This window comes from Gossypium arboreum, chromosome 6 (genome assembly GCF_025698485.1).
Source record: "Gossypium arboreum isolate Shixiya-1 chromosome 6, ASM2569848v2, whole genome shotgun sequence".
Taxonomy (NCBI): domain Eukaryota; kingdom Viridiplantae; phylum Streptophyta; class Magnoliopsida; order Malvales; family Malvaceae; genus Gossypium; species Gossypium arboreum.
This window is the reverse complement of record NC_069075.1, coordinates 2,613,052-2,754,236: the sequence shown is the minus strand read 5'-3', so window position 1 is coordinate 2,754,236 and position 141,185 is coordinate 2,613,052. Positions and strand designations below refer to the sequence as shown.

Here is a 141,185-nt window from a genome sequence, read left to right as displayed (position 1 = left end):
AACATAAAAAAATTTTAAAAAAACGAGCTTAAATTTGAAATGATCACTAAACCCTAGTTTTATCTTTCTTTTATCTACCTAACCTGATTATTTTTACTGTGATTTATGTATATATAATTGACTATTGTATTTAAAGTAGTTGATCCATACCAACAAGCGTTTAAGTACAAAAAATAAATAATGGTAAAGCACATCCAGCTTTTAAAAAGAAAAGAACTTAAAAGCAATATTATTAGCATCAACCTCACAAGAATTAATCAAAGATTTATATCTAAAATATTAAAAGAAACAAAATTAAAATGAATAATGTGTATGTTCCGTTGCATATTGCTTAACTTTATATTTCTCATTCCATGCATACTATCAAAACCCAAGTGCCAACTCATAAGGAAAACAGATGCATGTTACCACGTTCTTCCATGCATATTCAAACAACCTATAGCTTCAGCTTTAAGCCTTTAAACAAAACTCACTAACTTGAGATCTTCCTCTCACTCGGGGATTTTTTATATATATATATATATATATAGATATTGGAATTTATTAATGAAAAATAATAAAACAATTTCTCCCACATTTTTCTCTATTCAATATTTTTTTGGAACAAAAACAACACATTCAAACTTGAACCAGCAACCTCTTTCAATTTCAAAAAAACAGGTTGCAGGGTGATGTACTACTACATTAGCTTACCAGTTCTAATAGTTCTTCGAATCTGCAGTATCCCTGAGACCAAGCTTCAACAGAACAAAACAGTATGAATCCCAGTCGGTTCTTCGGAGATACTTCAACAACTTCTTCCTCTTCTGCACCATTGCTTGAAGACCTTTTCGAGAGTGCTTATCCTAAACAAGAATGACTCAACGTTAAATATTATATACCTAATGTATCACCCATCGGGTATAGGTCGGTGAAGACCGGAACAATTGCCATGCCTAGGATACCAATATCACAACCATATCGTAATCCATTCTGATTTTAATCACAAAAAGTGCAAGTAAAAAATATCAAATGACATGCTATTGCAATAAAAGCATCCAAGTATATAATGAAAATCTCATTTGTAGTGTCACCTTTTTATGCAGAACTGATGATAGATGTTTGATCTTGGTAGTGAGTTGTGCCACTGCAGGAAAACCAGCAAAAGGCATTATGGCCCGAAAACAAAAGGATAATTAATGACTGTTAATGAAATAATAACAGACAAACTAAAAACACACAAAAAATGATCATGTATCTTGCACGCTTTACCCATACAGAAACGAATTATCTAAAAACAGTGCTAATCAAACATGAAAACTCATAATAACACCAAGTTTTTCTTCTAGAAAGAATACTGAATGGTACTTGCCAAATGTACATTGGCATTTCAAAAATTCTCCATCTTCTTAGCAACCATGGTCTACACTACCATTCCAAAAAGATCCTTTCGGAACATTCAATTTTGCATTCCAAATGATATCTTTTGTCTTAGCATATGTATGTTAAGTTATTTTCAGTTTACCTTATTATCCATCATTTAATATTACAATGGGACATTTTGAGATACAATAAACAAGAGCTTTTTTAACTTAGAAAATAGCTATGTTGCTATGGCACTCCATTTTTCTTGAAATACCAGTGTCCATGGATATGGGGATACGACCTCTAAGACCCTCCAAATATATGGAAAACCTTAGGAGTCTAACTATAGACATGTCAAATACATACCGGTATCTGACACTCACACCCGAGTCCAAGTAACATAGTAAAATAGTACATACTAGCTACAAGCATGCAAGTGAAAAAGGGAGGTTATATAGTCTATGGAAAAGGAACAATTGGGGAATGCTTCGTACGTGGATGGATAAACACACCATTAAAAAAATTTAAATACTCTACCTTGAACACGTGCAGATCCACAATCAGATTCTGACATCTTAAATTCATCTCTAACTTTTGCAAGCTCGATTTTCATTTTTTCAGCAGAAGACATGTTATCGGGATGGAAATACTGCAAAAGCATTATATGAGTATTAGAGCTTAAATACTGGGTTTTAATGAATGAAACGAATAAAACTATTAAATCATAGTAACATGGTAATAGGTTGACTGAGAAAACAGTCTTACTTAGAGGTCAATCACTACAATCATCTAAATGATAACAGAAAATAAAAGACAGAACGAACAAGAAGCAGGCAACCACCTTAAAACTTTACAAAAGTGTATCGAATAAAAAATGTTCGCATAAAAAATAAAGCAAGCATCAAATAGTACTTAAGTTTCATATTTCCAATTCTATCGACAAGAAATACGCATAGGAGGAAAGAGAAGGGAATAAACTTGCCTTTTCAACTAAATGTTCCTTTGGAGGGTGCAACATAAACTCTGGAGTTCTACCAAAGAGGTCCAATATATCAACTTTCTGGGCTGAAACAATAGATCATTGTATTATATGATATTAGACATGTCGTCTTTCAGAGCACAGAGGATGTCAGACATGATCCACTCAGTGCTAGCAATATTCAATCACTGAATCTCAGACTCCAGTCCAGAGAAAAGAAAATCTTCAAAAAACTATAGCATATTTAGGGTTAAATCACTTTTCCCACATTAGGGCTTGAACTTTTTTTTGTCCAAGTTAGGCCCCAAACTTGGCAATTGTTTCCACATATGGGCTTCAACTTTTTTTCGTCCAAGTTAACCCTTGAAAACCCTAAAGTTCAGGCCCCAATGTGGAAACAATTGCCAAGTTCAGGGACTAATTTGGGCAAAAAATGGTTCAAATCCCAATGTGGGAAAAGTTGCCAAGTTCAGGCCCCAAATAGTGGTTTAAACCACATATTTAAAGTGATTTTTCCTTCATAAAGAAACCAGTAAATTTAAGACAATAATACACTTGAACTGAATTTCCTAAATTGTACAAAATTATCTCCTTCGCTCAGATTTCACACCCGAAAATTTACTTGGAGTAGAATAAATCCCATTGATTTAACCATATCAATGATTTGATTTGCCATTATATCTTTTAGTTTTGAACCCCCAAAGAAATAAACACACATGAAAGAAACTCGAAACACTGTGCTCAAGGTTTCTCGTTGCAATAAAACTGTTGCCACAGCTACTGGTTTAAAACCATAGAATAACATTGGTTAATGAAACCAGAGAGGTTTTTATTCTTTAAAAAAAAAAAAAAAGAAAAACCGTCTACAGAGTTAATGTCTGCTTCATAACTAAAAATCACCAAGAATCATATTTGAGTCCTCTGCACTAGGAACTTTTAATTCAAGAAAAGGGCTTTACCACTTACGCTCTTTTTTACTCTCATTTCATAACAAATATCAGACTTCCAGTCTGACATTCATTCATTGACAATCGAACTTATAAGATTCTTTTAACCCCATTATAAGATTCTTTTAACAGAGCCTAATTGCCAACGACTATCGAATTATAAGATTCTTTTAACCCCATTTCATAACAAATCTCAGACTTCAAGCTTATGACAATCATTCACATTATTCACAATCAAACTTGGTGCTTTATCACTTTGACCTAATAGCCATTGAAACAAACACAAAATACCTTTATGTCTACTGTTAAGTCGAAAAGTTACCTAATTTATTTTTCTGTTTTTCTTCGTCAGACGTCTTCAAAGCGGTCAAGCCATCCCTTATAGCCGCGAAGTTAACCCCACTGATCTGCACATCGGTTTCCTTCTCTTCGATTGCCCTTAACTTTTTCAACCTTTCATTCAACTCCTGCAATGAAAACCCACCCTCCTTCTCCGGCGGCCGTAATTCCTTCAACCTCTGCCCTAACTCTTCATAACCATACATCCTAACAAACTCTGTCCTCATTGCAGTCTCTCCTCCTTTAGCCTTACCTTTCATCTCCCTCTCGAAAATCGAGGCCGGTAGTTCAGTCGAAGTCCCACCAATCACCGGGGAGACCACTCTGTCAGCTGAAGGCTTCAACTTTAAATCATTCTTAAATGCCGATAAAGATATTAATGGACCTGATCTTCCCTCCACGTTGTTGTTCGCCTCAGAATTCTGTTTCATGTGCCGCAGACTGTTCTTTAAATTTTCCATCGCCCGTTTCCCACTAGTACCAAAACCATTTGGACTTTCGGTGGACTCCCCTTGTTTTGCTGAGGCGTTTCGTTTGAATAACTCTTGGAACGAAATATGTGGCTGTGATTGTGATGGTGTAGAAATGGGCTCAGCAGGAGATGGCCCCGCTGAACGTCGGCGGAACTCGGAGAGATTCTTACGTATTTCCCGTAAGGAAGCGCTTACTGACATGGGTTTGGAATTGGGAGTCGAAGGATTTGTGGGGCTTCTGGGTCTTTGTTGGTGTTGGTCAGTTTTGACATCGCCGAAGTAAGAAGAGACTGAAGGGGGATTATTGGCGGAGTGGTTGCCGTTCGCGGTGGCGTTATCGTTGTTTGGGTCATTTGAAGAAGTGGAGAAAAGGTGGAGGAGTGAAGGGTTGGCGAGGGATCTGCATCTGGATCTGGCGAGAAGGAGTGCCATGGCTATGGGGGCGTTGAAAGAGAACTGTTTTTAGGGTTTTGGGGGAGATGGAGATAATTGAAAGGGGTTTAGGGTTTGGACTGAACCGCCTCTCTTTTTGGGTAGAAGCCCAGCTTGACATCCAGGCTGGGTATCATGGCTGGATTTTCCCTCATTTTTTCACTCTTTTTGTTATTTTTTTTTATATTGTAATTTGTTGGGTTTTTTTGTCCATTTCATAGTGTTTTTTATTGGGAATTTCTCTTCTTCTATTAATGGTGAGCAAAATTTATTTCGACTCAAAAAATTTGATAATAAATTTAAATTTTGAATTAAATGATTTGAGTTATTCAAGTTAATCGAGTTATTCAGATTAACCCGAATAAAAAATCAAAAATTTTAATTTAACTCGAATATGGATTACACAATTTGAGTTATCCAAAAATCTAAATAAAAAATGGCAAAACTACATCGTTTTGATAAATGTTTACCCATTAAGTTGAAAAGTAAAAGCATTATATTGTTTATGTAGTTAAATAATATTGTACGTCGTCTACTAGTTAAATAATTGATTCACGTAAACGCAACATTGAGTATAAATAATAGGATTCATTAACTCGACTCTACTTCACTCGAATTTTTTTTACCCGACCTGATCAAATACTCACCCCTAATTGATATTATCATAACAAAATCTTTCTTTTAATACTTTGATGTGGTTAAAAGTTGGGATAAACAATTGTTAGGGAGAGATTTCAAATAATATCTATACTTTCTCTAACTCGTGTTTTCGTTGAATTAGTGTCATTAACTCTTTGTTTCCTACTTTTGAAGATCCATATTTGCTTGTCTCTTGCATCGAGTTGTAAAGGTTCTTTTATCAATTCAAATGTTTTATGTAAATTAGAACTTGTATGTTTCAAAAATTTTGTTTATTGTTTTTCCAAATTCTTCACAAGTAAAGAGAAAGTAAAAGTTTCTTGTTTGTACGCTCTTTAAATCCTCTCTTTATAATCATTAAAAGTTCCAACCGAAGATTCATTCTGGATTAAATTCTTATAAATAGAAGTCTCCAAACAACGAGACTCTTGCAAAATTACATTTTACAAAAAATTGTTCCATGGACTCGAATTCCTTCTTAACGTTAAGTTGATTGATCTTCTTTTGAGTTACAACTTCCACAAGAATATAATTAGTCTGAATAGAAATTTAAGCCTGCAAAGGTTCATCCAAACTTTTCTCGATGGGTCCTTCGAATTATTCTCATTTTGGTTGAGATTCTAAAAAATATGGTAAATATACTTGATGGTTAGTGTCAATTTTTTAAATAATTTTATCCTTTCCTCCTTAAGGAGGAGAGCAATTCGATTTAGTCAAATTCGGTTTGAATAGTTTTTTCAATTATACATTCAATTTTATTAATTATTTCGATCAATTATTGATTTTTGAATTTTCAAATTGTTTCGATCGAAAAAAATTGAATTAATTAATATTTTTTAAAATTATTTAAAATACATTTAAAATATATAAAATGAATATATATTATTCAAGCTCAATGCCATCCTTTCTTGTCAAGGTGGCTAGCTAAGGTTGTGCTTTTATTGTTTCCATTAGTTGGGCTTAGGCTCATCTTTAGCCCTCTATTTTTCTTCTTGTTTTCTTTGTTGGGCACCATTAGGTCACTCATTTCCGCATTGCATGTGAATATAAATTGATATAAATCAAATAATAAAATAATTTAAAATAATAAGATGTTATTTATTAATTAAATTAAATCATTAAAATTATAATAAAACTTAATTAAAATAGATATTACCTCACTTAATATAGCATTTTACATTTTATTTTTCTAATTTAAAAGAAAATAATAATATTATTAATTGAAAAAGTAAATTTAAATGGTATCAAATATAATCAAATTAAATTTTATGACTTATAATATAATTTTTATTTTTAATAGTTTACTTTCAGAAGTAACGAATTTTATTGAGATTAAATAATCTAATTTTATTATTAAAAATGGAATAAATTAAAATACAACTTCCTAAAAGTTGAAATAAAATCTAATTTAAAATAAATACTAATATTAAATGTATATTTAAATTTTCTACTTCAATCTATCATTCTCATTATCGTCTTTCATCTTAATATACCATAATAGTGCATCAAATATAAATCGAGAAAAAAAACAAAATAATGAAACTAAAACAAATTGAAATAAAAAAAAATTGGGGTTTCAATTGAAAATAAATAAATTGAACTTAGGTATTAATTAAGATGAATAAAACTCTATTATTTTAAAAATATTTATTTAATGTCAATTTAGTAATTAAATGAATGTTAAAGAATATTCTCGTCAATTCAAAAGTTTTTCTAAACCCGTACCTTTATTTATATTATAGATGAAATTTTCATGATCCTAAAGAATATCATATCTAATACTTATATTTTAAGCAGATTAAATAGTTAGTGTCATTCTTAATTGAGTCCATTATTAAATTATAAAAATATTCATTATTTTAAACTATAATTAATATTATTATGACAAATAAAATAATTACAAATTACAAATTTAAGAATCAAATACGTGTTCATTAGTATCAAAATACAAATTTATTACCACTCCATCTATATTTATTATCGAATAAATTTTAAAAGAAAATATTTTAAATAATTTACATTGTGGGTGTGACAAAATCTAGTATATTGATTGAGTTAGAGTTACAAGTTAGCTCGAAATCAACTCAATATTAATTAAAATATCATGATAAACAATTATAGTATATTTAACATTCTTAATCTAATGTATTTAGGCATTTAATATTCTTTGATCGGGTGTATGTTATTATTAATTAGTTTCAAGTTGTACATTTCATCATTTATTTATATTGTTTTTAAATACACCTCTATAAGATAGTTTCCAAATGCATACAGTGTGCTAAAATTTATGATATATATAATATGTATAATTTTTAATAATACTATAGTAGTAATTATGAAAACTCGTAAATTTTAAACTTTTTGTTGAGTTGTAACTAATAATGAAGCATTGACACAGTTGATAACAGCATAAATCCAAGATTTTAAGTATTCAAATTCGAAATTCACGTTGCATAATTATATGCGTGGATGTCCATGTCCCACCATGTTTATGTGGGTTCCAGTCTGACATTCACTCATATTATTGACAATCGAACTTAGCTAGTTCCCTTTTTTGTCAAATTGCCACCGACTACCGAATTATAAGATTCTTTTAACCCCATTTCATAACAAAACTCAGATTTCAAGCTTATGACATTCATTCACATTATTCACAATCAAACTCGGTGCTTTATCACTTTGACCTAATAGTCATTGAAGGAAACACAAAATACCTTATGTCTACTGTTAAGTCGAAAACGTACCTTATTTATTTTTTCTTTTTCTTTTTTCTTCAAACCTCTTCAAAGTGTACAAGCTATCCCTTAAATCCGAAAAGTTAAACCCACGGATCAGCACGTCGGCTTCCTTCTCTTCGATTGCCCGCATACTGTTCCTTAAAGATTCCGTCGCCCGATTCCCACTAGTACCGAAATCATCAGGACTTTCGTTGGACTCCCCTTTTTCTGCTAAGGCGTTTGTTCCTTTGTATAATTCTTGGAACGAAATACGTGGCTGTGATTGTGAAAGTGTAGGAATAGGTTCAGCGGGAGATGGCATCGGGGAATGTCGGAGGAACTCGGAGAGATCCTTATGGATTTCCAGTAATGAAGCGCTTTCTGACATGGGTTTGGAATTGGGAGTCGAAGGATTTGTGGGGTTTCTGGGTCTTTGTTGGGGTTGGTCAGTTTTGACATCGCCGAAGTAAGAAGAGTCTGAAGGGGGATTATTGCCGGAGTGGTTGCCGTTCGTGGACGCGTTATCGTTGTTCGGGTCATTTGAAGAAGTGGAGAAAAGGTGGAGGAGTGAAGGGTTGGCGAGGGATCTGCGTCTGGAACTGGCGAGAAGGAGTGCCATAACTACGGGGGAATTGAAAGAGAACTGTTTTTAAGGTTTGGGGGGAGATGGAGATTATTTAAGGGGGTTTAGGGTTTGGACTGAGCGACTGAGCCGCCTCTATTTTTGGGTAGAAGCCCAGCTAGACATCCAGGCCGGGTATAATGGCTGGATTTTCTCCCATTTTTTTACTCTTTTTGTTTAGTTTTATATTGTATTTTTTTGGGTTTTTTTTGACCATTTCATAGTTTTTTTATTTGGGATTTCTCTTCACCTATTGATTTTAGGAGGGAGGAAAATCTGATTTGGATCCAAAAATTTTGATAAAAATTTTAATTTGAATTAATTAATTTGAGTTATTCGAGTTAACCTAGTTATTCAGATTAACTCAAATAAAAAATCAACATTTCGGTTTAACTCAAATATGAATTAGACGATTCAAGTTATTCGAAAATTCGAATAAGAAATAACAAAACTATGTCGCTTTGATAAATATTTACCTTTTCTAAAGTTAAAAGTCAAAACCATTAAATTAAAAGGCAAAACTACGTTGTTTTGATAAATGTTGACCCATTAAGTTAACCATTATATTGTTTATATTGTTAAATAATATTGTACTTTGTCTACTTGTTAAATAATCAGTCCATATAACCGTAACATTTAATATAAATTTAGTAAATAAACTTGATGAAAAATATACCATTAATGTCAATTTTTGAATTAGTTTTATCCTCTCCTCTCTATGAAGAGAGCAATTTTGGTTACAACTCAAAAAATCAGGCTAATCAATTTAATCAAATTCGGTTTGAACAGTTTATTCAATTATACACTCGATTTTATTAATTATTTCAATTAATTATTAATTTTGAATTTTCAAATCATTTCAGTCTAAAAATTTGAATTAATTTAATATTTTTTTAAAATTATTTAAAATACATTTATAATATATAAAATAAATATATATTATTCAAGCTGAATGCGATCCCCTTCTTGTCAAGGTGTCTAGCTAAGGTTGTGCTTTTATTGTTTCCCTTAGGTTTAACCTCATCTTTAGCCCTCTATTTTTCTTCTTGCTTTCTTTGTTGGGCACCACTAGGTCACTCATTTATTTTTAACTAGTATTTAATATCAGGTGCATTGCATGTGAATATAATTTGATATAAGTCAAATAATAAAATAATTTAAAATAAAAATATATTACTTATTAATTAAATTTAATAATATAATGAAAACGTAATTAAAATAAATATTATTTCATTTATTATGAATTTGAATAAATGTGAAAGATTTTATCTTGAAATTTTATATAAATTTTCTACTTCAATCTATTATTTTTATTGTCGTCTTTCATCTTAATATATCACAATAGTGCATCAAATATAAATTGAGAAACAAAAAACAAATAAATGAAACTAAAACAAATTGAAATAAAAGAAAAGAAATTGGAGTTTCAATTGAAAATAAATAAATTGAACTTAGTCATTAATTAAGATGAATAAAAACTCTATTATTTAAAAATAAACATATATTTATTTAATTTTAATTTAATAATTAAATGATCGTTAAAGAGTATTCTTGTCGATTCAAAAGTTTTTCAAACTCATGCTTTTATTTATATTATAGATGAAATTTTCATGATCCTAGAGAATATCATATCTAATAGAGTTAGTGTCGTTCTTAATTGAGTCCATTATTGAATTACCAAAATATTCATTATTTTAAACTATAATTAATATTATTATGACAAATAAAATAATTACAAATCTAATAATCAAATACATGTTCATTATTATTAAAATACAAGTTTATTACCACTCCATCTCGTATTAATTATCGAAAAAATTTTAAAAGAAAATATTTTAAACAATTTACATCGTGGGTGTGACAAAATTTAGTATATTGATTGAGTTAGAGTTACAAGTTAGCTTGACATCAACTCGATATTGATAACAACACCATGATAAACAATTATAGTACATTTAACATTCTTAATCTAATGTATTTACGTGTTTAATATTCTATGATCGTGGGCATGTATTATTATTAATTAGTTTCAAGTTGTACATTTTATCATTTATTTATATTATTTTTAAACACACCCCTAAAACGTAGTTTCCAAATACATACACGGGTGCTAAATTTTATATTATATAATATGTATAATTTTAATAATACTATAGTAGTAATAATGAAAACCAAACTAAAACTCGTAAATTTCAACTTTTTGTCAAGTTCTAACTAATAATGAAGCATTGGCACAGTTGATAAAGGCGAAAACTCATGATCTTGAGTATTCAAATTCGAGATTCACTTTGCATAATTATATGTGTGGATCTCCAAGTCTCACCATGTGCTATTGTCATATGTAGGTTTTAGTTCGATTAATCCATTTATATATTGTAATAATTTAATTGTATATTTTATGATTGATCAGTTACAATATTTTTAAAATCAGACTAGTAGTTAAATTAATTAGATCATTATTTAACCGATTTGATAGTTTTAATCTTTTCGTATTATTTGATTAAAATGAATTATTAAAAGATTATATTAATTTACAAATTAATCAATTTAATACTTCTCCAAATCGATACCTAATTAGTTTCCGAGGTAATGAATTGAAGGCATGTAAGATATATAGTGATATTTGTACTTATAAAGTCCAACTAATCCAAAGACATCAGATAATCTGGACGTCGGACTTTTGACGGTTTTAGCCACGTGTAATACTGGACCATCCAAATACATATATAGATAATTTAAAACCGTATGATAAAATAAATATACCAATCCGCATAACTTTAACACCAAGCATCTAATCTCTTCCCTTCTCTTTCTTTCGATATAAATATATATTTTTTTTTCTCACCATTTTCCTCTTCTTCCCTGCCATTTTTCTTTCCTTTTAATCTTTCCTTTTCTCTTTTCGGAAAACTCAACGACGTTGGAGTATGAGCGAAGAAGAGTGGGTCAAAGAAGCTTTGACCGATTCCATGTTGGCGGCAAAGGTGTTACTCAGCCTCTACCAAGCGTCGTCTCCGCCGCCACGGTCAGACAGTGCTTCCTCCCAGGCTTTGCAAGTCGAGTGGAGTGTCCGTCAACGTCGGTCTAAGCAATCTCTTAAGAAGAAAAGCGAACCGGCACGAGCCAGTCCCACCACGCCGCTTTCTTGGAGTGGTGGCATTTCTGTTAGTGGAGGCGGTAGTGCTGACGGATCCGAGGAGTCTAGCCGTCCTCCTTTGAAGCCGGTTGATAACGCTAGATCTAAGGTTAGTTAACAACTTCACGAGTTATATGTATATATCTCTCTCTTTTTGGACTCACTGAGTTGTGTGGTTGACTCTGGTTCTTTTTTGACGGACTTGCCCTTACGAAAAGTACGATATACGTGAGTCTTTTATTAGGAACTTGTCAGCTAAATTTCCGGATTTTCGTTTCAAGGTCTTTAACGTCATTTTACCTTGCTTTCCCGGCCACCGGACGGGGATTCACTTTCAAACGGCGTTGACCGAAATGCCCTTTTAAATTTCCTTTGTTCTTAAAAAAAGAAATTTCGGTGACTTCCATTCAACGCATGGATTCGCTTTTGTCTTTCACCATTCATACAATGCTCCGCGTGTCGTATCTACTCCCTAAAAAGTCCAAAACACCCTTCTCTCTTTGGACATTTTCGTCATTTCAGTATCTTCTCCCCCTTATATGTCCTCAGTGTCCCTTATCCGGGGGGGGGGGGTGGTCAAGTAAAATGACGAAATTCTCCTGAACAACAGTCAACACATTTGAAGTTCTCAGAGGGCAACATGGTAAAAAAGTTAGTGGCCTGAATTATCGGTGGCGTACTCCCGTGGCGAAATAGGTTTGCGTGTAGTTTAGTGTTAGTTAAATGTTAGTGGCTTTCAGCTTTTTTATCCAAAGGGCGGGGGAAGAGGGGGGGGGGGAATGATTCGGTGTGGTCGTAACCAGAAATTGTCTCTTCGATCCTACGTGTCATAGTAACATCATTGGATCTATGTGACAGCTTCTTTGAAAACGAAAACGTTTCTTGATTGGACAGTGATTTCATAAAGGTGACAGCCTGCCGTATGAGAAAGTAAAAAAAAAAAACACACACACACTCTATAGTGGTGGCATACAAAAATGAAGACAAATGCTATATTTAGGTGGAAAATGTGTTCACTAAGTGGGGACCACTTTGCCACCTAATTTATGGCACATATTGTTTGTTGGCTGGTTATTAGTTTTACCAAACCCTGAAATTCGCTCGTGTTTGTAGACATTCTGCTATTCGATGTCGTTTCGTGTCGTTTCATTTTTATTAGGAATTTAATCCCTAAAATTCCCTGTACTTTTTGAAAATTAGGAATTTAATCCCTGTACTTCTCTTTGTTTTTCATATTTTAAAATTCAGATCTAACTGTTAATGCTGTTAATTTTCTTTTTGTTAAATTCAAGTAAATATTAACAGTTGGACTTGAATTTTGATATCTAAAAAATAGAAGAAATTATAGAGACTAAATTTTTAATTTTTGAAAAATATAAGGTCGATAAGCACATTTGAACCTTTTTATCTGATTAATAAATTATGAAAGACTAATTATTATTCTTCCACACGTATTTTTATTCAGGTTGCGGCCACAAGCGAGATAACTCCTCCCAAGCGGTCTAGAAGAAAAAAGGTAAAACCTTTGAACGTTTTGACCTGGTTAATGTTTAATTTTTTTAGTCACATTAGCTCTTGATTATGAAATAATGGAACTTAAGTCGTCAGGGTGAATTCTGAAAATTTTTACCGCTCGGTCCAACTAAGTGCTGGTGATGTGGTTCTATGTTTTACATACATGGTATAGGCTTGGGAGCCTTGCCTTAGAATGTATTATGTAGTTATATTATATAATCTTCTAACCTGCTGTTGTAATGAATGTTTTTTAAATTAGATTAGTAGTAAAATCGATAAAATCATCAATTCTCGATCTATTCAATTTAAATTAAATAAATTATTTAAAAATTATAAAATTTAGTTCAACATGTTTTTAATCCGATACACATGTTTGTATCAGTTGATAGATCAACCAATTTTTTATCTTACTCTAGACTGATGTATCAATCAGTCCAATTCAGTTTCAATAAGATTGTTATTGTTAACTGCATGGTAGACTTTTCCAGAAGAAAAACTGACCCAAAGAATTTGACAAAAATGGATTGTTTACGGTCTTAGCATAGCATTTTCTAGCAGTAGGTGCTTTTCAATTTGAAGTCGACATATTTAGCATTTTGGTTCCGTTGATGCATATATATTTATATTATGAACTTGAATGAGAAGTATATTTTAAAACAATATTTTTTCAAATTTTATAGAAGTTTACATAAAAGTTTAAAATATGTTAAAACATATTACAATTTATTAATTAAACATGTATACAAATGAAATATATTTTTATTGTACTTTATTGAAATAAAAATTTCATTTAACTAAAAATATTTAAAAATTGTTTTAGGTTTTAAAACTTCATTTAAAAAGTTTCAAAATTATTAAATATATTTTAATTTATATACACAAACAATAGGATAAAAAAAAACTAGTATGGCATATATGAAACATATGCTCTTGGATTTGGGATTCTGTTTTGTGTTTTCAAGGATTCTATTGCTATATTTTATTTGTGATAGTGGCTTAATTTCTGGTTGTCTACAGACATTAGCTGAGCTTAAAGAGGAGATAAGTTCACACTTGAAGGAAAATAGAAGTTTGAAGAATGTACGTTCTTTCAACTTCTTATGCCATTTATATCTCTATATGCCTATATTTTAGACTCTCCTTTTTTTTTCTTTTTTTAAATGTTTTCCATTATACTCGTTGAGCAGGAATTGGAAATTGTGAAGCTTAAATTCGAGAATATTAAAACCAAAAATGAAACTTTAAGCAGAAAGCTCCAATTCGAGAAAGAAAGAACCAAGAATGAAAGCTCTAAGAGAATGAAGGTGTAGAGTTCTCTCCTTTCAACAAGCTTTCATGGATGCCTTTTGCTTTTAGACATATATTAGGATGCCATTTGATTTGAACTCAAATTACATGATGATATATTCATTTTATGGTGTGTGACAATCGTCACGGTCCACATTAACTTGGAAGAGAGTAACTTTAGGTAAAAGTATTATGGAAGCTCTTATATTATGAGTCAGATTAAATTTTGCCTTGTTTACTTAAAAATATGGGTAAATTAGTCTTTGTACATTAGATCAAAGAACAAACTGATCGTTTCTTTTAAAAAATAAATCCATTTTTACTATTAAAATCTAGCGTATCAAACAGAATAACCAAACGTATAGGGAATAGAGTTTTTAATAGTTGGAATGGATTGAATTTTAACAGGATTAGTTTACTCTTTGATTTAATGTACAATGATTAATTTGTCCATTTTTTTAAGTATAAAGGGAAAATCTTAATTTGACTCCTAGTATAGAGACCTTCATGGTACATTTATGACCAACTCTAGTAGTATACCGTTGAAGCGAGATTCATGGCTCCTCTGTAGGACCGTGACAACGAGCATGCTCTTATATTAGCATCTTTTCTGCATATGCTTCCATCCAATTATATCATTTTACTCTCATTTCTGTTTACAGCTTGCTTCACATCGGGCAACAGAAACATCAACTGCTTGTATTGAACCAAAGATTAATGCAACCTCAGAGCCACCACAGCAAAGAGAAGTAGCCAGTCATAGAAGTGCAGCGTGCAACGAAAACAAACGGCATCCACCTAACAAATGTTCCGAAGGACAGGACATGACAAAGGCAAGTTGCGATGACGCGTCATTTGCACTGCCGGATCTCAATCTTCCGATCGAGGACGATTCAGGTTTATGAAGGATGTTAATGGAATTAGGTGAGAGAAGATCATTGTCTGTCAACTATTCTTTTTCCCCAAAAAATTGAAGTGGCAGCTAAAAAAGCATTAACATGGTAATAGTTCCCTAACGGCATCGCCATATGTTGGAAGTAGTAAAAGTTGAATTAATTCGTTGGTGTAGAAAAATAGAGTAAAAATTCTTTCTTTTTCTTTTTTTCGTTTTGTGTTTCCAGGTTTCAACCTTTTGTCTTAAATTCTTGGGGCTAACCCCTGAGGAAATGTTTTAACTGATAATTGATTACGATCATATGATTAAGTATTTGGCAAAGTAGTGATTATTATATAAGCAAATGAACTCCTCATGAACTCAGTTTAATTGTTAAGTACGTTTCGAATTTACATTTTGTTATATCTTATTAAAATAACGTTGTTGATACAAACCGAATTAATTAACTTAAAATTTTACCATCAATCAACTTAACGTATCAAATTGATTTAAATTAATTCAATTTTTAAATACAATTTTCACTTTTGCCTACAAGTTTTAAACCTTAAATAAAAATATATATATTTAAAAATAATTGAACCCATCTATGTCAATCAAATACGGATATATAAAAAATTTAATAGAAAAAAATGGTAGTTTAAAGTAAAAAGCTCAAAAAATTATACTAATAACTCAAAGCAAAAATATAATTCATCTCAATTAAACTGTTGTTTAAACCAATAAATTTAAGCAATTGTTAACTGCAATGTCAATCAAATATGCATATATAAAATGATGAGGATAAAGTGAAGTAAATTGAGTTAGTTTACCAATCAACCCACACCACATGTGACCATGTCAGTCCATTCATTATACAAGGAGCCATCCCATCTCCTACTGCTCTCTCCTCTTCATGGGTTATAACTTATTATAATCAAATTAATTTAGCACAAACTATATAACTTTTAGAAAATCATTTTAATTTTATTTTAAATAATCATTATTAATATTGTGAAAAATAAAATAGAATAAAATAAATAAAAATAAAGAACACATAAATTTTACGTGGAAACCCTTTCGGGAAAAAAACCACAGGCGAGAGGAGAAGAAAATTCACTATGTCGAAAAATTTTTTACTCAAATACAAGAGGAATAGACTATGTCTATTTATAGGCTTGCAAAGCCATATTCTAGTAGGATTGAAACACCTTATCCTAATCAATATAAAATAGATGGAGTTTAATAAAGTTTAAAACCTTATTCTAAAATAAAATAAAAGAAGTCTAGTTCTATATGGATTTTACTTTTATTTTATTTTCCATCGTATTTTATTTAAATAAGAATTTGGGTCACTTAATTCTAACAATCTCCACCTTGACACAAATTCTCAATGAACAAGTTCTTCATCGCGAACTTTCAATAAACAAGTTCTTCACCTCTTCCAAAAAACCCTTAAGGGTTTAACTTCAACAATGAACACCAACCAAGTCTAAGCAATGCTCAAACTTGGTTATAGGAAGTGACTTAGTCATCATATCTGCAGGATTTTCATGAGTGCTAATTTTGCTCACAACAATATCACCACGAGCAATAATATCACGAACAAAATGATACCGAATATCAATGTGTTTTGTTCTCTCATGAAACATTTGATCTTTTGTAAGAAAGATGGCACTCTGATCATTACAAAATCTGTGCTGATTTGAAGGTCTTCATTGAGTTCACTAAATAGTCCCTTCAACCAAATAGCTTCTTTACAAGCCTCATGAATCGCCATGTACTCAACGTTGGTAGACAAAGCGATCGTAGTTTGCAAAGTGGCTTTCCAACTAATTGCACAACCTCCGATTGTAAAGACGTAACTGTGAGAGATCTTTTTCTATCAAGGTCTCCAGCAAAATCAGCATCAACATACCCTATAACTCCATCTTTAGTTCTTCCAAACGTAAGCAAACATTAGTAGTGCCTCGTAAGTATCTTAAAATCCATTGAATCGCTTTCCGGTGTTCTTTACCAGATTCGCCATGTATCTCGCTAATCTGACCGATCGCATATGATAAATCGGACGTGAACAAACCATAGCATACATGAGAGGTCCCTCTGCACTAGAGTATGGAACATGTGACATGTACTCAATCTCATTATCGATTGAGGAGATAAGGCCGATGAAAGTCCGAAATGGGTCGCTAAAGGAGTACTAACGAAGCTTAGCACTCTGCATATTGAACACCGCAAAGAACTTTCTCAATGTACCCTTCCGACTTAGGTACAATTTACTTGCTTTTCTATCTCGAGAATCTCCATACCAAGTATCTTCTTTGCTGGTCCTAAATCTTTCATCTCAAATTCTTCACTTAGTTGGGCTTTAACTTTTCTTATCTCTCTTTTATCTTTTCTTTGCTATCAACATGTCATCAACATAAAGAAGTAGATACACAAAAGAACCATCACTATTTTTCTTAAAGTAGACACAACTGTCAAAACTACTTCTTTTGAAATCATGAGAAGTCATAAAGGAATCAAACCTCTTGTACCCTTGTCTTGGTGATCTGTTTCAAACCGTAAAGGGACTTTTTCAACAAGCAAACATAGTCCTCTTTTTCGAGACTATAAAACCCTCGGTTGTTGCATGTAAATATCTTCCTCAAGTTCTCCATGCAAAATGCGGTTTTACATCTAACCGCTCAAGCTCCAAATCATGCATGGCCACAATACCAAGCAAAGCTCGAATCAAACTATGCTTAACAACCGGAGAGAACACATCATGAAGTCCACTCGAATTTGATTGTAACCCTTTGCAACAAGCCTTGCTTTATATCCGGGTTCTTCAACTCCTGAGTCCCTTCTTTCTTTTAAACACCCATTTACAACGACCACCTTTTTACCTTTAGGAAGTTTTACAAGATCCCATGTTCTGTTTTTGTGGAGTGATTTCATCTCCTCTTGCATAGCAAACATCCACTTTTACGAGTCTTCACACTAATCGCCTCGAATAATTAAATGGCTCTTGATTCGCATCTATATCTTCACCACATTTAAAGCATAAGCAACTAGATCAACCTCGGCATACTTCTTTGGAGGTTTAATTTCTCTTCTTGTCCTGTTTTTGGCGATAGAGTATTGCGGTGAAGAAGCAACTCTATTCTCAATTTTTGTCTTGGCTTGAGGAGTTGATTACGTATTAATCGATGCTCCACCTACTTTTGGTTTTCTTTATTGGAAGAGTCTTTAAGAGATAAGTTAGGTAGCATAGCGGTTTCATCAAAACAACATCTCTGCTAATCACAACTTTTCTATTTTCAGGACACCATAACTTATAGCCTTTTACACCAGCTTTATAACCAAGAAAAATGCATTTAATGGATCTCGGTTCCAATTTTCCATTATCAACATGAGCATACGCAGGACACCCAAAAATTTTTAAATCGAATAATTAGCGGGATTACGGACCATACCTCTTGTGGAGTCTTTTCTCAATGGCAACGGATGGAGATCGGTTGATCAAAAACATGCATGAGAGGTCGCTTCGCCCAAAATGACTTCGGTAAGTTGGCATTTGACAACATACATCGAACCTTCTCCATGATCGTTCGTTCATTCGCTTCAACGCCGTTTTCTTTGTGGAGTATGACGAACTGTCAAGTGTCTCATGATCCTTCCGACTTGCACAATCTATTAAACTCATCGAACGAACTCTAAGCCATTGTGCATGCGGAGGTATTTTATCTGCTTTTCCGTCTATTTTTCAATCATAATTTTCCAAGACTTAAATGTGGAAAACACATCGCTTTTCGCTTCGGGAAGAACGCCCAAACTTTTCGGAAAATCATCAATAAAGGTTAGCATATAATTAGCTCCACCTCTCGAAGGCACTCTCGACGCCCCACACAGATCGTAATGGATATACTCCAACGTTTCCTTCGTGTTATGGATTCCTCTAGTGAATCGAACTCTCTTTGCTTCCCAAAAACACAGTGCTCACAGAAATTCGGTTTGCAAATTCCTTGCCCATTAAGAAGTCCTCTTTGCTTAATTTCGCCATGCCATTCTCACTCATATGCCCTAGGCGATATGCCAAAGTTTAGTAATATCATCATCGACAAGGAAGAGGAAGCGACAATTGCATCACCGAGAATGATAGAACCTCAGTAAAACATATAACTTGGCAATCTTTCTTTGCCCTTTCATCACAACAAGGACCCTTTGAAATCTTTAAAACCCCACTTTCACGTGTGTATCTGTGCCCTTTTGAATCAAGAGTACTCAACGAAATTAAATTTCTTTTCAATTACGGAACATGCCGCACGTCACTAAGTGTTCTGACAACTCTATCAAATATCTTAACTTTAATTGTTCCAACACCTGCGATTTTACATGAAGCATTATTTCCCATCTAAACAACACCTTGAGATCATTGTTTCATAAGTTGTAAACCAATCCCGATTGGGACTCATGTGGAAGGTGCAACTGAATCAAGTATCCACTCTCGCTTACTTTAGAATCATTGATGAAGCAACTAGAAGTTCACCATCGCTGTAGTCTTCTACAACATCGACTTCACCGAATTTTCGGTTGTTTTCCTTTTGATTCGACCTCCCTTTTAATCTTATTTTGTAGCTTATAGCACTCAGATTTAATGTGCCCTTTCTTCTTGTAGAAGTTGCAAGTTTTACCTCTGTTTGAAGATTTCGATCTACCCTTAGATTTACCACGAGGATTCCGTTCCTGTGTTCTACCACGATCATCATCAACATTCCGTCTTGTCTCCCACGAACAATGAGACCCTCTCCCTGAGAGTTGGGTTTAACCACAAGATGCTTCATCTTATCATACGAGGTTAAAGAATCATAAACCTCATCAACTGTGAGAGACTCGCGGCTATATAAAATCGTGTCTCTAAAGGTTGAATAAGACAGGGCAACGAACAAAGTAGAATCAACCCTAGATCTTCCTTATCATCTCGAACCTCCATGGCCTCCAAGTTTGAGAGAATTTCTTTAAACACCGTTAAGTGTTCGTGTCTGACGCACCTTCCTCCAAACGATGAGCATAAAGACGCTGCTTCATATGCAACTTGCTTGTTAGAGTTTTCGACATACATATTTGTTCTAGCCTCTTCCATAATGCAGCGGCAGTTTTCTCTTTCATCACATCCTGCAAAATTTCGTTGGACAAATGCGGATGTAATTGTGTTAATGCCTTTCGATCCTTACGCTTCTTCTCTTCATCTGTTAATGTCGAAGGCATCTTATCTATCCTAGCAGGGCATCCTCTAGATCTATCTGCAAGAAGCGCTTGCATCTTAATTTGCCACAACGCAAATCGGTGTTGCGATCCAACAATGAATTTCATACTTCAAAGACGCCATTACCGTGATCGAGATGAATAACCCTAAGCTCGATACCAATTTGTGAAAAATAAAATAGAATAAAATAAATAAAAATAAAGAACACATAAATTTTACATGGAAACCCTTTCGGAAAAAACCACAGCGAGAGGAGAAGAAAATTCACTATGTCGAAAAATTTTACTCAAATACAAGAGGAATAGACTATGTCTATTTATAGGCTTGCAAAGCCATATTCTAGTAGGATTGAAACACCTTATCCTAATCAATATAAAATAGATGGAGTTTAATAAGGTTTAAAACCTTATTCTAAAATAAAATAAAAGAAGTCTAGTTCTATATGGATTTTACTTTTATTTTATTTTCCATCGTATTTTATTTAAATAAGAATTTGGGTCACTTAATTCTAACAAATATATATGTAAAATATATAAAATACTTTTAAAAATTATATTTGTAAATCATTCAAGATAAACATGTTGCAAATCCATATTAATAATATTTTGATATTTATATGAAAAAAGTTAATTTTTAATGTATTTTTCATGTTCGTTTTATAATTCATAAAAATTAATTTTTTTAATGTTAAGTAGTTATTTTTTTGAATAATGTTATTTTTAAAGTTCGAATCAAATTCTCTGTTTGGGAGTGTAATGTGACATACCATTGTATCCATTACTTAATAAATTAATTTAATTATTATATAATAATTTATAATATAGGTAATATCTATGTAGCATTTATATAAGGAGGTTTTATCATTTTTATGTAGATGATATTCAATGAATTAATAATTAATTAAGAGAAAGTATTTAGTACATTGTTGATTGAATTTTAGACTCCACAAGTAATATTAAAGGTTCACAAGTATCTTATAGTGGTATAGTAAAATATTAAAAAATAAATAATTAAAAAAACACATAACAAATTTTTAAAACTGCTTGTGAAATAAAAAAATTTACATTGACAATAGACCGAATATTAACCTATTAATTAATACTACTTTTGTTACTATTACATAATAATTATTAATAATTTACTAGCCTCATATCAATTTAATAATATAATGAGTAATAAAATTATTTTTATCAGTTCAATTTTTTAAAACTCATTCTTGTATTCTAGATTTATGGCACACCGTATCAAGGCTGAAAAATATTATATATATATATAATATATTTATTAAAATTTATATAAAAATTAACTGATGTTTTGGTTTACAATGATAAAGTTATATGTTTATTATGCATGGTGCTTGAGTTCAAACTTGATCAAGTTTTTATTTTATATATATATATATATATAGATATAGATATAGGCAAAAGCACTATTATAAAATATAATTTAAATTGTATATGAGAGGGTAATTTAATAATTTTATAACTGAGTTGATACTCGATTGATATGCGATTTCAACTCAGTCAAATACTTAAATATATATATATATATATTTATTTTAAGTGCTTTATTGAGTTAGTGTCACTCATAAACTGAGCATCAATTCAGTTATGAAATTATTAAAATACTCTATCATATACAAATTAAACTTTTTATAAAGGTGTTTTGTCCTTTTGTATAATAAATCAATAAAAATTGATCATAATGAAATTTAAATCTAAAACACTATACATGATAAACAATTAAGTTTATTACTATAGTCAAATTATTAATTTATTTTTCTGTAATTTTTATATAAATTTTAATAAATATATTTATTACATAATTTTTAGGATCCACTATATATCTAATATATATTATATTACATAATAATGCCCTAAATTTAAGCAAATATATATTTTTGAACAATCTCATTATAGGTTCTAATCATATTGCTTTTTTTGACACAATGTCTAGAACTAGTTATAGCCTCTTCTCAACCTATAAATAGGAGGATAATGCGTTTCAACGCACTCAAACTCAGATCTTCCTGCATTAACAATAATACCCATATAAATCAAATTAAGACTCAATCAACAAATTTAAGCAAATATTAAACATATTAATCAGTTAATACATTAAAAAGTTTGGCATAAAATTAATTACTCTCTAATTAAAACAAAAAAGGAAGTGAGTAAGAGCCAGAAAGGAGGAGAATGTGGATAATGTCGGTAGGCATTAAAGGCAATAACACACAGAATTAAATCATCTCATACTTCAACACCAAAAATTAAAGAGTTTGTACTTTGCTCTATAAATTTTATTTCTTCAAGTTTGGTGTTACTCATCAATATGTTTTGATTTAATTAGAATATTTATTTTAATGCCTTTTCATATTTAAAATAATTTATGTTATATGAGAATCCCATATGATGGCCTGATAATTAAGGGTGTTCATTGCTCAATTAGTATGGTTTGAGTTCGAGTCGTGCTAGTCATGTTTATTATTCGAGCTTTGCCCTGCTATTGCAATTCATAAAATATATATATGCTATATGAGGGTATTTTAGTTTTTTTATTTTAAAAATCAATAAAAATATATATATGATGAGATCTGATCCCATGCCAATTGAGTTAACAAAACCTTAAATTTACCGCTCAATCAAAGTTTATTTTTATGTTTTAATATTTTTTTATTTTATGGTAAACACTCAACTTTTAGGGTGCTTTCATTTTAGCCACCCAAGTGTTAAATATTCAATGGCGTTTAACTATACTTGCCCCATCATGTTTAGATTTTCATTTTGGCCACCTTACTTTTAGGTCATATTCATTTTGGTCACCCAAAAAATATCTTTAAGTATTGATCGGGGTAAAAAAATCAATGATTAAAGTGAAAAAATAGTAGAAACTAAAATAATACGAAAATTGTTAATTTGTATTTGTTTATCCCATTGCCAAAATTTTTAATTTTTTTAATATTGAAATTTTAAATTTCAAAATATTAAAACAATTGAATAAATTATTGAAACATTTTTATCTATTGTTTGATAATGTCAACCGATTTGTTACTATAATATTAAAATTAATTAATTTAATCTCCTTTTAAAATTTAAAATTAATGAAATTAATTCAAATAACTCATATCTAATAATTATCTAAGAAACTTAAATTTTTATTATATAATCTCAAATCTTCTATGCTAAGCTAAAGTAATTTTGCAATTAATTAAATTAATTGCTTGTTCTTTCTTGGGTAAATAAGTGATGAAAAAATTATGAGATCTATTTGGCATGAAAGATAGAATTAATTAATTAAATTAATTGGAACGATTTTTTTATTTTCAGCTTAGTATGAAAGATTCAAGAACATATACTAGATTTGTAATAATTTCTTTTAACTTAAAAATGTTTTGCATAACTAAAGCTAATCAAAAAGACCCAAAAAGCTTTGATAGTTAATTAGCACTTTTATTTGTAAACCTGATAATCAGGCATGTCCGAAAATAAGTTTTGGACAAAAAAATAAACTCCGTTTAAAAAACTCAAGCCTCGAGCAAGTCTTTTTTTGGCCCGACCCAACACGATTTTGATTAAAAAAAGTTTGTTGTTGTTTACTATTATTATTTTACTATTTCGTTACTGTTATATTGTTATTTTGCTACAGTTTCGTCATTATATTATTATTAATTCTAGTTAGCATTGTTTAAGCAAGTCTTGTGTTCATTTTTTTTAAAAGTTTTCAGAGCATTCGAATAATTATATCATAGTAAAATGATATAAAATGATTAAATATTTTTTATATATATATATATATATATATATATATATATAGTTTTAAAAGTTGGATAATTAAACCAAGACACTTGGGTCAAACTAGGAAGTGGGTGAAATCTCGTTTTCAACATCCTATCATACTTACTTTACATTAAATTAAATATTCAATTAATTTCATTTTTATTCAAAACAATATTTTAATAATTTATATTTAATACATTTACAATAACGTTAGAAAAAATTTACGTAAGGAATATATTTATAAAAAAAGTGAATATTTGATATATTAGTATTTTTTTATAAACAGCTTTGAAAAATTGATATATATTTTTTTATTTTAAATATTTTTTTATATTTTTATTTTAAATATTTTATTTTAAAATTGAAAAATTTACACGTTTAAAATATAAAATGACAAAATAACATCATTGTAATAATTTTTGTCTTATAAAAATAATAAGTTTTTCAATAATTTCTCAATTATGTTATTTTGCGATAAACTGTGTTTATAAAGAAAATCATATTTTAAAATCAGAACCAACTTTTATCACTGATTTAATCCACAAATTGATACTTAGGCTATACCATTATTCTCATATTGGTACGTAAACTAGTTTTTTGTCCCAAGTTGATACATTTGTTAGCCAAATCATTGAGTCTGTTTTTTTTTTTTAAGGCTTAACTCACAAATTGGTACTTAAATTATGACTTTTTTTTTCTTTATTTTGTTACAAGTGATACCTAAACTATTTTCCCCCCAAGATGATACATTTGTTGGTTCAATGCTACTTAAACCGTTTAGTTTATTTACGAAAAAAAGATAACCAATTAAAAATTGACCTGTGATAAAAATGACAAAAAATATTATTTCCTCTTATATGTATATTCTTTTTTCTTTTTCTTTTTTTTTTCTTTCCTCAAAACTAGATTGATGGTTGAATTAGTCAAGCTATCAATTCCCGGATTGATCATTCCTTCAGTTTGATCAAATAAATTATTTAAAAAATTCATAATTTTTTTTAACCAGTACTTTGTCTGATTCCCAATCCAATCAAATTGCTTATGAAAATATTGGTCTCGATCAATGAAATAACTTTTTCTATTCCATCAAGTCGAGCCATGAAATTTGAAAATAAAATTAATCGTTATATCTTACGTTGGGAGGATAAATTTCAAGCATTAAATTTTCCATTCATTGTAAAGGACAAATTTAGATACCATTTTGTGGATTAAACTTTAATTATTGGAGAAAAAAAAGAAAAGAAAAGAGAGGCATTGCATGGAACCCTAATCAAGGGGTTTGTGAAAAGGAAATTCCTTTTTAGTATTAATAATTTAGATAGAAAAGGTGTTTACTTTATTCATTTTTGTGTATATAGAAATATTATAAAGAACCCTAAAAAAGGTAAATAACCCCAAAAAAGGTAAGTAAAAATAAATACAATTAAAGTTCATCCAACCAAAATTGAAGGGGAATTTTTAGCTTTTACAGAATGACGTCATAGTGGTTTCTTTATGAGTTTTTTATGACATCATTTAGTTGTGTAAAAAAACCCATTAAATTAAAAAAATTATGTGGATTGTACATTGCCCCACTTTACTCTCTTATTTATTTCCTCCAACTAACATTTTTTTTTTTTTTTTTTGTTGTTGGAGTAGTTCTAAATTAAACTTTGGGTAAGACTTTTACCCTTTGGTAATAAAATATATTATATTTGTTACAATATATTGAAATATGATAAATTTTGTATAAAATTAATTATAAAATATTTTATCCAATTAATTTTTTTATCATCAAACATAATATATTTTGAAACAAAAAAATAGTTGTTTTTGTTAAAAATACATTATCCTAAATTATAAATTATCTTATCAAGTATTCATTTAAAAATATGCGATAAAAATAAATATTATTAACAAATTTCAATTAAAAACAATAGTTCTTTTCGACACAAGAGCAGATCAAAATATTATTAAAGAAGGATAATTCCAATAAAATACAATGACAAAATTTCAAAATCAGTTGATGCTGTCAATGATAAAAGAACTCAAAATTACCTACAAAATTTCTATTACTGAAATTTGTAATAAATGTATTAAATATCAAATATGTTTTTAATAGTGAAAGGTATTACCCAAGATGTCATATTAGGAACACATTCATATTTTTACTCCAATCTTATAAAGTAACAAATCATTGAATATCCATCAAAATTTTAAATACTAAGGTATTATTCCTTTTGTGGAAAAATTCAAAATAAAAAATCTCAACTTGTTAAAATTTTTGCCCATCAATAATGGATAAATTAAAATTGACTCGAACCAAGGTATTTGGATGGCTTATGGAATGCAAGTTCTAAAACCATGGTTACCAAACGGAACCAAATTATATTTTTATTTAATTTATAATTAATTTTAATTTTTATGATAAATATTTTATATTTAAAATAGTGAAAAATTTAAAAGTTTTTTAAAAAATAATTTTTTAAAGAAATATTTATGAAAAGGACCTTAAAATTTTATAAAATAATATTTAAAACCATAAAATAAAACTGATTTTGTTAAAATAAGTCTAAAATCTAAAACAAAAAATAATATGGAAAACTTAAGAACTGAATTGAGCCAAATTGAATTATGATGAATGGTTCAAAAAATTTAAAAAACCTTAACTTAATCGAACCAATGTCACTCTTAAATCATAATATTTTGGAGAAAAATAGAGGGAGATATAAAATGAGATCTTGTTTTCAATCCTAATATGTCTCCTTCCCCTAATGAAAATAGATGGTAGGTCATGGAATGATAGTAATCGGGTAAGTTTGATTGCAACCAAAAATTCTGTGTCAATTAGCTTATAATATTCTGTGGAACCAGAGGTTTAACATTGGGAATTTGCAGAATATAGATGACCTAAAATGAAAGAACCTGTACAGCCTGAAACTGCCTTTTAAACTTTCTTAGGGAAGATTTGATAAATTTGCTTCTTCATAAGTGTGGAGATGACTTGTCCAATGTGCAAGAAAAGAACAAAAATGAAGGACCATCTTTTTGTTCAATGTGATTTTGACAGGGCGATTTGGTTCAAGAGTCCATTATCCCCAACATTTGAATGTTGTCTCTATTGCTTGGATATCCTAATGGTTCCACCTACAAAGGCAAGAGAGTCCCAACCCATTTAATACATTACACCATATCAAGAATTTATGTGCATTTTATCCAATGTTAGTAACATGCCTATGAAATTTCCCAAGAGTTTACTTAATGAAAACTCGATAACACCAAAAGAAGGGTAAACTTGTCTTTAAAATTTTCAAATAAAAAGCTAGAAGATTACTATAAATTGACACGAACATTTATAATAGTTCAGTCTTAATTGCGTACCTCCACTAACATAATTTTTCTATACTACGTATTTTCTCAATTCACTCTATTTCAATTGGTACATTTCAAGGATAAAATATAACATTTATAAATTTCTTATTTTGTTAAGGTAAATAAATAACCTCTAAAATCTCATAAAAAAATTTCTATCCAAATTTCGAGTGCTCTTATAGGAAACAATAAATGACCTCTCAAAGTTATTGGTCCGCAAGATCAACGCTATTGAACCAAACTAAACACTTAAACAAAAAATAAGTTGTCAACCCAACAAGTGTTTTACATGTGAAATTTGAATATTTGTTCTTTGATCTTTTGAACTTGTTTCATGTTTTCTTTGAGACCTAATTTATACCCATTCATGGAATTTATAGTTGCTTGAAGTAGTTGGGAAGAAATTATAGTTATTTCAAAAACATTAAATGCACGAGTAATGACAGCCATACAATATAAAAGATTGATATATTTGAAGAGGGGATTGATCCCTTATGCAAAAACTAGCCATCAGAAATGAAAGAGGATGGATGAGTTACCCCTTTAAAATTGTTCGTGGATACTAAGTTATAAAAAGATTGATCTCTTCCCTTCAATCCTTTCCGAAAAGGATCCATCATTTTCCACTTGAATGATTAAAAGGTCTTTGAAACGTATAGGAAAGCTCACAAATATTTTGTACAAGTCAAAATATTTTAGAACATCTTTGTGAGTATGTTACACTTGGAAAATATTTTTTAAAAAGTTTGAAGCCAACATTAAATCAATTGATTAAGAGAATATATAACACTTGAGTAATAATTATTGTTATATCAAAAGTATAGTAAATCAAATTCAACATTTAGAATGTGTTTGGTTAAGTGGAAACGTGAAAAGAAAATAAGAGGGATGATTATTTTTCGTCTTAATCTATAAATATCAGTCCTTTCAAATTGAAACGATGAGAGAAAATAAAATGAAAGACATGTGCATATTAGTTCAAATTATGCATATTTCAATATTTTTTTCCTTTTATTTTTCAACTTTATTAGGCGGTGGAAGGGAACAAAAATACTATATTCTTTCTATTTTTTCATCCTCCCTATGAAGCACACCTACGGAAAAATAAATTTGGGAGATTACATTGGCCATTAACATGGCCCACTAAATTGGCGGAGTTTATAAAATAATTGTTTTAGAATATTTTTTAACTTTACAGAAAATTTAGTCTATTTTTGGAAGAAAAAAAACTTAAGAGTTTTATCACCCTTCTTACGAAATAATATAATTAATTCAAATCGGTTGATCTATTGGTTTAAAAAACTCATTTTTAATCAATGCAGTGGAAAAAGTGATATTAGCGTAGATTTAATGAAAATCATATTTCATGTATTATAAAATAAAATATAACTCAGATGTTAATAGCCTAAATATACCATGCATTCCTTAAATAAAATCGAAACTAAGTGTCGTACCACAATTTAAATAAGCCATTATAGTTCTTAAATAATAGGAACTATAAATAATAATGGGTAAAAATAAAAAATATATATATTAATAAAACTTCAATCTGAGCAGAGCCCAATGATTTACCGATTTCGCTTTCTAATTTGATAGGTTATCTGTAAGGATATAAAATAAAAAAAGGGAGTGAGCTATGAAACTTAGTGTAAGTTAGCCCACAAGAAAATCGAAACAAATTCGTAGGCAAAGCACGTGGGTTAGCAATCCTGATAATAATCACAATCATAAAACACTTTTGATCAACAAGTTATCATATCATCACTTCACTATACTATTTCAGAAAACACAATTTCAAATGCACATGCTAATATATGGCAATGCAAATTCAATTTATCAGAAATGTCCTATCCAACTTCACTACACACTTCACTTATGAGTTCCCATAACTCATCTACCATATCACTTCGAATTGTAGATAAATCATTGCTAATTTGCAAATATTTGCCACTAGTTTTATAAAAATTGTGGGTAAACTAATGATATTTTTAAATAAAATTATGATTTTATAAAATAAACGTGATGAGATTTAAAAATAGAGCATCATAAAAATCTCATTTATTTTTTTCAAATATATTTGTTAAATAATTTTTTTATTCTCATTGTGAATATTCTATAATCTAATACTAAATAAGTGAGAATTAATGTAAACTTATGCATATTTTATCATTGAATAATTTAAATAATTTGAATTAAAGTAAAAGTATAAATATAGATTGATATGAAAATATATAGTTTTATAAAATATTAAAATATAATATTTTAATAATATATTTATCTTAATTTAATAAATTTTTTTATCTGTTCAAAATATTTTTACTTTCATTTATAACTTTTTATTATATTATATTTTTAAACGATATTTTTATTTTTATTTTATTTTTACATAAATAGATAGAGAGAGAGAGAGAGAGATAAGGTTCCTTAGGTCTGAGTCTTACAAACAGAGCCATACAACAACAAAATGCCAAAACACCATCTTCATCATGCTTTACATGACTCTTCAGTATTCATTATTTTAAATTTTACATATAATTTATCTTCATATTTTTCCCATTTTTATTTATTATAATCATTAAATTAAGTTATTAAATCTAATTAATGATATTAAAATTTTATTTATATATAAATAAATATATTTATCTATACATATTATAAAACTTTTGATTGTTTTAGTGTCACAAGTTATCCGAGTGTTAATTTAGTTTGAAAAAGGCAAAAATACCCTAACTTTTAAAAGTAAATTGAGTAAATTAAGCTTCTAGCTGAGTTAATACCAGTTAGAAAAAATATGAAAAAACCCTCACTTTTCAAAAGTAAATTATATTATTTTGAGGTGTTTTTATATTTTATATAAATAAAAATAGAAAAATAGAAAAATATACACACTTAATAAAATTTGAATTCATGCCTTTTAATTTTCTACATTTATCCTTTACGGTTACATCAAAGCACTATTTATTATTTATATCAACCCTTTACTAATATATTTATTACATAATTTTGATTTTCACCTATATTATAAATGTGCCATAATCTAGTAGATATAAATTTAAAATTTTATAGTAAATTCAAAATAGTATATTAGAATTAATACGATTGAGTTTTAGCTCGATTTGTATGGGCATTGCTGCCAATGCAGGAAGATGTGAGTTCGAGCGTACTAGAGCGTATTATCTTCCTATTTATGGATTAGTGAGGGGTTATGGGTAGTTTTAGATATTATGTAAAAAAAAAACAAATATGATCGAAATATATATATATATATATATATATATATATATATATATATGCACATATGCATATAGATATTAAAAAAAATTGGTGTCAGTTGAAGGTGTATATGGATCAAAATAATATATTAGAATTAATACGATTGAGTTTTAGTTGGATTGACATAAATATTATTGTCAATGCAGAAAAATATAGGTTCGAGCGCGCTGGAGCGCGTTATACTTCTATTTATGAGTTAAAAAAAGATTGTAAATAATTTTAAATATTATATTAAAAAGAATAAATATTACATCCGCACATATGCATGTGGATATTAAAACAAAAACAATTTTAGCATGGGTTGAAGGTGTATGTGGATCGAATTAAATTATATGTATATGATCTCAATTATATACAAACAAATTTATATTGCAAAAATATTGGTTTCGATAGTGACTGAACTTGGGTTCTTTAGGCATTCACGTTAGGTTTGGATAATTATTGGGCACTAGAATTAATAAAAAAAAACTATATAAATAATATTAAAAAAAGCTGACAAACGTCTTTTGATTATATAAAATAATATTCCTAAAAAAAGTAATTTAAAATACATAACTTTTCAAAGCTTTTTTTGAACACCCTATATTAATACATTTAATAATATTTTTTAGTATTAAGGGTAAGTTTAGATGGACGATATGTTTACTCATAATTAATGTAGAAATAATAGTGACGGTGAGATTAAATAATGTAGTGTAATACAAAAAATAAATTAAAAGCACCGTGCTACATCTAATCGCCCATTCAAACTCACGTGACATTATTGCTGTTGCAATAATAATAAATGAAAGTTTTTTATCTAATAAACTATAAGCAAAAATTAGCATTATATAAAAAGAATCTGATTGATTAGTTAAACTGGGAATTAACTGGTATACCAATATGAAGAAAATAATTGAATCGATTGACTTGTGAATCGATACGAATAAATTAATAACTTAATCAATTTAACTATCGAATCAATTCTAAAAACCTTACTTTTAACAATATTTTATCTGAAATTTTTCGATATTTGATAGTTACAAGCATTGAACTTTTTGTCACTTAATCTAACAAGTGTCGATATCTTTAACACTTTTTCGCATCATTTTAATGAAAATATTAATACAATGATTTTGAGAATTTGTTTATTAAAATTAGAAGAAAATAAATAACATTAAAATATATTTTATATGTAATATTTTCATCTATACTATTATTTAAGCATTTTTCGAGTTTATGTCATCTTTAATCGGGTCACTACTTTAGTTATAAAGTTACGAAATATCACTCTCCTAAACTATAATTAATAATATTTCCATGACACTTTTGTCTTTTCATATTTTTATGTCTTTAAATAAAATAATTATAAATTACAAATCTAATGATCTAAAACACACTAAGTAGTAACAAAATACAAGTTTATCACCGCTTAATCTATATTCATTATTAAATAAAAATTAAAAATATATTTTTATTTGAAAATATTTTATATTATCCATATTGTAGATATAACAAAATCTAGTATTAAAAATTAATATTCATAAATTGTAAAACAGATATTAATAATAAATTGATTATAAAAATAAAATTCAAAAATTTTAAAATGTAAATCTAAGAATGAATTAGGATAGTTTTTAACATTGATTAATATGGAACCGGGTCGGATTGATTAGTTGAATCTGTTGAATCAAGAATCGGTCGAGCTATTGATCCGAAGAGAGGCAGCAGCTAAGTTAATCCAAGAATTGGTATGAACTAATTGAACCAAACTAAAAAATCGATTGAATTAACACTAAAACAAAATTTTTTATTTTTATGATTTATTTAATCGAACCGACTAAATCATCACCACCGATATGATTTTAAAAATCTTCTATCTATAATAATATTTTATTTCAATATAATCTAAAAATATTAAATAATGTTAAGCATTTTAAAATTTTGATTTGCAATTCTTAAAAAAATATAATAAAGAGAAAAAAAAGTGATGGATACCATAACTCCACTTTCTCAACTAAAGCTGAAAGACCCACTGCTTGACGACTGACATCTGACAAATTAATTCTAAGAAAAAAATGCAACGATATTTTTCCTATCATATCACGATATTTCCCAATTCGATAAATTAGACCGCTCAATATCTCGGAATTGGTGACCCAGAACTAGAAAACTAAATTTGTCGGATTGTTTAAATATAAATATATTTAAAACATTTAAATAATTATCAAATCTTATTTCTATTGATATAAATGTTATTTTAATACATAAAGATATAAATTGAAGACGTTCAAATAAAAAATAATATCGAAAGGTATTATTTATATTAATATTAATAAAATATTTAATTATATAAAATTCACAAATTATAGCGCGTGTACAACACGTTCTCAACAAAATTTTGATGTTTGAACAATATTTTGGGTAAAAGCATAGTGCATAGACACCGACGTATTTAAAAACTTATCCTTTAAAAACAATATATATTTTAATAATTTATGAGTATTTTTATATTTGATTTTATATAATTTTAATAAATATATTTATTATATAAATATAATTGAAGAATGTATTTGCACATTTAAAAAATTCAAAAAAATAAATGTGTGTATTTAATTTTGAATTTTAAAATTCTATCTTAATTTTAATCGAATTGATGTGACTGAGAAATAAAATAATAATAAAATCATTAAAATTTCAAGTGAAAAAATATAAATGGTAAGGAACAAGTTGCAATGGTGTTGAATAATGACTAAAATGGTAAGAATAAAATAAAAAGATAAGTCTCATCAAACAATTAGTGTGAAATGGGGCAATGAAATAAATAAATAAATAAATAAAAATAAGATAATGTTATGCTTTTTATCTTTTTAATGTCTGTAATGATGTTATTTTGTTATTTAATTTTGGAAACTTTAGGGTTACGACTTTAATTAAACTAATAATAAATGAGGTCAGAAGAGGAAAAAAATCCAAGATTACTAATTTAATGATCTTAATTTTATAATAATCGGTAAGGTGTACTTATAGTCTTGACTTGGTAAATTTTTTAGTCACAAAATATGAAAAATTATAAAATGATTATTTAATTATTGAGTTTTTTGTCACTAGATATTAAATAACATAATAATAAATTTAATCCTCAATATTTTTATATCGTGTGAATTTAATATTGTTGATGCACCAAATGGGGATGAGTCGTTTAAAGCTAGAAGCAAAGAGAAAGAAGACCCCCTCAAAAAGGTCTTCGGAATTGCATTTTAAGGGGTTTTCAGGTTAATTTTTCAGGAGTCTTGAGTTGGGTTATTATATAATAAAATATAAAATATATAAATATATAAATTATTATCATCGTATAACAAATCTTAATTTTAAAAAATTGAACCATTAAAAATTACATATTGTGTAAGGTGTTTTTTTTAGCTTTTATTAACATCTATAACCATGTGTTCATCAAATCAAAATAGCTTGTCATCTCTTAATCATGAAGTTGGGAATTTAATCTTTGTCCATCAGAATGAAACACATTTCATAATCAACTGTTTGCGTTTTTAAAAAGTATTTGCGACAAGAGAATTAGTTACTACTATCGATAATAAATATTCTATTTTGATATTATTATGATTATTTTCATTTAAGGATATCAAATTTTCTTTAGATCACAATCCAACCTTTTATTTCTCCGTTGTTTGTTCAGTCGTCCAAATCATGGAAAAGAGCAGAGATTATTTCGCGAGTGTTTAATCATATTTTAAATTGAATTTGAGTTTATATTCATAAACAAAAGTATATAATAATATCAAAATCTAATCTTGACAAGACGAATATGAACATAATTTTTTTCAAAATAAACTCTTAACCCGATCCAATCCATCTATAAACACTTTTATCAATAAACTTTACCTTCTTAATTATAAAATAATTAAATGTTTTATATAATTATTGATATTAATTTTGTTTTTTCCTAAAACAAACCCCTTACCTCAATTAGTGATAAGAACAATTTTCAATCAAAGCTTTCGGTACTGGAAAGAAGAAAAATGGGAAAAATGCATGAAATTAATTAAATAATTACTGTCATTTCATCCCGATGTTGACAGCTGAGTTTTATGAAAGTGCCCTACTCTCACAAGTTAATCATTAAATCTTTAATTTCACATAATTAATTTATAAATATTATATATAAAAAAAGTAATTAAAAAGGTGTACGTAATTGTCACACTGTCTTTTATGATGTAATTAATGCAAGGTCAGAATAATGTTAGAATAGTACAGCCATGATCGTACAGCAATTTGTTCCCTAGCGCGTGATACAATACTAAACACTCCATAAAATGTCATGCTGTTGCCCTATCGACGTGTCGCAGCCTCACATTTTGGCATGCAAAAATAATTATAATTTTTATTTTTTAATATTTTTCACATGTCACCATGTTATTAATTATTGTTATATTAATATATTTTAATAATATTAGTCAGATATTTAAAAATATCAAATTGACTTATAATTTTAAATTTATATACCAATTGAGTCCAAAAATGTTTAGATTTAAAGTAAGTACTAATTACCAGATTTAGGTATATTTGTATATACTAATTGTTAAAAAATATTTTTTAAATTTAATACTTTTAATTAAAACGATTGAATTAATAATTTGATCTATTCAACTATTCGATTCTAAGAATATTAATTTTAGCACACAAATCACTTTTTAAAATTAAACTTGATATCAAATTCGATAATATCTAAATTTAATAAATATTTAAAAGTTAACATTCATTGTAAATTTTAGCTTTTAACCTCAATAATGTAAAAAAAGAAATTAAATACCAAAATGGTATGTCATACCATATTTCAACCATTTTTCGATATTTCGGGAGGGTCATATTTCAACCGTATTTTAAGTTTTTAAATTATGATGTTATTTATGAGAGACATCACTAATAAAATAATATTTTTAAAAATTAAAAAATTAAAAAATAATGGTGGTACCTATCTCGTCGCCACCCATTTTGATATTTATTTTATTTTTACATTATTCAGGTAAAAAGCTATAAATTTTGCTGTAAATAATAATTAAAAATCTTATTTTTTGAAAAAAAAAAAATCTAAATGTGAATCCGTATTATCAGACAAGTTTTGTGACAGACTGATGACCGACTGGTCGGACCCCACTTAGCTGATTCAAAATCCACACACCACCAGTTTGTCGGAGCCTCCGTGTCTCGTGCTCTTCACTCTCCTTAAAAGCGCGTCCGCTTTAGAATCTTCTCCTTTTCTTTGTTTCTTTCCTTTTATTATTATTACCTGGGTTTCTACCCACTTATGCATAACTTTTATATTAAATATATTAATTAACGTTAATTCTAAAAACATCAATTTTATTATAAAACATAATAAATTAATTAAAATTAATTTTCATTATTTAAAAATATGATTTTTTTCTCAGTCTATCGCGTCAGATAATAAATTAATTATGTATGTAACACATCTCATACTTTAAATTTTAATAATTTAAAAATTATTTATGATTTATGATTCAATGAACCGTCATTATTTTCCACTTTTGTAGGGTTTTATTTTTATTTTACCTTTTTCACCCACATCACACGTGTCCATTTTTTGGAAGCTAAAAACATCCTTGACCTTGACTTGTTGACAATTTGAAAAAAAAAGAAAAGAAAAATTGAATTTATGCCTTTAGTCCTAAAATAGAGATTTATTTGGACCCTTTAGCAATTATTCTTTGTAGTGGATGACTTGATCTCAATAATCCTTGTGCTTTCAACATGTGGCCATCAATTATTTTATTATTATTATTTGGTACATTACAAAAAAACTTTTTTAATTTTTTATATTTAATATATTAGATTGTGGTTAGTAGGTACAAACAGTTTTAAAATTATCACATGTCTCTCTCTTTTTTTTAATATTTTAATATTTTTATAGTATATTTTTAATCTCTTAATATTAATTGTGGAGTTTAAAAATTTTATTTATAGTGTATTAAATATTATTCCTAAAATTAATTGTGTTTTAAGTTCAAAACCTATAAGAAATTTTATGGATTTTATATAAAATATAAAGTGATAAATTTGTAAAAGTCTTTTATATTATTATTTTTCTATAAAACAAAATTTTAAAATATAATACATTAAATCTACACCAAAATAATAACAAAACAATAACAAAAAAAGAAATTTTGTTTTCTCAAATTTAAGTCGAGCTCGACTAGATTCAAAAAACTTACTAGAAACTTAATCCATTTAAAAACATATTTATTTTTTTCGGACCAGCTTCCCAGTACAACTAAGACCCTTGGACAATTCTTAACTCTTAAGTGTAAGTCATACTATACATTTTGAATGGATAAAATTACTGAATAAAACAAAGGGACATGACATAAAAAATATTAAAATTTATATAACACAAAAATATCACTTTACCCTATGTCTTGTATGAATTTTTAGTGCTTTTAGTTTTATCTGTTATGAATAATATTATTTAAAATTTATATTATAATTAATCGAATATATATTTATTTTTATATTTATTATATAATTATAATTATATTATATTCGTAATAGTAAAATTTAAGAAAAAACATAAAATAAATTCAGAGTATTTTGACTTTTTCAACTCATGCATGTCTTTTCTTTTTTAATCTTTTGGTTGCACACAACTTTTACGCATTCAAAGGAAAAGTTTTTTTTCTTTTTTTTTCCTTTTATGAGAATAACTTTTTAAATGTTGGTGCTTCTTTGCTTTTACGACATCTATTAAAATGAATTTTTAAATAAAAAATAAATTTAAATTTATTAATGTAATTACGATTTTAGCATGTTAGAACTTTACATTAGAATCAATCACGCGATTGACTTTTCACACCAACCTAAAACGTCTTCGTCAACATACCAAAACATATTATTTAATATTAAAATATACATATTTATAATTAATCGAGTCTTAACTCGACGGAATGAATATTATTATCAATATAAAAGATGTAATTTCGAGTGTGTTGAAATACTGAAATTAAAAATTATTTTTATTAAATTTAATATATATTTTGCAATTAATGCTGTAGAACATAAATAATATAAAATTATTTTTATATTTTTAAAGGATAATATAAAATTATTAAAATGTAGATACATGTATTAATCATGTTGGGTTTTTTTTTAATTTTTAATTTTTAATTATCGGTTTTAGATCCATTCAATGAATTAATTATTTGCTTTGCATTCAAAACCCCAAAAAAGTAATTTCTCGTTCCTTCAAAAATATATCACGATAAATTCATCCTTTCACATGATAAAAACAATGGCATGTTCCGTAATATTCAACAAAATCCAGGGTCAAACCTTTTCGAGAAAAGCCTGTCGTTTCTTTCGTAGATCTGAGAATAGTAAAAGATCGCTTTCCAAGCAATTTTTCCCTACTCCTCACATTTATCTCAACCTCTGTTTCCAACCGTCAGATCACAATATAAAAAAATCAAACCTCAAATCGACGATCGAAAATGAAAATGGAATACACTTTGTTACACGTGATTATTCCTTGAAGTAGGATAGCTGTCAGCTAGAGATTCCACACCGATAAACTCGACAGGGTTTAGCCGGCTAAATAGGGGCTATCATTTTACTGTACGTATGAATAACTACGTGCACGTATCATAAGAGGTTATCTTTTTGTAATAAGCTGTGTTTGATAAGAACACGTACTTATCATCTTCTTTATCCGTCTCCTCTTTCCTATAAAATTCACCATTTCTGTAAGGTTTTAGGTTGGGTTTTATATAAAAAGGAATTTAAATAATTTTTTTCCTAGAGAGAGAAAGAGAATCTCTGGCTACCTTGGGGTTATTTTTTTATAAATATTTTTCTTATTTTTAGAGAGAAAAAAAAGTTTTTTTTTTATATAAAAATCTCTGGGAAGAGGAAGCTTCTTCTTTCTTGTATGAAAATCGATCTCAGACGGTAAGCTTCTAACGAATATTTCCTGTTTTTGTGTTTAAGAATCTCTTTCTTTACGATATGTAGGTTTTTTTTTTTTGTATTTTGCTTTATTTTTATGGTATAAAGTTGTTTTTCCCCTTCTTTGATCGAAAAAAAACCCCCCTAATTTACCTTTGTTTTTCTTCCTCATTTGAAGATGGTTGAACGATCTTTTTGGGGTTCTTTATTTGGATTTTAAGGTATTTTGAGCTGATTTTTTAAAAAAAAATTCTGGGAATATTCTTGCAGATCTAGTGTTTTTATTTGGTGATTTTTATTTCATCGTTGGGAACTGAAGTTGGAGGTGGATACGATGTCGTCTCTCAGTAGAGAGCTTGTGTTCTTGATCTTACAGTTTCTAGATGAGGAAAAGTTTAAAGAGACTGTTCACAAGTAAGTTTTTTTTTTTTTTGAAAATTAAATGGCATTTGATTTTAATTAGTATTTTGCTGTTAACTGATAAAATTTAAAATGTGATTATTACTTTGAATTTAAATAGGCTTGAGCAGGAATCTGGGTTTTTCTTTAATATGAAATATTTTGAGGATGAGGTACATAATGGAAATTGGGATGAAGTTGAGAAATACTTGTCTGGTTTCACCAAGGTTGATGATAATCGGTATTCGATGAAAATCTTTTTCGAGATTAGAAAGCAGAAGTACCTTGAAGCATTGGATAAGTAAGCTTTTTTGCATACTTTCGATTTTTCCATTCGTATTTGTTAATCATCGGAAGTTTGTGAAAATTTCTGAATGTTTGAATATTATTTAGGCATGACCGGTCGAAAGCTGTGGAGATATTAGTAAAGGATTTGAAAGTTTTTGCTACATTCAATGAGGAACTTTTCAAGGAAATCACTCAGCTTTTGACATTGGAGAATTTCAGGTATGCGGGTTGTGTTTAATTTGTTTGAGTCTTGATCGAGAATGGGTAATTGTGAAAGTATTGAAGAATGTATAACTTTTGTAACAGAGAGAATGAACAGTTATCAAAGTATGGGGATACAAAATCAGCTAGAGCAATCATGTTAGTTGAACTCAAGAAGCTTATTGAAGCGAATCCTTTATTCCGTGACAAGTTGCAGTTCCCTAACCTTAAAAATTCGAGGTTACGCACCCTCATTAATCAAAGGTAATTTTTTTCTTCTATTGTTGGTTCTTTATCATCGATGTATTAGCTGCTTTGAGGAGATAGGAGTGAGATGGGTGGCATGTTTTAGTTTCCGATGAACATTTTGTTTATGCAATGAACTCGCAAGCAGGCATGGTATTGTTCCCGTGTTCTTACTGGCACCGATGTGTTTCTAGTTGTGGCTTTAAGGGAAAACTGATTTCTTGTGTAATCACAGTTTGAATTGGCAACATCAACTTTGTAAAAACCCAAGGCCAAATCCGGATATTAAAACTCTCTTTGTGGACCACTCATGTGGACAGCCAAATGGTGCACGAGCACCATCTCCCGCAAACAATCCACTTCTTGGATCCTTGCCAAAAGCCGGAGGTTTTCCTCCTCTAGGGGCTCATGGGGTGGGTATCGAGCTTTACCATTACTATCCTATAATCTGTTTCATTATCCTTAACATTCTCTGTTGATGTCTTCAGCCTTTTCAACCTACACCTGCACAAGTTCCGGCACCCCTTGCTGGTTGGATGTCAAATCCTTCTACTGTAACTCATCCTGCTGTTTCTGGTGGAGCTATTGGTCTTGGCGCTTCAATACCCGGTAGTTTTTTCTTTTTCGATTTTTTCTTCTGTAATCACTTCTTCATGTTTCATTTTTAGCGTAATGCTGGCATCCGCGTATTTTCCTTTTAACTTTATGCATGTTTCGTTATTTCTTATAGCTGCATTGAAGCACCCGAGGACCCCTCCAACTAATCCATCAGTAGACTACCCATCTGGAGACTCTGATCATGTTTCCAAAAGGACAAGGCCCATGGGGATATCTGATGAGGTACTCCGGTTTTACTTTAATTGACTTATTTGATATGGACTCTGGGTGTGATCGTGTTTCTTTCTTCTCATGTTACTCAAGTGATCTTTGCTCACTTTGTGCAGGTAAATCTTCCCGTCAATGTGATGCCAGTACCGTTTCAGGGCCATGGTCACAGTCAGGCTTTCAGTGCACCTGATGATCTGCCAAGAGCTGTTGCAAGAATGCTGAACCAGGGTTCATCTCCTATGAGCATGGATTTCCATCCTGTTCAACAGACTCTACTTCTAGGTATGCTATGTACCGGCCTTATTTTATTATAGTTGCTCTTGGTTCTCTGTTGTTGGCCAGCTGTTGATTATACCTTTGTGTATTCTGAATATAACAAACCAGTTGGTACCAATGTTGGGGACATAGCATTGTGGGAAGCTGGCTCTCGAGAGCGGCTGGTTTTGAAAAACTTTAAAGTTTGGGATCTTACTGCTTGTTCCATGCCCCTTCAGGTTTGTGCTACCGCCACCTGTTGTTTAGCGCACTCGTTAGCTCCATTTTTATTTAGACATATTATAAACAGCACTTATCTACCTAAATTCAGGCTGCTCTAGTCAAAGATCCTGCCGTCTCTGTAAACCGTGTAATTTGGAGCCCTGATGGTTCTTTATTTGGTGAGTAGAAACCATTAGAGATACGCGTATGTATATAGAAGTTAAGTGGGAACATTGATTGACATGTTTTACCTGTTCGGAAAACAGGAGTTGCTTACTCGAGGCACATTGTGCAAATATATTCTTATCATGGTGGTGATGAGGTTCGGCAGCATCTCGAGGTATATATTATGCCTGGTTCCGTTGGATTTTTTTTTTCTAGTCCTCTTGCTGAGTTTTTGCCTGACTGAAATCATAATGAAATTTCCGGTCTAGATTGATGCTCATGTTGGGGGCGTAAATGATATTGCATTCTCTCATCCAAATAAGCTACTTTGTGTAATAACGTGCGGTGATGACAAGACAATTAAGGTTGGTTTTATCATTGCACATGGTTGGTTATTATTATTGAAGAAAAAAAGTGCTTGCCGTTGCTAATTTCTTTGTGTAATTTTAGGTGTGGGATGCTTCTAATGGTACAAAGCAGTATACCTTTGAAGGTCACGAGGCTCCTGTTTATTCTGTCTGCCCTCACTATAAAGAAAACATTCAGGTAAGGATACTGCTTTATCACTTTAGGTGTCTTACATTCTTTACTGTACTATGGCCCTATGTTGCTTGGAGTTGGGCGTGAGTGTAGTCAGGTAAGGTATGTATACAACATGAGTACGGTTAGAGCAACGTAGCTATGGCCTAGGAGGATGTGCTTGTGTTCATTCTTCTTCCTGATGTGCTTCCTTTTGACTTTTTCTGCCTCAGTTTATCTTTTCAACAGCTGTCGATGGAAAGATAAAGGCATGGTTATATGATAATATGGGATCAAGGGTTGACTATGAAGCTCCTGGTCGTTGGTGCACAACCATGGCCTACAGTGCTGATGGTACAAGGTTAGTTTGCTTGCACTATAACTCATGTATCTTGCAGTAATTGTCAAAAAATATCAGGATAAAGGAGGTTTTGCCTCATATGGGCTTTTTTTGATTTGATGGCTGGTATTGTAGGCTCTTTTCCTGTGGCACCAGTAAAGACGGGGAGTCATTTATCGTTGAATGGAATGAAAGTGAAGGAGCTGTGAAGCGAACTTATCAAGGGTTCCGCAAACGTTCTTTAGGTGTTGTACAATTTGACACAACTAAGAACAAGTATTTGGCTGCTGGTGACGATTTCTCTATCAAATTCTGGGATATGGACAATATTCAACCTTTGACCAGTTTCGATGCTGATGGAGGACTTCCAGTAAGTTCATTATGTTAAAGTTAAGTTTTGTGCTATTTTAATGATGGTAGCTGCTTACGTTGTTTATGCTAATTCCTAGGCGAGTCCACGTATCCGCTTCAACAAGGATGGCTCCCTCTTGGCTGTTTCCACCAATGATAACGGGATTAAGATTTTGGCAAATTCAGATGGTATGCGATTGTTGCGCACTTTGGAGAATCTTTCTTACGATGCCTTGAGAACAGCTGAAGCCCCGAAGGTAGTATTATTATTTCGTTTAAATTTTTTAGTTGCATTAGAATTTGCAATTACTGGTTTCATATGTTTGTCAAATTTTCTCTTACATTCTTTTTTTTTTTTTTTTTTTTTTTAAGCCTACAATAAATCCAATCTCAGCTGCAGCAGCAGCAGCAGCAGCTGCCGCAGCCGCTACTAGTGCTGGACTTGCAGATAGAAGTGTTGCTATTGCTGGAATGGTCCGTCTGATAGAACGTTCACTTTTACCCCCGCAGTTCAATACTGTTTTGTTGTTATAGTTGTGTCATTGTTTCTCCGTTTAGTAGTGGAGCTTGAATGCATGACTTATATGGTTCGTGTGCTATGTCTTTTTCAGAATGGAGATGCTCGGAGTTTAGGGGATGTGAAACCTCGAATAACAGAAGAATCCAGCGATAAATCAAAGATTTGGAAGCTCACTGAAATCAATGAACCATCTCAGTGTCGATCCTTGAGGCTTCCTGAAAACTTGAGGGTGACCAAGGTACAGAAAATTTCTCATACTTCTACAATTCTAGGATTGTAGGCTTACTATTTGATGATGTTTTGCCAATAATCTCTTTTATTCGTTCCCTATCTTATCAGCTTTCTCTGTGATTATTGCAGATATCAAGGTTAATCTTCACAAATTCAGGTAATGCTATATTGGCATTAGCATCAAATGCTATTCACTTGCTTTGGAAGTGGCAGCGTAGCGATCGTAACTCAAATGGCAAGGTAACCTTTTCCATAATAAAAGTATACTTCGAAATGACTTGTTCCAAAATCTTATATCGTTGCTTGCATTATGTAGGCAACTGCCAGTGTAGCACCTCAGTTGTGGCAACCATCAAGTGGCATTCTTATGACCAATGATGTTGCTGATACAAATCCCGAAGAGGCTGTACCGTGTTTTGCTTTGTCGAAGAATGACTCTTATGTAATGTCAGCATCTGGAGGAAAGATTTCCTTGTTTAATATGATGACGTTTAAGGTAACTCATTAATGCTGAAATAACTTTTCTTTTTTCGATTTTTACATCCCATTTTTACTGTCTCTGCACCATTTGTCGATAATTTGGATATTTAGACATTGATGTTTCTGCGGACACTTACAGACGATGGCAACTTTCATGCCACCACCACCAGCAGCGACCTTCCTTGCATTCCACCCACAAGATAATAATATTATTGCTATAGGCATGGACGACTCAACAATTCAGATATATAATGTCCGTGTGGATGAGGTATGATTACATCTTGTGGAGAATCATTTATGCAACTCGTGTTTTAAGTATCACTCATTTATTTACCGTTTTCATCATCCAGGTGAAGAGTAAACTTAAAGGTCACTCCAAAAGAATAACTGGCCTTGCCTTCTCGCATGTACTGAGTGTGCTCGTCTCATCAGGAGCCGATTCTCAGGTATTCTAAGCCTTGTCTAATACTGCAAATAGTTTGCAAAGCGAAAAACTTAATTGCTCTCAGTTCATTGATCATTTTACCATTTTTTCTCCAGCTTTGTGTGTGGAACACCGATGGATGGGAAAAGCAGAAGGCTAGATTCCTGCAGGTTCCAGCGGGGAGGACACCAACAGCACTGTCAGACACACGTGTACAATTCCATCAAGACCAGATACATTTTCTTGTTGTACATGAGACTCAGCTTGCCATATATGAAACAACGAAGCTAGACTGCATGAAACAGGTAAGTTTATCTTGTTTGATTTGTTACGAAACAACATTATCTTTACCATGTTCTAATGTTAGTTTTCTCTTGTTTAGTGGGTCCCACGTGATTCTTCTGCTCCTATAACGCATGCAACGTTCTCATGTGATAGCCAACTGGTATATGCCAGCTTTCTCGATGCATCTGTTTGTGTGTTTACTGCTGCAAACCTCAGATTACGTTGTCGTATAAACCCTTCTGCTTATCTTCCAACTAACATCAGGTATTTTGCCAGATCTTTTTGACTCGAGGTATCAATTCCTAGTTGGAAGAGGATTATGCATTCTAATTGCTATCTCTATTCTTTTTCCCTCTTACGTCACAGTTCCAATGTTCACCCACTTGTAATCGCTGCACATCCATCCGAGCCAAACGAATTTGCATTGGGACTCTCAGATGGTGGGGTTCATGTCTTTGAGCCCCTTGAATCCGAAAACAAATGGGGTGTGCCTCCACCCGTTGAAAACGGTTCAACGAGCAGTATGACAGCAACACCTTCAGTTGGAGCTCCAGGATCAGAACAAGCCCAGAGATGATAAAATGGTTGACAAAAGCACAAATTCTTTTATATGATTGGCTTGCATGCCCCTCCCTAATTTAGGTATGCTTTTCCAGAGTCATTCCATTTTGAATTATAACTCAATTCGGGTTAGAACAGCAAGCAGGTGTCCGGTTGATATAAAATTTGAATTCAAGTTATATTTTCTGGTTTGTTATTTTTAACCAATCTTTGTTCCAACTAAAATTTTTGCAGCTTGACAATGAAAGATGATGCCAAGATGTAGATTTTTAACATATTTTGTGAGATACAATGTCTTTAAGGTAAATGGCATAGTAGTGTTTTCTTATGCCCTTTTTTTGAAGGGAAAAATTATGTTTAAAAAGAGGAATGATTTTCTGTTCTATTGTAGTTGTTTTATCTTCATATATTACCCCCCCTTTTTTTTCTCATAAATCAGAATGTTCTTTTTATGTATCAAATTTACATTTTCTTCTTTCAGAAACCTTTTCTTCTTTCTCTGTCATCAACTTTAACTGATGGACGTATATACTTGTATCTTTAAATAATCCTATGATGCTGTTTACATGGCATATGGAGCAAGAGCCAAAAACCAAAGCAATGTTCATCAAGTCTAATTAGAACCTACAAGGAGTGAATTGCAAATTGTGCAAGTAATTCAAGCACATCAATGTCAATGAAAGGATAAATTTTATATTAGTTTTTCATTGTTAAATTAAATTTTATTATTTTAAAATTTGATGCAACAAATATAATAGGAATAGGAATGATATCATGTCAATTTATAGATTATTTATTAAAAATTAATTAATAAATTATCGATTATTAATTTAGTCAAGATACAAATAACACAAAACATAAAAACACAAGAACTAATAGGAATTTAAACATGCTAAAATCAAAATCCAACTCTCTCTGATATGAACAAAAAAAGTAAAATGGGTACAAAAGAGCAGAAATTCTCAAAATTTATGATTAAAAACAACATATTTTATTAACAAGAATGCATAATTTATTTTGAGGGCAACTTCCCAGACATAAAAACACCAAACTTATTAATATCAGAGTAAACAAAATCAATCCCATTTTCCATCAAAAGCCCTTCAATCAATTCCTTATCACGTTCAGGCTCTTTACTTTCACATTCAATCTCATAACACACACCAAAATCATACACAGTTTCATCAATTTCCAATTTCAATCCTTTCCAATCATAAACCCCTCTCACATTCTTAAACCCTCCCAAACAAATCAATTCATCAACCCCAAATTCACCTTTTACCTTTTCCATTATCCGGGATTTGTTTGATAAGCCCAACAACCCATTCGGGTCAGTCAAAAAAGACCGAGCCAATGATGGGTCGATGGGTTCTTCATGTTCTTCGACTCGACTAATGCCTTGAGTGAGTTCAGGCTTGGATTTGAGTGAAAGGACGGCGTAAGAGTCGAGGTTGTAGAAACGGAGACGGAGGGCGGCGTTCGAGACGGCGAGGGTGGTGGTTGGGGTGTCGAAGAAGATGTTTTCTTGAATTAAAGTGGTGGTGTGGAATGGGGAAAGGAAATTTGAGAGCTTTTGGTGGGATTGGGAATTGGGGAGACGAAGCTTTACTTCAACTTCCATTTGGGTGGGGATTTTAGTGAAATGGGGTGGCTTTGATTTGATTAATTTTGTTGTTGGGAACAACCTTTTCAACATTTGTTTGCAGGTGGCTGAATCTGAATCAAATCATCATGATAGGGTTTAATTTTCACCTCAACCTCCAACATTAGCGGATAAGATGCTAAAAATGAACCAATCCCACCCTTGTGCTAATTACAACAGCCGTTCCGGTCCAATTCTTTTCATTAACTTTGGTCGGTTCGGTTAAATAAATAGTCCAGGCTGATCGTTTTATATCGGTTCACAAGTAAATCGATTTAACCTCTTTCTTCGGATGTTGATTTCACATCTTTGGTGCTAGTGTTTGGTTCAATAATGTTTGGTTGATCGGACTAGTTAGATTGAGAGCTAATAGAGGTACCAATTTGAATAATGGCATTAAACCGATTGAATTGAGAGAAGTGGTTAAAAAATTAGTTGAATTGGGTATGGAACCGAATTTTTAATTTTTTAATTAAATCAGTTAAACCAGTTGATAAACTGATGATTTGATTGTTTCGATCATCAATCTAATTATAAAAATCTTAGTTTGATTGAGTTATATTAAAAAAATTGACAAATCGAAAAGAAAAGTTCCATTAAAAATGAAATAACTCGTTAGTGACCCATCTTGTATCAAAATTATTTTTTATTAATAAAAAACAAAAAAACAAAATACAATTCGATTTTAAATAAAGAGGCTTCGTGTTATCAAATGTCACTTTTTATTAATAAAACAAAATCTGTAAACAAAGAGAAGCAATTTACATATATTATTTAGCTACAGAACAACCTCATCTGCAAATTAAACGTAGAAATTAAAACCCAGCTTTTCACTAAAACATATGTGCAAATTGCTTTTCCCTCGTATCCTGCTTACTGAAATATGGGCATTATATAACCTAAGCACATATTGATTGATGATGATGATTGTATGGTCCATTACTTACTCCATTCATAAACTGCTGCCTCTTCCTTCTTCGCTTCGTCACAACCGTAAATCCTTCACCGTCCCGGGTTTTCTTTATATTTACATCTGATGTTTTTGGTTGTTCACAGGTGCTGGATTGAGATGCCACGTCATGTCCTTCATTCCCATGGAGAGCTTTTGCTTCTGTTGCTGGCTCAGTTGTAGGTACAAACTCGAGTGCATGAGGGTTCATAACTCGCGGAGGTCGGAACTCAGTTTGTTCGAGAGTTTGGTATCTCGGAAAGCCTTGTTTCATGTTGTAAGAATGGTTGTTTCCGTGATATAATGGGAACATCGGTCCGCAACGAACTCGAGCTGCAACTGCAGGTTCAATAACAGGCTCAGCAAGCATAGCTTGACAGGCTGTTACATCATAAACACTTGTAACAGCAATGTAGAGTGCTCCGGGATTGAACGGTTCCGCTAATGCTGATAGCTTACTACCCTTTGTTTCTACAGACTTTTCAGTATTTACATACGAAACCTTATCATGTTCAGGAACCGTTTCTTCACGATTGTCATCATGTGCAACATTATGAACAACAGAGATACTGTTTCTGTCCTCCATGTTTGCAGGCTCAGAAGAAACCTTATCGAGTTCAGGAGCAGCTTCTTCTGATCGATTTTCACTGTCATCTGCAATGTTATTAGCAACAGAGATATTGCTTCCATCCTCCTTGGTTGCAGGCTCGGAAGAAACGTTATCAAGTTCAGGAGCAGATTCTTCTGATTGATTTTCGCTATCATGAGTTCCTTCAGTTTCATCATCATCATTATCTACAACGTTATCAATAACAGACATATGGTCTCCATCCTCCGATTTTGTAGTCTCAGTTCGGATGGTGCACGCCTGATGTTCAGTTTCCCCCTCATGTAATGGCTTCAGAACTGTACCTGGAGGTGCTACAGCTACTTCTTTGTAAGAAAGACATTTCGAAGCAATGGCACTGAGATTTGCTGAAGACAAGGAACCTTTGGAAACAGAACCTTGTAAACTAACAGAATTCCCTCCGGGGTTTGAGTTATGGGACATCAATTGCTTCACCGGAACTACCTCCTTTACGATGTTCTTAGAGGAATTTTTTCTCACTGGCAAAATAGTTTCTCGCCTAGAGCCACTCACTCTAACATTTGCAAGGGCAGTTCTCTTCCTTCGAGACTTCCTTCCGACGGCATTTCCCGACCGTCCTTTCGAATTGGCTTCTTGCCACCCTTCATCCGAAGTTGTCTCTTCGAAAACTTCACTTGTAACCATTGGCTCAACTCTAGTGACATCATTAGTTTTCTTTGGCTCTTCAAGACAAATAGAACTCACCATTCCTCTTTCATTAATATCTGCAGTACTGATACTTTTCTCCGAGACAGCATTGAACACAGAACTATCTGTTACAAAGTTGTGACATGCGTCATGGGTTTTGTCACTAGTCTGTAACACCTGCCAAGTTTTTAAGAAATGTCACTGTTAAATGTTGATTCAGGCAAAGAAGGATGAGATACAAAATTTCTGTACTAATCTGTAGTACCTTGGCACGCAGCGGCTTCTTCTGTACATCAGTTCCTTTAGAAACTTGATCGGGACTAATGTAATCGAGCAGGTCGGACACACTGCAACAAACGGTCACAGGTTTTAGTGCTGCAAGAAATAATGATATAATTGAATTACTAATTCAGGGACACTGTGTTAGTACCTAAGATGACCCTTGCTTGCAATTGAAGCATCTGGCTTCGGAGTTCCATTTCGTGCAGCTTCTTGCTGTTCTAAAGCTTTTGATTCAAAGTATTCGATCCAAGCAGCGGAGTCCTGCAAGGCAGAACACAGTTCTTAAACCCCATATCGAACAGAATGGACAAAGGTGCATGAAGGTATGGACGGTTGTGGCTGAGGTATTTACCTGTGTACGAAGGTCATCTTGTCCGAGTTTTGCTTGAAGTATTTTGAATGTAGTTTGTTCATGTTGCACGCTTAAAGAATATGCCTCCATCAATGAAAGAGCAATGGCAATGGCATGATAGCTTGCAGCCGTCTGTTATGAGAGGCGATTAGAAAACTAGACATAGATGAACATATGCATACAGTTGGAGAGAGACTGACCTGTATGTGATCCGCTCCTAGTAGTCTCTGGTTGCACTTCAGAGCTTCATGCAAATACCTGAGAGCCACATGAACATTTCCCATGCCTTCTTCCATCATAGCCACATTTATATATGTTGCGGCGGTATTTGGGTGAGATAATCCGCAAGTAAAATGGAGAAGGAATAAAGAACGGTTTACATATCTGCCAAGACGCATTAATTTCATCAAGAGAGCAAATAGAAAGGCAAAGAAAAAAGACAAGATGCATTCGAGTGAACTGTCATCAAGCAAAGAAGGTACTCGAGAGGAAAATTGCAAGAGTTATAAAATGAAAGCAGAAAATGAGCATTTTGGCACTCAAGACTCACTTCAAAGCCATTTCAAAGTGTTGAAGCTGATAATAATATACAGCAAGATCCCCATAGCTTTTCGCCGTGTCTGGATGATCAAGACCGAGCTCCCTCTCATTAATATCCAAAGCTTTCTGTTGATATATAGTTGCCTAAACAAGACGAAACGGTTTAGATTACTTTTCAATGGTACTAGTAGAGGAACGTATAAATGATACTCGGAGAACATTAGCTGTCCTTTTTCTTTTATATCTCTGTAAGAGGAGACTAAACTAAAAGTGAATCAGTTTCGCACATCTTAAGCTGATAAATAGCAGAATGTTCAGATACCTGATTGAAATCACCAGTATGGTAGAGAACCACAGCAAGAAGACTGTAAGCACTCGCAGTAGTTCGATGGTAAGGACCACATACAGCTATCATCTTTGCTAATGCCTTCAAAAGCAAGTAAAACATAAAATGAGACCAATGGAAGTCCTATTTAGTAACATTGCATCCCTTCTCATTCACCGAATATAGGACATAAATAGATGTGAATTTGAACTATAAATCAAAATGGGAAATACCTTTGTCCCATAATTAACCGCATCCTCTAGTTTTCCTTTGTCAAGAGCCGCCTTGGATGACTCTAACAATGTTCTGCCATCGGCAGAAGCGCATACTATATGCTGTAAATCATTAAAGGCAAAGTCTAGTTATGTTTAAATTGATAGCAAGCTGGTTCAATGAGATAGTAACATAGATATCCACCTTACAAACAGGATAAATGCTAATAATATTGCAACCTTTGAAAGGTTCTTTGCATTCCATGTCATAGTCTTTAGGAACCAACTCTAGACCAACCTGCAGAAAAGAAATATCGGTAAATCTCAGCTGTCTGATGCACTTAGCAGCTTAAGCAGTTGACAACAGATAGTACCTTATGGCAAAGTTCTCGAAGAATGGATAGTTTTCTCAAATGCCGGAATTCATCTCGTAGTTTCCAACCAAATTTTGCAGAAAGAAACCTTTTTAACCACCTCAATTTTAGCAAATAGTCATCATTTGCATTTTCAGCATTATCTTCTGATCCATTATTTCCGAGTAAGAAATTTAGGGATGAAGCTATAGCTGCAGGTAAGTCCTCGAATTTGTCAACAGATGCAACGACTGCTTTGAGTACGTGTTTGAAAGCTCGAGTAACCATCTCATGTATGCAAAGTGATTGTATGTGAGGCAGCTTCTCAGCAAGTTCAACCTGACTTGTACAATAATAACATCAGAGTCAACAAACACGAAATGGTCTGACTTATACCATTTCATAGAGAGATATTCCTCACCACACGACCCAAAGACTGCATTTTTAGTCCCCTTAGATGCATAAAGTCAGTCAGGGAACGACCATCGGTGGGTGAAAGTTCGAGTGATCCAAAGTCTGTTACCTAATAAAGTATTGAGAGTCGGTTCATGAACTGCGCATAAAGCTTAAAAAAAGAACATTTTGAAAGATAATGGCTTTGGCTATTGAATAGTACCAGCTTTGGTAAGGCAACGTCATCATAGTACTTGTACGCCATCTTAATAAGCTCATTGACTGACTGTAGCACAAAAGCAAGCTTAAAAGAGTGAGATCAGTACAATAGTAGTAAATCTATGCCAAAATTTTTGAGAAAAAACATGAAACAGTGACAAGGAAACCTTTAAGTGAAGACCGGTTCGACTTTCTTCAAGCCGTGAGAAAGCTTCTTCGGAAATAAGGTTCTTCAGTTCCATCTGATTTCTGGACACACCAATGCTTTGATTCATACTGCATGGCTCACCATCATTTTCTTCCTTGTCAACTTTGCTACCGCTGCTACTTGGTTTTTTATCCCTTTTCTTTAAGCATTTAAAATGCTTTCCAAGACCTTTCACAGCCGGTTCAGCCTCATGATCACAACCAAGTCCGTTTGAAGTAGTATCAGTCGAAGTTTCCTGTTTTTGTAGATATTGCAACCAACAAGAACCGAGTTCTAATCTAATAGACCTTTCAGGAACAATCGAGTTCTCCTCTAGTTTGGTCAAGCTCTCTTTAACTACTTGCCGAACAAGGCATCTAGAAGGTTCGGAATCATTTGAGTTGAGTTGATGTGATTGGCCTCCACTCGATTCTTTAGCGCCTGACTTGTGAAGTAAAACCCTTAAGCTGAAATAAATTAAACACCCCATATCGGTTACAGGACCCAACTTGCATGTGTGTGCTATATAAATGTGAAATAGAAATGAGAGCATCAGCTGACAAGTCCAGACCTGTTGATGTTAAGAGCATTAGCTCCTCCGTCTGGTTGATCATCAATGTCAATATCCCGAGCACTGTGCAGTTCGTTCTTCACTTCACCAACAACCTTTACGATTGCAATGTAGCCACAATGTCTAACAATGACAGTGCCCATCGAGGAAATATCCTGTGAGATGGTTACTACTTTGCTTAGTGAAAAAGATTGGCAAACTACAGGAAATCAGGAAAGATGAATTGAACTCGGATTTGGACTTACATGAAAAACCGCACTCTCGTCTGCAGATATCCCTTTAAGTAAATTCCTTTGAGCAACTTCATTAGCAGTCATGCCAAATGAATGATGACCAGCAACCTTTACATCCGCTGATTCTTGTTTTACCGTAATGGACAAGTCACCTATACGGTCCTCATGAAGAACTGCGTCAGGATGGCTATTTACAGTGCCTTTCACAATTGACCTGTTATTCGTAACATGTTGTATTGTTGCAACAGCTTTAAAGATCGAGACATCAACAAATCGACTATGAAGCAAAAAGGCCTTGCGATCACGAACTACCCTCTCCTCTTCGGTTTTGCAAGGAAGGTTAGCCAATATTGCAAAATCCGTAGCCCACGGTTGAAGATCATATTCACCATTTCTTCCCTGGCCTCCACCATTACCACCCCATTGCTCATCTTCCAACGGAAAAGAAAGGAAGGTTGATGGAGAGTTGGCAACAAGGGGAGGAACAAGCCATGTATTTGCACGAAATCCATATGGAAGATTGCCGAACTGGAAGCAAAAAAAAAGAGTTAACAAAGTTTTTGTAAAAATAACCTATAACGGAAATAGAGAAAAAGGTCACCTTATTGTGTTCTATGAAAGCTTTCATAAGGGATTCATATGCCTGCATCAAGCACAAGAGCGAACTAATAAAAAATCAACCCGAATCAACATAGAAGCCATGGAAGGTTATTAATCAAAGATAAAAACAGTACTCACATCAGCAAAGGCTTGGCTTAGATTTTGCAAAAGATCTAACAAAGAGTGGCTCATGAAAAAATGCTTTCCCACAGTATAAAACCCTTTTACTGATGCAACTACCTGTATTTGCTTCCCATTGCAGATTTTTATCTGCACAAACACATTGCATGTTAAACATGAAAATTAGCAAAAACCAAACAGCATACTGGAACGAAAAGCCGGTCGATACAACAAGAACAACATCATCATTCAAATGTCCACCCTAAACCCATTTTAGGGTACATAGGGACTAATAATTTCGGGGTTCATGGTTGCTTCACCAAGCAATATTATCTCCAAGGTTCAAGCTCAAATCCTCCCGGTGGAATACATTGGTACCATTAAGAAGAGTTACTAACATGTAAAGTGAGATAGTACCTGCATTATGAAATAGTCACCTTCATGCCTCCCTTCAACATCCTTGGGCTCACATTTCCTCAAATCTGCAAAACCAACGTACCATATTATAAAGTTTATCATGTTTTAAGATGCATACCTTTTATTTCATCATATTACATCAATGGAAAAGACGGTTATCGCATTAAAATTATTTAACAAATTTTGTTAATGTTTACTAAAAGAATTGTACCATATTATAAAGTTCATTTTTGTCTCTTCACTATTAAAATGAACATTTTAGTCCTGTACATTTGAAAAGCTATCATTCTAGCCTCTGCATCATAATTTTGCTATTAATGGAATCACATGACTTAGTGGCGGGCATTAGATTAAATCGACTTTTTTTTCAGAAATAACTCAAATAAATTAATTATTTATAAAAATGACTCATTTACAAAATCATGTACGAAAGTGATCTATTTTGAACAGTAAACCTTAGTGCCGCCGTTGCCATTGGCGACACCACCCCTCGTAATGAGTCAATCGTTGGTTGGTTTTTAAAAAAAAAATTGGGTGCCGCCATTGCCATTAGCGGTAATAAACTGAAGTTTAATTATATAAAACATTCAAAAACTTGACGAAACAATTATATTTTTAGATTGGATGAAAAAAAGGAGTGATGCAGTGACCTCTGGTGGCACCCAATTAAATGCACATGTTAGGAATATACCATTTTGAAATTAAATTTAAATAGCCTTTAGAAAAAATAAGAATAATAAAAATAAGCTCTTTTATTTTTTATTTTTAAAAGTAATAAACTTAAAAATATAAAAAAATTTATTTAAATTACCTAAATATATCTTCTAAGAATTTTCCTTGATTAATTTAAATAAAATTTTATATAATTTTTAAGGGTTATTTAAATTTAATTTCAAAAGACACTAAGCATGCAAATAAATCAAAATTTAAAAGCATTTAATTGGTTGCTGCTAGCTATCATATTGTCACCCCTTTTTTTCATTCAATCTAAAAGGAAAATTATTTGATTAGATTTTTTAATGTTTTTATTTAATCACACTTTAATTTGGCAGCATCGGCGATATCAAAGTTCATTGTTGTACATGATTTTGAAAGTAAGTCAATTTTATAATTAATAAAAATTTAAATAAATTTTTAATAAAAACAGCACATTTTTTTAAAAAAGGTAAGATTTATTTGAAGATTATATTTAAAATAAAAGAAATCTTTCTCAAAAACTGTGCATTTTAAAAATAATTTTTTTATGATTTCCCTAGGCTAGAAGTATATTTTTTTTCATTTGAAAATAATCACGGAAAACTAATAGTGAATACGTCCATTTTTTCTATCTCGAAAGAAAGAAGCACTTACTGAGAATGGGCGGAGAGAGGTGAGAGAAGGAAAAGAAATCATAAAATTCCGATAATTTTGGGGTAGGCTGAATGGCAGCCATCTCCATGCTCTCCATAATCCACGCCGTTCCAGGACCTCCATCGGACGGCTCTCGAGGACGATGGTGGAGCCCGCCGTTAACCATTTTAGATTTTGAATCGGACGATACTGATGACAACGATGATGATTGTGATCGTACTCGTTTAGGCTTGGAGAACCTGGTGGTGCACGCTACAATATCTAGGAGTCTCCGCACGTGAGCTACCGCCTGATCTTCATTGGTATAATCCTCTGTATCAACGTTGCAGCAGTTTAATTTTTCCAACAAAATAAAAAATTAAAATTAAAATGTTTTCTCGTGTAAAACGTGTCGTTTTCGTCATTTCCAAAAAATAATTTTTACTATCCACGTAGCAACAAACACAATTAATTGAAAATTTTAACGGTCAGATTTGTTTTTAGATTTTTCTTAATAGATTAAATTAAAGATAAATTATAAAAATAATTATTTTTATTTGTCGTAAATTATATTTTTCGTTAACAGCATTTAATAGTAAAATAATTATTTTATAATAAAATGATAACAATAAATAATTAAAATATAATATTTTAAACATAAATAATTAAAATATAATCTAAAACAAATAAAAGTAAATAATTTTATAATTTATCCTTAAATTAATTAAAAATAACGAAAAAGTAATTACAAAGGTAAAAAGGCTGGGCAATGGCATCCGTGGTTGTTAACGCAAGGAAAACGACAAGTTTATCAGTCATTGGCTATTTGGCTGCAGACTACAAAATTAATGACTGATATTTTGTCAGCGTCTTCTGCACGTGATCCATGTTCGATTTGCATGTCCCCTTTTACGGTAATAAAATTTTCTCATATTTTTATATTATTTTTTATTTACATCTCTCACTCTTTAAATAAAAAGATAAATATATTTAAATTTTAAGTTAAAATTTAATCGATTGTTAATTTTAATTATTTATATCATATATAATTTTAAATTATTTATATAATCGAAACTGCCAATGATTATTAATTAGTGTGTAGACAAAGAATAAAACAAAAGAGTATCAAAATTGATATTTGACCAAATAAAACTTAATTAACCTTAAAAATTAAATATATAAAAAAAACATAATAACAAAATGAACCCTACCTTCAACCATTTTGAGCAAACATGGCTTCAAAGTTGCCACTTCTACTTTCTCATTCAATCTCTTCCCTTTGACCTAGCAATGAAGCAAATCATTAGAAATTACATTATTGAGAAAATAGAAATTAAGGAGGATTAAAATAATAATAATACCTCATGAGTTAAAGAATAGTTTGTAAAATGGCATGTTTCAACATGAGAAGCCAATAGCCTTTTTACATCAACTATCTTATCAGTTGAAATACCCTACAAGAAAATGGTTTCCTATTAATGAAGATGATGAACTGAATGTTGATTTAAAAAAAAAATTAAATGCAATAAAAACTGGGTAAAAGCAAAAGCACCTTGAGTATAACTTGGGATTCATATGGAGTAATGACAGTGATATCAAGAACAGTAGGAACAACTGAAACAACAACAACAAAAATCAAATTAAAAGAAACAAATAAAAGGGTATTTGAATTCAGAAACATTATTTTTAATTAAGATTTTTCTTAAATGGTTGTTTTTTTTTTTACCTTTCTCCTCTTTTTTCTTGTTCTTCTTCTCTGGTTTAGCTTTGTTTGATTTGCTTTTGCTGCTTGATTTTGGGGCCATTTTGAAGAACAGTTTAAAAAAAAAAAAAAGATTCACTGATATTTGCAGGTGAAAAAATCCAAAGCAAAGTTTGGGTTTTATTTACTGATTGATTACTGGGATAAAACAGTGATTGTAAGCATGCAAAAGGGAAGAGCGATAGAAAATTCTGGAAATGGTTTTCTCTGACATTTTTTTTTTTTGGGGGAGGGGGAGGGGGATTGGTGTTTGAGCAGAGGAATGATGAAATGTTTTGAAACAGAGAATATATAAGGTTTTTTTTAGTGTTGTGAACAATTAGGGCTTAGACCATTTTATGCTTAAAACCCCTATTTTACTCTTCAAAAATAATAAAATTTAAAATTTAAAAAATTAAAATTTTATATCTATACCTATTTATATTATATATAGATGAATGACTGAATTATTTCACCCATAAATTAAATTTTAAATTTAATTAAAATTAATAAAAGCAAGAAATATTATTTTAAGAATATTTATGGTTTTTTTAATTTGATAAATTTAAAATAATAGATATTCATAACAAAAATAATAATATTTGAACCCAAGTCATTTTTTTTTTCATTTCAATTAAACTTGCATTTAATTTTAAGAGTGTATTATAATCTAGTTGAATGAGTTGGTGTCACCAATTCAGTTGTAAATTTACCAAAAATCCATTCTTTTAAAGAATAATAAGGTATTATTTTGAGGGTAATTATATCTTTTACATTTTAATAAATCTAGAAAACTACGTGAATATGATGAAGATTATGAGATTTGAATAGTAAACACCATATTTTAAATATCTCAATTTTATCATTTCAACTAAAGCCACGTTTAATTTAAGGGTGAGCAAAACTTGATTTGATTCAAAAAAATAAAAAAAAAATGAATTTCGAGTTAAATGATTTGAGTTGTTCGAATTATTCAAGTCAACTCAAATAACTAGATTCAAGTTCGAGTCGAGTTGAATTTTACAATTCGAATAACAAATTGGTGTAAATAGTCTTTGGGTCCCTATCAACTTTGAAAATGAGTAAATTGATCTCACTCTCAACAAAAATTACAAAATAATTCAAAATATTTATAAAAATTTCAAAATTTATATTTTTAAAAGGTTATAAAATTCTGAAAAATATATAAAGACAGATAAAATTTTAAAAATATTCTAAAATAATAATTTTGGACACCTAAATAAGTTAATTAATTATTCAAGTTGATCATATTAAAGTATCTTATTTTTTATTATTTTGCAAAATTTTAAATATATATGGTTTCAAATTTAGGTGCTTTAAAATAGAATTAATTATAATATAACAATATTTTAATTTGACATGTTTAGTTTTTTAATTTAACTCGAACAATTTCTCTCGATTCGACTCAATTTCATTTCATTCTACTCGCTTTGAAAAAACTTTCACTTGATTCGGTCAAACACTCACCACTATTTAATCTTATATTAATAATTTATAAATTTATTACATAAAATTTTCACCCATATAGCAATAATGTTATAAACTAATTAATGTTTATACTTCTTATTGTTAAAATTAAATAAAGAAATAACTAACAAGTGATTAGTTGTAATGGCAAGACACATTACACTTTTAAAAGAATAACTTAAGTTTAAACATTAGAAATAATATTGTTAAAAGAGGCAACCTTGAAACTCAAACATTAACAATAAAATGAACCTACATAATATTAAAAAATATATTTTTATTATTTAATTTGAAATTTAAATTTAAATTATATCCTCTCCTTTTTATTAATAAATTGACTAATTTGCCCTCCTTTCCATACACGTGTTTATTTTTTCTTTGAAGTTCTTCTCAGTTCATTTGATTGTACCCAATTGGCCATTGGCTATAAAAGTTGGTAGGTAAAGATCTAATAATTTTGGATACTATAAATATTATTAAAATATAAAATAGTGAAAATAATAACACTAATTGGTAAAAAAGAGAGAAAAGAACGGTCTGGAGAACGCCACTTGGAAGACTTTCGTTGGTTTTTTTTTTTTGGTTTTTGTTTTATTAGATGTTTGGGTCCCTTTGGTTTTTGCATCCCACTACGAGTTTTCGACGGTTGAATGCCTCATTGGATACGCATATATCGAAAATTAGATATTTTAATTATTTTTATTTTAATAATTCCCTCATTAAAGATATTGATATAATTTTTTATCTATAATTTATTAAACTGATGAGAATATCTTTTATTTTCTATTATATTACTAAATTAACTTTAAAATAGACAGATATAATCAATTAAGTAGCTTTTAACAAAATTAATCGATAAACAAATTGACTCATAGATCGATTGGCATAGATATTATTGCCAATACAAAATTAACATTATAGTTTACTTCTTATATAGTTCTTAATTTGTATATTATTTAAAAATTAAGAGAAATTATCATTAATAATGTTAGGTAACAATAATTAAAAAATACTTAAAATTAATTAGAAATTAAACACGTAAATTCATTGTATTGATTCAAAATATTGCTTTTATCAACATATATTTAAGTGTTAACTAAATTTACTAAATATATATGCGATGGTCAAATTGTTAAAATATTAAATAAATAAAAATATTTTTATAAAATTATATGTATATAATTAGTTTAATTTTAGACATAATGTCGAATTTAATTTTTTTTTAAAAGGTTGCATTTGAGCATTAACCTTTTAAAAAAGTTTAATTGTTATTTTTTAACGAAAATATTAATTTAAATATTAAAATTTAAAAAGCAAAGACTATGATAATTCATGTATACTTTATGTTTTTTTAAAATATTGTCATATAAGACAAATAATGATATGTCAACATGAAATACACGTGAATTGTCATGCAGGTTGTTACGCCAACATCTAAAAAAATTAATGTTTTAATCAAGATTTTCTTTAAAAGAACATTTTGACTTATTTTAAAAGGTTAATAACAAAATTTAACTAAAAAATCAAATTAATAAAAGATGTAAACGTTGAAGGCTAAATTTAATATTATCCGTGATAAAATGTTTATTTGTTGTTGTTGCTAAATTTGACAGTTTGTAAGAGAGGATATTAAGGGGTAAGTATGATACTAATGATGATGGTTGTCTTGACCTTATATAATTAATTGATTAGATTCTCTTTTGTCATCATTTTAATGGGTAATTAGTGCTTCATTTAGTCACTTTAAATCATGTTTAAAATTTGATCTTTATATTAGTATATTATAATCATAAGCATAAATTAATTTCAGTTTCATTGAGTTTTTAGTACTATATATATATTTTTCAATTTCATTAATTTTGAACGATGGAGAAAATTTCCCAAATATATTGATAATCCAAATAACAAAATTAACCTAAACTCTCTTTTTTTTTCACTTTATTTTTTGACAAATCAAGAAATTATAATTTTGAAAAAAATATTTTTTTTTTGTCTTCACAAGTTGTGGTGTACAGATGACCGTGTTTGTCGTTCGCTAAACCGGTCACCGATTGTTTTTTTTTTGGAAAGTGGGTGGCTCTTCGTCAACTTCTTAATATATTCTTATTTGAGAGTTATTCAAAATAATAAATTATTTCACAAGTCGATTTGGACTCGTGTTGTTTTAAGTTTTATATGTTTTTTTTATTGTTTAATAAGTTTTCAGTTTTAGAAGTTTTTATCTGCTCTTATAGCGCATTTTTTTAGTATTGCTTATATATGTAATCTTAGTTCTACAAGTTATTTTAGGGATGATTTGTTGTCGTCCTCTCTAGTTTGGTGAATGCTCGATTCTTTTATCGATTTTTGCTTGTCTCTTTGGACCATCCGTAACTGATTTCTTTATCGTATTAAGTGTTTACAATCACTCTAGATATATCATGTTTGAGTTGTGACAAAGTCAATTATTAACGTGATTTGTCATTTACCATCTATGACGAGTGTTTGTTATTTTTTCTCCCGAATTGTATGATTCTATACTTCTATTAATGGAATAAATTAATAAATTTAATTTTAAAATATATATTATTTTAAAAATATTTTTTAGATAAATCAGACACCGAGCATAGTCCCATATGATATCTAATAATTGTAGGTTAGGTGCAACTGTCTTGTATAAAAACGTGTTATATGGAAGAAAAACTTTTTAACTTTTAAATATTTTTTATTTTTAGAATATATTTTGATTTATAATTTTTGTTTTCCATTAATAAAAAATATGAAAAGGCTTTTAGGTTTTTGCAAAACATATATAGTGTAAATAATGAAAACAACATTTTCTTTTATTTTCTAATTTTTACATATTTTATTTTTATTTAATTAAAAACCATTTTTAATTTTTTAATTTTAATTTGCACCCAAACTTTTTCAAAAGTTGGATTTTAAAAATATTTATGTTTAAATTCTAATACAATATGAATCCAATAATAATGCATGATGCACTCATAATGAGAGAACATATATTCGAATATTGTAAATAACATTGTTGAAATGATCAACCATAAACCTTGAACATGTTCTATAAAACAAACATGAAAGGTATCGAAAAATAACAAATAATAAATGAATCGTACAACTTTCTCTTTAAGTTACCATTACAAGATTACAACAGACAGATACATCCAATTATGTTAAGAATCGATCAATATAATGTACAAACAAAATTACAATTACAAACAACACATTTATATCTGGAATCAATTAAGTTATCAGCATGTAAAAATATATTTATAATATTCTGAATCTAAACTCGCAAAAGTAACACGAATATAAATATGATATTAAAAATAACATGAATACATCAACATTAGAAAATGAACACTATTGTATTTTCGTGTTAATTTTTTATATAACCATATTCTATATATTTTATAAAATTTGAACCTCATGTGATGACTTGATGGTCAAAGGTGTTCACCGTCCCAAGTGTGATCTGGGTTCGAGTTGCGTTAGTCGTATTTGTAGTTCGGGTTTTACCCAATTATTATAATTCATAAAAAAAACCTAATACAATAATTTTTGTGTAAATTTTAATAAATGTGTTTATGTATATTATATTTCATATCATTTCATATTTCTCGTATTGTGTGAGTATATTCCATTAAGTTCATAAAAATAATTTAAATTAACATGTTTTAAATATTTTTAAAATTTCAATTATAAAAATTTTTCATAAACACCTTTTGTTTGTGTTGCATCTTTGTCAATTTTAACATTGCGAAACACTTATCGATTAAATTTTATAATCATCTTCCTATTTTTACGAAGAGTTTTGTTTAAATTACTATCTTTAATCTTACATTCTTAAATAAGACTACGTTGTTTGGATTTTTAATGTGTTGATTATTTTACGTTATCAAATAGTATCATTACCACTAATTTACCCTTTATTTTTTATTATTTTAATAAGTTTCCCATTTTTTAAAATAAAATTCAAGTCTAATTAAAATTAAAAAATCTCTATTTCTTAATAATGAAATAGTAGATGTAATAATTTAAATTACAATTATGATATTTACTCTAAAAATTATTTATTTATCCGTATATTAATTATTATATTTATAAATTATAAATTATTGTTGATGATGTAATCATTTTCATGAATTATTATAATTATGATTTATAAATTTATTTAAACATCACATATTTACTTATTAATATATATAAATTATGATAAAAACAAGAATTATCATAATTTTATGAGAATTGAGACTAAAAAATATTAAATGAATTAAGCTTGTTAAAAAAAACTATAATAGGGAGAAGTTAGCATATAAAATATGCTTTTAAACAATTTTACATTCCATCAACCAAACATCGAAAAATTCACCCTATAATCTTACATGTTTTCACTCTGTAATCTTACATTTTTATAATCTTATTACCATGTATGTTATAGATACTTAGTGTTATATACATATATAAAAATTGAAAGGAGTTTATTTGATTAAATATATTACATTTTAAATCGGAAGGTGTCTTTTGATAAATGCACCGATGTTGCACTTAATAAGTAGAGGTGTTAAAAGGGTTAAGCCCGAGTCGAGTCTATACATGATATTTTTTACTTAAATTATAGGCTCAAATTTTATCTAAATTCTTTCATATTTATAAATGGTTAGTACATTCTTATTTAGACCAACCCATGTTATTTTTTATTTATTTTTAAGATATAATTATTTTTATTTATTAATTATATATATTTTACTACCATTATATATATTTTAATTAGATTTCTAATCATAAACAATTTAATATATTTTAAGGAGTAAATTACAAATTTAGTCACTTATTGATAGGTGTTAAATACGACAAAAATAATATTCCTACATTTAAACATAATACAAATAGTAATGTAATCAATCCCACAAGGATTGAGATATCTAAAATTTTTTTTTTTTTTTATAACCAATATGCATTGTAAGCAACTCTCATGCCAACTTGTACAAAACAGTAGGGGATTAAATCGAAATATAAAATAAATAACATGAATTTAATAAAAAATGAAGTAAAAACAAATGAAACTAAATAAACCAAATGAAGGACACTCTAGCTTCAAACATGATTTAGGCTCCAATTTCGAACTGATTTTTGACAATATATCTTCTCATCTGACAAATAAGCCGTTTATAGTGGTTAAGAAAATACCTCAGACCACCAGCCCTTTAGTGTATAAATTAATTGTGGGAATGCTCACCGCTAACCTTTATTGAATGAAAAACCTTGAATCCACGTCCATAATTTAGCTCCTCAATAGCCTTGTGAACTATAAGGACCCGACTAAAATCAATGACCCTCATAAGTCATTTAAATCCAATTGTTATTTCCCTTGTCGGATCTAACCAATTACTCAATTGGTCACGTCAGTTTGTTCTTCAATAGTTCAACTACAATAATTACAGATCGTATTGATTCTTCCAACTATATATTGCACAACACGGAATCAATGAGCCTTGTTTAACTTGATACGATCATGACTTTATAAAACGATTGAACCTAATACTAAAGTGAAAGATTTTAAGTATAGTTTCAAATCTCACGATTCAAACACCAACTACTCATAATTAGAAGAATAATAAAAGAAAAAGAAAAGAAATAACTAAAAGAAAATTAAAAGTAAAGGGAAAAACAATGTTGGTGGTTGTTTATGCGCATATGCGCCCCCCTTTCTCCACTATCTCTAGATATATATTTATAATATGGTCATAATAAAAAGGTGAAAGTACTAGGGAAGCCCCTACACTTAGGGCCAAATTGCATTTCAACTCTTATACTGTATAAAAAGATAAATCAGCCCTTATATATTTCATGCATATTAGGTCTTCCATTAAATTGCATCTGTTGAATGATGATGTCACACTTTAATTTAAATGCTTAATTATTAATTTGGTCTCTGAATTATAGCTAAAATATTATTTTGATTTTTTAAAATTTTTCTTAATAATATTTTAAAAATATTTTAGAATTATTATTAAAAAATTTTTAAAAAATCAAAATGATATTTTAATTATAGTTTAAAGACCAAAATAGTAATTAATCATTTAAATTAATGTGTCATGTCACCATTTAATAGAAAAATTTAATGAAAGGATTAATTTACATGTTTTGAAATGTATAAGAGCTAATTTACTCTTTTTTGCAGTAGAGAAATCAAAATGCAATTCGCTCGTAAGTATAACAATAAAACCTAAAAAGGCAAGCTTGCTGCTTCCTCTTACTTTACGTCAATAATAATAATAATATATTAAAATTTTTATCTTATGCACCAACTCGAGCTCTCATAACAAATCTTTTGTACAGTCCGTATATCCATTTGTTTTCTACTATATTGGCAATAATTGTACCTACATAGAAAATAATTAATTAAATGCCACATTAAGTAAAATTCATGCCCAAAATTAATTAAAATAAATAATAAAAATATTGATTAAATTTATTATCACTTATGCACGGTTTAAATTACGTTTTGCTCATCAAATTTTAAAAAGTAATAACATTATAACTAATGTTATCAATTTATTATCGGTTTATTACATTTTGATCAATAAACTGTTAACGTATGACAACAAGTTAATATGACAAGTTTTAGCATCACTTGAAGACAAAAATTTTAAATTTAATTGCATAACTAATCCCTATATTTTTCTTTTATTCTTTTAACTTATTATAATTTATTTTTTATATTCATATCGATATAATTTCTATATAAATGTAAATGATGATGGGTTAATATAAATATAATTTATACGATTTTTCATATAATGGATTTGACATGATTATCATGTAAAAGTTTTAAAATGTCAAAATTCTAGAACATTCGAGTAAGATTTTTTTAAGGTTTTAATTTTTAAATAATTTTATTATAAATTTTGATCATATCTGTTCTTTTTGATACAATATTTAGAACTACTCATAGCCCTTTCCCAACTCATAAATAGGAGGATAATGTGTTTCAGCGCACTCGAACCCATATCATCTTGTTTTGACAGTAATATTTATACCAATTAAGCTAAAACACAATCAACTTAATTTAAGTCCATCGATTTAGATAATAAAAGAAAGGTCTTATTCAATTAATTACACTAATTCCTTGTTTTAGGTAATTTTTGAAATTCAAGTATTCTAAAATTTTATATTACTATGTGAACCAATCACTTTTAGTTTAAATCCAAATAAGTTCTTAACTTTTAATTTATGCTTATTGCGTCATTTGATATTCAAAATTGATACTTTTTTAATGTGGTATCCGCGTTGTCTACCTCAATACACGTATTTTAACAAGAAATATACACTGTTATGCACAAAGATAACGATGTTACATTTTTAATGTTAAATTCAAATTTTAAAATTAATTCAATAAAATTAATTACTAATAATGAATTTTTATAAATTTAATATTAAATATAATTGATTTAATTTTATGCTTAATTTGGTAAATAGTCCATCAAAATAGTTAATGGGTTTAAGAATACTTTATTGTAACCACATATGTGATAAAATATAGGATGATAATGGATAGTCACTTTCAAAAGATAATGGTTTTGCGATGGAAAAGAGTTGGAGGACCACAATGTGTTTTGCATTCAACATATCATACCATTATTAGCTTATTTAATTATTTCGGATTTTAATTTCGATATACGTGTGTTTTATTCGAATTTATTCTGGTTTAGATTCGTATATATTTCAATTTTCAATCTATTATATTTTGTATTGAGTTGATTATAGCTATAATTTATCCAACATGTATTATTTTCTATTTGTACTTGTGAACTCTTTAAAAAAAAAAAGGAGTACGGTTAGGCCCTAAGGTCTGTTCAAAAAGTGGGAGGATTTGAATAAAAATATAGACCAGAAAAATGGGTTTGGGCTAAAAATTTTGGGCAAGATTTTTTCGACCTGTCTCAACTCGAATTATTTGTACCTTTCACAGAAAATATCGATACCCTACATGATATCGATAATGTTTTAAGGTTCGATGTTTTGAAAATTAAAAAAAAAATTACTTGAGTATTGATACCCTCCCCAAGGTATCGTTACCTCGTAACAAGTATTAATACTGTAGGCTTTAATATGGTCAGTCAATCTGGGTTCGGATTTAATATTTATAATTTAAGTCGGGCTTAAGTAAAATTTTAGGCCCAAGCCTATCAATTAAGAATTTATTAATACTATTAAATTTATATTTGAAAAGAAAAAAAACTGAGAAATAAGATGAAGATGATGATATTTTTATTTTTATTTATTTTTGAAATTTGACTGGTCGTAAGAATTAATGTGGAAAATAATGAATCACACGTTAATAAGGCATTGATAAATTTTAATCTCACTTGACGTGAATAATGTGTTAACAAGTCAATCCAAAATTATTTCCACCACATGATTAAATGAAAAATAATGATTCAGGCATTTATTGGTAAATCATTCTAACTCACGCATTACATGATTCACGAAAATCTCAAAAAAAAAAAAATTAAAATTCTCAATTATTAAATAAGTTTTTTTATTTTTTCTTTCTTTTTTGGTATAAGGCAAGAAAAATAATTAAAATTAGGGTAAGGTAAAATTAATAAAACTTTTAAAAATAGGAGGTGAAGTCAGAATATTATTTCAGGAGTCAAAATTAAATTGTATATTTGTACGATAGTAAAAATGCGACGTTTTTTGTGACCAAACTCTAGGGTATATTGGATGGCATGCTTACTTCACTTAGAGATGGTTTTAATAGAGTTATGGTTCATACTGATAATTTAGAGGTTGTTCAAGCATTATAGGATAATTTGTTGGGAGAATATTCTCAGGCGAGTCTAAAGGGTCATGAATACGGAAGGGCATTGGCCCCGAAAAAGAAAACCAGGTTGCTTACTTTTTGGCCAAATTAAGCTTAGAAGAAAGAATAAGCCTCCAGATCTATGATGATTGTCCTTATGATGTCTTAGTAACTCTGGATCAAGATAACGCGAGGGGAGCTTTAGACCAAACTAATTTGATGTAATTTCTGCATTATTATTATTTTCACCAAAAAAGAAGATAAAATCAAAATTTTATAATTTTTAAGAGGTTTAAAGTGTAATTTTATTATTATTAATTTAAAATTTTGCTGGCTCTTGTCAACCCGTTAGATTCGCCACTAGAAACAACTTAGCCAAACTGTAAGAGGGTTTAATAATTCTTAATACAGCCCAAAGTACAAATCATTGTTGTTTAACTCAGACCAGACTAAATGAATGAATGTTAGTTCCTGTCTAATTCAACTCTCACCAATGATCTTTACATGAACATGATTCGAGCCTGAAATGATGGAATCGAGTTCGGTCTCTAACGATAACATTCTAAGGTTCTTCATAGTCCTTAACCCCAGGATCCGAACTAATCAACCCGGCTGCCAACACCAACCTCTTGCTATGCTGGTATCTTCCTCCCCCATGTCGAGGAACACCTCGGAAGTGTCCGGGGAATACCCTGCAAGTTTTAAGTCCCTTGTCATATTATCTAACTTCGAGTATATTTCTTTTGATCGAGGATGTGACTGGTCGCCGGCCACAAATTCGTGAACAACTCCATTCATCTCAATCAAACTGCAGCCTGGGGTCTTCCTGATTCCTCTATGCATCGACTCCCTTAGCTCATGTAGACTATCCCATTTTTTGCAATATGCATATATATTACACAGCAGAACATAAACAGCCCCGTTTTTGGGGTCTAATTCGAGAATATTTTTAGCTGCCATTTTGGCAATTCCGACATCTTTATGTACTCTACAAGCACCGAGAAGAGCTCCCCAAATGATCGTATTCGGTTTCATTGGCATATTCTTTATAACTTCACAAGCTTCTTGTAAATGTCCGGCTCGGCCTAGAAGATCAACCATACACCCATAGTGGGCTACATTCGGTTCGACCCCATGTTCTGCAGTCATGGTAGCAAAGAACTTTCGTCCTTCGTTTACCAAACCGGCATGACTGCAGGCACAAAGAACACCAACATAAGTTATCTCATCTGGTTTTATTGAAGCTCTTAGCATTTCAAAGAACATGCTAAGAGCTTCTTCACCATGGCCATTAATAGCAAGACCAACAATCATGGCTGTCCATGTAAATTTGTCCCTCCGAGGCATTTCAAAGAATACTCGTTTAGCTTTCGCAACGCTTCCGCATTTGAAATACATGTCGATCAAAGCATTTCCAACAAAGACATCATTCTTGACTTTGTTTCTATCAATATAAGCCTTTATCCATTCTCCTAATTGTAATGCCCCAAGATGAGCACAAGCTGTAAGAATACTCACCATGGTGTACTCGTCCGGTTGTATATTCGAAGCTTGCATCTCACGGAACAATATCAATGCCTCTTTAAAGCAGTTCACTCTAATATACCCATCAATCATTGCAGTCCATGAAACATAATCTTTTTCAGGCATTTGATCAAAATAAGTTCTTGCCAAATCAATCTCTCCCTTGTTTATAAACCCCGAAACTATAGTAGTCCATGAAATCACATCCCTTGTTTTCATCCTATCAAATATCCCAATTGCTACATCCATTTCTCCACAAGCTGAATACATATCCATCAAAGCATTTTCCAGAATCAAATTCGGCTTTATCTCACATTTTCCGATATACTCGTGAACCAGCTTGCCGACCTTCAAATCTCTCAATTTAGAACAAGCTGACAGCAAAGAAACCAATGTAACCGAAGAAGGAACCACTCCATTCTTCACCATCTCATCGAAAAGCTTACTCGTTTCATTAAATTGCTTCGTTTTATTATATCCTGTTATAATCACATTCCAAGTAATCACGTCAGTTTTACAACTAATATCGAAAACCCGACGTGCCATTTCCATTTGTCCACACAAGGAGTACATATGGATCAGTGCATTTTGCACAAAAACATTGGAACCAAACCCAAATTTCACCACATGACAATGCAACTCTTTCCCACATGAAAACCCAACATTTCTGTCAAAACCCTTGAAGAGGAAAGGGAAGGTGTAATTGTCAGGCTTAACATTCTGTCTTAACATGTTTAAATACAATAAAATCCCATGTTTTGGAGAATGAATCCTAGAGTAACCTTTGATCATTGTGTTCCAAAGGAAGACGGTTTTCGGTTCAGGAATTTGATCGAACAGTTTGAGTGCATGGTCCATGTCACCGAATTTATTCATACAACAAAAGGAAATAACCTTGTTTAGGAAAATGGGTGTTTCTATTAGGCCTGAAGCTATGGCTTGGCCGTGGATTTGTTTGAGTTGGTCCATGGATTTGCTGGATTCTATAAGAGAGAATGGTGGGTCAAGGTGATGGGTGAAGTGGGCAAGCGATTTAGAAGCCATTAAAGATTGAATTTTTGGAAAATTGGCATAAGAGTTGCATTGATTTACTTTGCATGAGACTACTAAACATAAAAAAAAAAAAAAAAAAAAGAGAAGCTCAGAAGCGCTGCTACTGTCGTCTGAAGATCAGCCGATTGCGAAGAACCCTAGCCTTCACTAGAGCGCAGATGTCGTCATGGCTTCGAAGGTTGTGCACCAGCCGGGAATCGAACCCGGGTCTGTACCGTGGCAGGGTACTATTCTACCACTAGACCACTGGTGCTTGTTGCTAATGCAATGAATAAATCTTAAAAACTATAGTTCCATTTACAAAAACTCTCGAATAATTAAACTAATAATTTAAAAATATGTTGAGAAATGAAGAAATTTGATGGCATATAATTTACGATGAGAAATATAAAAAAATTAAAATTAAAATTAATAATATTTAATAAAAATATATTTTTTTCAGTGCCAAGCAAAGCCTGATAATTTGTGGGCATGGAGAAGTATTCTCAGCAGAAATGATCTATTAAGCACGACATTATATAGCAAAAGGAGAATTAAACTATTGAATGTAAGCCCATTTGAAGGAATAATTCGTTAGGGAAGAATTAACCTATGGAGAAGTATTCGCAGGTGGTGGGAAGCTAGCAACATCATATTTCAAAGGTGAAGAGAAACTTTCTTAATGGCAATTTCTCCAAGTACTAGAATGGTGTACTCGAATTGGAATTTACCTCGAATACGATGAAATAGGAAAGAACGAGACCCAGCAAGGTGTGTTCCTATCAACACTTATAATGTCTTCCTTAGATGTAGAAACAAAAGCATACTTGTAAGCATTGTCTTTCTGATAAGAACATCTGAATATAAGATGTGATGTATTGTTCCCAAGAACTTTAATTAAAGTGGTGGAGTTGTTCTTGTGATGGCTATTCAATTTGAAATCTCATCATGCATCGTCTAAACAAAAGGTAAATTTATAGGAAGAATTATCAAAAGCGTAATGCTTCTTTTAGTAAAGCAAGAAGACGTTATAATCTAGCAAAATAGATATCGTAGAGAGATGACAGAGAGGAAGATCGAAGTAGACTTTGAAAAATAAGTCTAATTTACTCCAATAGATACCTTGAACTAAAAAAATCTTATGTATTCAAATAATTAATTAATCAAATTTCTAAATAAAAATTCCAAACATATAATCATACATACAAATATGATAATTTAATTTATGTTTATCATATATTAGATTCTTCAATAATTTATTAACCAATTTAAATAATTAATTATTTTAAAAATTATTAAATTAATTAAATTTTGTCACATCAAAATATTTTAAGTTAAAAATATTTTCTTTTAAAATATGTTCAATAATAAAAGATTTTTCCTCAGGCCAAGATAATAAGAGATAGTTAAGCAAGGTCATATTTCAAAGGTATAGAGTAGATCTGTTCATGAATCAAGTGACTTGTATGGTTCGATTTGAATCAAGTTTAGATAAGGATTATCTTTCCTCGAGCCAAGAATTTAAATTAAATTATTTTTAAAAATATTTTAATTTAAATTTAATTATAAAATATTAATACAAATAGAGAGAGTAAAAATAGTAGAATTATCCATATTAATTTTATATTATATTTGTTTAAGTTGGAGAGATGCTTGGAATAGCTTATTAGCGTACTCAAAAGACCATTTTATAACTTTTCATAATTAAGTGATAAAAAAGAAAAAAATAATAGTAAGGTTATTACTAATTTCGTTTACCCTATAACATATTACAAATTAAAAGAAAAAAATCAGACTGGACCCTACTCAATCCATATTTTAAATGAAATTAAACTATTTTTCAGTTCAAATATTTTTACTCGAGAAAGGTTTAAGTTGGAATGGCTTATAACATGATATGTTCCGTTTTGGTATAAATATCCCATGTTTTGGACAATGAAGCCTAGGCGCTAGAGTAACCTTTAATCATTGTGCAAGTGTTGCAAAGTAAGACAGATTTCGGTTCAAGAATTTTATCGAACAGCTTGAGTGCATTGTCCATATCACCGGTTGATTGAAACAACAAAAGGAAAATAACCTTGTTAGTAGTTACGGAAAATGACGTTAAAAAAAAAAAAAAAAAAACCCCAAACTTCGACGAAAGAATGCACCAGCCGGGAATCGAACCCGGGTCTGTACCGTGGCAGGGTACTATTCTACCACTAGACCACTGGTGCTTCTTGACAGTGTGAACATATTTCTCCTTTTCTGTATCAGAACAGCATTGGACAAATAGATTTCGGATATATACTACAAATGAATTTTCATATCATTATGTTATATTTAAAATACACATTTTGTCGTGAGTACTAGGCTTTATTAGTAATCAATGTCTAAAACATACCTAATTATACAAAAAAGTATACACGACATATTCTTATTAGCTGGCTGGTATTGTTCTTTTAGGGTGATTGGATCAATATATAGTTTAGGTATCGTTCTAATAAAAAAAGAACTTTAAGAATCAATGTGAAAATCGAGCTATAATTTAAGGGCTAATTTGCTAATAATACAAATTTATTTCAACAAAATTAAAGATTCATTAAATTTACTCATGTTATATAACATAAGATTGAATAGAAATAAAATATTTTTATTTTATTTTATTTTTTCATCTTTACTATAAATTACACAAAAATATATTATCTTTATATTTTTCTTCCCTTTCAATTATTCATTTTTCCAACTTTATGTTTACTCCATCAAGGTCTAAAATTCACTTTATTCTTACTCATTTTATCATATTACTTCATCCTATTACTATAACAATCACATTCCAATTTCAAGTAATGACACGAGCTTTATAAAGTAAAAGTATGAAACCCGTATTAAAAGTTAAATTGTACTTTACTATTTTACTAATAAATAAATAAATAAATTCATGTACATTAAATTAAAGAACAAATTGATCATTTTGGTAAAGATTTTATTAATTTTACTGTTAAAAACTAATACATGTATGTTAGCATGATCTACACATGGCGCATCAAATATCACTATTTGATTATTCCGTTAGTCATGTTAGTTTTTAATAGTATAAATAGATAAAATTTTCAACAAATTGATCCAATTTACTCTTTGAAATAACTTTTAAGGATTAATTTACCAATTTTTTAAATAGAAAGTGCAAAATACAATAAGATTCCTATACAAAGAACTCCATCATACCTTTACTGATTTTTCTACTATTGGAAACCTAACGACCCATTTCCATTTGTCCACACTAGGAGTGCAGATGGATCAATGCATTTTGCACGATAACATTAGAACCGAACCCAAATTTCACCACATGACAATGCAATGCAACTCATGAAGACCCCCGATATTTCTCAAAGCCTTTGAAGAGGAAAGGGGAAGTTTAATTATCAGGTTTAACATTCAATAAGTTTAAATACATCGACATCCCATATTCTGGACAATCTATCCTACATTAACCTTTAATCATTGTGTTACAAAGGAATACACTTTTCGGTTCGGGAATGTGATCGAACAGTTTGACTGCAAGGTTCGTGCCACCAGATTTAATCATACAAGAGGAAATAACTGTGTCTTGCACAATGGGTGTTCTTGTTAGGCCTGAACTTTATGGCTCGGCAGTGGATTTGTTTTAGTTGGTCCATGACATCACAACTCTTTCCCACATGAACACTCAACATTCCTGTCAAAACCCTTGAAGAGAAAAGGAAAGGTGTAATTATCAGGCTTAACACTCCGTTTTAACACATTGAAATCCCATATTTTGGGCAATCTATCCTACAGTAACTTTTGCTCATAGTGTTCCCAAGGAAGACAGTATGGCTCGGCAGTGGATTTGTTTGAGTTGGTCCATGACAGTACAACTCCTTCCCACATGAAAACCCAACATTTCTGTCAAAACCCTTGAGGAGAAGAGGAAAGGTGTAATTATCAGGCTTAACACATTGAAATCCCATATTTTGGACAATCTATCCTACAGTAACCTTTGGTCATAGTGCTCCCACGGAAGGCAGTTTTCGGTTCGGGAATTTGATCGAACAGTTTGAGTACATGGTCCATGTCAACAAGTTCATACATACTAGAGGAAATATCTGTGTAAAAGCAGAATGGGGTGTTCTTGTTAGGGCTTGGCAGCGGATTTGCTGTGCATGAGACTATTAAACATCAAAGTTCAGTAAATAAAAATAAGAAGCTCCGAAGCGCCGTTAATCGTCTTAAAATCAGACCATTGCGAAGAACCCAGCTCCGCTAAAGCGCAGCTATCGTCACTGCTTCAATGGAGGGTTGCACCAGCCGGGAATAGAACCCGGGTCTGAACCGTGGCAGGGTACTATTCTACCACTAGACCACTGGCGCCTGCTGGCGGTAATTTTCAAATACCCTTATAACTACTATTTAATCGGCTTTACTAGAAATTAGCCTCTATCTTATACCTCAAATCTCAAATTAAACCTAAATTATTATTTTATCTTACTTTAACCAAAAAAGGTATATAGTATTGATAAAAATGTGCTAAGCGACATGTTTTTATTGACTAAACAGGTAGTTTAAATATTACTTCTGTAAAATATCAACATGAAAATTTGATTATAGCTTAAGGACCAATTTACTAATAAAACATATCTAATAATACAAATTTATTTCTACAAAAGATTAAAGAATTATTAAATTTATTAATGTCATGTAAATTATTTTATTGAAATGAGCATATGTGTATAACATTACTTTAAAGCTAGTTTCAAAAGTTATATTTTCTTTTTAATTCTACTACGTAATAAATGAAAAAGTTTTACTTCTCTCATTTTTCAACTTGTTATACCCCTCTGACCCAGAGCACGTGGCAACATAGCAAGTCAATTGAAAAGCATACACAAACACCTCTCTATTCACTACTTACCGGCTAGTCATTAAAGTATCAATGGCCTGAAAAGCCTGATTCTAGTAGATCTTTTGTTTTCTCTAGAAGGGTTTCAATCCGCGATCCCTATGAACTAGCTACCCGTTTCATTCGAAAAGGTCTCATCCATCCGCTCTTCTATTGAAAAAGATTGTTTGGCCACCAAACCCGACTTAAACATAGCAACTTTGCACCATAACTTAGAAGGAATGATAAAATGAGTCTTATCACAGACATCCTCCCCATGCACTCCACAATGATGGCTTGATAGCAAGTTCATCACGTTAAGACTATCAACCATGGAACCTCCTTTATATATACTCCTCAGCACAATGAAGAAGGGATCGACCCTTAAGCATTCACAACCACCTTATTATCCTCACTTGTCTCTTTTGCATCCTCAACTTCTTTACTTGTACGCAACCTCTGGCTCTCTGCCCAACTAGAGTGAACGAACCTCCTCTAGCGCCACCACATCCTCCTCCTTATTTCCTCTCTTGTTAATACTTCAAACCAACACAACTCTACCAAAAAATTAATAGAAATATTTTTTTTCAATTTTTTCATCTTTACTTCTAATCATGACAATGAAAAGAAAAGAAAAACATATTTTCTAATCTTTCAAAAATTTTGTTCTTTCAGTTTATCATTTTTTTTCAATTTTCTTTCATTCTAACAAGCAAAACTCGAGTGATATAATATCATGATATAATCACATTGGTTTTACAACTACTATTGGAGACCCCACGTGCCGTTTCCATTTGTCCACACAAGAAGTATATATGGATCAAAGCATTTTTGCACAAGAACATTAGAACCGAAACCAAATTTCACCACATGAAAACCCAACATTTCTCTCTCAGGCTTGACACACGCACTTTTAACACATTGAAATCCCATATTTTGGACCATCTATCCTACGGTAACCTTTGGTCATTGTGTTCCAAAGGAAGACAGTTTTCGGTTCGGGAATTTAATCGAACAGTTTGAGTACATGGTCCATGTCACCAAGTTTTTTCACACAAGAGGAAATAACTGTGTAAATGCAAAATGGGTGTTCTTGTTAGGGCTCGGCAGCGAATTTGCTTGAGTTGGTCCATGGATTTGCTGTGCATGAAAGTAGAAAACATCAAAGTTTTTTTCAGTAAAAAAAAAAAAAGAAGCTCAGAAGCGCCGTTGACATCGTCTTGAAATCAGACGATTACGAAGAACCCAAGCTCCGCTGGAGCGCAGATATCGTCACAGCTTCATTTGTGGATGCACCAGCCGGGAATCGAACCCGGGTCTGTACCGTGGCAGGGTACTATTCTACCACTAGACCACTGGTGCCTGTTGATAATGCGGAGAAATAAAAATAATAGCTTCTGTTTATGAAAATAAAATTCAATGTTACACGCGTGTTGTTTTTTATTTTATTGACTGAGATAATTAGGTAGAGGTGATCATGGGCCGGGTCGGGTCGGGTTCGGGCCAGGCCCAAATAAAATTTTAGGTCCATCTACTAGGCCCGGGCCTGGCCCGGCCCGAAATATGGGCCTAAAATTTTGCCCAAGCCCGCCCGAAATAAAATTACTAAGCTGAGAGGCACAGCTTACCCATATTAATTTTTTTTCTTATTTTATTAAATAAAAAATTTAAAAATATAATAAATCAAATATATTTAAAAATATTAAAATAAATATTAAAATAAATAAAATAATACTAAAACAATTCTTAAAACAATACACAAATTAATAATATAATAAAAAATAGTTATATTAAAAATTTAAAATAATTAAAATAAAATAAAAAATTATATATTAATATATAATTCGGGCCGGGCGGGCGGGCCCGGCCAAAAACTCTTACTCGAGGCTGACCGCTTTTTAAGCGGGCCTCGTTTTTGCCCAAGCCCATTTTTCAGCCTATATTTTACCCAAACCCTCCCATTTTTGGACGGGCCTTGGTCGGGCAGGCAGCCAAACCATGATCGGCTCTATAATTAGGTAAATGAACAAAGATTTTTGAGAATTGAAGGGAATTTCATAGTGTGATGGAAGAAGGCAAAAGATGGGAAAAAGAGTTTGTAACCACAAAAAAAAAATAAGTAAGTAAAAAACGAAAAGAGAGTATTTTTAGTGGAATTAAATTTCCTATTCCTTCTAAGTATTTTTGTGACACATTAAAGTTCATCTTAAAGGTTTGTAAGAAACTTATGAATTTATCAATCTTCATCTTATTAATGTCCTTAGTTTCTACGATAGATGTCACCTTGATTGCAAATTTTTCAAGTAAGATCAAATCACTTTCCTTACATACTTTGAGTTTGAATACTTTTTTTCGAGTACAAAAGCCTAACTCGAAATATCACAAAGTTTATTATAACACATTGTTATAGTCTTATTCTCCTACATCCTCAGGGCCTCAAACTTAGTAGTTAACATATTAAGGTTTGATTGTTTCATGATGTTAGTTCCCTCATCTATGATCTTAAGAATTAATCATGCTTCTCTAGAACTTGTTCATTAACTCCACAAAAAATAGCATTAAGTACTTTGGAGTTTCCACTAGCAAGCTTCTCTTCTTCACTTGTTCAAGTTCACACTTAAAACATCAATAGAAGGAGGTTCTCAACCTATCAAAATCGAGCACCAAGCATTCTTTTCCATGAACTTAATGAAAGTTCTCATTATTGTTTTCCTAGTAAGCATAATTGGAGCTACCCAACGTGGGGGTCTGGTCACTAAAGAATGTTCCATCTCAAACAAAAATTAATAGTTGGATCACCACTTAGTACATCAAGTGTCTAGTTTTGATACCAATTGAAAACTTGTTAATTTTTATCTCTCAATTATTAATCTAGATATACATTAAGTTGCAACTGAACAAAGTGACATGACTATACTCAATTTGGAGGCTTTTAAGCTTAGATGTAAATGGATAGGGTCAATTTAGTTTACTTACAATTTACACTCAATAAAATCATTTCTATATAAACAAGTATAGTGCTCTCTAATTCATACTAATAACCTAAATAAGTCGTGCAAATATTAGAATTAATATCTCTTGTTAAATTACAATCAATTAATTCTACTAAAGTAGAGTTAATATAACTTGTTAAATTACAATCAATTACCATAATTTTAATTCCACTAAAGTAGCCATAAAAACGGGTCTTCAATACTCTTTATAAAAGCAAAAAGCTTCTAAACATCAACTTACTTGAAGATCAAATCTTTTATTTGAGTGAATTTGAATTATATTGAGAATCTCTTATTTGATCCTCAATTGTCTTAAAAAGTGATATGCTAACTAAAATACGGTAAGTTTAATGCACTTTGTTAGAGTTGCACCTGGGTTGAAGATGTTTTGTAAAGTTAACACTAATAAATATAGCTTTTTAAGTTTATTTTTTTGAAAAATAATAAAAATTGAAAAGGGTTTATTTTTATTATTCTTATATTTTTAAGGGCTATTTAAATTTAATTTCAAAAGGGACAAACTTAACATGCAAATAGACGAAGAGTTTAAAAGCATTTAAAATTGGAGGCGCCAATAGGAATGGCGTGACCACTTTTTTCATCCAGTCCAAAAAGACAATTGCTTCATTAGGTCCCTGAACATTTTATATAATTAGACTTTAGTTCGATGCCGCCAATAATAATAGCGACACCCAAAATTTTTTTTAAACCAACCAAGGGTGGTGACGCCAATGACAATGGCGTCACCTACGTTTATTGTTTAAAACAGATCATTTTTATAAATAATGCAAAATTTTAGATATTTTTATAAAAAGCCACTTTTTAATGTTTTGTTTTATTCATAAATTTCTTTTCAAGAAATTTTTTCTTAACAAATATTTTTATATTTATTTTATGATTTATAAAATTTAATTATTTTAAAATTTATAATTACTCATAGCAACAATTTTTTTTTTTTTCAAAATTCCAACCTATAACTTTTTCCCACTAAAAAGTATAATCTACCCAATAATTGTTGAGAGATAACATCATCATGTCAATTAGTCGTGAGCGGGACCGAATTGAGCCGACAAGTCACGAGTTCCATTGATGAGAGCCCCTCCCGTCCTGGACGTGCCAAATAAAAGGCCCTCGGTGGGGGATCCAGGTGTGCGGTGCACAAATATGGCAACCCATCAAACTCTCTTGACTTTTATTTGATAGATTTGTTGGAAAGTCATCTCATTCATTTAAACTAAAATTTTTTTAAAAATTTCGAAGGATTAAAATAAAAATATTATGTTAAAATATAAGTCTAACCAATAAAATTAGGTCCATTTAAAATATAAATTGGGCTTAAATTTTAATATTTAAAGATTGAGTTTAATTCGATCCGTTTTAAGTTTATAATATGATATTATTTTTTCTTTTATGTATATCAGGGCAAAGCCAAAATAAATTTTTAGAGAGTGAATAAAATTTTAATTTTTATAGTCTATATTTTTATAATTTTTAAAAGATTAAATCAAATTTTTATAAATTTAGAGGCTAAATTATAATTTTAACTTTACTAATTTAATATTTTTTAAAAAATAAAGACTTAAATAATAATTTTACATTTTAAAAGAGACCGAGGCCCTACCTACCTCTCTAAATTTACCTCCGATGTATATATTATATAATTTATAATTTAAACTTGAAATAACCTAATCTAATCCAACCATCCAATTATCATCTACACTTGTTCCTTACCTAGATGGCTACAATGGGGTTTTAAATATATTGTTATTAAATTTTTTCCCATGTGATGTGCGAGTTAATTATAATTGAATGAAAAATAATATTTTTTCTTATTTGTTTATATTTAAGTTTATTATTTTAATTTAATAAAAAATTAAAAGTAAATTTACTCATTTAAATAAGTGAATACATTGTAATTAAAATAAATAATTTATATATCACCATTTATTTAAGAAAATAATCATGTAATGATGATAACATACGTTGATTAATATTTGATTTTAATTATTATTTAAAAATTGGTTTTAATTTTATACTTAAATAATAATTTTTATTGATATCTTCACTTACATAATTTTAATTAATAATAAAATTATTTTTAATATTTTAAATTTTGAAATAATATATAATATTATTTTCAAATATTTAATATTTTATAAAATTAAATTTTAATAAATTAATATGATGTTTTTAATTTTAAAATTTTATAAATTTTATAAAACCTATTCATAACAGTGTGTAATTTAAATATTTTAAATATTTAATTTTGTAAATTATTAATATCATTCAAATAATGTATTATAATTTTAATATTCTATTCTATTTTTAAAATAATAAAAAATGGAGATAAATAAGACAATTGTTATGTGCCACTGCAATAGGTATGCAACACCATGTTAGTTGGGATCTAAGACTTTATAATATATGGTTTGTTATAAAAGGAGTATTTATTAATATTAGAATTTTTATAAGTTCATGTAAGATTCAAGAATAATGTTTATATCGTATAATAATTTTAATTGATTATAATTTAATTGTAATTTCTTCAACAACAAATATAATATTTATTTAAATTTAAAGATCAAGTCGAATTTAAATTATTGATTATTGGTGTATTTTACCTTATATTTTAGTGAATAAGATTTTTTTTTCTTTCTTGAAACTAAAAAGCCAGCCGTGATCCAATTTCATAAAAAGAAAAGTTGCTAGAAGAGTAACCGAGACAAGATCCTAAGCTAGCGTAGAGCTGAAGCAAATAACAAAAAATTTCCTGATTTCCAAGCACAAGACGTAGATATCACAGCAAGCCTGATCGATTCAAACTCCAACTATCTTTCACCAGAATTCTGCTACTGCATCTTTTCCAACTACACAAAAGAGTCGAGACCAGTGCTAATTTGGTAGATCTAACCGGTAAGTCTACCTGTCTTCTTCGTATATTTGGCTAAAAAAGTTAGCTACTTTGATTTCCTTCTCTGGGTATATACTCTGTGAATCTGCTTGCTTTATCTTTGCTAAAAAAGTGGCCGAAATGCTTCAAGAAATAAGTGATCATAAGAGTAAAGGAGCTTTTGAGAAAGTAGCGGAGGATCCGCCTGCAGCTTCCGTGGTAGTAAGACCTGTAGAGCAGCCGGTTGGTCTAGAATCCACAATCCAAAAGGTATGGAATTGCATCGGAGAAACAGATGTGGGGATCATTGGCCTCTATGGCATGGGGGGCGTTGGCAAGACAACACTCTTGACCAAACTCAAGAACATATTCAGCACCCCACCGAATGATTTTAAAGTTGTTATCTTTGCGGCGGTGTCTAAAGATTACGATGTTGGAAAGATTCAAAATAGGATTGGTGAAAATATTGGTTTTCCTCGATCCTGGGAGAATAAAAGTGTTGAACAGAAAGCCAGAGATATCTATGGGATCTTGAGTAACAAGAGATTTGTTATATTATTGGATGATTTATGGGAGAAGGTGGATTTGAACGAATTTGGGATACCAGAACCAAGTCAAGAAAATGGTTCCAAACTTATTCTTACTAGTCGATCTTTTACTGTATGTAACATAATGGGAGCTCAAAAGATAATCAGAGTGAATTGCCTGGATTCGGAGAAAGCTTGGGAATTGTTCCAAGACAAGGTTGGATATGAAGCTCTGAACAGCCATCCAGATATTCCAAACCTTGCTAAACATGTAGCTGAAAGGTGCTGTGGGTTGCCTCTTGCACTAATTACAGTGGGTCGTACCATGGCTTGCAAGACAACACTTGAGGAATGGAATTATGCAATTGAGATGATGAATCGACCACTTGCATTGTCAACTATAATATATGAGGTGGTATTTCCACTTTTAAAATTCAGTTACGATAATTTGCCTAATGCCACAATGAAATATTGCTTCCTATATTGTTGTCTGTATCCTGAAGATTATTGTATTCCTAAAAAGAGATTAGTGGAGTATTGGTTTTGTGAAGGGCTATTGAATGAATATGATAGAGTTAGTGACGCTCAAATGCAAAGTGACGATATTATTAGCTTTCTTCTGGATGCTTGTTTATTGGAAAGTGGTGGTGAAATACGTGGAGAAGAATGTGTAAAGATGCATGATGTGATCCGCGACATGGCTGTATGGTTTACACACGAATCCGAAGCAACAGAGAATAATTTTTTTGTAAAAGCATGCGCTCAGTTATCTGAAGAACCATATGTTAAGGAATGGGAAAGTGTAAAAAGAATGTCAGTGATGGAAAATAAGATTGAAGTTCTAAAAGGAACACCCAAATGCCCTAACCTTCGAACCTTGTTTCTTAGCCAGAATGAGTTGCAAGTGATCAGCGATGGTTTCTTCCAATTTATGCCTCATCTGACTGTTTTGGATTTGTCAAGAAATCTTCGATTACGAGCGCTACCTAAGGGAATTTCACAATTGGTTTGTCTAGAATGTCTTGACCTATCATTTACTGGTATATCAGAGTTGCCAATAGGGTTGAAATCGTTGATAAAACTAAAAATGCTGGACTTGAGTTACATGCACAATCTCAGAAAAATCCCACATCATTTGATATCTAGGTTTTCGCAGTTGCAAATATTTAGAATGTGGTGGTCGGGATGCGGAGATTATCCTAATAAAGACAATGTTTTGTACGGGAGTAATGAAAAGCTTATGGAGGAGTTGAACGGTTTGCAATGTCTGAATATACTAACTATACATAAGAAAGCACGTTTCGTCTAGAAAGATTCCTAAGCTTTAACTTGTTTCGATGTTGGACCCTAGCATTACAACTTTGTGTTTTTAGAGAATCGAAAATGTTTAATGTTTTATGTTGAGTGATTTTTGAGTTTACCCATTTAAGTAAGTGAATACGATGCTTGTAATTAAAATAAATTATTTATATATAACCATTAATTTAAGAAAATAATTGTGTAATAATGACAGTATGCATCGATTAATATTTGATTTTCATTATTATTATTTAAATTTTGGTTTTAGTTTTATACTTAAATAACAATTTGGTTCTAAAGCATACTTGAGATGCTTTTGTATATTGTATATAAAATGTTATAATATTTTTATATAGTTTTTTGATAAATTATTATGTATATAATTAAACTGTGTGAACACATGCATGCAAGAAACCCACCGTCTTCAAGAAAATAATAAGTTTCCAAATTAAAATGATAAATAAATAATGGGATGGTGGTAAGTAGGGTTACAAAAAAGAATCTCTGCATTAGCTTTAACTAGTCTCATTTTTTGAAAAATTAGCTAAAACATATGGTGATGGATGAGTTTGAATTTTATTTTTTCAATTGTTTTTGAATGTTTTTATTTCATTTTAGTCTTAATTTAATCTCGAATTAATATTAGAGTTTTCGTAATTTGGTGTAAGATCCAAGAATAATCGTATATCATATATTTTGCTTATAATATTTGTCTTCATACGTATAATGATTCAAAATAAATGTAACTTGATCGTAGTTACTTCGACAACAAATATGACACCTTATAACTCAAACCCGACCATCAAATTGAGTTTAGGGTGTTACTATACATATACAAAGGAAAATCCCATGATAAACAATCAAAGCGATTTTTCTATAGATCTAATAGCAATAAAGGAATAACAATCAAAGCGATTTTGGCCCTTTGTTGGTCGGCACCACACTCTCTAAAAAAATTAATTTTTAATCAAATAAAAGGGTGCCGGTCATCAGTGTGCCAGTATCCTAAATTTTTTTTGAAAAAAATACATGAGTGTCGATCATTTAGTGTTTAAACCCCAAAAAAAAAATTTTAATAAAAAATAGTGGTACTGGTCATCTATTTTTTATTACCTAATTTTACTGTTCATTTCAGATCATTTGGGTGAATTTTTTTAGCTAGAGTTATTTTTGTAAATATTAATTTTTTGGGGTTAAATGGGTAAAATAGCCAAAATAACCTAGAATTTTCAGATTTCGAAGCCTTATCCATTCAAATTCCAACTATCTTTCACCAGGATTCTGCTACTGCATCTGCTCCAACTAAACAAAACAGTCGAGACCAGTCCTAATTTGCTGGATCTAACCGGTAAGTCTACCTGTCCTCTTTGCATCTTGCTCCATCTTTGGCTAAAAAAGTTAGCTGCTTTGATTATCTTCTCTGGTTATACACCCTGTGAATCTGCTTGCTTTATCTTTACTATCCATAATGAAAGCTCTAATGGTTGAAAATCCATCTTCTTTAACTTTATTTCATGTGCATCCTCTTCATAACTGTGCCACAATCGCCTTCCACCTCAATCTGTTTAAACCCCATCTTCTTTAACTTCATTTTTCTTTCACTTTTCCAATTTAATTTATTTTGAACACAATTCACTTTGCATCCACATCTCATTTGTTTCCTTTGTTCCAGCTTTCATTTACCAGAATCATGGGCAATTGCTGCTCCGTACAATGTGGTTTAGACAATTTCCTTCTTCGTGGCTTGGATTTCATTGGTGTCCATGCTAATTATGTCTGGAAGCTTAAACAAGATCTTCCAACTTTATCTGCTGCTCTTGAAGAACTGAAGGCGCGAAGAGTCGACGTGAAACGGAGGGTTGATCTTGCAGAACGAAAATTATTGAAGCCATTGGAGGAAGTTCAGCAATGGCTTTCAACAGCGGGACCTACGATAACGGAGGCAGAAAAGTTGATTGAAGATGGCCGTCAACAAATGAATAACTTGTGTCTCGGCGGCTGTGCTTCCAAGAATTGCCTGTCTAGCTACAAGTATGGTAAAAAAGTGAACAAAATGCTTCAAGAAATAAGTGATCTTATGAGGAAAGGAGCTTTTGAGAAAGTAGCAGAGGATCCGCCCCCAGCTCCAGTGGTAGTAAGACCTGAAGGGCAGGCGGTTGCTCTAGAATCCACAATCCAAAAGGTATGGAGTTGCATTGTAGAAACAAATGTGGGGATCATTGGTCTCTATGGCTTGGGGGGCGTTGGCAAGACAACACTCTTGACCAAACTCAACAACAAGTTCAGCACCACACCAAATGATTTTGAAGTTGTTATCTGGGCGGTGGTGTCTAAAGATTACGATGTTGGAAAGATTCAAGATAGGATTGGTGAAAATATTGGTTTTCCACAATCCTGGAAGAATGAAAGTGTTGACCAGAAAGCCATAGATATCTATAGGATATTGAGTAACAAGAGATTTGTTGTATTGTTGGATGATTTATGGAAGAAGGTGGATTTGAACCTAGTTGGGATACCAGAACCAAGCCAAACAAAGGGTTCCAAACTTATTTTTACTACTCGATCTTTGGATATATGTGGCTACATGGAAGCTAAAACGAAAATCAAAGTGGATTGCCTGGAACCGGAGAAGGCTTGGGAATTGTTCCAAGACAAGGTTGGAGATGAAGCTCTCAACAGCCATCCAGATATTCCAAACCTAGCTAAACAAGTAGCTGAAAGGTGCGGTGGGCTGCCTCTTGCACTAATTACAATCGGTTGTGCCATGGCTTGCAAGACAACACCTGAGGACTGGAATTATGCAATTGAGATGTTGAAGCGATGTGCCGTGCCACAAATGGAAGAGGATGTGTTTTCACTTTTAAAATTTAGTTATGATAATTTGCCTAATGCCGCAATGAGAAGTTGCTTCCTATATTGTTGTCTGCATCCTGAAGATTATTGTATTCCCAAAAAGAGATTAGTGGAATATTGGTTTTGTGAAGGGCTATTGATTGAATTTGATAGAATTAGTGAAGCTCAAATGCAAAGTGACCACATTATCAACTTTCTTCTGAATGCTTGTTTATTGGAAAATGGTGGTGAAATACATGGAGAAGAATGTGTAAAGATGCATGATGTGATCCGTGACATGGCTTTATGGATTACACGCAATTCTGAAGCAACAGAGAATAACTTTTTTGTAAAAGCAGGGGCTCAGTTATATGAAGAACCAGATGTTAAGGCATGGGAAAGTGTAAAAAGAATGTCAGTGATGACAAATAAGATTGAAGTTCTCAAAGAAACACCCAAATGCCCTAACCTTCGAACCTTGTTTCTTAGCCAAAATGAGTTGCAAGTGATCAGCGATGGCTTCTTCCAATTTATGCCTCATCTGACTGTTTTGGATTTGTCAAGAAACCTTAGATTACATGTGCTGCCTGAGGGAATTTCACTATTGGTTTGTCTAGAATGTCTTGACCTATCATTTACTGGTATTTCAGAGTTGCCAATAGGGTTGAAATCGTTGACAAAACTAAAAATGTTGGACTTGAGTTATATGCACAATCTCAGAAAAATCCCACAACATTTGATATCTAGTTTTCACAAGTTGCAAATATTCAGAATGTGGTGGTCGGGATACGGAGATTATCCTAATGAAGACAATGTTTTGTATGGTGGTAATGAAAAGCTTATAGTGGAGTTGAAAGGTTTGCAACGTTTGAGTATAATAAGGATACAGAAAAGGCATGCTTTGTCTAGAAAGATTCCTGAGCCTTAAGCTTTCACACATTGAGCACAGTTCAAATTTTCTACTATGACCAATTGAGAGATATGACCTGACTGATTTTTGTTCCAAATCTAAAGACTCTTTGGATAGCTGGGTGTGCAAAAATGGTAGAAATATTGAGTGAGAAAAAACTTGGTGAAGTTACGGGTGTGACTGGAATTCCGTACTCTAAATCATTTCTGAAGCTTGAAACACTTGAATTATTTGGTCTACCGAAATTGAGGAGCATATATTGGGATGCCCTACCCTTCCCATATTTGAAACTTATTCGTGTAAATGGCAAACAAGAATTGAGGAAGCTTCCTCTCAACTCAGACAGTGCAAAAGGGAATCTGCTCACTGTTCAGGGAAGAAAAGATCGGTGGGCAAGAGTAGAATGGGAAAATGAAGCCGCTCAAGATGCTTTTCTTCCTTATTTCAAGTCTCTTCCTGTATGAAATGTAGAAAAACGTAAAAATTGCAAAAGTGGTTCATTGTTGTGTGATGTTTGAATTTTGAGAAAATAGCTCTACTTATTTAGTTGCAGTTTGCAAATCATTTTAGACTTACATGTATATATTTTCTATTTTTAAATTATATCACTTTTAATGTATTAATATTTAATAATTTTTGTATGTTTTACATCATAATATTATGATTATTAGATATTTAATTTTATGTGATATAAACTACATAATATATAAAAATAAAACAATATTATGATTTAAGTAACTGATGTTGGAGCCCCTTGGCCTATTTTTTAAATTGATTAATTTTTTTTAAACCAAATTTTCAGGTTTTTTACTTTTTACTGAACTTTCTCTCAATGGGCTTTTAATTTTAAACGAATATCTTAACACTTGAATAGATTTTACTGTCATCGTTGTTTTCATGCCCGTCCAAATGGAATCTTAATTGGTCGAATAGAAACTGCACTCAAGATTACTAAACTATTATTAAGTTTGTGTTTTGGTCATTCATATTCAGAAAGTTACAAAATGATCACTAAATTGTTTAAAAGTTTTCATTTAAATCACTAAACTACTCGAAAATTTTTATTTAAGTCATTGATTGTTAAGTTATTTTTTTTCTAAGTCCGGCTAGCAAGCTTCAAGCAAGAATTCCACGCTTGATATGATGTATCAACACCCATGCCTTAAATCCAAATCTATTTGATCGTCAATGTTGGAGACCGAAAAAGAAATTTGTTTAAATTTTTTTCGTAGATTCATGCGTTTAAAACCATTTCATGAAAAAAATATTGAATTGTAGAAGAGAAGGGGAAGAAGAGCTTTTGATTGTTGCGGGCGGTGTGAACTGACAAGGTCATACAACAATGAGTTTAACAATCCAATGATTCAAATGAAAATTTTTAAATAATTTAGTGACCATTATGTAATTTTTTGAAGTTGAGTAAATTTACTAGTAGTTTAGTAATTGTGGTTGCAATTTACCCTCTTTCAATTCAATCATGTACAGACAAATAAATGTTGATTTACACCATGAGCCACTCAACTAATTAAATTAAAAATGAATTTTTACAATTATTCTTGAATATCTTTCGAATTGAACCATTATTATCATATGAACAACATTCAACAATGAAGTCAAGGCAAAGCTAGGAACTTTTTAAGGGCCGAATATTAGTTATGGAATTCTCCAAAACTGCAAGCAACTTAGAGACATGGGATTTGGCATCATCCACACTTGTAGCACTCATCATCTCCCTCACAAACAAGTCCACCCATTCAGCACCAGCACCATCAGCAGGCATATTTTCAGAGGCTGATTGATTCTGAATAGTCACAGCAGCAGCAGCAGCAGCTTCTCCATTATTAGTTAATATACCTGCAATTTCAATGCAGATGCGAGATTCCCTTTACAAAATAAGAACTGTCCAGCTTAAACAGATGGCATATCACACACAGCTTAAACATAGAATAATTGATGTTGTGGTATCAGCCTTCAATGTAGTCAATGTTGTTGATTCTAACCACAATACAATATTGGAACTTGGAAGCATAAAGCTAGGGACATGGACATAGGATGTCAAAATTAAAATGAAGATTTGTCACTTGATAATGCTTCTGATGAGTTGAAAGAAGAAATGGCAACTAGCGGTAGAAGATTTAGTTTTGCATTTATTGATTTGCAAAGCATATTCATCAATTAGATGCGTAATGTAAACATTTCCAGCTCATCATAGAAACGCTTTTGCAAATCAACCATCAATCAACAATTAAACTATTAAGTAAAAAAATTTTGATCAGAAATTCAGCTGACAATGCTAAACTTAAATGAATATAATTACAAAAAATAGGGGTATACCCTGCTCAGCAGTTGTGCCCAGTTCCTCAACAGGACAAGTCTTTTCCCCTCTAGCCTCTGCTGCTCCTAAGCAAAGCTCCTCCAGCCTCTTGATGGCAGTGTCTATATCATTGCCACATTCTAATAGCGCTTGCTCCTGAAGCAGAAACGAATAATTGCTAATTATAATGGAAGAAATGGATGAATCACTATTTCAATAGCCAATAATAATCCCTCGATCAACAATGCAACAATAAAACCAAAGAGTTTAAAAGCTATGCATGCAACAGAAAGAAGACAAAAAAGCTAAATCTTATTTACAGTAATGGAACTAAAAAAGAAAACCCTACACAAAGATTTGATTAATGATAATCATACAAGAAAGCAACTATATGCTCCAACTTAATCTAGAACTTGCAAAAATAGGAGCGGAATACAAGCCAACATCAGAGATTTTCAATTAGCAGCCCCTTTCATGGCCTAAATCCACACAATTACAATTGTTAGAATATCAAATGAAGACTTAACATTTAGTTTTCTTTTCACTCTAACAAGCAATACTTAACGTTGTATTATATCATGTTATAATCATATTCGTTTTACGACTACCATCGGAAACCCCACGTGCCATTTCCATTTGTCCACACAAGAAGTACATATGGATCAAAGCATTTTTGCACGAGAACATTAGAACCAAACCCAGATTTCACCACAAGACAATACAAACTCTTTCCCAAATGAAAACCCAACATTTCTGTCAAAACCCTTGAAGAGGAAAGGAAAGGTGTAATTATCAGGCTTAACACTCAGTTTTAACTTTTAACACGTTGAAATCCCATATTTTGGACAATCTACCTACAGTAACCTTGGGTCATTGTGTTCCCAAGGAAGACAGTTTTCGGTTCGGGAATTTGATAGAACAGTTTTGAGTACATGGCCCATGTCATCAAGTACATACATACAGGAGGAAATAACTGTGTAAAAAGTAAATGGGTGGTCAGAAGCGCCGTTGATATCGTCTTGAAATCAGACGATTGCGAAGAACCCAACTCCGCTAGAGCGCAGCTATCGTCACAGCACCTTCATTGAAGGCTGCACCAGCCGGGAATCGAACCGGGGTCTGTACCTTATATTTTAGTGAATAAGATTTTTTTTTCTTTAACAACAAATATAATATTAATTTAAATTTAAAGATGGAGTCGAGTTTGAATTGTTGACTATAGGTGTATTTTACCTTATATTTTAGTGAAAAAGATTTTTTTTTTCTTTCTTGAACTAAAAAGCCAGCTGTGATCCAATTTCATAAAGAGATAAGATGCTAGAAGAGTAACCGAGACAAGATCCTAAGCTAGTGTAGAGCTGAAGCAAATAACAAAAAATTTCCTGATTTCCAAGCACAAGACTTAGATATCACATCAAGCCTGATCGATTCAAACTCCAACTATCTTTCACCAGAATTCTGCTACTGCATCTGCTCCAACTACACAAAAGAGTCGAGACCAGTGCTAATTTGGTAGATCTAACCGGTAAGTCTACCTGTCTTCTTCGTATCTTTGGCTCAAAAAGTTAGCTACTTTGATTTCCTTCTCTGGGTATACACTCTGTGAATTTGCTTGCTTTATCTCTGCTAAAAAAGTGGCCGAAATGCTTCAAGAAATAAGTGATCATAAGAGTAAAGGAGCTTTTGAGAAAGTAGCGGAGGATCCGCCTGCAGCTTCAGTGGTAGTAAGACCTGTAGAGCAGCCGGTTGGTCTAGAATCCACAATCCAAAAGGTATGGAATTGCATCGGAGAAACAGATGTGGGGATCATTGGCCTCTGGGGCATGGGGGGCGTTGGCAAGACAACATTCTTGACACAACTCAAGAACATGTTCAGCACCCCACCGAATGATTTTAAAGTTGTTATCTGGGCGTTGGTGTCTCAATATTACGATGTTGGAAAGATTCAAAATAGGATTGGTGAAAATATTGGTTTTCCTCGATCCTGGGAGAATAAAAGTGTTGAACAGAAAGCCAGAGATATCTATGGGATCTTGAGTAACAAGAGATTTGTTGTATTATTGGATGATTTATGGGAGAAGGTGGATTTGAACGAATTTGGGATACCAGAACCAAGTCAAGAAATTGGTTCCAAACTTATTTTTACTACTCGATCTTTGGACGTATGTGGCTACATGGGAGCTCAAAGGATATTCGAAGTGGGGTTCCTGGAACCGGAGAAGGCTTGGGAATTGTTCCAAGACAAGGTTGGAGATGAAGCTCTCAACAGCCATCCAGATATTCCAAACCTAGCTAAACAAGTAGCTGAAAGGTGCGGTGGGGTGCCTCTTGCACTAATTACAATCGGTCGTGCCATGGCTTGCAAGACAACACTTGGGGAATGGAATTATGCAATTGAGATGCTGAATCGACTTGCATTGTCAAATATAAAAAATGAGGTATATCCGCTTTCGCTTTTAAAATTCAGTTACGATAATTTGCCTAATGCCACAATGAAATATTGCTTCCTATATTGTTGTCTGTATCCTAAAGATTATTGTATACCTAAAAAGAGATTAGTGGAGTATTGGTTTTGTGAAGGGCTATTGAATGAATTTGATAGAGTTAGTGACGCTCAAATGCAAAGTGACGACATTATCAGCTCTCTTCTGAATGCTTGTTTATTGGAAAATGGTGGTGAAATACATGGAGAAGAATGTGTAAAGATGCATGATATGATGCATGACATGGCTTTATGGATTACAAGCGAATCCGAAGCAACAGAGAATAATTTTTTTGTAAAAGCAGGGGCTCAGTTATGTAAAGAACCAAATGTTGTGGCATGGGAAAGTGTAAAAAGAATGTCAATGATGGAAAATAAGATTGAAGATCTCAAAGGAACACCCAAATGCCCTAACCTTCGAACCTTGTTTCTTAGCCAGAATGAGTTGCAAGTGATCAGCGATGGTTTCTTCCAATTTATGCCTCGTCTGACTGTTTTGGATTTGTCAAGAAATCTTCGATTATGAGCGCTACCTAAGGGAATTTCACAATTGGTTTGTCTAGAATTTCTTGACCTATCATTTACTGGTATATCAGAGTTGCCAATAGGGTTGAAATTGTTGACAAAACTAAAAATGTTGGACTTGAGTTACATGCACAATCTCAAAAAAATCCCACAACATTTGGTATCTAGTTTTTCGCAGTTGCAAATATTTAGAATGTGGTGGTCGGGATGCGGAGGTTATCCTAATGAAGACAATGTTTTGTACGGGAGTAATGAAAAGCTTATGGAGGAGTTGAACGGTTTGCAATGTTTGAATATACTAACGATACGTAAGAAAGCACGTTTCGTCTAGAAATATTCCTAAGCTTTAATTTGTTTCGATGTTAGACCCAAGTATTATAACTTTTGTGATTTTAGAGAATCGAAAACGTTTAATGTTTTATGCTTTGTGATTTTGGGGTTTACCCATTTAAGTGAGTACAATGCTTGTAATTAAAATAAATGATTTATGTATAACCATTAATTTTAAAAAATAATTGTGTAATGATGACAGTATGCATAGATCAATATTTGATTTTAATTATTATTTTTAAAATTTGGTTTTAGTTTTATACTTAAATAACAATTTGGTTGTAAAGCAGACTAGAGATGCTTTTGTATATTGTATATATAAAATGTTATAATATTTTTATATAGTTTTTGATAAATTATTATATAAATAATTAAAATGTGTGAACACATAATTTTCCAAATTAAAATAATAAATAAATAATGGGATGGTGGTAAGTAGGGTTATAATTATTCTCATTTTTGAAAAATTAGCTAAAATTACTTTTTAATATTTTGTTTATTTTAGTTTTAATTGATCTCAGATTAGTATTAGAGTTTTTATAAGTTCGTGTAAGACTCAATGATAATCGATATTACATATTTTGTTTATAATACTTGTGTTTACATGTATAATGATTTAAAATGAATGTAACTTGATCATAGTTGTTTTGATAACGAATATGACACCTTATAATTTAGACTCAATGATCAGGTTAAATTTGGGGTGTTATTATACATATACAAGGAGAAATCCGATGATAAACAATCAAAGTAATTTTTCTATGGATCTAACCGCAATAAAGGAATAATGATTGAAATCTGGATGAGCCAAAGAGCGTCGGTTAGTGGCAGAGACGCCCCACATGGTGGCTGCTTGAACGTCGGCCAGCTGTAGACATTGCCCAAGCTTAAGGAACTTGAACAATGCCCTTTCTCCAACCATTCATGAAATCTTGAATCCTATTTGCAAATGAAACCCTAAACCAAATTCCTCATCTTTTATTCCAAATTTCTTCCTTTTCACTATTACGTTAATTCCCAAATTCGATTTGAAATTGAAACTTAACCTAGATTCCTTCATCTTCCCTTCTCAATTCCTTCCTCTTCAGTGCTACGTTTGAAACGGATACCAAAAGCTCACAAATGTAAATATCCCAAATTTTTAGGGTTATACCCCATTTAATGATAATATTTTTAATGAATAACAATGATATGGAATTTACTTTAGTTATATGGAAAATCAAAATTTAAAAGAAAAATCTATGTCAGTTTGTGGTTTGTGATTTTAATGTGGGTTCTTAAATTGTAAATTTTTTATTTTAGGTGCCTAAAATAAAATTATTTTGATAGTTGGTGACTATCTTTGTATTTTACCCTAGATTTTAATATTCTATTAGGAGCAAATAGTTATTAAGAATATTTTTGTTCTTTTTTAAACTAGAAAGCCAGCAGTGATCCAATTTCATGAAGAGAAAAGATGGTAGCAGAGGAACCCTGACAAGTACCTAAGCGAGCGTAGAGCTGAACCAAATAACCAAAAATTTCCTCATTTCCATGCACAAGACTTGATCGATTCAAATTCCAACTATCTTTCACCAGATTTCTGCAACTGCATCTGCTCCAACTAAACAAACAGTCGAGACCAGTGCTAATTTGATGGATCTAACCGGTAAGTCTTCGACCCACTACCTCTCTTCTTCTAACCGGTAAGCCTGATCGGTTCTTCATAGTTTTTGAAATTCCAATTATCTTTCACCAGGATTTTGCTACTGCATCTGCTCCAACTAAACAAAACAGTCGAGACCGGTGCTAATTTGGTGGATCTAACCGGTAAGTCTACCTGTCTTCTTCGTAGCTTTGGCTAAAAAAGTTCGATACTTTGATTTCCTTCGACCTCAATCTGTTTGAAACCCCATCTTCTTTAACTTCATTTTTCTTTGACTTTTCCAATTTACTTAACTTTATTTTTAACACAATTCACTTTGCATCCGCATCTCATTTGTTTCCTTTGTTCCAGCTTTCATTTAGCAGAATCATGGGCAATTGCTGCTCCGAACAATGTGGTTTAGACAATTTCCTTCTTCGTGGCTTGGATTTCATTGTTGGCCATGCTAATTATGTCTGGAAGCTTAAACAAACTCTTCCAACTTTATCTGCTGCTCTTGAAGAACTGAAGGCGCGAAGAAATGACGTGAAACGGAGGGTTGATATTGCGGAGCGAAAACTATTGAAGCCATTGGAGGAAGTTCAGCAATGGCTTTCAACAGCGGGACCTATGATAACGGAGGCAGAAAAGTTGATTGAGGATGGCCGTCAACAAATAAATAACTTGTGTCTCGGCGGCTGTGCTTCCAAGAGTTGCCAGTCTAGCTACAAGTATGGCAAAAAAGTGAACAAAATGCTTCAAGAAATAAGTGATCTTAAGAGGGAAGGAGCTTTTGAGAAAGTAGCAGAGGATCCGCCCCCAGCTCCAGTGGTAGTAAGACCTGAAGAGCAGGCGGTTGCTCTAGAATCCACAATCCAAAAGGTATGGGGTTGCATTGTAGAAACAAATGTGGGGATCATTGGTCTCTATGGCTTGGGGGGCGTTGGCAAGACAACACTCTTGACCAAACTCAACAACAAGTTCAGCACCACACCAAATGATTTTGAAGTTGTTATCTGGGCGGTGGTGTCTAAAGATTACGATGTTGGAAAGATTCAAGATAGGATTGGAGAAAATATTGGTTTTCCACAATCCTGGAAGAATAAAAGTGTTGACCAGAAAGCCATAGATATCTATGGGGTCTTGAGTAACAAGAGATTTGTTGTATTATTGGATGATTTATGGAAGAAGGTGGATTTGAACCTAGTTGGGATACCAGAACCAAGCCAAACAAAGGGTTCCAAACTTATTTTTACTACTCGATCTTTGGACGTATGTGGCTACATGGAAGCTAAAACGAAAATCAAAGTGGATTGCATGGAACCGGGGAAGGCTTGGGAATTGTTCCAAGACAAGGTTGGAGATGAAGCTCTCAACAGCCATCCAGATATTCCAAACCTAGCTAAACAAGTAGCTGAAAGGTGCGGTGGGCTACCTCTTGCACTAATTACAATCGGCCGTGCCATGGCTTGCAAGAAAACGCTTGGGGAATGGAATTATGCAATTGAGATGTTGAAGCGATGTGCATCGCCACAAATGGAAGAGGAGGTATTTAAACTTTTAAAATTCAGTTATGATAATTTGCCTAATGCCACAATGAGAAGTTGTTTCCTATATTGTTGTCTGCATCCTGAAGATTATTGTATTCCCAAAAAGAGATTAGTGGAATATTGGTTTTGTGAAGGGCTATTGATTGAATTTGATAGAATTAGTGAAGCTCAAATGCAAAGTGACCACATTATCAACTCTCTTCTGAATGCTTGTTTATTGGAAAATAGTGGTGAAATACATGGAGAAGAATGTGTAAAGATGCATGATGTAATCCGTGACATGGCTGTATGGATTACACGCAATTCTGAAGCAACAGAGAATAACTTTTTTGTAGAAGCCGGGGCTCAGTTATATGAAGAACCAGATGTTAAGGCATGGGAAAGTGTAAAAAGAATGTCAGTGATGACAAATAAGATTGAAGTTCTCAAAGAAATACCCAAATGCCCTAACCTTCGAACCTTGTTTCTTAGCCAAAATGAGTTGCAAGTGATCAGCGATGGTTTCTTCCAATTTATGCCTCATCTGACTGTTTTGGATTTATCAAGAAACCTTAGATTACGAGTGCTGCCTGAGGGAATTTCACTATTGGTTTATCTAGAATGTCTTGACCTATCATTTACTGGTATATGAGAGTTGCCAATAGGGTTGAAATCGTTGACAAAACTAATAATGTTGGACTTGAGTTATATGCACAATCTCAGAAAAATTCCACAACATTTGATATCTAGTTTTCACAAGTTGCAAATATTCAGAATGTGGTGGTCGGGATACGGAGATTATCCTAATGAAGACAATGTTTTGTATGGTGATAATGAAAAGCTTATAGAGGAGTTGAAAGGTTTGCGACGTTTGAGTATACTAAGGATACAGAAAAGGCATGTTTTGTCTAGAGAGATTCCTGATCCTTAAGCTTTCACACATTAAGCACAGTTCAAATTTTCTACTATGACCAATTGAGAGACATGACCTGACTGATTTTTGTTCCAAATCTAAAGACTCTTTGGATAGCTGGGTGTGCAAAAATGGTAGAAATATTGAGTGAGAGAAAACTTGGTGAAGTTGCAGGTGTGACTGGAATTCCGTACTCTAAATCATTTCTGAAGCTTGAAACACTTGAATTATTTGGTGTACCGAAATTAAGGAGCATATAATGGGATGGTTGTGGGTAGGGTTATAAAGAAGAATCTCTACATTAGCTTTAATTAGTCTCGTTGTTTGAAAAATTAGCAAAAAAGAAAAAAATAGAGTAAAATATAAAAATAATCACTTTTATTTGTCTTAAGTTACATTTTAATTATTTATGTTTGAAATATTACGTTTTAGTCACTCATATTATTATTTTGTTACGAAGTGATCACTTTACCGTTAAGTTCCGTTATCTCCCTAACGGTAATCCTATGTAGTAGTCGAATTAGATTTTAAGTGCCAACTTAAATTTTCAAATGGGATGAAATGTATTTAATTAAAAATCTATTCTCATTCCATTTGAAAAATCTAAGTTAGCATGTAAAATTTAGTTGGATTGTCACATAGGATTACCGTTAAGGAGATAACAGAACTAAACGATAAAGTGATCATTTCGTAACAAAATAATAACATAAGTGATTAAAAGGTAACATTTCAAACATAAATGATTAAAATGTAACTTGAGACAAATAATAGTGACTATTTTTATAGTTTACTCAAAAATATATAGTGATGGTTGAGTTGGAGTTTTAATTTTGTTTCATTTTAGTTTTAATTTCATCTCGAGTTAATATTAGAATTTTTGTAAGTTAATATAAGATTCGAGAATGATGTTTACATCATATAATGATTTCAATTGAATATAATTTGATTGTAATTTCTTTAATAACGAATATAATATTAATTTAGATTCAACGATGGAGTTGAGTTTGAGTTGTTAAATATTAGTGTATTTTATCTTATATTTTAGCGAGTAAGATTTTTTTTTTCTTCTTGAAACTAAAAAACCAGCTGTAATCCAATTTCATAAAGAGAAAAGAAGCTAGAAGAGTAACCGAGACAAGATCCTAAGCTACTGTAGAGCTGAAGCAAATAACAAAAAATTTTCCTGATTTCCAAGCACCAGACTTAGATAATTACAGCAAGCCTGATCCATTCAAACTCCAACTATCTTTCACCAGAATCCTGCTACTGCATCTGCTCCAACTACACAAAAGAGTCGAGACCGGTGCTAATTGGGTAGATCTAACCGGTAAGTCTTATCTGTCTTCTTCGTATCTTTGGCTAAAAAAGTTAGCTACTTTTATTTCCTTCTCTGGGTATACACTCTGTGAATCTGCTTGCTTTATCTCTGCTAAAAAAGTGGCCGAAATGCTTCAAGAAATAAGTGATCATAAGAGTAAAGGAGCTTTTGATAAAGTAGCGGAGGATCCGCCTGCAGCTTCAGTGGTAGTAAGATCATAGAGCAGCCGGTTGGTCTAGAATCCACAATCCAAAAGGTATGGGATTGCATCGGAGATTCAAATGTGGGGACCATTGGCCTCTATGGCTTGGGGGGCGTTGGCAAGACAACACTCTTAACCAAACTCAAGAACATGTTCAGCACCCCACCGAATGATTTTAAAGTTGTTATCTGGGTCGGGGTGTCTGAATATTACGATGTTGGAAAGATTCAAAATAGGATTGGTGAAAATATTGGTTTTCCTCGATCCTGGGAGAATAAAAGTGTTGAACAGAAAGCCAGAGATATCTATGGGATCTTGAGTAACAAGAGATTTGTTGTATTATTGGATGATTTATGGGAGAAGGTGGATTTGAACGAATTTGGGATACCAGAACCAAGTCAAGAAAATGGTTCCAAACTTATTTTTACAACTCGATCTTTGCGTTTATGTGTCAACATGGGAGCTCAAAAGAGATTCACAATGAATCCCCTGGCATGGGAGAAAGCTTGGGAATTGTTCCAAGACAAGGTTGGAGATGAAGCTCTTAACAGCCATCCAGATATTCCAGACCTAGCTAAAGATGTAGTTAAAAGGTGCGGTGGGTTTCCTCTTGCACTAATTACAGTGGGTCGTGCCATGGCTTGCAAGACAACACTTGAGGAATGGAATTATGCAATTGAGATATTGAAGCGAATTGCACCGTCAGCAGCGGACTATGAGGTATTGTCACTTGTAAAATTCAGTTACGATAATTTGCCTAATGCCACAATGAAATATTGCTTCCTATATTGCTGTCTGTATCCTGGAGATTATTGTATTCCCAAAAAGAGATTAGTGGAGTATTGGTTTTGTGAAGGGCTATTGAATGAATATGATAGAGTTAGTGACGCTCAAATGCAAAGTGACCACATTATCAGCTTTCTTTTGAATGCTTGTTTATTGGAAAATGGTGGTGAAATACATGGAGAAGAATGTGTAAAGATGCATGATGTGATCCGTGGCATGGCTTTATGGATTACACGCGAATGCGAAGCAACAGAGAATAATTTTTTTGTAAAAGCAGGGGCTCGGTTATGTAAAGAACCGAATGTTAAGGAATGGGAAAGTGTAAAAAGAATGTCAGTGATGGAAAATAAGATTGAAGTTCTCAAAGGAACACCCAAATGCCCTAACCTTCGAACCTTGTTTCTTAGCCAGAATGAGTTGCAAGTGATCAGCGATGGTTTCTTCCAATTTATGCCTCATCTGACTGTTTTGGATTTGTCAAGAAATCTTCGATTACGAGCGCTACCTAAGGGAATTTCACAATTGGTTTGTCTAGAATGTCTTGATCTATCATTTACTGGTATATCAGAGCTGCCAATAGGGTTGAAATCGTTGACAAAACTGAAAATGTTGGACTTGAGTTACATGCACAATCTCAGAAAAATCCCACAACATTTGATATCTAGTTTTTTGCAGTTGCAAATATTCAGAATGTGGTGGTCGGGATGCGGAGATTATCGTAATGTCGACAATGTTTTGTACGGGAGTAATGAAAAGCTTATGGAGGAGTTGAACGGTTTGCAATGTTTGAATATACTAACGATACATAAAAAAGCACGTTTTGTCTAGTAAGATTCCTAAGCTTTAATTTGTTTCAATGTTAGACCCAAGCATTACAACTTTGTGATTTTAGAGAATCGAAAATGTTTAATGTTTTATGCTGAGTGATTTTGGAGTTTACCCATTTAAGTTGGTGAATACAATGCTTGTAATTAAAATAAATTATTTATATATAACCATTAATTTAAGAAAATATTGTGTAATGATGACAGTATGCATTGATTAATATTTGATTTTAATCGGAAGCGTAGCTAGGGGTTGGCAGGGCCTCGGCTCTTTTAAGAATTTTAAAATTTTAAATTAGTAAAGAAAAATTATACTTTTTCCTAAAATTTTAAAAATTTAATTTAATCTTTTAAAAATTATAAAGATATAAATTATAAAAATTAAAATTTTATTCGATTTTTTAATAAATTATTTTGGATTCGCCCTGATTTTAATTATTATTATTTAAAATTTAGTTTTAGTTTTATACTTAAATAACAATTTGGTTGTAAAGCATACTTGAGATGCTTTTGTATATTGTATATATAAAATGTTATAATATTTTTATATAGTTTTTTGATAAATTATTATATAAAATGTGTATATACATGTGCGAACACATGCATGCAAGAAACCCACCGTCTTCAAGAAAATAATAATTTTCCAAATTAAAATAATAAATAAATAATGGGATGGTGGTAAGTAGGGTTACAAAAAAAATCTCTGCATTAGCTTTAATTAGTCCCATTTTTTGAAAAATTAGCTAAAATATATGGTGATGGATGAGTTGGAATTTTATTTTCCAATTGCTTTTTAATGTTTTGTTTCATTTTAGTCTTAATTCGATCTCAGATTAGTATTAGAGTTTTCGTAAGTTTATATAAGACCCAAAAATAATCGTATATCATATATTTTGCTTATAATCCTTGTGTTTATATGTATAATGATTCAAAATAAATATAATTTGATCGTAGTTACTTTAACAACGAATGTGACACTTTATAATTCAAACACAACAATCAAATTAAGTTTGGAGTGTTATTATACATATACAAAGGAAAATCCAATGATAAATAATCAAAGCGATTTTCCTATAGATCTAATAGCAATAAAGATATAACAATCAAAGTGATTTTGGCCCTTTGTTGGCCGGCACTACACCTTTCAAAAAAATCATTTTTTTAATCAGATAAAGGGGTGTCATATATTAGTGTGCCAACACTTCCCAAATTTTTTTGAAAAAAAATACATGAGTATAGATTATCTAGTGTCTAAAATATCAAAAATAATTTTTTAATAAAAAAATAGTGGTGCTAACCATCTATTTTCCATAATTTAATTTTATTGTTATTCATTTCAAGTTATTGAGGTGAATGTCTTTGAACTAAAGATTATTTTTGTAAATATTAATTTATTTTTAGGTCGAATGGGTAAAATAGTCAAAATAACCTAAAATTTCCAGATTTCCAAGCCTGATTGATTCAAAATCCAACTATCTTTCACCAGGATTCTGCTACTGCATCTGCTCCAACTAAACAAAACAGTCGAGACCAGTCCTAATTTGCTGGATCTAACCGGTAAGTCTACCTGTCTTCTTTACATCTTGCTCCATCTTTGTCTAAAAAGGTTAGCTGCTTTGGTTTCCTTCTCTGGTTATACATCCTGTGAATCTGCTTGCTTTATCTTTACTATCCATAATGAAAGCTCTAATGGTTGAAACTCCGTCTTTTTTAACTTTATTTCATGTGCATCCTCTTCATAACTGTGCCACAATCGCCTTCCACCTCAATCTGCTTAAACCCCATCTTCTTTAACTTCATTTTTCTTTGACTTTTCCAATTTACTTAACTTTATTTTTAACACATTTCACTTTGCATCCACATCTCATTTGTTTCCTTTGTTCCAGCTTTCATTTACCAGAATCATGGGCAATTGTTGCTCCGTACAATGTGGTTTAGACAATTTCCTTCTTCTTGGTTTGGATTTCATTGTTGGCCATGCTAATTATGTCTGGAAGCTTAAACAAACTCTTCCAACTTTATCTGCTGCTCTTGAAGAACTGAAGGCGCGAAGAGTTGACGTGAAACGGAGGGTTGATCTTGCAGAACGAAAACTATTGAAGCCATTGGAGGAAGTTCAGCTATGGCTTTCAACAGCGGGACCTATGATAACATGATAACGGAGGCAGAAAAGTTGATTGAAGATGGCCATGAACAAAAGAATAACTTGTGTCTCGGCGGCTGTGCTTCCAAGAGTTGCCTGTCTAGCTACAAGTATGGTAAAAAAGTGAACAAAATGCTTCAAGAAATAATTGATCTTAAGAGGGAAGGAGCTTTTGAGAAAGTAGCAGAGGATCCGTCCCCAGCTCCGGTGGTAGTAAGAACTGAAGAGCAGGCGGTTGCTCTAGAATCCACAATCCAGAAGGTATGGAGTTGTATTGTAGAAACAAATGTGGGGATCATTGGTCTCTATGGCTTGGGGGGCGTTGGCAAGACAACACTCTTGACCAAACTCAGCAACAAGTTCAGCACCACACCAAATGATTTTGAAGTTATCTGGGCGGTGGTGTCTAAAGATTACGATGTTGGAAAGATTCAAGATAGGATTGGTGACAATATTGGTTTTCCACAATCCTGGAAGAATAAAAGTGTTGAACAGAAAGCCATAGATATCTATGGGATCTTGAGTAACAAGAGATTTGTTGTATTATTGGATGATTTATGGAAGAAGGTGGATTTGAACCAAGTTGGGATACCAGAACCAAGCCAAACAAAGAGTTCCAAACTTATTTTTACTACTCGATCTTTGGATGTATGTCGCTACATGGAAGCTAAAACGAAAATCAAAGTGGAGTGACTGGAACCGGAGAAGGCTTGGGAATTGTTCCAAGACAAGGTTGGAGATGAAGCTCTCAACAGCCATCCAGATATTCCAAACCTAGCTAAACAAGTAGCTGAAAGGTGCGGTGGGTTGCCTCTTGCACTAATTACAATCGGTCGTGCCATGGCTTGCAAGACAACACTTGGGGAATGGAATTATGCAATTGAGATGTTGAAGCGATGTGCATCGCCACAAATGGAAGATGAGGTATTTTCACTTTTAAAATTCAGTTATGATAATTTGCCTAATGCCACAATGAGAAGTTGCTTCCTATATTGTTGTCTGCATCCTGAAGATTGTTGTATTCCCAAAAAGAGATTAGTGGAATATTGGTTTTGTGAAGGGCTATTGATTGAATTTGATAGAATTAGTGAAGCTCAAATGCAAAGTGACCACATTATCAACTTTCTTCTGAATGCTTGTTTATTGGAAAATGGTGGTGAAATACATGGAGAAGAATGTGTAAAGATGCATGATGTGATCCGTGACATGGCTTTATGGATTACACGCAATTCTGAAGCAACAGAGAATAACTTTTTTGTAAAAGCAGGGGCTCAGTTATATGAGGAACCACATGTTAAGGCATGGGAAAGTGTAAAAAGCATGTCATTGATGACAAATAAGATTGAAGTTCTCAAAGAAACACCCAAATGCGCTAACCTTCGAACCTTGTTTCTTAGCCAAAATGAGTTGCAAGTGATCAGCGATGGTTTCTTCCAATTTATGCCTCATCTGACTGTTTTGGATTTATCAAGAAACCTTAGATTACGAGTGCTGCCTGAGGGAATTTCACTATTGGTTTGTCTAGAATGTCTTGACCTATCATTTACTGGTATATCAGAGTTGCCAATAGGGTTGAAATCGTTGACAAAACTAAAAATGTTGGACTTGAGTTATATGCACAATCTCAGAAAAATCCCACAACATTTGATATCTAGTTTTCACAAGTTGCAAATATTCAGAATGTGGTGGTCGGGATACGGAGATCATCCTAATGAAGACAATGTTTTGTATGGTGGCAATGAAAAGCTTATAGTGGAGTTGAAAAGTTTGCAACGTTTGAGTATAATAAGGATACAGAAAAGGCAAGCTTTGTCTAGAAAGATTCCTAAGCCTTAAGCTTTCACACATTGAGCACAGTTCAAATTTTCTACTATGACCAATTGAGAGATATGACCTGACTGATTTTTGTTCCAAATCTAAAGACTCTTTGGATAGCTGGGTGTGCAAAAATGGTAGAAATATTGAGTGAGAGAAAACTTGGTGAAGTTGCAGGTGTGACTGGAATTCCGTACTCTAAATCAGTTCTGAAGCTTGAAACACTTGAATTATTTGGTCTACCGAAATTGAGGAGCATATATTGGGATGCTCTACCCTTCCCATATTTGAAACTTATTCGTATAAATGGCAACCAAGAATTGAAGAAGCTTCCTCTCAACTCAGACAGTGCAAAAGGGAATCTGCTCACCGTTCAGGGAAGAAAAGATCGGTGGGCAAGAGTAGAATGGGAAAATGAAGCCGCTCAAGATGCTTTTCTTCCTTATTTCAAGTCTCTTCCTGTATGAAATGTAGAAAAACGTAAAAATTGCAAAAGTGGTTCATTGTTGTGTGATGTTTGAATTTTGAGAAAATAACTCTACTTATTTAGTTGCAGTTTGCAAATCATTTTAGACTTACATGTATATATTTTCTATTTTTAAATTATATCACTTTTAATGTATTAATATTTAATAATTTTTGTATGTTTTACATCATAATATTATGATTATTAGATATTTAATTTTATGTGATATAAACTACATAATATATAAAAATAAAACAATATTATAATTTAAGTAACTGATGTTGGAGCCAAAAGTTGATCATTTTTTTTTGTTTAAACCAAATTTTCGGGATTTTTACTTTTGACTAAGCTTTCTCAGCTTTTAATTTTAAACGAATATCTTGACACTTGAATAGATTTCACTATCATCGTTGTTTTTATGCCCATTCAAATGGAATCTTAATTAGTCGAATAGAAACTGCACCTAAGGTTATTAAACTATTACTAAGTTTGTGTTTTGGTCTTTGAATTCGAATGAAATATATATATTATTGTTATATTGATATTGTTTTTGTTTTCATATATCTCAATTGATCAAATTCGAAGCAATTGCCCTCTTTTGATAACTGCCCGAAAGAACCGCTTCAAATAATAAAGATTGTTCTATTCAGATTTTGAGACGAATGAGCGCCCTGTCTATATCAAGATCGCAATCAAACATGTCGAAAATTTTCATGGGTTATCTAAACTATATATAGTCTAGAGTCCAGCAATAATTGAAAAAAATTAGGAAAAATATTATCTTGATAAAAATGAGTGACAAAAAAAAGAGAAAAGTTATCATTACGTTTATCATTATGTTATAAGAAAGAAATCCACTTGTTTAGTTCTTTAGTTCTTAAGGAGCACAAAAGAAAGGATAAAAGGGGAGGGGCCGATTGAGAAAAGAAAAGTAGAGAAAATTTACAAGATATGATCTATCTGTATCTAACGTATCAATTCCAAATATTACAAATAAAAAGCGAAAGTCTTTATTTCGATTTGATATATGAGATGAATCCAGTATTTCGATTTCTTGCTTATTTTGTTCATATTCAAAAAGTTACAAAATGATCACTAAATTGTTCAAAAGTTTTCATTTAAATCATTAAACTACTCGAAAATTTTTATTTAAGTCATTGGTTGTTAAGTTGTTTTTTTTCTAAGTCCAGCTAGCAAGCTTCAAGCAATGATTCCACGCTTGATACGATGTATCAACACCCATTGACCAATAGAAGAATATGCCTTAAATCCAAATCAATTTGATCGTCAATGTCGGAGACCGGAAAAGAAAGTTGTTTAAATTTTTTTCGTAGATTCGTGCGTTTAAAACTATTTCATTAAAAAAATATTGAATTGTAGAAGAAAAAGGAAAAAAAAGCTTTTGATTGGTGCAGGCGGTGTGAACCGACAAGGTCATACAACAATGAGTTTAACAATCCAATGACTCAAATGAAAATTTTCAAATAATTTAATGATCATTATGTAACTTTTTGAAGTTGAGTAAATTTACTAGTAGTTTAGTAATTGTGGTTTCAATTCAATCATGTACAGACAAATAAATGATGATTTACACCATGAGCCACTCAACTAATTAAATTAAAAATGAATTTTTACAATTATTCTTGAATATCTTTCGAATTGAACCATTATTATCATATGAACAACATTCAACAATGAAGTCAAGGCAAAGCTAGGAACTTTTTAAGGACCGAATATTAGTTATGGAATTCTCCAAAACTGCAAGCAACTTAAAGGCATGGGATTTGGCATCATCCACACTTGTAGCACTCATCATCTCCCTCACAAACAAGTCCACCCATTCAGCACCAGCACCATCAGCAGGCATATTTTCAGAGGCTGATTGATTCTGAATAGTCACAGCAGCAGCAGGAGCAGCTTCTCCATTATTAGTTAATATACCTGCAATTTCAATGCAGATGCGAGATTCCCTTTACAAAATGAGAACTGTCCAGCTTAAACAGATGGCATATCACACAAAGCTTAAACATAGAATAATTGATGTTGTGGTATCAGCCTTCAATGTAGTCAATGTTGTTGATTCTAACCACAATACAATATTGGAACTTGGAAGCATAAAGCTAGGGACATGGACACAGGATGTCAAAATTAAAATGAAGATTTGTCACTTGATAATGGTTCTGATGAGTTGAAAGAAGAAATGGCAACTAGCGGTAGAAGATTTAGTTTTGCGTTTATTGATTTGCAAAGCATATTCATCAATTAGATGCGTAATGTAAACATTTCCAGCTCATCATAGAAACGCATTTGCAAATCAACCATCAATCAACAATTAAACTATTAAGTAAAAAAATTTTGATCAGAAACTCAGCTGACAATGCTAAACTTAAATGAATATAATTGCAAAAAATAGGGGTATACCCTGCTCAGCAGTTGTGCCCAGTTCCTCAACAGGACAAGTCTTTTCCCCTCTAGCCTCTGCTGCTCCTAAGCAAAGATCCTCCAGCCTCTTGATGGCAGTGTCTATATCATTGCCACATTCTAATAGCGCTTGCTCCTGAAGCAGAAACGAATAATTGCTAATTATAATGGAAGAAATGGATGAATCACTATTTCAATAGCCAATAATAATCCCTCGATCAACAATGCAACAATAAAACCAAAGAGTTTAAAAGCTATGCATGCAACAGAAAGAAGACAGCTATGCATGCAACAGAAAGAAGACAAAAAAGCTAAATCTTATTTACAGTAATGTAACTAAAAAAGAAAACCCTACACAAAGATTTGATTAATGATAATCATATAAGTAAGCAACTATATGCTCCAACTTAATCTAGAACTTGCAAAAATAGGACAGGAATACAAGCCAACATCAGAGATTTTCAATTAGCCAGCCCCTTTCATGGCCTAAATCCACACAATTACAATTGTTAGAATATCAAATGAAGACTAAACATTTAGTTTTCTTTTCACTCTAACAAGCAATACTTAACGTTGCATTATATCATGTTATAATCACATTCGTTTTACACAAGAAGTACATATGGATCAAAGCATTTTTGCACAAGAACATTAGAACCAAACCCAAATTTCACCACATGACAATACAACTTCTTCCCATGAAAACCCAACATTTCTGTCAAAACCCTTGAAGAGGAAAGGAAAGGTGTAATTATCAAGCTTAACACTCAGTTTTAACTTTTAACACTTTGAAATCCCATATTTTGGACAATCTATCCTACAGTAACCTTGGGTCATTGTGTTCCCAAGGAAGACAGTTTTCGGTTTGGGAATTTGATCGAACAGTTTGAGTACATGGCCCATGTCACCAAGTTCATACATACAAGAGGAAATAACTGTGTAAAAGCAAAATGGGTGGTCTTGTTAGGGCTCGGCAGTGGATTTGCCTGAGTTGGTCCATGGATTTGCTGTGCATGAGACTACTAAACATTAAAGTTCAGTAAATAAAAATATGAAGCTCAGAAGCGCCGTTGATATCGTCTTGAAATCAGACGAATGCGAAGAACCCAACTCCGCTAGAGAGCAGCTATCTTCACAGCTTCTTTGAAGATTGCACCAGCCGGGAATCGAACCCGGGTCTGTACCGTGGCAGGGTACTATTCTACCACTAGACCACTGGTGCTTGTTGACAATACCGAGAAATATAAAACATAGGTTGCGTTTATTAAAATAAAATTCAATATTACACGGACGTTGTTTATTATTTGTTGATCGAGATAATTAGGTAAATGAAGTAACATCTTTGAGTGTTGAAGGGAATTTCATAATGTGATGGAAGAAAGCAAAATATGGGAAAAAGAGTTTGTAACCAAAAAATAAAAGGTAAAAAACAAAAAAGAGAAAGCATGTAACTAATTAATGTAATTAATTGAGTGAATAATTAGATTTGTTAATGGATTTAACAATAAGTTTAAACGATTCATGCGATTGAGGTTGGCCATCAATTTGAGCATGGTTCTACTACTTCGCAAGCTACTGAAGAATGAAATCGTGGAAGGTGCTTCGAAGGTTATTCACTTAATAAGAGTTAGCTAAGGGTTATTTTTGTAGTTAATTTACCATTATAGAAGGGCTAATGATCTGAGACTGTTCCTCGATCACTATAACCGACTCATTGATTGGAGGAGAAAATTCATTTTTCAAAATTAGGTCAAAGCCAAAGTCAAAATCACGCCTGAAGCTAGAGTTTCTAGTCATATTTCTTTATTCAAATTTAATTTCAGTTTGCTTATTTTTTTCATTTTTCTATTATTTATTACATTCAGATTTAATCCCTTTTGTGTTTCATATAATTGGCATAAATTGTGGGTACGAAATTTGCCTATGACATATTATTGTTACAATGAATTATAGATTGAAATGGATCAGTCCTTATAGGATCAACTCTACTTCCTATGATCCAATTTTTTGCTCTATTTAAGTGTGAAATTTATTTTCGGTGGATTCGGCATCATCAAAATTGCTTTTCTTTCTCTCTTCTCAAAAAATAAAGAAAAAAAAAGCAGCACTAATTGTTCCGTCTAAGGTTATGAGTAAAATCTTAAGAACTATGATCGATTAAGTAACTGAAGAGGGGTGCTTGAGTTTTCAAGCCATTCACGTCAAACTCTAGTGCACTAAATCCTTTACCTTCACCTACAATAAGAACTCATTCAACATCAAATTTAAGTTCTTCAAACACCTTAGCTTCCTCAACATCAATACCTGCTATTAATTCACTCGACTCAAAATTCAAACTCAATAGCAACACCTATCTTTCCTTCATCTATATCTCACTAATAGTTGGAAGGGGAGGCAAATTGACATTGATAATGCCTTTTAAAATCGTGATTTAAGGGAACAGGTGTATACGATGCAAGTTCTTAGGTTTGAGAAGACATGGCAGTGGTGGACAATTGGTTGTCGGTTACATAAAGGCTTTATATGGTCTAAATCAAGCCTCAAAACCGTGGTTTGAAAAACTCAAATTGTACCTTGTTAGTTTGGGATTTTTACAGTGTAAAGCTGATGTACCTTTATTTATTCCAAGGAAAGAATAAAGAAGAGCATACTTCCTGGTATATGCAGATGACATTGTCATCACAGGGGATGATCATGCTGAAATTGGAATCATTGGCCTTTCAACTTAATGTACGGTTCTGTTTAAAGGACCTTGGAGAAATAAGTTCCTTATCTTGAAGCATAGACACAAAGTTTTAGTGGGAAGATGTTGCACAAAAAGAAATACATTATTGAGCTGCTTTAAGATGCAGGAATGGAGAATTGCAAGTCAATGCCTACTCCTATGGTTAGTTCACCAGGGCTGTTAACCATTGATGGCAGCTTATTGGAAGACCCTAGCATAGTTGGGAGCTACTCGACCAGAAATCACATACAGTGTGAATAAGGTTAGTCAATACATGAACCAATATTGTACATCACATTGTGTAGCAGCGAAGAGGATCTTGAGATATTGTAAGGGTACTATATATCAAGGGTTATTGTTCAAGCATTCTCAATCTACGAGCAAGTGGCATATTAGATGCTGATTAGGGATAATAGGTCCACTTCAGGATAAATAATCTTTCTTGGAGGTAATCCTATTTCATGGTGCTTAAGGAAACAACCTATAGTTGCTTCATCTACAGCTAAGGTATGATATAAGAGTGTAGCTAATACTATTTTGGAGTTGGTTTGGATTAAGCCACTCTTAGCAGAACTTGGAGTTGATCTTGAAACAGTTCCTGTACTATTGTGTGACAATACAAGTGTGGTTGCTATGTCTAGTAATCCTGTGTTATATGCCAGATCAAAGCAAGTGGAGCTTCAGTTACATTTTGTTTGAGATCATGTGGCAGATCGGAAGTTCGAGGTTAATAGTATGCCAACAAGTGAGCGGATTGCTGACATATTGACAGAACCATTGACTGAAGGTGTCTTTTCTTATTTACGAAAGAAACTTGGATTGATGACACACATACTACTAAAGATTGATATTTTTCAAGAATCAGCACGTGTTATATATGCTGAAGAGTCTTATCCATGTTACAATTAAGTTGCCAGTAACTGAAGTAATTAGTTAGTAAAGTAATTTCGTATGACACCCTACACCCAACCTAGTCACCGATTCTGAATGCATGATATCACATTAAGTTGCCGAACAACTCAAAACAAAATTTCACTTCCAATACTAAGCAACTTGGCATTCAAACAAAATAAATCCCTTACAAATGCAATAATACAAATAAAACATGTTTAATGAATGCCAAATGATATTATTCGATACATTTAGAGATTAAAAGTAATCAAACTTGGAGTTAAGAATCGAACCTAAACTCAATGCCAAAATCCATCAGTGTCTCTCGAGACATATGCAAGGTTATTTACATAAACTAACACTTATACAAATGCATATCAATCTAATAAAAAAGCATTAAAATTTATCAATTAAGACATTATAGGTCCATACCACGAAAACATACCAAAAGAATCAAAGTATCCATTAGGTCACAAAACTCAACCTATCAAAACTATCAAATGTGCACCGAGTCTTGAGACTCAACCTAGGTACATGCCAATAATTAAATACATACATATAAAAGGGTATAAACTAAATCCAGTTGAGCTAAGCCACTGACTTTGGATGCTTTACGACTTTGATCTACTAAATCCTGTTAAAACTTTAAACTGTAAATCAAGCAAGAAACATAAAAGCTAAAGGGTAACACTACCTTACATATCTTCTACGGAACACCATAAAAAGTTGATATTAGAATTGTTTTTTGGGTACACACTATAAATTGAACTTGCTTACAAGCCTCGTCATACAGAAATGGGAAGTCCATAAGAAATTAGTAGCAATAGGAGACCAAATCAATATATATTACTGCTACGCACTAATAACAACTTACACACAATCGAGTGGCTTCCTGAAATTAAAGTTGAAGGCTGGTTATAGCTACTCAATCAAATGTTGTCTTTGTTCCATTCCCATCCACTGGCAAGAGGACCCCGATAGAGGATGAATATTGTTGAAACTGCAGTCAAATTAACATTTTCAGTTCATGAGGTTAGATTCAAGCCTTATATCAACTAAAACAAATGAAATTTCAAATATACAATGAACTCAGCATAAGACAACACAGACGAACACAGCTCAACAACAGCAGCAGAAGTAGTAATAACAACAACAAGGCATTATAATTCTTGACGGCCAGATATTGCAATCTTACATCCTCCATAGCTTGAAAGAATATTTACTAATAGTTCTTTATTTTTTCTGATAATTATCAAATAATAATTCTATTCTAACTAAATTGAGCTCTTCTAATAGTCCCAGTTCAACAAGATTTTTACCGGTTGAATGAACCAAAGAACAAATATTCAGTTTTTTTGAAGAGCACACATGTAAAGACAGATTCAAGGTTAACATAAGCGATACAGTACCTGTTTTACAATCTCTTCACACTTACTAATCAATTGCTGAACTTTAGCAGCTCCAGATTCTCTTACCATACTGGTCTTTAATGTGATGGAGTCCACCTAATAAGTTTAAGAAATACAAATGGGGAGTTGTTGAGCAACTTCTGGTTGAAAGTAGAGACAATTTGGTACCATGGAATAAAAAGACATGTCGATTACCTCTGCTACCACATCTTCAACCTTCTTCTGCCTTGCTTCCAGCTCACACCGCTTAGACAACACCTCCGACTTCACACTGTTCAAATGTTTGGTAGATTCCTCAAACTTGAGATCTCTTTCTTTTTGTAACTGCCTTTTGTGTTCTTCCAATTGTCCAACTGGTAAAATAATAAAGATAAAAGATTTAAGCACCTACATAGTGGTTTAAATTTTAAAACAGACAATAATACAACATAGCTGGAATGAGAACCTGCCTTTTCCTTGCCGTTCAATCAGTTTAGCTTCAAGTGACTTGTCTAACACAACATCATCACTTAGCTTAGCTTTCAAACCCTTGCATTCTTTTTCAACTGATTTTGCAGAGTTCACCTATTAAAATGAACAATGCTATAAACAAGGTATTTAGCTTATTAAGTGGTTCTCAAGCAAAGTAAAAAGGCTAGCATTCAAAAATCAAAACTTTTCCTTTTAGGAAATAAGTTATTCACTAATTTAAGGTAAAGGAGCAATAAGAGTTGCAACTTTATTAAAAGCTAAAACTGATTTTTTTTTTCTTTTTCTGAGAAGGGGGTGGGAGAGGATTTTGTTCCAAAAGACAAGCCATAGAAAACTTAATAGTGGAGGCCAAAGACATTGCTACTCAGTTTTAGAGAAAAGGCACAAAAAGGGAACTGGCCCACTGTCTGTGTACCTGTTCATGTATAGCTTGCATCAAGGCAAAGTGCTTCGACATTTTCTTTAGAGCCTGTAGCAACACCCAATATCAATAATAAGTTATCCGTCACTTTCTACCATATGAAGTTTATAATGCGTTTATGTCAACTAGATGCCCATGCACTTTAATGCTTTTCCAGAAACCTTTCTGAATATCTTTCTAGTTGGCTCTTCTGATGTATAATTAACTAGTAATGTTTCATTTCTTTCTGCTATTTGAGATATTTTGCCACCTTTGTTTGATAAAAATGTAGTCTTTCTTCCCATCGCGTTAACCAATTATTGTTGAAATGTGAAGGAAAAAGTGCTTACTTTGATTGCTAATAGATACACAAAAGTTCAGATTTAACAGTATGAAAGAATATAGAAGCAAGCTTCCTAAGGGAAAATAGCCCGATGATAGATCAATCTGGTCATAACTCAAATGCATGCATGTGAACATGCTTTCATCCCTGCTCATATTATTTGTCTAAAGCTCCCAACAGAATCCAATCTTATGATTCTGGATTTGTCCAACAGAACAGGATACAAAAGAGAGAGTGAAGCAAGAAGTTCACTGATAACATATGATTGAACACAATGAGGGCGGAGATACAAACAGAAAGACAACAGGATCTTGCACAAAAGGCGAGGTGTGCAATTTTTAACTCTTACATGAAACAGATAAATGTGCATTCTTCTAATAATAAGAATAATAAATTATGAACATTCTCGTGATGCATTCTGTCATATGTAGGAATGCATTTAATTAAATGAAATCATGCAAGCTAAACTCTCATCCACTCAGTTTTCAGATGAATGATGATAAGTCTGACAATGACACCTGATACCATGGTTTATGACAATGGGCATACCTTGCTGTAGACCTCAACAGTGGCAGTTTTCTCCTGAAAAGACTGCATAGCCGACCTCTCAGCATACTTTGCCTCATCTCGAGATAATTTCTTCTCCTCTAAAGCTCTCTTTTTGGCAACATAAAAGTAAAGAAAGAAACACGGAGAATAATGTTTTAGTGCAAAAGTGCAGTCATACCATCCACAAAGCAGTGAATAACAAGCTAACTAACCTACATTAAATACTCCAATCAACATGACAATTTACCAAAGAAAAGTGATTAGCACTATATTTACTTTTCATATAAATGCTAAAGGAAAACAACTTTAAATACTGCATGATGATTATGGCGCTTGCCACATGCCTGTAAGATCTAAAAACAAAGTTGAATCAAAACTGAAACTTTAGATACTAGAAAAATGTACAAGTATAGACACCTCTACTTGAAAGGATGTGATAAGAATTGAAAGGTGCCAAATCGGATATGCAACTACTCCATGGTTCTAACAAAGATGAAAATAATGATTAAATAAATAGTGTGAGGGATGAAAGTAACTAGCAATAACAGGGCATGAGAAAAAGCCGCCTACAACCAGAAAAGGAAAAGAAAATCACATAAAGTTTTAGATGTGCATGTAAGGTTAGATGACAACAATACTATAGTAATATAAAGGTGGTTTCAAGCTTGATAGCAAACACATAAATCAGGGTACATATGCTAGCAGGATAATTAGGTCCTCAGTGGAACATGATTCTATTTTATGTTATCTATCAAAGTTAGATGCCCTAGTCATGCATGCCAGATACAATTTTTGGTCAAAAAAATTAGGACGGCTATGTATAATGTGTCTCGGTGTAGGCTAGAATTTCCCAAATCCTGTGACTAAAAGTGTAATTGCACAATACCACTGGTAGAAAAATAAATAACCATATATAAAAACACAAACCACAAAAAAATAAACTCATACGAGAATCCCATTTGGAGTAGCATCATTAGCATATATACTTGGTTTATGAGAATCAATCACAGCAATGCTTTACTTAACTGAGCCATAATCACCTAAGTTAAACTTAATAAGAAGGAATATGCACCTGTAGTTTATCTGGTGACTGAACTATTTTTGATCGCAGATTTGCATTTTCTTGGACACTTTGAACCAGGTCAAACTCAGCCTTAGAAATCTGTAAAGAAGACGCTTGTCATAAAAAGCAATAATAAATAGCACTAACGCTTAAAGAGGGGATAATGCACGTATAAAGCCAAAATCACATTGAACCTAAAAATTTGAAACAGTTACTGAAAAAGGGAATCTACATTAGGATCAAATCGTGGTCTAATTATTAAAAGAAGGAAGATCCTCCACACAAGTGACGAATATGATGTATCTCACCATTTTAATAGGAACCCACTACAATGAAAAAATCCTTCAGGTTCAAAGACTTGGTTTACTCAGGTGAAAATACATTGACAACACAAAGCACAAAATCTTTAGTTAACCATAATTCAGAGACACAGATGACAGATCTAAATCTAAGCACATAATATGGTCAAAAACTTTTGAGTATAAGTATTTTCTTAAATGTCAACTTGAAAAACATATATAGGTTAACTCTCCTCTCAAAGTTGAACACTTGTCACCATGTCTACGTCAGTGAAATAAAGCTTTTGTAAGGAGTGCTAACATTCTAACCTTCTCATCCATTTGCCCAGTCTTCTCCTTCAAATTCCGAAAAGAAGTTCTCAGTGACATCTGGTTACTGTTGAGGCCAGCAATCATCTCACGCAATTCTTTAACTTTTGATTCTATCTCTTGAACTAGTGGAAACTCCCTTTCTCTTGCTTCACTGTAACCTGCAATCTCCTCATTCAACTGCATGGCAGAGATATGGTGAAAACTGATCTTTATGCTAAAGTGTCGCATGTCATTCTGCAAATACCTGAGAAATCTTAGCCTCCCACTCCTTCCGTTGATCATCTAGAAGGGCCAGTTCCTCTACAATTGGTCTTAGAAGATTCATTTTTGTTTCTCTGAGATGGAAATCAACAAACAGAATACCTTAATGCATGCAAGGCTGGAAAAGATTGGAAAACTGATTAAAGGAAATTTACCGTGGAAATTTACCGTGAACCAGAATTTCTAATAAAAGGCCATCAGAAAAGAAGACTAATCTGAGAAAATTGGGATTAAATATATCTGTATATTGCGTGGTTTAAAAACCATGCAAGGTAAATTACTACTTCGAACATCATGCCTAACATCATCATTTCTCTTATAGCAGAATGATATATCAATCATCCCAGAAAACCACAACGTGACACATCATATAGGCTTTCCTATGCCAATTACAAGGATTCAGAAGTTAATAAAACATTTCAAATTATTGAAAATTATAAAACCATTTATGTTCTATGCTGACATAGCAAATTTAAATAAACATTTCACATCCAAACTACTTGAACCTACAACTGAACTGATTAAAGAGGGCTATATAACAATTTCTTGTTTCTAAACCCAACCACTAAATGAGGCAACTAAAACTGAAGCAAATCAAAACCAAAACTTTTCAAGCCAGGCAATGCGTACTTATAAAGACAAAAATTGAGGATTCCGCTGAGGAAATGCTCGGTCCGACGCGGATCAGGTTTGATCAAATCCCTAAGGTTAAATTGCATCGGACAATTAAGAGAAGCCATCACCTCTCGTAACCTGCAATACAAATTCATAACCTGGAATGACCCGATTAGAAGATCCGGGTTCTCAATTTGCTCCAATGCTGAAAACTCAACTTGCCCTTGGTCTTCCCTGCAAAAAGTAAATAATATTATAAAAAAATATCAAAAGAAAAAGAAGAAAGGAAATTGGTTTTATGGGGGGAAGGAGCGGACTCGTTGAGAGCGTCGAGGTAGATAAGGAGGCGCGTGTAAAGATTAGAGACGAAGTCGGGTTTGATATTCTTGAAATCGTTGTCAGTGACGGCTGCGATCTGTGACTCCGCCAGAATTGAAATTATGTCACTACGTGAGAGTATAGGGTAATCGAAAGACGACATTTCCTGGGTTCGAATTCGAGTGGTTGGTTGCCGAGAAAGTGAAGGGTAGAGGACAAAATAAAAACTGGAAAAAATAAATAAAACAAGGTGAACTAAACGGTGAGTAAGAACGATCTCTTGCTCCCACACACTGCCGCTGACATCCTTTGCTAAATCAAACAAAAAACAGTATCTCGTTGTCGCTATCAGTCTCCATCCCTCACTCCCTTGCTATTTTAATTTAGAAACCGAAAATTCGAATTTTGGACTGAAATTTTCTGTTTGGTTGATGAGAAACTGATGGGATTCAAATTCGGACTTAGGCTTGGCTTAGACTGTGGACTGGTTGGAGAAGAAAGGAAATGGAATTAAACCGTGTTGTTTTTGTTTTTCATTTTTGGTATTTTTTTTGAAAATGTGTGGGTTGGCGCGTTGCTGCTCAAAATTTTTTATATATGGTTAAACTATCAAATTAGTCACTTTTATTTGCTTAAAGTTATATTTTAGCCACTTATATTTAAAATGTTACGTTTTAATCACTGAGTCTTACTGCTAATGGTGTAACAGTAAAATAATGCAACGCATTAAATCATTATTTTAAACAAAAATTTTAAGTTAAATTCTACAATTAATCCCTATATTTTTTATTTTAAGCTTTTTTATGTTCTTTTAATTTTTTCTTTATTTTCTATTTTCTTCTATTTCTTCCTCTATTCTCCACCACTAATTTTTCTATATTTTCCATTTCATAACAAACATAGAAAAACCATGGTAAAAGTATTAGTTCATTTTTTATTAAATAAAATATTGCACATTAATCATATTTTTTAACTAAACCATTATTATCCTTACTTATGCATATGGATTTGTTCGAGGTACAATCACTTGTTCGAATTTATATTTGAAATATATTTATTAAAGAACTTTTCTTTTGATAATTCGGAATTTATACTGTCATATATCTAAATACGCATTAGACACGAACTCGTAATATTTCTAAAATGGGAAGCCAAAAGCAAGAAGAAATTATAGGAACAATTAAATGTAATCATAAAACTTCAATTAGATTCTTTTGGTTAAACAACATTAACATGAGGCTTCCTCAATTTATCTCATAAATGAACCAATTATTGTTTCATTAAAGGGGAAAAAAATTATTTTATCAACAACCCAAATCTAGTATAACTATTAGATACAATTATATATTTTAAAATTCTTTAACATACCTAAAATATCATATATTATATAAATATAATCGAACCTAAATATAAAACATAAATATTTTAACAAAAACGAAGAGTATTGACCCTCTTACTCGTTGCATTAAGAAAATAAGAACAATCTCCTTGATCCAAGTTTCCAATATGCGTAAAATCAATTGCTTGAAGTTAAGGTGTTAAGTTCCTATTAATTTGCCAGCTAAACAAAGTAAATTAAGGACCCATTCTCTTCTTCTTCTTTTTTTAAGTGTATATCTTCCAATAAATGGTCCATAGATAGTTGGACAAAATATTGCTAATTATCTGAACAAAGGTTTGGTACGGTTATCATCATTTGATGACAAAATTAGCATACAATCAGGATACGATTATAATCAGGAAAAAAGAAAAAAAAATGCAGTTCAAGGTTGCTTGAAAAATAATCAGCATAAATTACACTCAAGATCACCAAACTATTAGTAAATTTATGTTTTAATTTCCTAACTTCAAAAAATTATAAATAACTATTAATCTATTTAAACTATTTTAAAGGTTTTCTTTAAGTCACTGGAATGTTAATTTTTTTCTAAAAAATATCTGGTTAGAAAATTTCATGTGATAATTCAGCAATCAGTACAAAAGATTAGTACCAATAAACGAGTAGAATAACATCTAGTCAATTTGATGGCCAATGTCAGAGATGGAAGAATAAAGCTTTTGGTTTTTTGCAGAATGCTGCTTTTGATTTTGTTGATGAGATCATTTAGGTAAATGAAGAGAAGCAAGATTTGGGGGAATGAAAGAGTTTGAAAAAGAAAGTGAAAGGGACAGGAATTCTAAGGACTAATGATATACCGTATCCGAGTAAAATGAGAATACATTTCTGGATATGGACTAAAATGGTGATTTTTAAAACAATTACAATGGTTGGTAATTTCTGGATATACAAAAGTAATATTAGCATTCAATTGAATCACTTTGAAATATTAAAAATGATAGTAGTCCTTTAACAAACCGAAGAGGGAGGTTCTAAATCAAACAAACACCTTATTACTAAGCATATATCAACTCAAAGCAAAAAACAGATTATGAAAAAAGCATTGTTGTGCTAATTATACCAGTCACAACTTACTACCTTAAACCACTTCATCTTTTTGTTCTTTAGAAGACATCCGGGTTGAACCGTCCTGGGATCGAGTTGCTTTCTTGTGCCTGTCTCAAATGCATCATCAATGCATAGTTATTTACCTGTCAAGTAATACAAGCGAAATATAGAGATGAGTTCCTTAAGATCAACACAGTATTACGGGCAACATTTTATTGATTGAAGAGATCTAAAAGATTTTGATTCTGACCTCCAAAGTTCGCATCTGTTCCTGGTATTGAGACACCAATTGCTTTAAATGTTCTAACTCTTGGTTTTTATCTTGATACTCCTTTTGTCGTTCATGTTGGATTGCCACTGCACGTTTGAGGACTATATTTTCTTGAATCATCGCTTCAATTTGTCCCTTTAACATGAGATTTTCCTGGAAAAAAGAACAGAAATGAGTAAACAAAGTTATTACTTATTTTTAACAACTTCAGTTCGGTACTAAAAGGAAATTTTATTATAAGCCTGCGTTGATTTCATGGATGTGGAAAACCTATGTTGCTTGAACTCGGGTGTCTAACATCTGACACTCATATGTTCAATTCAACGACCGATTAAATGGGCCTGCTCTGCACTCGACATGACCAAAAGACCCACGAGGTTACACCTATTCACAATCACCAACAACACCACGCACATGTCTGACACATTGATGTAAAGGCAGGCTGACCTTAGCATCATAATCACACACATTTCATTGCAGATCATATTGATTCCTATTACTCTCGATCATGTTCATGTCAATAACCAACATTGAGTGTCCATATAGCATTTTGTCTAAAAGTTGCTTCATGCGTTTGCAGACCTCTGGCTAGTCCAGAACAGAATGATAGATAGAGATCCAAAGATGGTTAAGAGATAACACCTTTTGAAAATTTTGTACCGTCTCTTCTGCAACACATTTACTTATGGAATTCTCCAAAACTGCAAGCAATTTAGAGACATGGGATTTGGCATCATCCACACTTGTAGCACTCATCATCTCCCTCACAAACAAGTCCACCCATTCAGCACCATCAGCAGGCATATTTTCAGAGGCTGATGGATTCTGAATAGTCACAGCAGCAGCAGCAGCAGCAGCAGCTTCTCCATTATTAGTCAATATACCTGCTAATGCAGATGTGAGATTCCATTTACAAAGTGATGACTGTCCAGCTTAAATAGATGGCATATCACACACAGCACAACAATTAACATAGAATAATTGATGTTGTGGTATCAGCCTTCAATGTAGTACATGTTGTCGATTATAACCACAATACAATATTGGAACTTGGATGCATAAAGCTAAGGACTCGGACATAGGATGTCAAAATTAAAATGAAGATTTGTCACTTGATTCAATTTATTGATTCTGATAAGAGTTGAAGACTTAATTTTGCATTTATTGATTTGTACAGCATATTCATCAATTAGATGCATAATATAACATTTCCAGTTCATCATAGAAACGCTTTTGCAAACCAACCATTAAACTACAAGTAAAAATAATATTGATCGGAAACTCAGCTGGCAATGCTAAAATTAAATGAATATAATTGCAAAAAAAGGGGGTATACCCTGCTCAGCAGTTGTGCCCAGTTCCTCAACGGTACAAGTCTTTCCCCCTCTAGCCTCTGCTGCTCCTAAGCAAAGATCCTCCAGCTTCTTGATGGCAGTGTCTATATCATTGCCACATTCTAATAGCGCTTGCTCCAGAAGCTGAAACGAATAATTGCTAATTATAATGGAATAAATGGATGAATCACTATTTCAACAACCAATAACAATCCCTCGATCAACAATGGAACAATAAAACCAAACCGTTTAAAAGCTATGTAACAGAAAGAAGACAAAAAATCTAAATCCTTTACTCTGTAAAATAAGTAAAACATCATATACAATTTTATTTACAGTCATGGAACTAATAAAGAAAACCCTACTCAAAGAATTGATTAATGATAATCTTACAAGTAACCAACTATATGCTCCAACTTAATCTAGGACCGGAATACATGCCAACATCAGAGATTTTCAATTAGCAGCCCCTTTCATGGCCTAAATCCGCACAATTATAATTGTTAGACTATCAAATGAAGACGAAACTTACTTTTTTTCCTTTAAAACACAATAGGAAACAATTATAAAATCTAATTGGATGAGTTTAAACAAGAAATGACAACTAAAGCAAGAAATCAAGAAACAGTTATACCTTATTCACAGATTTCTGAAATCAATTTTGTTAAATACGATAAGGAATATACTTAACGAATACAAATACAAAATTAACTAAAAAAGGCGATATACCTGGGGGTCCATGTGAGGGAAGATAGACTGGAGGTGATTGAGAGCAGATGGCGACGGAGACAAACGAACAGAAGAAGGAGACGACGGCGAGCAGCGCCGAAGCTTCTTAGAGGAAGAAGCCGATGGCGGTGACGGGATATCTTCGAAGAACGATCTCTTGCTCCCGCACACTGCCGCAGACATCCTTCGCTAAATCAAATAAAAAACAGTATCTCCTTATCGCTATCAGTCTCAATCCCTCACTCCCCTTCTATTTTAACTTAGAAAACGACAATTCGAATTTTAGACTGAAATTTTCTGTTTGGTTGATGAGAAACTGATGGGATTCAAATTCGGACTTAGGTTTGGCTTAAAATGTGAGGGGTTTCTTTATATAGTGGTTGTGGACTGGTTGGAGAAGAAAGGGAATAGATTGAAACGGTGCGGTTTTTGTTTTTCATTTTTGGTAATTTTTTTTTTTAAAATGTGGGTAACGGGCGCGTGGAATAGATTCCAAAGGAGCTGCGGGTTGGCGCGTTGCTGCTCCCAAATTTTATATATAGATATTATACAAATATATTACATTATATTGAGTTATAAATATTTATAAAATTTTACAAATTTATTATATAAATAATTAAAATTTTATATTTATACTAAAATCGAATATTCTATTTAAAAATAATTTTAAATATAAATTAATTCAATATAAATTTTAATTTTCTATGTGTCAAATTTTAATGGAAGGAGTTTTAAAGTTGATAAAATCTTTTAATTTTATTTATAAATATGATTATAAATAACTTTAATTAACTAAATATTTTAATAAGATCATAATTAAATAAAATTTTTAAATAATAAAAGTGCATTTGTAAAATCTATAATTAAACAGTAATATAAAATGTATTTAAATTCCTTTTATATATTATCTATGTTTATATTTTAATAATGTTGAATTCATTAATGCATGTAAATATTCAACCGAATATTTTTACCCTATCAATTTAAAATACGACAAATTTTATTTTAAATATAAAACAAATAATTAAAACTTTTAATTTACATAAATGGAGAATATTCAATTAAAAAGGAAATTGATTCACTTAAGTCGATAAAATTAATTAAATCGGATTTAAATTAATTTAAATATTTGTATAATTTATATATTTATATATTTGTATTATTATTTCCTTACTTTTTAATGATTTTTCCTATCTATTTTTATATATTTATGGATTTTAAAAAATTAGTTAAAACCAGAATGGGCATATTGAAAATGCCTATACAAGCAAGCAATCTCAATGTCATCCCATTTTCAAACACATTCAGACTTCGTCACATATATTTACACACCTTTGTCTGCTACTTATTCACAACCTTATTTATATGTGCTTTGTTTCATCTTAGATTAACACTTCTTCCTTAATTTACTTGGTGGTGGAACTAGCATCTCTAAATATCCTCCTCCATCCCGACTTCCGGTCACCACTGTCTTGGCTATTCGGCCGGTTTTTCTTCAGTCGTGCGCTTATCCCGCGCCCCATCAATATAGTGAGCTTCATGGCTGTAAATAAACCAAAGGCAATTGCCAGTGGTCTCACTGCCCAATGGAAATCCTCAACATGATGGTATTTCTCGACTATACCAGGACAAGTATCGAAGGACACCGATTCCACTTCGTTGGGGTCGGCTAGGAATCTGTTGGGTTCGTTTCCGAGAACAAATCTACCTGGAAACTCTACAACGAGGCACCCGTTTGGAAGTATTTCTGAAATTCTTCCACTGCACCATGTTCCTCCACTCTTCCGTGGCCATTCGAACCGAGGAGTAACCACATTTGGTTTGAGCCGCACAAACTGCCCGACATAGTAAGGTTCAGCCATTTGAAGCTGATAAGCCTTGCCTACCCAGAGAGTCTCTAATCCTAAAAATCCCACTGAGACGGCTCCGTCGCGCTGCACAGCATGTAGTATTCCCACAGGAGAATGGGAATTGGTTTCTTGTTTCAAGCGGACCCAGTCACCAACAGCAAAACCAAATGTGACCCTCTCGAGTGTTGACTCCTGGACTCGGAGAGCATTGTGCATTCCGGGAACTTTCACCAGAGCAAAGCTATTCTTATCAGCATCACCATCTAAACCAACAATAGTTCCTTCCCGAACATCCACGGTATGAGGTCTGCGGGCATTCAGAGGGCTTCTTGACCGAACTGTATCGCCCACTTGAAGATGATCCTTGGAGAGATACCAAGTGGTGTAACCATTACCAACTGATTTTTCTTTGATTGGTCGGCTTCCGAGGCCAACCCATCCTCCATCACCATGAATAGCATTTTGTGAGCTGCAAATCGAGCCTCAAAATATCAGTGGTTAAAATATGCTATTCTCATGAAAATATAATAAACCGTTGAATCTAAAAGAAAGGTGAAAAGCACATACCTTTCAAAGACAAGTAAAAGGTCTGAAACCAACGGTCTATTTCTAAGATCGTACTCAAAGCAACCATTGATAACATGTTCAACAGCTGGAGGCAAGCCACTCGGTACATGTGGTTTTTCTTTCCTAACCACAACCGAGTGATAAATTTCTTCAGACGATTTCCCAAACCATGGCTGAACACCGGTCAACATTTCCACTACACTACACCCAAATCCCCAAACATCGGTCTCCAAAGATAAAGGACCTCGTACTTCAGGATCCCACTGTTCTGGAGCCATGTAGTTAGGAGTTCCAAGCCTAAGTGCCATATCAGAGTCGGAGAACGGAATCCCGAGAAGTAGATAAGGGATTCCAAAATCTCCAAGAACTAATTGATCATGATCACTTATAAGGAAATTGGAAGGCTTCATATTGAGAACCAACAACCCTATTGAGTGTAACTGGATGAGCCCTTTTGCTAATTGGCTCCCATACCTGTAAATATCAAGGAGCTCGATTTAATGGCACTCCGTGCTTCACAGCGTAGAAATATGTATAACAATTTATTACCTTAAGACATCAGGCAGTGAGAGCTTGCCTCCTTTTGATTGAGCCATTTGATCACCCACAGATCCTTCATAAAATCTCATAGCAATGGAAATCTGTAAAATCAAATACTGTGTTAGAATGAACATACATATATACATACATACATACATACATACATACATATACATATGTGTGTGTGTGTGTATGCAAAGGTCACCTTTCCATTTACAACAGAGACACCATGCAACCAACAAACACCAGGGAGCTCTCTACACTTCAAGAACAACTTTTCAAACTTATCAATGAACTTTTGCATATGTTCTTGCTTCAATGGATGCAACATCTTAACTGCAACTTCATGATATTCTTGAAAATCAAAACCTGATTGATGGTGAGTAGCTAGCCAAATGTCGCCAAAAGGTCCTCGACCGATCCTATGCTTCAGTTTCAATGAGGAAGGGTCAATCCATGGTGCAGTTTGAGTTGGTGTAGCCACAACAGTCCTAAGCAGGTCAGGGTCCCCTTCAAAAAGTTCATACTCAAAGGAAGGGACCTGCTTGGGTGCTTTTATCTGTTGAGGCATTCCTCCTACACAACATGGTATAAGAAAAAGTAAAGAACATAGTTTTTCTTTGTACTACCCGCACACCAATAGTAGGAGCAAACCACTGCCACGCACACATCCATGACCAATAACCAAAGGCCAAACATGGGGTCGGTATACTTTTCTGAAGTGTTGCAATAAGTACAACAAATCTGAGTAACCACATGTATCAAACTAATATAAACAGACTTGTTTGAGTAACCGCAAGTAGAAGTAAACCATTACAAACCGACTAAGAATTGATACAATCCGGACTAAAGCCAATAAAATAAACTGGACAAACTAGACTAAAGCCCACACATGATGAGCCTCAAAGACCTATACATATAATTGTGCATGATTGGTCTCGAATCTGGATACTCATGACCTAAAGAACTTAATGCACCATTGGCATATATTTTAGGAGCTTTAATACTATGTTACCCAATTTGATGCCCTAAATCCATTTGATAATAAAAAAGCTAGGAATAGAAAACAAATAAACCTCCTTTCTTCTTCATAATCATTTCTTTAAGATTATGATTTGCTCATGCTCTTACTAAAAGTTTAGTACAAAGAAAATCAAAGGCAGCTAAGTGATTAACAATCAATGAAACCAATTTGTAGGAAAGAAAACAAACTATTATATTTTCTTTAATCATCTCCTCCTTATTTTAACTCTCAAGGGAATACCAATTCAACAAATTAAGCATATCAAATGTATATGTGTATATAGTGTGTGTATATATATATATAAACTCAAAATCCAGTTTTTGATGTTATAGCGATACATAACAAAATTATCTATTGCCTAGAAATCCAAAATATAAATTGGTAGAAACCCATTACAAAAAATTAAATCCCTTCTCCGATTTTTTTTATTCCCTGGAAATTAAGAGTTCAAATTTGAAGAGGAAAAAATGGTTTTTCCCTACAGTTTCAAACGTGAATGAAATATATAGTCAAAAAAACTTGCAGAACCCAAAAGAATAAATCATTTTGATAATAACCCATTTCAAGAAATTAAGTATTTTCCCCAGATTTTGATTCCCTGGAAACAAACAGTCCAAAATTATAAACATAAAAAAGTTCTATTTCCTACAGTTTATCAGGAAACAAACCTCACAAGCAACAAAATGGAAGATAAAAAGGGCTGTTGAGGCTTCCCCAAAGCGAAATCGGAACTTCAATAGCTGAAACAAAAATAAAGAATTTTTTTAAAGTAGAATTGAAGTTAAAGGAAATTGACAAATTTGATTCCTAGTTCAAAAAATATAAAAAGAGGAGAGAGGTTTGGTTACTCTGTTACTGCTGGAAACATGGAATATTGAGTGCTGCGAGGATCATCTGCTTGCCACGTCATTTGGATCTTTTAAAGATGAACCTTCTTGTGCCACGTGAGTAACACTGTGCCTCCATTGAAAGATACGTGGAAGTTACAGTAACACTTCATTTTCCTATGTATATATATATATATATTTGTTTTAGTATTTATTTTGTTTTCTTAGTATTTATCATCATTTTCCAAATTTCTGGGCTTTTTGCTCAAAACATGGATCAAGTTGGCTCTTTTTAGGGTTTAATTTTTCATTTTGTATTGATTGTGTTTTAGCAAGCTTGAGTATTTTTTATTTTTATTTTTATTTTAAATCAAATTTAAAAGTAAAATTAATCAAATTTAAACTTTTCTTAATTATCCAAACTGTCAAAAGTTACGGTTAACACAATTTTGTTTTATTAGGGTTATTTTGAATTTACGCTACACCTAATATAAAAAATAATAAATATAAAATTAAATATTATAACGATATTATAATATAAAATAAAAAAAATTAAAGTCACCACACTATAAATAAAACTCCATCTAAAGGGACTTTAATATTCTTTTAGTCTTTACTACAGACAACCTAAGATCTATCTTGATAATTGGTAATATATTGGATTTATTCAATAAAATGTTAGGCGATAATTGAGGAGATAAGGAGAAAGTAAAATTCGATTTGATTATAAAAAATTGAAAAAAAATTAAATTTTTAGTTAATTAAATCGAGTTATTTAAATTATTTGAGTTGATTCGAATTTCAAGTTCAAGTCAAGTTGAATTTTATAATTCAAATAACTCGAATAATTTAAATAACAGATTGGTATAAATAAAATGATATGAGTGGTATGGGGGAGCCCTATAATTTTGTCTATTTATATGATATGAGTATTATTCATTGATGTGACGTATTAGGTAAGTCTCATGCATGTTAACATATTTTCTACTCTAGATTTAACACGTGTCTATGCGGTCCCATGCGAGCTCGATAAAATCTAGCCCAAGCCCATTCAAGTTTTGAGCTGGTGATAGAAAGTACCATAACAAGTTCTTTCCCAAATTCTGTTAACATAACATCCCTAAGCTCTAAAAGCATCTTCCTAGCCCAGCTGTGCTTAGGTAGAGACTGTACTTGCTAAATATTTGCACCCTTGAGAACATATAAATCAGACCAAACCACCCAAAGAGAACCAGCCTTGATTAGGATAAGCCACAAACATCTCATCATGCAAGCTTTGTTCCAAACCGAAAGGTTCTTGAGACCAAAAGCCAAACTAGCTTTGGCACCCTTAGCAGAAAGCTATACCCTTTCCAAAGAGAAGAATTACACAGCTTATTAACTTTAGAGGGAAGAAGAAAAACATGGTACCATAATTTTTGCATACTAAACAGAACATATTGAATAAGTTGGAACCCAATTAAGAGTGTTCTAATCTTCAGCCCAATAATCTCCTTGAGTGAAAAAAAATTTCGAGGAAATCGAGTTCACAAGTCCTATTTTATTATTCAATTTGAATTTTTATTTAATCAAGTCGAGTGAAATAAAATTTTAGTCGAATCGAATAGAGTGAAATTATTTGAGTTAAATTAAAAAAATTAAACATTTCAAATAAAAATATTATTACGGTATAACTAATTTCAAGACAGAGAAAAGCACTCTATTGAACATGACAAAAGCTTGACAAAACTTCTTGGCATAGAGTGGTATGGGGGAGCCCTACAATTTCAAGACATGCATCCATCACATGGTTGGCAATCCAAGACAGATTGCCTACAAAAAACTCAGAATTCCGGAATGAGGCATTCAGGATGAGTTTAGATATCATTTATTTGCTTCTTGTTCTTTGTCTAAACTGCTTTGGGTGAGAATTTTGCTGGCATGTGGAGAGTTTTTGTGGCATGAATCTTGGGCTGATGTGTTGAACTGGGTTATGAAGTATGGGAAAGGGAAGTCCCCAAAAGGCAAGTTGTTGTTTGTCAATTGTATTATATTTATGTTAATTCTCAAAATTTATGCATTTTATCAATTTGGTTTTAATTAAATAAATTTAGTTCAAAACATTTACATATTTGGTCACTCCAGTCCCGATTTAACAAATTTAACACACAGTATTTATACAATCTGTCAATATTTACACAAAATATAGGGATAAATCTCAAAAAGCACATATGAACTTTAATCCAACATATAATATCATAAACAAACTTTGATTTGGTGCAATTCTATATATACAACTTTAATTTTGATTTAATTTTCACATAACACTTACAACATTATTTATACAACACTATTTTCGTTAAAATTACGTGGAAATTGTTGGTTGACATTTTATTAAACTAAAAAGAATAAGTTTTAATGTTTCCACATAAAATATAAAAATATATTTTCGCATAAATTTAAATTATTTTTCCACTACTATAATGATAAAAAATAGTACCACATAAATAATAGTGTTAATAAAATGAGAAAATTTAATCAAAATAAAAATATCACATTTATAATTGTACTAAATCAATGTTACTCTATAATATTATACATTTGATCAAAATTTACATATAATTTTGAGATTTATTCTCAAAATATATAAAGATCGAGGACTAAACTTATTATACCGGTCAAAATTATGTATAATTAACAGAAAACATTTGTCTTTAGTTATCAATTCTCGAATTAATAGAAATTAAATTACTCTATTTTTTTTTTAAGGGATCACTTTGGAAATTGACAGAAATTATAGAAAAAAGACAATAAAAAAGTTGGATTTTGATGGTCTCATTTCAAATGCTTATCTCACAAAGCAATAATCATTGTAACTCAAAATGTCTGTCAAAAAGCATCAGTTAAAACTGAAGACCAAACATGAAACAACCTAAACATGATCCTCTACCACTCATAAAAAAAACATGCTTTCCATATTACAACATGCCCCAATTTTGCTGCCAATCCTAATAATAAACAGCCATTGCCAATACAAAAACAAAAAAAAGCAAATTACACATACAATTTCACATCTAAATACTTCGGTTTTGTCCACAGCATCACCCGTCTTCAGTCTTTTCCTGCTCGGAATCCTTCGCCGGTTTCAAATCCTTCTCTTCCTTAATTATGTCTGAGTTCTCTTCGGCAGCTGTTATCCCGTCATCGTCGCAAACAGTTTGCAGAGTCTTAAATAGTTCATTGTTTTCTAGTTCAGTTAATTTCTCTTTGGACTCACCTTTGAGTAGCTCGAGGACTTCAAGCATGGTAGGTCTTTTGTCTGGCCGATTATCGGCACAAACAAGTGCGACAAGGATGATCCTTTTTAACTCCTCTTCCACATACTTCCCGTTCAGTTTCGGGTCTGCCATTTCATCGAACTTCCCTTCACAAGCTAATGGCAGTGCCCATTCGGAAATCGATCGCTTCACTGTTCTATTCACTTTCTCGAGGGGTTTCTTGCCACTTGCAAGCTCTAGCAATAGAATACCAAAGCTGTACACATCGCAACTCTCCGAGGCTTTTCCTAACATAGCATATTCAGGAGCAAGATAGCCAAGGGTACCCTTGACTCGAGTAGTGACATGAGTTGCACCGTCCGGGATAAACTTAGCAAACCCAAAATCAGCAACTTGAGGCTGGAATTCTGAATCCAGTAACACGTTGCTAGCTTTGATGTCTCTATGGATTATGTGTGGGGTCGAATGGTGATGAAGATAGCTGACGCAATCAATTGAACGAGGTTGAGGTTAACATTCATGTCAGAACAAGTTATAATACAGAATAAAATCAGGTCCAACACTTACGCAATTCCCTCAGCAGAGCCAATAGCAATGTTCATCCTTCGGGTCCAATCAAGAAGACATTCCGATGAATGGTGTCCATGAAGATGTGAAAGCAAGCTCAAATTCGGCATGTAGTCGTATACAATCAGACGTTCTTGACCTTCAGCACAGTATCCACGTAAACTCAGCAGATTCTTGTGTCGGACTCTCGCCAATATCTCGACCTCAACGGAAAATTCCACTTCGGCTTTGTTGCTCCACACTTTCAATCTCTTAACTGCTATCTGCAAGTACATAATTTCAAGGTAAGAACGAGCGGGGGCAAAGCTAGATTGGAGCAGGCAGGGGCCTTGGCCCCCCAAACATGAAAAATTGCCCCTTCAGTTCCTTGAGTATTTTCCAAATTTTAAGTTAATTTAATAGTAAAATTAAATTTCGGCCCTTCCTAAAATTTAAATTAAATTATGCCCTCCCGGAAACAAAAATAGCTTATAGTTTAATCGCTTAAAAATTGTAAATTTTACATCCATACAATGACAAACTTACATTTTTAGCTCACTCAAAAATTTATAATTCAAATTCGGTCCCTCTAAAAAATTTTGGCTTCACCCCTAAGAACAAGGACGAAATCAAAATAAAGGTATCATCCAAATGGCTATTTACGGATGCCATGCAAATAGAGACACTCCTACAAGCATGAATGTGTTTAGAGAAAGATCAATGCTATTTTGAAAACCTAAAATTCCATCAAATACTGAGGAGACCGTGCGATGATTTATGACACGCATTCAACAATTTTTATTTTCCAAGTGAACTACTTGAAAACCCAATTCATTAATACTACCTCAAACCAGAGAAAAGAATAGTACAACAACATAGATTGATAGACTGCCATTTCAACTTTCAAATTGTAAACAGACGAGTCCAGCAAAGTCCAGTACCCACCAACCAAAGATCAGTCATTATAGCATGATATTTAACACCGCCATCAATGCAAATCCCATCCTAGAGAAGTTGAAATCGTATTTTCAACGAAGAACTCAATATTGCAACATATAAGGTATAACAGATGCTCCTTTATGCTACTATATCAGTTCTTACAAATTGTAAACTAGATTCAGAACTAAAGATCAGTGCCCGAAAGAACAGCGGCCATTACCGCAATTTTTTCAGATCAACAATCTATTAAGTCAAATTCCAAAACCAATACATAAACATATCATGCATAAGGAAAATTTTATTCATATACCTGTGATCCATCCCATAGCTGACCCCAGTAAACACTTCCAAATCCGCCTTCTCCAAGCTTGTTATCATAATTAAAATTATTGGTAGCTGAATGCAATTCTTTCAACGAAAAAATCCGCCATGTCGGTTGCTTCTTTCCTTTCTCCTTCTTCCTGCAGAATCAATATGAGGTTGAAACCCAAACGGCGGACCCACGGAAACATCATTAAGGTAGCTTTGGAGATAATGACATTCATGATTTTTCTTAAATTCACAGTTACATCAGATGCGAATTTGAAATACATGTTCGATCTTAACTAATTTATTCATGATGTATGCATTTCATTCTTACGATTTACCATTCAAATCCATAATTTCAGTCAAACTCAAAAGACACCTTTCTCATGAGATTAAGAACAATATATCCTGGTTAATTTTACTCCTAAATATGAACATTTAAGCTTAAATAAGTATTTTTCTTTCTCAAATTACAGTTCCAAAAGGGGGAAAATTCAAAACTTTAGGTTACCTTCTTCTTCTTCAACAAAAGGAAATGAAAATCTAATCAGTACCCAGAAAATATTTTCCAAAAACTAAAAAAAACCCAGATTTCTTAAACCTTTACAAACCCTAAAAAGGAATCTAAAACCAAAATTCACTAAAAGAAAACACCTTCCGAAGGAAATAAAAATCTCCAAAAAGAAAACGATAAAACAATGATAATAGATAGTAAATTAATAATAAACTTACCGATCCACACCTTTCCCACAACAAATCATAGAACAAAACGCCATTATCAAACCCAAGATCCCAAACCCTTTCTTAAATCCCTTTTTCACTTTCAAAGACTTGGGTTTTTTTTCTTCTCTTGTTAGTTTAACTCTCAACTTCTTCACTTTCTAAGCAACAGATTCTGAATAGATGCTAAACATAACGCTTTTGAGCAGTGAATTGCTACAGAAGAACATGGTTTTCTTTTTGGGGTTTTGTTAAATTATTATTTCTTTTTTTTGGGGGGGAGGGGTGAGGGATTTGCTTTTGCTTAAAAGAGAATGTTGCAGCAGTTTTCAGTTAAAGTGAAAAAGGGGATGATGAAGAAGAAATGAAAAGGAAGAAGAAGAAGAGTATAAGGGAAGGATTGTCTCTTTGGTTTTGCTTTATGAGATTGGATGCTGTTGGTGCTACAGCAATGGCTGGTTTGTTAATGGGGGGTGGAGCTGGTTTTCTCTTTTTCAATTTTCAAATATCAACATTGCACCCACTTGGTCCCATTTTCCAACTATTTTTCATTTTTTTAACAATTTTCATAGATTCATGTTTCCATAGTTTCTCCAATGGGAAAATATGGAAAGGACATTCAAATTTGATTAGCTTTATGATTACTCAATGTAATATAAAATATTTAAATTTTGAAATAAGATAAATTAAATTTTGATTAAAATTACTACTACATTAATTTGGAAGAATCACTTGACTTTTAGAAATTTTTAATAATTTTTAATAAAAATAAAACACCTAAAAATTCAAAGAAAAAAATTAAATTTTATAATTTGAATATCATTAACGAGGCCGGATTAGTCATATATGTCATTTTTTTTCTTTAATTGGTCAAATAGGTTAATTTGGGAGAGTGAGTATGAAAAGTGTGTCTAACTGGACGCGTTTTTTATATAATTGTCAACAAAAGTTCGTCCACTTTCTGCACAGTTATCAGAAAGCTTGTCTAGTTGGATGAGCTTTTATTGGCATGTCAGGGAAAGTACGCTTGTTGGATGCGTTTTCTTTAAAAATTTCAAAAAACGCTTCTAGTTGGATGCATTTTTCTAACATGTCAACAAAAGCTCGTCTAGAAATAGATTTACTATAAAATAAATTATTTTTTATTTTTATGTTTTATTAATAAGGTTTTATTTTTTCTAAAAATTATATTAATATAAAATAAATAATTAATACACTTTTTTTTGCTTCTTTCAACATAAAATAAAAAGACATCAATTATATTTTTATTTTAATTTCTTTATTTTACTTTCCATAACAAATTGTCAAATAACTTCTCATTGAGTCCTTGACTTATCGTTATCCTTACAAATTAATCATCAATTGACGAGCCATTAAAGTTTTAGTGAAGAACTTATATTTGATTGGGGCTATATTTCTTTTTCTTAACGACCAAAAACAATAAAATGGGGACTCGAATTATCTATAATCTCTCTCCAACACATAAATAGGAGAATAATGCACTACAATATGCTCGAACTTACGTCCTCTTGCATTGACAAATTCAAACTACCTATAGTTCCTCTCCAATCCATAAATAGGAGAATAATGTGCTACAACGCGCTCGAACCCATGTCCTCTTACATTAACAACAATATTTATATCAATCGAATTAAAACTCAATTGGAAATAAAATTTTCTTAACTAACACCTATAGTGACCAAAGATATAAATGTTTGAAATAAACAATAGGATAAGGCCTTTTTATTAATAATAATTAATTATTGTATATATTTATATTTTATATATTAAAAATTAAAAACAACATATGGGGCAGGTCACAATCACATATGAAACAGGTAATTGCCACGCATGAGATTAATATAATTTAACATATTGGCTGATTTCACTGACAGCCACATCTGAATTGTTATAATCCGCAGCAATTTCTCTTTTTACTTAACAAGCAAGAACTTTAGTGTGTTACACAAATAAAAATAAGTTATATTCATAGGCAAATTTAAAGAGAGGCCGGAAGTAGCTCGACTCTTTAAAATGAAAAATTTTTATTTAAAATTTTTAAAATTTTAAATTAATAAATATAAAATTACACGTTGACTCTCTTGAAATGATAAAAATTTGATTTAATTTTTTAAAATTATAAATATCTAGACTATTAAAATTGTGAAATTGTATTTTACTACCATAAAAATTATAATTTAATTTCGAGCTCTTCGTTGCCTCTGGTTATACTATTTGAATATATTTTAGTTTTTTAAATTTAAAAATTAATAAAAATATAAATATTGTAGGATTTGAACTCGAACTAATTACATTAGTAAAACTTTTAAAGTAACACTTAACTAAAATTTTATTTTATTATTTTTATTCATTTTAATTTTATTATATACACTTTCTTATATCCTATATCTATACTTATTATTATTTAAGCTCCTAACCGAGTTGGTGTCATCCTTAACCGAGTCACCAATTCAACTAGAGAAATTATGAAAATATCATTCCGTAATTAAAATAAGTTATATTATTCAAGAGTATTTTAATCTTTTATTTAAAAACCAATAAAAATATATTTATAGTGAGATTTGAACCAAACCAATTGCTTTAGTAAAATTTTTAATTTACTACTCAACTAAAATATTAATTTAATAGTTTTATATTTTTAATTTTATTATGCACATTTTATTATTTCTATCAATTATATATCTATACTATTATTTAAATTTTATTTATTGTCTGTTATTTTTAAACACATATTTATATTTTATATTTATGATTTCCTCCATACGGATACGCATGTGTTAAGATTTTTAATTAGTATTAAAAGAATATTTGTAGTTTTTTTTTTTTGTAATATCTAAATAACAATGCTAAATTGTACTCAAATTTGAATGTAATAATATCGTGTCGGATATTCTATCAAAATATTTAAATCTAAATTTATTATCAGAGAAAGAACTGGAAAAAACAAATTTAGGTAATAAATTTGGATATTTAAATTTAGGAAATATATGCTCTTTTTAACTCATTATATTTAGGTACTATTAGATTGCACCAAAATTATTATGTAAAATAAATAAAATTTTAGTTGAAATGATAAAGTTAAAATATTAAAGACTATAGTATTTTGGGTTTGAGTCTCGTCGAGAACATTTTTTTCTTTATATCTTACATTATCTAAAACCCTTATAGTAATATTTGTTATTTTTATAAAATGAAGGGGTTTTAGTAATTATTGAATTAAGTTAGGATTCGGTTGATGGATGACAACAACTTAATTAACCTTTTAAGTATAGTGTAGATAGATAATATCAAATTTTAAATATTATCAGTTAAACTACTATGGAGGTCCCTGTATTAAGAGTCGAGTTGTATTTTGCCCCCTCTATTCAAAAAATAGACAAACTAGTCTGTTACATTAGATTAAAGAGCAGTTTGGTCATTTCTTTTAAAAATTTCATCTATTTGTATTGTTAAAAACTGACGTGATTGACGAAATAACCATATCGTAACCCATAGCATGCTATGTATACCTCATGTTGACGTACATGAACAAATTTTTAATAACAAAAATGGATAAAAATTTTAACAAAATGATCCATTTGCTCTACAAGCTAATGTATTAATTTATCCATTTTTGAGTAGAAAAGGTAAAATGCAATCTAACTACGAGTACAAGAGCCTCTATGGTACTTTTACCAATATTATTCAAATCCATAATATATAAATATTATACTAATGAAACATTGACACTATTAGCAAATGTTTAGACTTTAGGTCTTGAGTATTTAAATTTGAGTTTCGTCATATACAATTGCATATTTGTGGCTCTTCAATCTCATCATGTAAATCATGCATTTTTTGATTATTCGTTTGTCGGTACATATTACTTATTTAATTATACTTTATAATTACTCAATATATATCCATACTTATACTTACATTGTGTTTCTACATATAAAAAAATTTCTTTAAACATTCATGTTTGTATCTGATAGATCAGAATATAAAACATCAAACATGGTAGGAATTTTTTGGATTGTTAGCTAAGCTAAGCTAAGCAAAGCATTAATGGAACACAAGAAGATAAAAAGAATAATTAAAAAAAACTTTTTCTTTTTGACATAATAAAAACTTTAATATTAAAAAATGGTGTTTAGGATTACATTAGATTAGGTTGGAGGGCTGTGCATGTGATTACAACTAACATTGAAATCAACATATCCTAATTCCAATCATTCAATTTAAAACATTATTGAAAGTTGCATCAATCTTGTACCCTCCTATACAATAATTTATATATACACACATACATAATTTAAGAATATTTTATTCTAAAACTTTTAAATAAAAATAATATAGATTTGAATTTATATTTTTAATTATTATAATAATATTAATTAAATCGAATTCAATTAATAATTTAATTCATTAATTAATATTAAATTTCAATTCAATTAATTCAGTTCGAGTCAGTGTTTGATACCTTAATGTAACATATTATTCTTCTACATTACAAGCCAATTTACTTTAGTTGGTAGGCCTACCAATGATTGATGCAAGAAAATGATGCAATAACTTACTATATATTTCAATTATACAAGTATACAGGAGATGGATATGAATATATTTAATTTTTGGGTTAATAGAATTTTGGTCCCTAAATTTTGTAATTAGGTCTAGTTTGTATATGTATTTTATTTGTTCATTTTAGTACCAAATTTTGACAATTAAGTTCATTTTGGTATATAAACTTAGATTTAATCAAGATTTGATGATATGATACAATCTCAAAGTGTCAAATTATCAAAATTTTATATTTTATTTTTCAAGTTTAAGGATCAAAATGAATTTAGTTGTCAAGTTTAAGTACCAAAGTAGATTGAAAAAAAGTATAATTACTAAAATAAACCTAGTTCTTAGGTCTGGAGACCAAAAATTACATTAACTCTTTAATCTCTTAAAATTCATCCTATCATAAGATACGTTGAACGCAAATATCAACGCAAAGATTATTTAAAAAATATATAATATTAAAGAGAAAATATTTGGTACATTGGAGTTTGTAGACTCCACAAGCAAGGTTAAGACTTAACGAGCGTCTTATAGAGATATATTAAAATATTAAAAAATCTTTTAAAGAAAAGAGAAGTATATATAACAATTTTTTAAGGCTACTTGTTTGTACCTGTTAGAATTAAGTGACCCAAATTCTTATTTAAATAAAATACGATGGAAAATAAAATAAAAGTAAAATCCATATAGAACTAGACTTCTTTTATTTTATTTTAGAATAAGGTTTTTAAACCTTATTAAACTCCATCTATTTTATATTGATTAGGATAAGGTGTTTCAATACTACTAGAATATGGCTTTGCAAGCCTATAAATAGACATAGTCTATTCCTCTTGTATTTGAGTAAAAATTTTTCGACATAGTGAATTTTCTTCTCCTCTGCCCGTGGTTTTTTTTTTCCCGAAAGGGTTTCCACGTAAAATTTATGTGTTCTTTATTTTTATTTATTTTATTCTATTTTATTTTTCACAAATTGGTATCAGAGCTTCCGAGTTATTCATCTCGATCACGGTAATGGCGTCTTTGAAGTATGAAATTCCGCTGTTGGATCGCAACACCAGATTTGCGTTGTGGCAAATTAAGATGCAAGCAGTTCTTGCACAGATGGATCTAGAGGATGCCCGCTAGGATAGATAAGATGCCTTCGACATTAACAGATGAAGAGAAGAAGCGTAAGGATCGAAAGGCATTAACACAATTACATCTCGCATTTGTCCAACGAAATTTTGCAGGATGTGATGAAAGAGAAAAGCGCCACGCATTATGGAAGAGGCTAGAACAAATATGTATGTCGAAAACTCTAACAAGCAAGTTGCATATGAAGCGGCGTCTTTATGCTCATCGTTTGGAGGAAGGTGCGTCGTACACGAACACTTAATGGTGTTTAAAGAAATTCTCTCAAACTTGGAGGCCATGGAGGTTCAAGATGATAAGGAAGATCTAGGGTTGATTCTACTTTGTTCGTTGCCCCGTCTTATTCAACCTTTAGAGACACGATTTTATATAGCGCGAGTCTCTCACAGTTGATGAGGTTTATGATTCTTTAACCTCGTATGATAAGATGAAGCATCTTGTGGTTAAACCCAACTCTCGGGAGAGGGTCTCATTGTTCGTGGGAGACAAGACCGGAATGTTGATGATGATCGTGGTAGAACACAGGAACGGAATCCTCGTGGTAAATCTAAGGGTAGATCGAAATCTTCAAACAGAGGTAAAACTTGCAACTTCTGCAAGAAGAAAGGGCACATTAAATCTGAGTGCTATAAGCTACAAAATAAGATTAAAAGGAGGCTGCGAATCAAAAGGAAAACAAACCAGAAAATTCGGTGGCGATGTTGTAGAAGACTACAATGATGGTGAACTTCTAGTTGCTTCTATCAATGATTCTAAAGTAAGCGAGGAGTGGATACTTGATTCAGGCTGCACCTTCCACATGAGTCCCAATCGGGATTGGTTTACAACTTATGAAACAGTATCTGAAGGTGTTGTTTTGATGGGAAATAATGCTTCATGTAAAATCGCAGGTGTTGGAACAATTAAAGTTAAGATGTTTGATGGAGTTGTCGAACACTTAGTGACGTCACGGCATGTTCCGAATTGAAAAGAAATTTAATTTCGTTGAGTACTCTTGATTCAAAAGATGCATGTATACACACATTGAAAGTGGGGTTTTAAAGATTTCAAAGGGTCCTTGTTGTGATGAAAGGGCAAAGAAAGATTGCCAAGTTATATGTTTTCTGTGGTTCTATCATTATGGTGATGCAATTGTCGCTTCCTCTTCCTTGTCGATGATGATATTACTAAACTTTGGCATATGCGCCTAGGGCATATGAGTGAGAATGGCATGGCGAATTAAGCAAAGAGGACTTCTTAATGGGCAAGGAATTTGCAAACCTGAATTTCTGTGAGCACTTGTGTTTTGGGAAGCAAAGAGAGTTCGATTCACTAGAGGAATCCATAACACGAAGGAAACATTGGAGTATATCCATTCGATCGTGGGGCCGTCAGAGTGCCTTCGAGAGGTGGAGCTAATTATATGCTAACCTTTATTGATGATTTTTCCGAAAAGTTTGGGCGTTCTTCACGAAGCGTAAAAGCGATGTGTTTTCCACATTTAAGTCTTGGAAAATTATGATTGAAAAACAGACGGAAAAGCAGATAAAATACCTCCGTCATGCACAATGGCTTAGAGTTACGCTCGATGAGTTTAATAGATTGTGCAAGTCGAAGGGATCATGAGACACTTGACGATTCGTCATACTCCACAACAAAGCGGCGTTGCGAACGAATGAACGAACGATCATGGAGAAGGTTCGATGTATGTTGTCAAATGCCAACTTACAAGTCATTTTGGGCGTAGCGACCTCATCTGCATGTTTTTGATCAACCGATCTCCATCCGCTGCCATTGAGAAAAGACTCCACAAGAGGTATGGTCCGTAATCCTGCTAATTATTACGATTTAAAGATTTTTGGGTGTCCTGCGTATGCTTATGTTGATAATGGAAAATTGGAACGAGATATATTAAATGCGTTTTCTTGGTTATAAAGCTGGTGTAAAAGGCTATAAGTTATGGTGTCCTGAAAATAGAAAAGTTGTGATTAGCAGAGATGTTGTTTTTGATGAAACTGCTATGCTACCTAACTTATCTCTTAAAGACTCTTCCAATAAAGAAAACCAAAAGCAGGTGGAGCATCAGATTAATACAGAATCAACTCCTCAAGCCAGTACAAAAATTGAGAATAGAGTTGCTTCTTCACCGCAATACTCTATCGCCAAAAACAGGACAAGAAGAGAAATTAAACCTCCAAAGAAGTATGCCGAGGTTGATCTAGTTGCTTATGCTTTAAATGTGGCTGAAGATATAGATGCGAATCAAGAGCCATTTAATTATTCGAGGCGATTAGCTGTTGAAGACTCAGAAAAGTGGATGTTTGCTATGCAAGAGGAGATGGAATCACTCCACAAAAACAGAACATGGGATCTTGTAAAACTTCCTAAAGGTAAAAAGGGCATTCGTTGTAAATGGGTGTTTAAAAGAAAGAAGGGACTCAGGAGTTGAAGAACCCGGATATAAAGCAAGGCTTGTTGCAAAGGGTTACTGATCAAATTCCAGAGTGGACTTCAGATGTGTTCTCTCCGGTTGTTAAGCATAGTTCGATTCGAGCTTTGCTTGGTATTGTTGCCATGCATGATTTGGAGCTTGAGCGGTTAGATGTAAAAGCGCATTTTTGCATGGAGAACTTGAGGAAGATATTTACATGCAACAACCGGAGGGTTTTATAGTCTCGAAAAAGAGGACTATGTTTGCTTGCTGAAAAAGTCCCTTTACGGTTTGAAACAATCACCAAGACAATGGTACAAGAGGTTTGATTCCTTTATGACTTCTCATGATTTCAAAAGAAGTAGTTTTGACAGTTGTGTCTACTTTAAGAAAAAAAGTGATGGTTCTTTTGTGTATCTACTTCTTTATGTTGATGACATGTTGATAGCAAAGAAAAGATAAAAGAGAGATAAGAAAGGTTAAAGCCCAACTAAGTGAAGAATTTGAGATGAAAGATTTAGGACCAGCAAAGAAGATACTTGGTATGGAGATTCTCGAGATAGAAAAGCAAGTAAATTGTACCTAAGTCGGAAGGGTACATTGAGAAAGTTCTTTTGGGTTCAATATGCAGAGTGCTAAGCTCGTTAGTACTCCTTTAGCGACCCATTTCGACTTTCATCGGCCTTATCTCCTCAATCGATAATGAGATTGAGTACATGTCACATGTTCCATACTCTAGTGCGATGAGGATCTCTCATGTATGCTATGGTTTGTTCACGTCCGATTTATCATATGCGATCGGTGCAGTTAGCGAGATACATGGCGAATCTCGGTAAAGAACACCGGAAAGCGATTCGATGGATTTTAAGATACTTACGAGGCACTACTAATGTTTGCTTACAGTTTGGAAGAACTAAAGATGGAGTTATAGGGTATGTTGATGCTGATTTTCTTTGGAGACCTTGATAGAAGAAGATCTCTCACGAGTTACGTCTTTACAATCGGAGGTTGTGCAATTAGTTGGAAAGCCACTTTGCAAACTACGATCGCTTTGTCTACCACTGAAGTGAGTACATGGCGATTCATGAGGCTTGTAAAGAAGCTATTTGGTTGAAGGGACTATTTAGTGAACTCAATGAAGACCTTCAAATCAAGACAAGATTTTGTGACAATCAGAGTGCCATCTTTCTTACAAAAGATCAAATGTTTCATGAGAGAACAAAACACATTGATATTCGGTATCATTTTGTTCGTGATAATATTGCTCGTGATGATATTGTTGTGAGCAAAATTAGCACTCATGAAAATCCTGCAGATATGATGACTAAGTCACTTCCTATAACCAAGTTTGAGCATTGCTTAGACTTGGTTGGTGTTCATTTGTTGAAGTTAAACCCTTAAGGGGTTTTTTGGAAGAGGTGAAGAACTTGTTTATTGAAAGTTCGCGATGAAGAACTTGTTCATTGAGAATTTGTGTCAAGGTGGAGATTGTTAGAATTAAGTGACCCAAATTCTTATTTAAATAAAATACGATGGAAAATAAAATAAAAGTAAAATCCATATAGAACTAGACTTCTTTTATTTTATTTTAGAATAAGGTTTTAAACCTTATTAAACTCCATCTATTTTATATTGATTAGGATAAGGTGTTTCAATCCTACTAGAATATGGCTTTGCAAGCCTATAAATAGACATAGTCTATTCCTCTTGTATTTGAGTAAAAATTTTTCGACATAGTGAATTTTCTTCTCCTCTGCCCGTGGTTTTTTTTTCCCGAAAGGGTTTCCACGTAAAATTTATGTGTTCTTTATTTTTATTTATTTTATTCTATTTTATTTTTCACTATACCAAATTCTCGTCCATGTTAAAAATACTATTTCGAAATTTGATTTCTAGATTAATCGATTAAAAACTACACGCAAGGTCGCTAAACTATTAGTATGTTTAACTTTTAGTCACCCAATTTTAAAAAGTTGTAAAATGGCCATTAAACTATTTGAAAGTTTTCATTTTAAGTCACTGATTGTTAAAATTGCAGTTGTATGGCCTTCTTAGTTTGCACAGCTTACATAAATTGAAAGCTCTTCTTCTCCTTCTCTTCCATAATTCGATTTTATTTTATGAAACAACTTTGAACTTTACGAATTTGCAAACTAAAATCCAAAAGGCTTTATCCTTCAATAATTGACATTGACCGTCAGATTGGATCTAAGGAATATTC

At 31.9% G+C, this 141,185-nt stretch overlaps 16 protein-coding genes, 1 long non-coding RNA gene, 9 other non-coding genes and 1 pseudogene across 32 annotated transcripts; 8 read left to right on the top strand and 19 right to left on the bottom strand.

Annotated features, from left to right (window-relative positions):
- Positions 1 to 539: 539 nt before the first annotated feature.
- LOC108486287 (uncharacterized) lies at positions 540 to 4,692 on the bottom strand. Its single transcript, XM_017790259.2, has 5 exons — positions 3,593 to 4,692; positions 2,327 to 2,409; positions 1,882 to 1,993; positions 1,074 to 1,126; positions 540 to 845 (listed from the first exon to the last, which is right to left on the bottom strand). Exons 1-5 carry the CDS (start codon positions 4,512 to 4,514, stop codon positions 699 to 701), a joined length of 1,317 nt encoding a protein of 438 aa, XP_017645748.1. The 5' UTR covers positions 4,515 to 4,692; the 3' UTR covers positions 540 to 698.
- Positions 4,693 to 11,247: 6,555 nt separating this feature from the next.
- LOC108484387 (uncharacterized) lies at positions 11,248 to 15,669 on the top strand. 2 transcript variants are annotated; one of them, XM_017788158.2, is made up of 5 exons: positions 11,248 to 11,737; positions 13,094 to 13,144; positions 14,161 to 14,223; positions 14,331 to 14,447; positions 15,093 to 15,669. In XM_017788158.2, exons 1-5 carry the CDS (start codon positions 11,420 to 11,422, stop codon positions 15,333 to 15,335), a joined length of 792 nt encoding a protein of 263 aa, XP_017643647.1. In that variant the 5' UTR covers positions 11,248 to 11,419; the 3' UTR covers positions 15,336 to 15,669. The 2 variants fall into 2 exon arrangements, with proteins under 2 accessions (XP_017643647.1, XP_052885385.1); XM_053029425.1 differs by lacking the exon at positions 14,331 to 14,447 and having other exon boundaries at positions 11,254 to 11,737.
- A 22,888-nt stretch (positions 15,670 to 38,557) lies between these two features.
- Positions 38,558 to 45,704, top strand: LOC108486266 (topless-related protein 1-like). Its single transcript, XM_017790228.2, has 27 exons — positions 38,558 to 38,908; positions 39,176 to 39,319; positions 39,426 to 39,605; positions 39,698 to 39,811; positions 39,899 to 40,057; positions 40,275 to 40,452; positions 40,528 to 40,648; positions 40,770 to 40,879; positions 40,984 to 41,149; positions 41,252 to 41,361; positions 41,454 to 41,523; positions 41,611 to 41,684; positions 41,779 to 41,874; positions 41,960 to 42,055; positions 42,262 to 42,389; positions 42,504 to 42,738; positions 42,818 to 42,976; positions 43,092 to 43,193; positions 43,331 to 43,477; positions 43,600 to 43,710; positions 43,787 to 43,966; positions 44,090 to 44,218; positions 44,301 to 44,396; positions 44,491 to 44,679; positions 44,757 to 44,923; positions 45,026 to 45,301; positions 45,455 to 45,704. The coding sequence occupies exons 2-26, from the start codon at positions 39,240 to 39,242 to the stop codon at positions 45,234 to 45,236; spliced, it is 3,408 nt and encodes a 1,135-aa protein (XP_017645717.1). The 5' UTR covers positions 38,558 to 38,908; positions 39,176 to 39,239; the 3' UTR covers positions 45,237 to 45,301; positions 45,455 to 45,704.
- A 484-nt stretch (positions 45,705 to 46,188) lies between these two features.
- LOC108486267 (triphosphate tunnel metalloenzyme 3-like) lies at positions 46,189 to 47,021 on the bottom strand. The gene has a single exon (XM_017790230.2). It carries the CDS (start codon positions 46,914 to 46,916, stop codon positions 46,233 to 46,235), a length of 684 nt encoding a protein of 227 aa, XP_017645719.1. The 5' UTR covers positions 46,917 to 47,021; the 3' UTR covers positions 46,189 to 46,232.
- A 546-nt stretch (positions 47,022 to 47,567) lies between these two features.
- Positions 47,568 to 57,320, bottom strand: LOC108486377 (protein REDUCED CHLOROPLAST COVERAGE 3-like). 2 transcript variants are annotated; one of them, XM_017790410.2, is made up of 23 exons: positions 56,947 to 57,320; positions 56,773 to 56,834; positions 56,582 to 56,674; positions 56,432 to 56,504; positions 55,242 to 55,553; positions 53,892 to 53,956; positions 53,493 to 53,624; positions 53,356 to 53,397; positions 52,767 to 53,282; positions 52,522 to 52,676; positions 51,931 to 52,417; positions 51,768 to 51,830; positions 51,573 to 51,674; positions 51,173 to 51,490; positions 51,004 to 51,096; positions 50,820 to 50,921; positions 50,584 to 50,688; positions 50,272 to 50,405; positions 49,922 to 50,105; positions 49,722 to 49,853; positions 49,518 to 49,630; positions 49,353 to 49,434; positions 47,568 to 49,264 (listed from the first exon to the last, which is right to left on the bottom strand). In XM_017790410.2, exons 1-23 carry the CDS (start codon positions 57,023 to 57,025, stop codon positions 47,762 to 47,764), a joined length of 4,947 nt encoding a protein of 1,648 aa, XP_017645899.1. In that variant the 5' UTR covers positions 57,026 to 57,320; the 3' UTR covers positions 47,568 to 47,761. The 2 variants fall into 2 exon arrangements, with proteins under 2 accessions (XP_017645899.1, XP_052885384.1); XM_053029424.1 differs by having other exon boundaries at positions 56,582 to 56,692; positions 56,947 to 56,989.
- A 10,309-nt stretch (positions 57,321 to 67,629) lies between these two features.
- On the bottom strand, positions 67,630 to 70,090 carry LOC108485731 (putative pentatricopeptide repeat-containing protein At3g15930). Its single transcript, XM_017789576.2, is given in 2 exon segments — positions 67,630 to 67,903; positions 67,906 to 70,090. Coding segments are annotated over 2 exon segments (2,079 nt in total). The 5' UTR covers positions 69,827 to 70,090; the 3' UTR covers positions 67,630 to 67,745.
- Positions 69,920 to 70,008, bottom strand: LOC128294598 (small nucleolar RNA snoR114). Its single transcript, XR_008284906.1, has one exon. It is a non-coding gene; the product is annotated as a small nucleolar RNA snoR114 (small nucleolar RNA).
- Positions 70,018 to 70,088, bottom strand: TRNAG-GCC (transfer RNA glycine (anticodon GCC)). Its single transcript has one exon. It is a non-coding gene; the product is annotated as a tRNA-Gly (tRNA).
- Positions 70,091 to 71,959: 1,869 nt separating the features above from the next.
- Positions 71,960 to 72,030, bottom strand: TRNAG-GCC (transfer RNA glycine (anticodon GCC)). The gene has a single exon. It is a non-coding gene; the product is annotated as a tRNA-Gly (tRNA).
- A 1,988-nt stretch (positions 72,031 to 74,018) lies between these two features.
- On the bottom strand, positions 74,019 to 74,103 carry LOC128294601 (small nucleolar RNA snoR114). The gene has a single exon (XR_008284909.1). It is a non-coding gene; the product is annotated as a small nucleolar RNA snoR114 (small nucleolar RNA).
- Positions 74,104 to 75,886: 1,783 nt separating this feature from the next.
- Positions 75,887 to 75,974, bottom strand: LOC128294599 (small nucleolar RNA snoR114). Its single transcript, XR_008284907.1, has one exon. It is a non-coding gene; the product is annotated as a small nucleolar RNA snoR114 (small nucleolar RNA).
- A 10-nt stretch (positions 75,975 to 75,984) lies between these two features.
- On the bottom strand, positions 75,985 to 76,055 carry TRNAG-GCC (transfer RNA glycine (anticodon GCC)). The gene has a single exon. It is a non-coding gene; the product is annotated as a tRNA-Gly (tRNA).
- Positions 76,056 to 80,088: 4,033 nt separating this feature from the next.
- LOC108484652 (probable disease resistance protein At1g12290) lies at positions 80,089 to 82,599 on the top strand. The gene has a single exon (XM_017788525.2). The coding sequence runs from the start codon at positions 80,718 to 80,720 to the stop codon at positions 82,410 to 82,412; it is 1,695 nt and encodes a 564-aa protein (XP_017644014.1). The 5' UTR covers positions 80,089 to 80,717; the 3' UTR covers positions 82,413 to 82,599.
- A 1,020-nt stretch (positions 82,600 to 83,619) lies between these two features.
- LOC108484362 (disease resistance protein SUMM2-like) lies at positions 83,620 to 86,777 on the top strand. Its single transcript, XM_017788120.2, has 2 exons — positions 83,620 to 83,750; positions 84,075 to 86,777. Exon 2 carries the CDS (start codon positions 84,093 to 84,095, stop codon positions 86,160 to 86,162), a length of 2,070 nt encoding a protein of 689 aa, XP_017643609.1. The 5' UTR covers positions 83,620 to 83,750; positions 84,075 to 84,092; the 3' UTR covers positions 86,163 to 86,777.
- An 867-nt stretch (positions 86,778 to 87,644) lies between these two features.
- Positions 87,645 to 89,209, bottom strand: LOC128294065 (uncharacterized). The gene is made up of 3 exons (XM_053029797.1): positions 89,114 to 89,209; positions 88,479 to 88,614; positions 87,645 to 87,998 (listed from the first exon to the last, which is right to left on the bottom strand). Exons 1-3 carry the CDS (start codon positions 89,207 to 89,209, stop codon positions 87,769 to 87,771), a joined length of 462 nt encoding a protein of 153 aa, XP_052885757.1. The 3' UTR covers positions 87,645 to 87,768.
- A 241-nt stretch (positions 89,210 to 89,450) lies between these two features.
- On the bottom strand, positions 89,451 to 89,537 carry LOC128294602 (small nucleolar RNA snoR114). Its single transcript, XR_008284910.1, has one exon. It is a non-coding gene; the product is annotated as a small nucleolar RNA snoR114 (small nucleolar RNA).
- On the top strand, positions 89,465 to 93,338 carry LOC108484022 (probable disease resistance protein At4g14610). 2 transcript variants are annotated; one of them, XM_053029423.1, is made up of 2 exons: positions 89,473 to 90,896; positions 93,216 to 93,338. In XM_053029423.1, the coding sequence occupies exons 1-2, from the start codon at positions 90,102 to 90,104 to the stop codon at positions 93,240 to 93,242; spliced, it is 822 nt and encodes a 273-aa protein (XP_052885383.1). In that variant the 5' UTR covers positions 89,473 to 90,101; the 3' UTR covers positions 93,243 to 93,338. The 2 variants fall into 2 exon arrangements, with proteins under 2 accessions (XP_017643117.1, XP_052885383.1); XM_017787628.2 differs by lacking the exon at positions 93,216 to 93,338 and having other exon boundaries at positions 89,465 to 91,980.
- Positions 93,339 to 93,384: 46 nt separating this feature from the next.
- LOC108484697 (disease resistance protein SUMM2-like) lies at positions 93,385 to 99,179 on the top strand. Its single transcript, XM_017788579.2, has 3 exons — positions 93,385 to 93,443; positions 93,534 to 93,604; positions 93,792 to 99,179. Exon 3 carries the CDS (start codon positions 93,810 to 93,812, stop codon positions 95,598 to 95,600), a length of 1,791 nt encoding a protein of 596 aa, XP_017644068.1. The 5' UTR covers positions 93,385 to 93,443; positions 93,534 to 93,604; positions 93,792 to 93,809; the 3' UTR covers positions 95,601 to 99,179.
- Positions 96,910 to 99,179, top strand: LOC108484984 (disease resistance protein SUMM2-like). Its single transcript, XM_017788856.2, has one exon. The coding sequence runs from the start codon at positions 97,532 to 97,534 to the stop codon at positions 98,993 to 98,995; it is 1,464 nt and encodes a 487-aa protein (XP_017644345.2). The 5' UTR covers positions 96,910 to 97,531; the 3' UTR covers positions 98,996 to 99,179.
- Positions 99,180 to 100,348: 1,169 nt separating this feature from the next.
- Positions 100,349 to 103,585, top strand: LOC108485907 (disease resistance protein SUMM2-like; annotated as a pseudogene).
- A 1,417-nt stretch (positions 103,586 to 105,002) lies between these two features.
- Positions 105,003 to 107,076, bottom strand: LOC108485908 (uncharacterized). 2 transcript variants are annotated; one of them, XR_001871377.2, is made up of 3 exons: positions 106,664 to 107,076; positions 105,837 to 105,972; positions 105,003 to 105,356 (listed from the first exon to the last, which is right to left on the bottom strand). It is a non-coding gene; the product is annotated as an uncharacterized LOC108485908 (long non-coding RNA). The 2 variants fall into 2 exon arrangements; XR_008283976.1 differs by having other exon boundaries at positions 106,760 to 107,076.
- On the bottom strand, positions 106,891 to 106,977 carry LOC128294600 (small nucleolar RNA snoR114). Its single transcript, XR_008284908.1, has one exon. It is a non-coding gene; the product is annotated as a small nucleolar RNA snoR114 (small nucleolar RNA).
- On the bottom strand, positions 106,988 to 107,058 carry TRNAG-GCC (transfer RNA glycine (anticodon GCC)). Its single transcript has one exon. It is a non-coding gene; the product is annotated as a tRNA-Gly (tRNA).
- Positions 107,077 to 110,156: 3,080 nt separating the features above from the next.
- On the bottom strand, positions 110,157 to 116,088 carry LOC108484267 (kinetochore protein NUF2 homolog). The gene is made up of 11 exons (XM_017787992.2): positions 115,492 to 116,088; positions 115,190 to 115,408; positions 114,543 to 114,633; positions 114,296 to 114,475; positions 113,697 to 113,786; positions 112,625 to 112,732; positions 111,748 to 111,801; positions 111,311 to 111,425; positions 111,057 to 111,214; positions 110,862 to 110,957; positions 110,157 to 110,452 (listed from the first exon to the last, which is right to left on the bottom strand). The coding sequence occupies exons 1-11, from the start codon at positions 115,653 to 115,655 to the stop codon at positions 110,378 to 110,380; spliced, it is 1,350 nt and encodes a 449-aa protein (XP_017643481.1). The 5' UTR covers positions 115,656 to 116,088; the 3' UTR covers positions 110,157 to 110,377.
- A 1,679-nt stretch (positions 116,089 to 117,767) lies between these two features.
- Positions 117,768 to 120,649, bottom strand: LOC108483985 (uncharacterized). Of its 2 annotated transcripts, none has more exons than XM_017787569.2 (5): positions 120,273 to 120,649; positions 119,546 to 119,687; positions 118,852 to 119,096; positions 118,189 to 118,362; positions 117,768 to 118,081 (listed from the first exon to the last, which is right to left on the bottom strand). In XM_017787569.2, exons 1-5 carry the CDS (start codon positions 120,453 to 120,455, stop codon positions 117,995 to 117,997), a joined length of 831 nt encoding a protein of 276 aa, XP_017643058.1. In that variant the 5' UTR covers positions 120,456 to 120,649; the 3' UTR covers positions 117,768 to 117,994. The 2 variants fall into 2 exon arrangements, with proteins under 2 accessions (XP_017643058.1, XP_017643059.1); XM_017787570.2 differs by having other exon boundaries at positions 118,852 to 119,093; positions 120,273 to 120,643.
- An 870-nt stretch (positions 120,650 to 121,519) lies between these two features.
- Positions 121,520 to 125,178, bottom strand: LOC108486550 (E3 ubiquitin-protein ligase KEG-like). Of its 2 annotated transcripts, XM_017790669.2 has the most exons (6): positions 125,102 to 125,178; positions 124,922 to 124,993; positions 123,435 to 123,805; positions 123,239 to 123,330; positions 122,690 to 123,163; positions 121,520 to 122,591 (listed from the first exon to the last, which is right to left on the bottom strand). In XM_017790669.2, exons 3-6 carry the CDS (start codon positions 123,798 to 123,800, stop codon positions 121,679 to 121,681), a joined length of 1,845 nt encoding a protein of 614 aa, XP_017646158.1. In that variant the 5' UTR covers positions 123,801 to 123,805; positions 124,922 to 124,993; positions 125,102 to 125,178; the 3' UTR covers positions 121,520 to 121,678. The 2 variants fall into 2 exon arrangements, with proteins under 2 accessions (XP_017646158.1, XP_017646157.1); XM_017790668.2 differs by lacking the exon at positions 125,102 to 125,178 and having other exon boundaries at positions 124,922 to 125,094.
- Positions 125,179 to 127,883: 2,705 nt separating this feature from the next.
- LOC108486572 (PTI1-like tyrosine-protein kinase At3g15890) lies at positions 127,884 to 131,460 on the bottom strand. Its single transcript, XM_017790693.2, has 4 exons — positions 130,861 to 131,460; positions 130,133 to 130,283; positions 128,905 to 129,167; positions 127,884 to 128,818 (listed from the first exon to the last, which is right to left on the bottom strand). The coding sequence occupies exons 1-4, from the start codon at positions 130,902 to 130,904 to the stop codon at positions 128,161 to 128,163; spliced, it is 1,116 nt and encodes a 371-aa protein (XP_017646182.1). The 5' UTR covers positions 130,905 to 131,460; the 3' UTR covers positions 127,884 to 128,160.
- Between the last annotated feature and the right edge of the window lie 9,725 nt (positions 131,461 to 141,185).

Bases quoted from the DNA above. Each gene is read 5' to 3' on its own strand.
- LOC108486287 (XM_017790259.2), bottom strand. From the start codon at position 4,514: ATGGCACTCCTTCTCGCCAGATCCAGATGCAGATCCCTCGCCAACCCT. The intron at 2,410-3,592 runs GTAACTTTTCGA...CTATTGTTTCAG, and splicing joins AAAACAGAAAAATAAATTAG to CCCAGAAAGTTGATATATTG. The intron at 1,127-1,881 runs GTAGAGTATTTA...GTTTTCCTGCAG, and splicing joins TGGATCTGCACGTGTTCAAG to TGGCACAACTCACTACCAAG.
- LOC108484387 (XM_017788158.2), top strand. From the start codon at position 11,420: ATGAGCGAAGAAGAGTGGGTCAAAGAAGCTTTGACCGATTCCATGTTG. The intron at 13,145-14,160 runs GTAAAACCTTTG...GGTTGTCTACAG, and splicing joins AGCGGTCTAGAAGAAAAAAG to ACATTAGCTGAGCTTAAAGA. The intron at 14,224-14,330 runs GTACGTTCTTTC...CTCGTTGAGCAG, and splicing joins AAAATAGAAGTTTGAAGAAT to GAATTGGAAATTGTGAAGCT.
- LOC108486266 (XM_017790228.2), top strand. From the start codon at position 39,240: ATGTCGTCTCTCAGTAGAGAGCTTGTGTTCTTGATCTTACAGTTTCTA. The intron at 41,685-41,778 runs GTATATATTATG...TTTCCGGTCTAG, and splicing joins AGGTTCGGCAGCATCTCGAG to ATTGATGCTCATGTTGGGGG. The intron at 42,390-42,503 runs GTTAGTTTGCTT...CTGGTATTGTAG, and splicing joins TACAGTGCTGATGGTACAAG to GCTCTTTTCCTGTGGCACCA.
- LOC108486267 (XM_017790230.2), bottom strand. From the start codon at position 46,916: ATGTTGAAAAGGTTGTTCCCAACAACAAAATTAATCAAATCAAAGCCA.
- LOC108486377 (XM_017790410.2), bottom strand. From the start codon at position 57,025: ATGGCCCCAAAATCAAGCAGCAAAAGCAAATCAAACAAAGCTAAACCA. The intron at 53,625-53,891 runs GTACTATCTCAC...GTGTTTGTGCAG, and splicing joins GTGACTATTTCATAATGCAG to ATAAAAATCTGCAATGGGAA. The intron at 53,398-53,492 runs GTGAGTACTGTT...TGCTTGATGCAG, and splicing joins TAAGCCAAGCCTTTGCTGAT to GCATATGAATCCCTTATGAA.
- LOC108484652 (XM_017788525.2), top strand. From the start codon at position 80,718: ATGCTTCAAGAAATAAGTGATCATAAGAGTAAAGGAGCTTTTGAGAAA.
- LOC108484362 (XM_017788120.2), top strand. From the start codon at position 84,093: ATGGGCAATTGCTGCTCCGTACAATGTGGTTTAGACAATTTCCTTCTT.
- LOC128294065 (XM_053029797.1), bottom strand. From the start codon at position 89,209: ATGTTGGGTTTTCATTTGGGAAAGAGTTTGTATTGTCTTGTGGTGAAA. The intron at 88,615-89,113 runs GTACTTCTTGTG...TTTCTGCTTCAG, and splicing joins AAAAATGCTTTGATCCATAT to GAGCAAGCGCTATTAGAATG. The intron at 87,999-88,478 runs GTATACCCCTAT...TTGAAATTGCAG, and splicing joins GGGCACAACTGCTGAGCAGG to GTATATTAACTAATAATGGA.
- LOC108484022 (XM_017787628.2), top strand. From the start codon at position 90,102: ATGCTTCAAGAAATAAGTGATCATAAGAGTAAAGGAGCTTTTGAGAAA.
- LOC108484697 (XM_017788579.2), top strand. From the start codon at position 93,810: ATGGGCAATTGCTGCTCCGAACAATGTGGTTTAGACAATTTCCTTCTT.
- LOC108484984 (XM_017788856.2), top strand. From the start codon at position 97,532: ATGTTCAGCACCCCACCGAATGATTTTAAAGTTGTTATCTGGGTCGGG.
- LOC108484267 (XM_017787992.2), bottom strand. From the start codon at position 115,655: ATGTCGTCTTTCGATTACCCTATACTCTCACGTAGTGACATAATTTCA. The intron at 113,787-114,295 runs GTTAGAATGTTA...TCTTCTTTACAG, and splicing joins CTGGGCAAATGGATGAGAAG to ATTTCTAAGGCTGAGTTTGA. The intron at 111,215-111,310 runs GCAGGTTCTCAT...TTATTTTACCAG, and splicing joins GATTGAACGGCAAGGAAAAG to TTGGACAATTGGAAGAACAC.
- LOC108483985 (XM_017787569.2), bottom strand. From the start codon at position 120,455: ATGTCTGCGGCAGTGTGCGGGAGCAAGAGATCGTTCTTCGAAGATATC. The intron at 119,688-120,272 runs GTATATCGCCTT...TATTCGTTTCAG, and splicing joins TCCCTCACATGGACCCCCAG to CTTCTGGAGCAAGCGCTATT. The intron at 118,363-118,851 runs GTGTTATCTCTT...TCTTTTTTCCAG, and splicing joins CGGTACAAAATTTTCAAAAG to GAAAATCTCATGTTAAAGGG.
- LOC108486550 (XM_017790669.2), bottom strand. From the start codon at position 123,800: ATGCCTCAACAGATAAAAGCACCCAAGCAGGTCCCTTCCTTTGAGTAT. The intron at 123,331-123,434 runs GTGACCTTTGCA...TTGATTTTACAG, and splicing joins TCTCTGTTGTAAATGGAAAG to ATTTCCATTGCTATGAGATT. The intron at 122,592-122,689 runs GTATGTGCTTTT...CTCGATTTGCAG, and splicing joins CTTTTACTTGTCTTTGAAAG to CTCACAAAATGCTATTCATG.
- LOC108486572 (XM_017790693.2), bottom strand. From the start codon at position 130,904: ATGGCGTTTTGTTCTATGATTTGTTGTGGGAAAGGTGTGGATCG. The intron at 129,168-130,132 runs GTATATGAATAA...ATGTACTTGCAG, and splicing joins AGCTATGGGATGGATCACAG to ATAGCAGTTAAGAGATTGAA. The intron at 128,819-128,904 runs GTAAGTGTTGGA...TGATTGCGTCAG, and splicing joins GGCTCTGCTGAGGGAATTGC to CTATCTTCATCACCATTCGA.